Source organism: Aulostomus chinensis, chromosome 4 (genome assembly GCF_037954235.1).
Source record: "Aulostomus chinensis isolate RoL2024-O1b breed Wild chromosome 4, RoL_Achi_v1.0, whole genome shotgun sequence".
NCBI classification, from domain to species: domain Eukaryota; kingdom Metazoa; phylum Chordata; class Actinopteri; order Syngnathiformes; family Aulostomidae; genus Aulostomus; species Aulostomus chinensis.
Genome location: NC_141323.1, coordinates 21,783,533 through 21,917,883, shown reverse-complemented (window position 1 = coordinate 21,917,883; position 134,351 = coordinate 21,783,533). Strand labels below are relative to the sequence as shown.

At 43.6% G+C, this 134,351-nt stretch overlaps 2 long non-coding RNA genes, 75 other non-coding genes and 19 pseudogenes across 77 annotated transcripts; 4 read left to right on the top strand and 92 right to left on the bottom strand.

Moving 5' to 3' along the window:
* Positions 1-20,954: 20,954 nt before the first annotated feature.
* trnae-uuc (transfer RNA glutamic acid (anticodon UUC)) lies at positions 20,955-21,026 on the bottom strand. Its single transcript has one exon. It is a non-coding gene; the product is annotated as a tRNA-Glu (tRNA).
* Positions 21,027-26,409: 5,383 nt separating this feature from the next.
* trnah-gug (transfer RNA histidin (anticodon GUG)) lies at positions 26,410-26,481 on the top strand. The gene has a single exon. It is a non-coding gene; the product is annotated as a tRNA-His (tRNA).
* A 2,638-nt stretch (positions 26,482-29,119) lies between these two features.
* trnaf-gaa (transfer RNA phenylalanine (anticodon GAA)) lies at positions 29,120-29,192 on the bottom strand. The gene has a single exon. It is a non-coding gene; the product is annotated as a tRNA-Phe (tRNA).
* Positions 29,193-31,824: 2,632 nt separating this feature from the next.
* On the bottom strand, positions 31,825-31,906 carry trnas-aga (transfer RNA serine (anticodon AGA)). Its single transcript has one exon. It is a non-coding gene; the product is annotated as a tRNA-Ser (tRNA).
* Positions 31,907-48,430: 16,524 nt separating this feature from the next.
* Positions 48,431-48,512, bottom strand: trnas-gcu (transfer RNA serine (anticodon GCU)). Its single transcript has one exon. It is a non-coding gene; the product is annotated as a tRNA-Ser (tRNA).
* A 3,593-nt stretch (positions 48,513-52,105) lies between these two features.
* On the top strand, positions 52,106-52,178 carry trnaf-gaa (transfer RNA phenylalanine (anticodon GAA)). Its single transcript has one exon. It is a non-coding gene; the product is annotated as a tRNA-Phe (tRNA).
* A 243-nt stretch (positions 52,179-52,421) lies between these two features.
* On the top strand, positions 52,422-52,494 carry trnak-uuu (transfer RNA lysine (anticodon UUU)). Its single transcript has one exon. It is a non-coding gene; the product is annotated as a tRNA-Lys (tRNA).
* An 875-nt stretch (positions 52,495-53,369) lies between these two features.
* LOC147263503 (5S ribosomal RNA) lies at positions 53,370-53,488 on the bottom strand. Its single transcript, XR_015115239.1, has one exon. It is a non-coding gene; the product is annotated as a 5S ribosomal RNA (ribosomal RNA).
* Positions 53,489-53,797: 309 nt separating this feature from the next.
* LOC147263502 (5S ribosomal RNA) lies at positions 53,798-53,916 on the bottom strand. Its single transcript, XR_015113717.1, has one exon. It is a non-coding gene; the product is annotated as a 5S ribosomal RNA (ribosomal RNA).
* A 310-nt stretch (positions 53,917-54,226) lies between these two features.
* On the bottom strand, positions 54,227-54,335 carry LOC147263501 (5S ribosomal RNA; annotated as a pseudogene).
* A 310-nt stretch (positions 54,336-54,645) lies between these two features.
* LOC147263500 (5S ribosomal RNA) lies at positions 54,646-54,764 on the bottom strand. Its single transcript, XR_015114198.1, has one exon. It is a non-coding gene; the product is annotated as a 5S ribosomal RNA (ribosomal RNA).
* A 311-nt stretch (positions 54,765-55,075) lies between these two features.
* Positions 55,076-55,194, bottom strand: LOC147263499 (5S ribosomal RNA). Its single transcript, XR_015113716.1, has one exon. It is a non-coding gene; the product is annotated as a 5S ribosomal RNA (ribosomal RNA).
* Positions 55,195-55,504: 310 nt separating this feature from the next.
* LOC147263498 (5S ribosomal RNA) lies at positions 55,505-55,623 on the bottom strand. The gene has a single exon (XR_015115425.1). It is a non-coding gene; the product is annotated as a 5S ribosomal RNA (ribosomal RNA).
* A 310-nt stretch (positions 55,624-55,933) lies between these two features.
* LOC147263497 (5S ribosomal RNA) lies at positions 55,934-56,052 on the bottom strand. The gene has a single exon (XR_015114411.1). It is a non-coding gene; the product is annotated as a 5S ribosomal RNA (ribosomal RNA).
* A 310-nt stretch (positions 56,053-56,362) lies between these two features.
* On the bottom strand, positions 56,363-56,481 carry LOC147263496 (5S ribosomal RNA). Its single transcript, XR_015113566.1, has one exon. It is a non-coding gene; the product is annotated as a 5S ribosomal RNA (ribosomal RNA).
* A 6,967-nt stretch (positions 56,482-63,448) lies between these two features.
* Positions 63,449-63,567, bottom strand: LOC147263495 (5S ribosomal RNA). Its single transcript, XR_015113715.1, has one exon. It is a non-coding gene; the product is annotated as a 5S ribosomal RNA (ribosomal RNA).
* A 310-nt stretch (positions 63,568-63,877) lies between these two features.
* Positions 63,878-63,996, bottom strand: LOC147263494 (5S ribosomal RNA). Its single transcript, XR_015115274.1, has one exon. It is a non-coding gene; the product is annotated as a 5S ribosomal RNA (ribosomal RNA).
* A 310-nt stretch (positions 63,997-64,306) lies between these two features.
* LOC147263493 (5S ribosomal RNA) lies at positions 64,307-64,425 on the bottom strand. The gene has a single exon (XR_015113213.1). It is a non-coding gene; the product is annotated as a 5S ribosomal RNA (ribosomal RNA).
* Positions 64,426-64,735: 310 nt separating this feature from the next.
* On the bottom strand, positions 64,736-64,854 carry LOC147263492 (5S ribosomal RNA; annotated as a pseudogene).
* A 311-nt stretch (positions 64,855-65,165) lies between these two features.
* LOC147263491 (5S ribosomal RNA) lies at positions 65,166-65,284 on the bottom strand. The gene has a single exon (XR_015112766.1). It is a non-coding gene; the product is annotated as a 5S ribosomal RNA (ribosomal RNA).
* A 309-nt stretch (positions 65,285-65,593) lies between these two features.
* Positions 65,594-65,712, bottom strand: LOC147263490 (5S ribosomal RNA; annotated as a pseudogene).
* Positions 65,713-66,441: 729 nt separating this feature from the next.
* Positions 66,442-66,560, bottom strand: LOC147263489 (5S ribosomal RNA; annotated as a pseudogene).
* A 309-nt stretch (positions 66,561-66,869) lies between these two features.
* On the bottom strand, positions 66,870-66,988 carry LOC147263488 (5S ribosomal RNA). Its single transcript, XR_015114323.1, has one exon. It is a non-coding gene; the product is annotated as a 5S ribosomal RNA (ribosomal RNA).
* A 310-nt stretch (positions 66,989-67,298) lies between these two features.
* Positions 67,299-67,417, bottom strand: LOC147263487 (5S ribosomal RNA). Its single transcript, XR_015115325.1, has one exon. It is a non-coding gene; the product is annotated as a 5S ribosomal RNA (ribosomal RNA).
* A 309-nt stretch (positions 67,418-67,726) lies between these two features.
* Positions 67,727-67,845, bottom strand: LOC147263486 (5S ribosomal RNA). The gene has a single exon (XR_015115273.1). It is a non-coding gene; the product is annotated as a 5S ribosomal RNA (ribosomal RNA).
* A 310-nt stretch (positions 67,846-68,155) lies between these two features.
* LOC147263485 (5S ribosomal RNA) lies at positions 68,156-68,274 on the bottom strand. The gene has a single exon (XR_015113212.1). It is a non-coding gene; the product is annotated as a 5S ribosomal RNA (ribosomal RNA).
* A 310-nt stretch (positions 68,275-68,584) lies between these two features.
* LOC147263484 (5S ribosomal RNA) lies at positions 68,585-68,703 on the bottom strand. Its single transcript, XR_015115171.1, has one exon. It is a non-coding gene; the product is annotated as a 5S ribosomal RNA (ribosomal RNA).
* Positions 68,704-69,014: 311 nt separating this feature from the next.
* LOC147263483 (5S ribosomal RNA) lies at positions 69,015-69,133 on the bottom strand. The gene has a single exon (XR_015113714.1). It is a non-coding gene; the product is annotated as a 5S ribosomal RNA (ribosomal RNA).
* A 310-nt stretch (positions 69,134-69,443) lies between these two features.
* On the bottom strand, positions 69,444-69,562 carry LOC147263482 (5S ribosomal RNA). The gene has a single exon (XR_015114880.1). It is a non-coding gene; the product is annotated as a 5S ribosomal RNA (ribosomal RNA).
* Positions 69,563-69,873: 311 nt separating this feature from the next.
* LOC147263481 (5S ribosomal RNA) lies at positions 69,874-69,992 on the bottom strand. Its single transcript, XR_015115147.1, has one exon. It is a non-coding gene; the product is annotated as a 5S ribosomal RNA (ribosomal RNA).
* A 310-nt stretch (positions 69,993-70,302) lies between these two features.
* On the bottom strand, positions 70,303-70,421 carry LOC147263480 (5S ribosomal RNA). Its single transcript, XR_015113564.1, has one exon. It is a non-coding gene; the product is annotated as a 5S ribosomal RNA (ribosomal RNA).
* A 7,002-nt stretch (positions 70,422-77,423) lies between these two features.
* On the bottom strand, positions 77,424-77,542 carry LOC147263479 (5S ribosomal RNA). The gene has a single exon (XR_015113211.1). It is a non-coding gene; the product is annotated as a 5S ribosomal RNA (ribosomal RNA).
* Positions 77,543-77,852: 310 nt separating this feature from the next.
* LOC147263478 (5S ribosomal RNA) lies at positions 77,853-77,971 on the bottom strand. Its single transcript, XR_015113563.1, has one exon. It is a non-coding gene; the product is annotated as a 5S ribosomal RNA (ribosomal RNA).
* Positions 77,972-78,282: 311 nt separating this feature from the next.
* LOC147263477 (5S ribosomal RNA) lies at positions 78,283-78,401 on the bottom strand. The gene has a single exon (XR_015113713.1). It is a non-coding gene; the product is annotated as a 5S ribosomal RNA (ribosomal RNA).
* A 310-nt stretch (positions 78,402-78,711) lies between these two features.
* LOC147263476 (5S ribosomal RNA) lies at positions 78,712-78,830 on the bottom strand. Its single transcript, XR_015114879.1, has one exon. It is a non-coding gene; the product is annotated as a 5S ribosomal RNA (ribosomal RNA).
* Positions 78,831-79,141: 311 nt separating this feature from the next.
* On the bottom strand, positions 79,142-79,260 carry LOC147263475 (5S ribosomal RNA). Its single transcript, XR_015114882.1, has one exon. It is a non-coding gene; the product is annotated as a 5S ribosomal RNA (ribosomal RNA).
* Positions 79,261-79,570: 310 nt separating this feature from the next.
* LOC147263474 (5S ribosomal RNA) lies at positions 79,571-79,689 on the bottom strand. Its single transcript, XR_015113712.1, has one exon. It is a non-coding gene; the product is annotated as a 5S ribosomal RNA (ribosomal RNA).
* A 310-nt stretch (positions 79,690-79,999) lies between these two features.
* Positions 80,000-80,118, bottom strand: LOC147263473 (5S ribosomal RNA). The gene has a single exon (XR_015115272.1). It is a non-coding gene; the product is annotated as a 5S ribosomal RNA (ribosomal RNA).
* A 310-nt stretch (positions 80,119-80,428) lies between these two features.
* On the bottom strand, positions 80,429-80,547 carry LOC147263472 (5S ribosomal RNA). The gene has a single exon (XR_015113210.1). It is a non-coding gene; the product is annotated as a 5S ribosomal RNA (ribosomal RNA).
* A 310-nt stretch (positions 80,548-80,857) lies between these two features.
* Positions 80,858-80,976, bottom strand: LOC147263471 (5S ribosomal RNA; annotated as a pseudogene).
* A 311-nt stretch (positions 80,977-81,287) lies between these two features.
* On the bottom strand, positions 81,288-81,406 carry LOC147263470 (5S ribosomal RNA). Its single transcript, XR_015113271.1, has one exon. It is a non-coding gene; the product is annotated as a 5S ribosomal RNA (ribosomal RNA).
* A 309-nt stretch (positions 81,407-81,715) lies between these two features.
* LOC147263469 (5S ribosomal RNA) lies at positions 81,716-81,824 on the bottom strand (annotated as a pseudogene).
* Positions 81,825-82,134: 310 nt separating this feature from the next.
* On the bottom strand, positions 82,135-82,253 carry LOC147263468 (5S ribosomal RNA; annotated as a pseudogene).
* A 310-nt stretch (positions 82,254-82,563) lies between these two features.
* Positions 82,564-82,682, bottom strand: LOC147263467 (5S ribosomal RNA). The gene has a single exon (XR_015114986.1). It is a non-coding gene; the product is annotated as a 5S ribosomal RNA (ribosomal RNA).
* Positions 82,683-82,991: 309 nt separating this feature from the next.
* On the bottom strand, positions 82,992-83,110 carry LOC147263466 (5S ribosomal RNA; annotated as a pseudogene).
* A 309-nt stretch (positions 83,111-83,419) lies between these two features.
* Positions 83,420-83,538, bottom strand: LOC147263465 (5S ribosomal RNA). Its single transcript, XR_015115049.1, has one exon. It is a non-coding gene; the product is annotated as a 5S ribosomal RNA (ribosomal RNA).
* A 311-nt stretch (positions 83,539-83,849) lies between these two features.
* LOC147263464 (5S ribosomal RNA) lies at positions 83,850-83,958 on the bottom strand (annotated as a pseudogene).
* Positions 83,959-84,269: 311 nt separating this feature from the next.
* LOC147263463 (5S ribosomal RNA) lies at positions 84,270-84,388 on the bottom strand. Its single transcript, XR_015114819.1, has one exon. It is a non-coding gene; the product is annotated as a 5S ribosomal RNA (ribosomal RNA).
* A 309-nt stretch (positions 84,389-84,697) lies between these two features.
* LOC147263462 (5S ribosomal RNA) lies at positions 84,698-84,816 on the bottom strand. Its single transcript, XR_015113339.1, has one exon. It is a non-coding gene; the product is annotated as a 5S ribosomal RNA (ribosomal RNA).
* A 309-nt stretch (positions 84,817-85,125) lies between these two features.
* On the bottom strand, positions 85,126-85,244 carry LOC147263461 (5S ribosomal RNA). Its single transcript, XR_015113078.1, has one exon. It is a non-coding gene; the product is annotated as a 5S ribosomal RNA (ribosomal RNA).
* Positions 85,245-85,554: 310 nt separating this feature from the next.
* On the bottom strand, positions 85,555-85,673 carry LOC147263460 (5S ribosomal RNA). The gene has a single exon (XR_015113501.1). It is a non-coding gene; the product is annotated as a 5S ribosomal RNA (ribosomal RNA).
* A 309-nt stretch (positions 85,674-85,982) lies between these two features.
* On the bottom strand, positions 85,983-86,101 carry LOC147263459 (5S ribosomal RNA). Its single transcript, XR_015115311.1, has one exon. It is a non-coding gene; the product is annotated as a 5S ribosomal RNA (ribosomal RNA).
* A 311-nt stretch (positions 86,102-86,412) lies between these two features.
* LOC147263458 (5S ribosomal RNA) lies at positions 86,413-86,531 on the bottom strand. The gene has a single exon (XR_015113518.1). It is a non-coding gene; the product is annotated as a 5S ribosomal RNA (ribosomal RNA).
* A 312-nt stretch (positions 86,532-86,843) lies between these two features.
* Positions 86,844-86,962, bottom strand: LOC147263457 (5S ribosomal RNA). Its single transcript, XR_015113051.1, has one exon. It is a non-coding gene; the product is annotated as a 5S ribosomal RNA (ribosomal RNA).
* Positions 86,963-87,271: 309 nt separating this feature from the next.
* LOC147263456 (5S ribosomal RNA) lies at positions 87,272-87,390 on the bottom strand. Its single transcript, XR_015113338.1, has one exon. It is a non-coding gene; the product is annotated as a 5S ribosomal RNA (ribosomal RNA).
* Positions 87,391-87,699: 309 nt separating this feature from the next.
* On the bottom strand, positions 87,700-87,818 carry LOC147263455 (5S ribosomal RNA). The gene has a single exon (XR_015115283.1). It is a non-coding gene; the product is annotated as a 5S ribosomal RNA (ribosomal RNA).
* Positions 87,819-88,129: 311 nt separating this feature from the next.
* LOC147263454 (5S ribosomal RNA) lies at positions 88,130-88,248 on the bottom strand. The gene has a single exon (XR_015113198.1). It is a non-coding gene; the product is annotated as a 5S ribosomal RNA (ribosomal RNA).
* Positions 88,249-88,557: 309 nt separating this feature from the next.
* LOC147263453 (5S ribosomal RNA) lies at positions 88,558-88,676 on the bottom strand. Its single transcript, XR_015113711.1, has one exon. It is a non-coding gene; the product is annotated as a 5S ribosomal RNA (ribosomal RNA).
* Positions 88,677-88,987: 311 nt separating this feature from the next.
* Positions 88,988-89,096, bottom strand: LOC147263452 (5S ribosomal RNA; annotated as a pseudogene).
* Positions 89,097-89,407: 311 nt separating this feature from the next.
* On the bottom strand, positions 89,408-89,526 carry LOC147263451 (5S ribosomal RNA). The gene has a single exon (XR_015114641.1). It is a non-coding gene; the product is annotated as a 5S ribosomal RNA (ribosomal RNA).
* Positions 89,527-89,835: 309 nt separating this feature from the next.
* Positions 89,836-89,954, bottom strand: LOC147263450 (5S ribosomal RNA; annotated as a pseudogene).
* A 310-nt stretch (positions 89,955-90,264) lies between these two features.
* On the bottom strand, positions 90,265-90,383 carry LOC147263449 (5S ribosomal RNA). The gene has a single exon (XR_015112922.1). It is a non-coding gene; the product is annotated as a 5S ribosomal RNA (ribosomal RNA).
* Positions 90,384-90,693: 310 nt separating this feature from the next.
* Positions 90,694-90,812, bottom strand: LOC147263448 (5S ribosomal RNA; annotated as a pseudogene).
* Positions 90,813-91,123: 311 nt separating this feature from the next.
* On the bottom strand, positions 91,124-91,242 carry LOC147263447 (5S ribosomal RNA). Its single transcript, XR_015114483.1, has one exon. It is a non-coding gene; the product is annotated as a 5S ribosomal RNA (ribosomal RNA).
* A 312-nt stretch (positions 91,243-91,554) lies between these two features.
* Positions 91,555-91,673, bottom strand: LOC147263446 (5S ribosomal RNA). Its single transcript, XR_015113537.1, has one exon. It is a non-coding gene; the product is annotated as a 5S ribosomal RNA (ribosomal RNA).
* Positions 91,674-91,982: 309 nt separating this feature from the next.
* LOC147263445 (5S ribosomal RNA) lies at positions 91,983-92,101 on the bottom strand. The gene has a single exon (XR_015113352.1). It is a non-coding gene; the product is annotated as a 5S ribosomal RNA (ribosomal RNA).
* A 309-nt stretch (positions 92,102-92,410) lies between these two features.
* Positions 92,411-92,529, bottom strand: LOC147263444 (5S ribosomal RNA). Its single transcript, XR_015115292.1, has one exon. It is a non-coding gene; the product is annotated as a 5S ribosomal RNA (ribosomal RNA).
* Positions 92,530-92,840: 311 nt separating this feature from the next.
* Positions 92,841-92,959, bottom strand: LOC147263443 (5S ribosomal RNA). Its single transcript, XR_015113197.1, has one exon. It is a non-coding gene; the product is annotated as a 5S ribosomal RNA (ribosomal RNA).
* A 309-nt stretch (positions 92,960-93,268) lies between these two features.
* On the bottom strand, positions 93,269-93,387 carry LOC147263442 (5S ribosomal RNA). Its single transcript, XR_015113709.1, has one exon. It is a non-coding gene; the product is annotated as a 5S ribosomal RNA (ribosomal RNA).
* A 311-nt stretch (positions 93,388-93,698) lies between these two features.
* LOC147263441 (5S ribosomal RNA) lies at positions 93,699-93,807 on the bottom strand (annotated as a pseudogene).
* A 311-nt stretch (positions 93,808-94,118) lies between these two features.
* On the bottom strand, positions 94,119-94,237 carry LOC147263440 (5S ribosomal RNA). The gene has a single exon (XR_015114640.1). It is a non-coding gene; the product is annotated as a 5S ribosomal RNA (ribosomal RNA).
* Positions 94,238-94,546: 309 nt separating this feature from the next.
* Positions 94,547-94,665, bottom strand: LOC147263439 (5S ribosomal RNA; annotated as a pseudogene).
* A 309-nt stretch (positions 94,666-94,974) lies between these two features.
* Positions 94,975-95,093, bottom strand: LOC147263438 (5S ribosomal RNA). Its single transcript, XR_015114417.1, has one exon. It is a non-coding gene; the product is annotated as a 5S ribosomal RNA (ribosomal RNA).
* Positions 95,094-95,404: 311 nt separating this feature from the next.
* LOC147263437 (5S ribosomal RNA) lies at positions 95,405-95,523 on the bottom strand. Its single transcript, XR_015113196.1, has one exon. It is a non-coding gene; the product is annotated as a 5S ribosomal RNA (ribosomal RNA).
* Positions 95,524-95,832: 309 nt separating this feature from the next.
* On the bottom strand, positions 95,833-95,951 carry LOC147263436 (5S ribosomal RNA). The gene has a single exon (XR_015115351.1). It is a non-coding gene; the product is annotated as a 5S ribosomal RNA (ribosomal RNA).
* A 311-nt stretch (positions 95,952-96,262) lies between these two features.
* LOC147263435 (5S ribosomal RNA) lies at positions 96,263-96,380 on the bottom strand. The gene has a single exon (XR_015115370.1). It is a non-coding gene; the product is annotated as a 5S ribosomal RNA (ribosomal RNA).
* A 309-nt stretch (positions 96,381-96,689) lies between these two features.
* Positions 96,690-96,808, bottom strand: LOC147263434 (5S ribosomal RNA). Its single transcript, XR_015113708.1, has one exon. It is a non-coding gene; the product is annotated as a 5S ribosomal RNA (ribosomal RNA).
* A 311-nt stretch (positions 96,809-97,119) lies between these two features.
* LOC147263433 (5S ribosomal RNA) lies at positions 97,120-97,228 on the bottom strand (annotated as a pseudogene).
* A 311-nt stretch (positions 97,229-97,539) lies between these two features.
* Positions 97,540-97,658, bottom strand: LOC147263432 (5S ribosomal RNA). Its single transcript, XR_015114639.1, has one exon. It is a non-coding gene; the product is annotated as a 5S ribosomal RNA (ribosomal RNA).
* A 309-nt stretch (positions 97,659-97,967) lies between these two features.
* On the bottom strand, positions 97,968-98,086 carry LOC147263431 (5S ribosomal RNA; annotated as a pseudogene).
* Positions 98,087-98,395: 309 nt separating this feature from the next.
* On the bottom strand, positions 98,396-98,514 carry LOC147263430 (5S ribosomal RNA). Its single transcript, XR_015114416.1, has one exon. It is a non-coding gene; the product is annotated as a 5S ribosomal RNA (ribosomal RNA).
* A 311-nt stretch (positions 98,515-98,825) lies between these two features.
* Positions 98,826-98,944, bottom strand: LOC147263429 (5S ribosomal RNA). The gene has a single exon (XR_015113194.1). It is a non-coding gene; the product is annotated as a 5S ribosomal RNA (ribosomal RNA).
* Positions 98,945-99,253: 309 nt separating this feature from the next.
* On the bottom strand, positions 99,254-99,372 carry LOC147263428 (5S ribosomal RNA). The gene has a single exon (XR_015115350.1). It is a non-coding gene; the product is annotated as a 5S ribosomal RNA (ribosomal RNA).
* A 311-nt stretch (positions 99,373-99,683) lies between these two features.
* Positions 99,684-99,802, bottom strand: LOC147263427 (5S ribosomal RNA; annotated as a pseudogene).
* Positions 99,803-100,111: 309 nt separating this feature from the next.
* LOC147263426 (5S ribosomal RNA) lies at positions 100,112-100,230 on the bottom strand. The gene has a single exon (XR_015114415.1). It is a non-coding gene; the product is annotated as a 5S ribosomal RNA (ribosomal RNA).
* A 311-nt stretch (positions 100,231-100,541) lies between these two features.
* Positions 100,542-100,659, bottom strand: LOC147263425 (5S ribosomal RNA). Its single transcript, XR_015115369.1, has one exon. It is a non-coding gene; the product is annotated as a 5S ribosomal RNA (ribosomal RNA).
* A 309-nt stretch (positions 100,660-100,968) lies between these two features.
* Positions 100,969-101,087, bottom strand: LOC147263424 (5S ribosomal RNA). The gene has a single exon (XR_015113707.1). It is a non-coding gene; the product is annotated as a 5S ribosomal RNA (ribosomal RNA).
* A 309-nt stretch (positions 101,088-101,396) lies between these two features.
* Positions 101,397-101,515, bottom strand: LOC147263423 (5S ribosomal RNA; annotated as a pseudogene).
* Positions 101,516-101,825: 310 nt separating this feature from the next.
* Positions 101,826-101,944, bottom strand: LOC147263422 (5S ribosomal RNA; annotated as a pseudogene).
* A 311-nt stretch (positions 101,945-102,255) lies between these two features.
* LOC147263421 (5S ribosomal RNA) lies at positions 102,256-102,374 on the bottom strand. Its single transcript, XR_015114850.1, has one exon. It is a non-coding gene; the product is annotated as a 5S ribosomal RNA (ribosomal RNA).
* Positions 102,375-102,683: 309 nt separating this feature from the next.
* On the bottom strand, positions 102,684-102,802 carry LOC147263420 (5S ribosomal RNA). Its single transcript, XR_015114721.1, has one exon. It is a non-coding gene; the product is annotated as a 5S ribosomal RNA (ribosomal RNA).
* Positions 102,803-103,422: 620 nt separating this feature from the next.
* Positions 103,423-104,232, bottom strand: LOC147263419 (uncharacterized). The gene is made up of 3 exons (XR_015112625.1): positions 104,112-104,232; positions 103,769-103,882; positions 103,423-103,619 (listed from the first exon to the last, which is right to left on the bottom strand). It is a non-coding gene; the product is annotated as an uncharacterized LOC147263419 (long non-coding RNA).
* Positions 104,233-109,181: 4,949 nt separating this feature from the next.
* LOC147263418 (uncharacterized) lies at positions 109,182-111,202 on the top strand. Its single transcript, XR_015112624.1, has 3 exons — positions 109,182-109,218; positions 110,658-110,721; positions 110,802-111,202. It is a non-coding gene; the product is annotated as an uncharacterized LOC147263418 (long non-coding RNA).
* A 16,368-nt stretch (positions 111,203-127,570) lies between these two features.
* On the bottom strand, positions 127,571-127,652 carry trnas-aga (transfer RNA serine (anticodon AGA)). Its single transcript has one exon. It is a non-coding gene; the product is annotated as a tRNA-Ser (tRNA).
* Positions 127,653-131,240: 3,588 nt separating this feature from the next.
* On the bottom strand, positions 131,241-131,313 carry trnak-uuu (transfer RNA lysine (anticodon UUU)). Its single transcript has one exon. It is a non-coding gene; the product is annotated as a tRNA-Lys (tRNA).
* A 243-nt stretch (positions 131,314-131,556) lies between these two features.
* On the bottom strand, positions 131,557-131,629 carry trnaf-gaa (transfer RNA phenylalanine (anticodon GAA)). Its single transcript has one exon. It is a non-coding gene; the product is annotated as a tRNA-Phe (tRNA).
* Between the last annotated feature and the right edge of the window lie 2,722 nt (positions 131,630-134,351).

Sequence of the window (134,351 nt, the reverse complement as noted above, 5' to 3'; positions counted from 1 at the left end):
TCCCAGCACAGCGACTGGGCTCTCCCACCATCCTGACTCCATCAGGCTCTGAGCAGACACAGAAATCATGAGTGGTAGAAGTAAAGCAGTGAGATGAAGCAGATCTATGACCTTCACCTGAGCAGACGAGGCCAACGCTTTTCCCAGGTAAGCAGGTCTTCCTCACTGAGCCAGACCTTCCACAGTTTAGCAGAGCAGATTCATCTCCACCACACTGGAACTTTGCTGCCATGACTGGGGTCTCCATGTCTGTATACGGGCCCCCGTGGAGGAGGGACGGAGCCCCACACCCCAACTCTCTACACAGCACCTCTGCATCCTGCAGGCCAAAATCCTCCTCACACACAGAGGACCATGACTGGTTAGACTTCACCTCCAGTCTGCCTGAGCACAGACTGGACCCCCCCACCAGCCTGACAGACTCTGTGGAGACATCAGGAAATCATCATTCCAATATTCACCCATTTTTATCAACTACTAATCCTGCTTAAACTCATTGGAAAAAACAAGAACCATGAAACTTCCCTTCCTGACTCACCTTCCTCTTGTTATTGCTTGATGAGGCTGAACCCCCAAAACACACACACTCACACACACACTCACACACACACACACACACACACACACACACAAACACATGTATTTGAGACACCCTGGTCTCTCTTCTTAAAGTGAAACATCTGGATTCCGTATTTCACATCATCAACATGACCCTCATCAAATTCAGGATCTCATCATTGTCAGAATAACAGAGGAATATTTGTGTTCATGTAAACAGCCAAAGTCAACTTGTCCTGGATCTCAGTCACATGACTGTTAGTGTCAATAATGTTACCTGAGCAGGTGATTTCCTGGATGGAGGAACCAGGAGAGTTCCATGATCTCACACACTCCTTCAGTGTTGATGTAGACTGAACACACTCAGAGTTGATGAACCACATGAGTCGTTCTGAGGACTCGTCTCTCTCCTGTGTTGAGACAGCAGAACCACAGTCCAGCCATCTACATATCACAGCTGTTTCCTTCAGGGTCCAGGACCCGTCTGTCTCTGCTGCTCTCCACTCTCCCAGGTGTTTCACCTCCAGTCTACCAGCACAGTGGTTTGCTCCTCCCACCAACCTGACATCATCAGCATCTGAGCAGAGACAAGAGCATCATTAATACATGAATATGCAACAGGACGGAGGAGGACCTGAACCAAAGCTCCACCTGAGCAGATGAGTCCAACTGATTGGCCAGGTGAGCAGGTGTTTCCAGACCCTGAGCGTCCACAGTCCAGGAGGGAAGATTCATGGCCCTCACACTGGAACGCCTGAGTCCAGAATGGAGACTCTGCTGGTCCAAAAAGTCCCCCCTCCAGGACTAAAGGTGTCCCACATCTCAGCTCTCCACACAGCACCTCTGCATCCTGCATGTCAAAGTCCTCTTCACACACTGAGGACCACAGCTGGTTAGATTTCACCTCCAGTCTGCCAGAGCAAAGGTTCGACCCGTCCACCAGCCTGACAGACTCTGAAAAAGACAACAAGAGGCAGATTCATGATGAGAATGAATTCATGTTAACATGAACTCACCTGTTCATGCCTCTGACATGTTAACTAGCAAACCCTGGAAATGAGACAGGAAAACACAGATTTCCAAGGAATTTAACCTGAGAATGAAAAAGAAAATTTAGAATTGCAAGGAATTTATCCTCTTTGAAATAATTCACATGCTCTTATATCATCTAAAATCCCACACGTGTAAATCAGAGAACACAACTGGAATCTCTGGTTTTCATCACCATCTTGACCCTTGTCAAATTTGAGCACTGGTGGCTTAAAGTTAAGAAATATTAACTTGTGATTGGAGGGTTGCTGGTTCAATCCTCAGGATTTGCAGGAAGAAGCAGTGTAAATGACTCTCATGTAGGTCTGTTTCTGAGGGAAATTTTCCTGAGGGGTTTTAATTTGTTCAGGTAATTTTCAGGACATGAGAATTTTATTTTGAACGGAATCCAGTTACGTTCCTGTTTTGCACATCTGGCAGGCAGCAATTTGATGCCTTCCCAGAATGAAGTGAGGTTAAACAGGGTTTTCCTGATGTGTGCTGATCCTGTTAAAGACACTGAAGCTCCTGGCTGGAACTGGAACAAGGAATTCTGTGTTTCATTTGTTTGATGTCAATTTATGGGAATCAGTGAACTTGATTGAGTGTTGAGATGAAGGCTATGCTAACAGGAGCTTCTCTCACAACTGTTTCTCAGTCTTGTTAGCTTCTCTACCTCACCACATGAGCACACTATGGGTGAACATGACTAATTTTTGTGGTTCGTTGTTGTGAAGATTGTTCATGTTGCACATCTGACGTTTAAAATTGTTGTTTTTCTAAGAGATAAATTTATTTCATTTATCTGTCTTTTAGCTCTGAAGGTTTTTTTTCTGAACACGAAAATGAAACAGAGAGACAGTAAATTATGTTAAAATACAACTGAAAGCTGAACAGATTAAAAAGCTACTGGAAACATCAGTACACTTCACCTTTGTCTCACCAGGATTGAGCTACAAGCAGCACTGCTGCCTCCCTCACTACCACCACCATGGGGCCCTTGAGCAAGGCCCTCAGTGGCTGAACTGAGCACCTTGTTTTGGTTTTTGTGAACATTATCATAGTGGTGCTGCAAATGTGAGTCACTCAGGGAGTTTCCTCTGGTTAAATAAAGGTTAAAAAATGGGATGTCATCATTGTCAGAATAATAGAGGAATATTTGTGTTCATGTAAACAGCCAAAGTCAACTTGTCCTGGATCTCAGTCACATGACTGTTAGTGTCAATAATGTTACCTGAGCAGGTGATTTCCTGGATGGTGGAACCAGGATAGTTCCATGATCTCACACACTCCTTCAGTGTTGATGGAGACTGAACACACTCAGAGTTGATGAACCACATGAGTTGTTCTGAGGACTCGTCTCTCTGCTGTGTTGAGACAGCAGAACCACAGTCCAGCCATCTACATATCACAGCTGTTTCCTTCAGGGTCCAGGACCAGTCTGTCTCTGCTTCTCTCCACTCTCCCAGGTGTTTCACCTCCAGTCTACCAGCACAGTGGTTTGCTCCTCCCACCAACCTGACATCATCAGCATCTGAGCAGAGACAAGAGCATCATTAATACATGAATATGAAACAGGACGGAGGAGGACCTGAACCAAAGCTGCACCTGAGCAGATGAGTCCAACTGATCTGCCAGGTGAGCAGGTGTTTCCAGACCCTGAGCGTCCACAGTCCAGGAGGGAAGATTCATGGCCCTCACACTGGAACACCTGAGTCCAGAATGGAGACTCTGCTGGTCCAAAAAGTCCCCCCTCCAGGACTGAAGGTGTCCCACATCTCAGCTCTCCACACAGCACCTCTGCATCCTGCATGTCAAAGTCCTCTTCACACACCGAGGACCACAGCTGGTTAGATTTCACCTCCAGTCTTCCAGAGCAAAGGTTCGACCCGTCCACTAGCCTGACAGACTCTGAGAAAGACAACAAGAGGCAGATTCATGATGAGAATGAATTCATGTCAACATGAACTCACCTGTTCATGCCTCTGACATGTTAACTAACAAACCCTGTAAATGAGACAGGAAAACACAGATTTCCAAGGAATTCATCCTCCTTGAAATAATTCATGTGATCCAACAGGGCTGGTTCTGGACAGTCACATATAAGGGGGCAGATAGAAATGTGAAGGGGGCAAAGGGTGGCAACAGATGTGGGGAAATGGTGTGGTGGCGGTGTTGGGGGGGGGGGGGGTAGGTGGTTCTCTGGATAACTGATATTATCATGTAGTTTGATTGCTCTTTATCAGACCTTTACCCTAAGACCGGTCCCACTTGGTCCCACTTGTCCCACCTGAAGGCTAAGCTTCTGCTGGTGTAACTCTTCAGGTCACTGAGGCCCACAAACCCCCTGACCCTGATGAGGTGGCAATACCTCGGGGCAAAATTTAAAAAAAGAAAACAAAAACAAAAACAAAAAACAAAAAAACATTTCTTCGGATGACAACAACTAAATCTTGACATCTACCTTCATTGGATGGCCTGTATCAAATATATTCAAACCCAACAATAACACTTATCATGATTGCCAATATCAACAAAACTAAAAGGGTAGGCCAGGTTATTAAAGAAAAATCCCTTCACCAAGTCTTGAAAAACAAAACCGATCAATAGAAAATAAATAAATAAATAAATAAAATAAAGAATAATATAAAACATCCATCCAGATCTCGACAACCAACAACATTGAAGGTCTTTGTTGGCTCCATGCAGCAGACCAGCTCACTGTGGTGCTTGTGGGATCCAGAAAGAAACACTTCTCTTACAGAGTCAAACAGTGAGAAGAACAACGGGCTGGTCCTCAGTTGACTCTACAAATACAGATGTGCGTGCAGCTGAGTGACAGGGAGATGAGAGGAAGCTGAGACTGTATCACACACATTTTTTTGCATTTTTTCCGCTACTGCAGATAATTTTGTCAACTCATAATATATCAATTTTGTAAATATATTAAAATGTGTTTTTTTTTTACTTCTAAAATTTTGATTTGAGGGGGCAGGACATTTGTTTGAGACAGATCTTGCTTCCCCATAGAGCTGCCCTGATGATCTTATATCATCTAATATCCCACATGTGTCAATCAGAGAACACAACCGGAATCTCTGGTTTTCATCACCTTCTGGACCCTTGCAAAATTGAGCACTGGTTTTGTCACGATCCCTGTCTTGTGCTTCCTGTTTTATTTTGTAGTCATGTCCTGTCTTCCTGATCTCCCTCCTGTGATTCCCTCATGTGTCTCACCTGGTTGATTGCACCACCTGTGTCTTGTTTCCCCTCTCGTATTTAACCCGTGTGTTTTCCCCTGTTAGGTTGTTGGGTCATTGTTGTTGTTGTTGTTGTTGTTGTTGTTGTTGTTGTTGTTGTTGTTGTTGTTGTTGTTGTTGTTGTTGTTGTTGTTGTTGTCGTTGTTGATGATGATGATGTCGCTGTTGTCGCTGATTGTTCTGTCTTGTATACTGTCAAGTTCATCAGTCACCGGTCAAGCCTCCAGCCTCACGTCTTGTCTCCGCCCTCACGCCACGTCTCCGCCCTCACGCCACATCTCAAGCCTCCGCCCTCATGCCACGTCTCAAGCCTTCGCCCTCACGCCACGTTTCCAGCCTTCGCCCTCACGCCACGTCTAGCCCCCAGTCACCCAGCTTCAATAAACCTCTTTTGTGCACCTCCCAAATTTGTCTGCATTTGGGTCTCCCACACCATCCTCAACCCTCAACCCTGACTGGTTACTAAAAGAAAAGAAAATTGCCTTGTGATTGGAAGGTTGCTGGTTCAATCCTCAGGATTTGCAGGAAGAGAGTGTAAATGACTCTAATGTCGGTCTATTTCTAAGGGATAATTTCCCGTGGGCTTTTATTTTGTTAAGGCAATTCTCAAGAGTTGAGGCTTTTATATTGAAGAGCATCCAGTTAAGTTCCTGCACATATGGCAGGCAGCAATTTGAAGCTCCTGGCTGGAACTGGAACAAGGAACTCTGTGTTTCATTTGTTTGATGTCAATTTATGGGAATCAGTGAACTTGATTGAGTGTTGAGATGAAGGCTATGCTAACAGGAGCTTCTCTCACAACTGTTTCTCAGTCTTGTTAGCTTCTCTACCTCACCACATGAGCACACTATGGGTGAACATGACTAATTTTTGTAGTTCGTTGTTGTGAAGATTGTTTATGTTGCACATCTGACGTTTAAAAAAAGAGCTAATTTCATTTATCTGTCTTTTAGCACTTGAGGGTTTTTCCTGAAGAAAAGGATGAAACAGACAGTAAATTATGTTAAAATCCTGCTGAGTGCTGAACAGATTAAAAAGCTACTGGAAACATCAGTACACTTCACCTTTGTCTCACCAGGATTGAGCTACAAGCAGCACTGCTGCCTCCCTCATGAACACCACTGAGGTGCCCTTGAGCAAGGCCCTCAGTAGATGAACTGAGCAGCTTGTTTTGTGTTTTTGTGAACATTATCAGAGTGATGCTGCAAATGTGAGTCACTCAGGGAGTTTCTTCTGGTTAAATAAAGGTTAAAAATGGGATATCATCATTGTCAGAATAAAAGAGGAATATTTGTGTTCATGTAAACAGCCAAAGTCAACTTGTCCTGGATCTCAGTCACATGACTGTTAGTTTCAATAATGTTACCTGAGCAGGTGATTTCCTGGATGGTGGAACCAGGATAGTTCCATGATCTCACACACTCCTTCAGTGTTGATGTAGACTGAACACACTCAGAGTTGATGAACCACATGAGTCGTTCTGAGGACTCGTCTCTCTGCTGTGTTGAGACAGCAGAACCACAGTCCAGCCGTCTACATATCACAGCTGTTTCCTTCAGGGTCCAGGACCGGTCTGTCTCTGCTTCTCTCCACTCTCCCAGGTGTTTCACCTCCAGTCTACCAGCACAGTGGTTTGCTCCTCCCACCAACCTGACATCATCAGCATCTGAGCAGAGACAAGAGCATCATTAATACATGAATATGCAACAGGACGGAGGAGGACCTGAACCAAAGCTGCACCTGAGCAGATGAGTCCAACTGATCTGCCAGGTGAGCAGGTGTTTCCAGACCCTGAGCGTCCACAGTCCAGGAGGGAAGATTCATGGCCCTCACACTGGAACACCTGAGTCCAGAATGGAGACTCTGCTGGTCCAAAAAGTCCCCCCTCCAGGACTGAAGGTGTCCCACATCTCAGCTCTCCACACAGCACCTCTGCATCCTGCATGTCAAAGTCCTCTTCACACACCGAGGACCACAGCTGGTTAGACTTCACCTGCAGTCTGCCAGAGCAAAGTTCCGACCCGTCCACCAGCCTGACAGACTCTGAAAAAGACAACAAGAGGCAGATTCATGATGAGAATGAATTCATGTTAACATGAACTCACCTGTTCATGCCTCTGACATGTTAACTAGCAAACCCTGGAAATGAGACAGGAAAACAGATTTCCTCGGAATTCATCCTCCTTGGAAAAATTCATGTGATTGTTGAAACTGGGAAACAATATTCCTGCTCATTCCTCACTGTACCTAATATCCCAGGATTTAATATCCCATATTTCTAAATCAGAGACCTCAACTGGAATCTCTGGTTTACATCAGCATCCTGACCACATAGAGAAGTGAACTTGTGATGGGAGGGTTGTCAGTTCAATCATCAGGAGAGGCAGGAAGAAGGAGTGTAAATGAATCTGATAGGCTGTTCCTGAGGTTAAAGTCTGTGAGCTTTTATTTTCTTAAGGCCTTTTTTAGTAGAGACTCCTAACATGTAGGAATCATTCAAAACTTTGAAGCCCCAAGTTGGAACGAGAACAAGGTCTTCTGTCATTGTTCTGTTTGATGCCATGTTCTGTGTTTTGGGTGGGGTTTTTGTATCTGTGTGTTGAGGTAAAGGCTATGCTGACATCAGTCAAGTCAAGTCACTTTTATTTGTATTGAGCCAAATCACAACAAAAGTTATCTCATGACACTTTACAAGTACAGCAGGTCCAGCACCAAACTTCTTCAATGAATCTACACCCAACAATTCTCCATCAGCAGGCACAAAAGCAGTGACAAAAGCCTTCCTTTTAACAGGCAGGAACGTCGAGCAGATCCAGGCTCAACAGGAACGGCCTTCTGCTTTGAATAGCAGGGGGAAAGAGAGCAGGAGAGCAGGACAAGACAGAAAATGGAGGAAGACAGATAAACAGGAGGAAAGAGAGGGACAGAGATAAAGACAGAGAGAAAGTGGAAGAGACTGATGGACAGATTGGGACGGGGATTAAAAAGAGTTCTGTGGAAATACAACTTGATGTTTGGCTTCAATTCCATACGACAGGACGAGGTTGAGGGTGTGACTGAGACAGTGAGTGGGCTCACCTGCAGACTGATGGAAACCAATGGAGTCTAAAACCATGAGCTTTGGTCACAACTGTTTCTCAGTCTTGTTAGCTTCTCTACCTCACCACATGAGCACACTATGGGTGAACATGACTCATTTTTGTGATTCATTGTTTTGAAGATTGTTCATGTTGCACATCTGACGTTTAAAATTTGTGTTTTTTTTAAGAACTGATTTCATTTCATTTATCTGTCTTTTAGCTCTGAAGGTTTTTTTCTGAACACAAAAATGAAACAGAGAGACAGTAAATTATGTTAAAATACAACTGAAAGCTGAACAGATTAAAAAGCTACTGGAAACATCAGTACACTTCACCTTTGTCTCACCAGGATTGAGCTACAAGCAGCACTGCTGCCTCCCTCACTACCACCACCATGGGGCCCTTGAGCAAGGCCCTCAGTGGCTGAACTGAGCAGCTTGTGTTGTTTTCAAGAACATTATCAGAGTGGTGCTGCAAATGTGAGTCACTCAGGGAGTTTCTTCTGGTTAAATAAAGGTTAAAAATGGGATATCATCATTGTCAGAATAATAGAGGAATATTTGTGTTCATGTAAACAGCCAAAGTCAACTTGTCCTGGATCTCAGTCACATGACTGTTAGTGTCAATAATGTTACCTGAGCAGGTGATTTCCAGGATGGTGGAACCAGGAGAGTTCCATGATCTCACACACTCCTTCAGTGTTGATGTAGACTGAACACACTCAGAGTTGATGAACCACACGAGTCGTTCTGAGGACGCGTCTCTCTGCTGTGTTGAGACAGCAGAACCACAGTCCAGCCATCTACATATCACAGCTGTTTCCTTCAGGGTCCAGGACCAGTCTGTCTTTGCTGCTCTCCACTCTCCCAGGTGTTTCACCTCCAGTCTACCAGCACAGTAGTTTGCTCCTCCCACCAACCTGACATCATCAGCATCTGAGCAGAGACAAGAGCATCATTAATACATGAATATGCAACAGGACGGAGGAGGACCTGAACCAAAGCTGCACCTGAGCAGATGAGTCCAACTGATTTGCCAGGTGAGCAGGTGTTTCCAGACCCTGAGCGTCCACAGTCCAGGAGGGAAGATTCATGGCCCTCACACTGGAACACCTGAGCCCAGAATGGAGACTCTGCTGGTCCAAAAAGTGCCCCCTCCAGGACTGAAGGTGTCCCACATCTCAGCTCTCCACACAGCACCTCTGCATCCTGCATGTCAAAGTCCTCTTCACACACTGAGGACCACAGCTGGTTAGACTTCACCTCCAGTCTGCCAGAGCAAAGGTCCGACCCGTTCACCAGCCTGACAGACTCTGAGAAAGACAACAAGAGGCAGATTCATGATGAGAATGAATTCATGTTAACATGAACTCACCTGTTCATGCCTCTGACATGTTAACTAGCAAACCCTGGAAATGAGACAGGAAAACACAGATTTCCAAGGAATTTATCCTGAGAGTGAGAAGGAAAATATAGAATTGGAAGGAATTTATCCTCTTTGAAATAATTCATGTGATTATTGAAGCTGGGAATCATGATTCCTGCTCTTTCCTCCCTAAACCATCTAATATCCCACATGTGGATACCAGAGAACACAACTGGAATCTCTAGTTTACGTAATCATCACCACCATTTTCAGATCCTAGCAGTGGCAGCCTAAAGTTGTGATTCTCAAACTGTGGAAAACCCAAATATCTTTTGGAAAGTTAAACAAGTCAAAATTGTTTTGAAACAATGAATACTATCGAAAAAATAGCAAACAATTTTGAAAGAAAATACATATCTGTATCAATCAAGGATGGTTCCAAGTCTGCTTTCAGACAGGAGGTGGAGCAGCTGGTCCACTGGGGCAGTCTGAACCACCTGGAGCTGAACCTGCTCAAGAATGTGGAGATGACAGTGGACTTCAGGAGAAGCCCACCCACACTCTCCCCCCTCACCATCCTCAACAACACAGTGTCTCCTGAGGACATGTTCAAGTTCCTGGGAACCACAATCTCCAAGAACCTGAAGTCCACCTCTAACATGGACACTGTCCAGAAAAAAAGCTCAGCAGAGGTTGGACTTCCTGTGACAGCTCAGGAAGTTGAACCTGCCACAGGAGCTGCTGATCATCTTCTATACTACAATCATTCAGTCTGTCCTGTTCACAGCCATCACTCTGGTTTGGATCGGCCACCAAACAAGACAGGATCAGACTGCAACGAACAATTGGGTCAGCAGAGAGAATCATGGGGGCCGACCTACCTGTCATCCAGGACCTTTATCGGTCCAGGGTCAGGAAACGGACAGGCACCATCTCTGCTGACCCATCACACCCCAGTCACAAACTGTTTGATCCCTCCCCTCTGGAAGATGCTACAGAGCCCTGGATGCTGAGACCACCAGGCTAAAAACAGTTTCTACCCTCAGGCTTTCAGTCTGATGAACGGGAAATAGTCAGAGTGTCAGGAAATAAAAACAAACATCTGCTACACCAGTAGCTCAATAGCAGGTGATCTGACAGGAGGGAACTTCAAATCACTACAATGGTGATGAAGGAAAAGCCGGCCCTGGTGTTGTTCAGTGTGAAAACCCTGGAAGAGATCGTCATGAGGCCACAGCTCCTGGAGGAGCTGAATGATTCCCAACTCCTGTGTTGTCCTGAGGATGAACTCACGTCACTGCTGCTCGCCTCCACAGAAGAACCAGAGCCAGCGTTTCCCTGATTGATGCTAAGATACATTCTGATGTGTGTGATTCTACAACTGTCTGGTGTGCGTCTCAGTCAAACAGCAACAGTGTGTTGGCCTACCTGTGCTGGACCCTGAGCAGCACACACTGGGTCTTCTATTGGAACCTGTGCTCAGTGTGTATTGCTATCAAAGGTGATTCCAACAGAGGCTCCAGCTGACTGCTGCATCAGAGCACTGATACCAAAGACACTGCCCAGCTCCTTACTTTCAAATATTCTCAAACACTATTTCTAATATAATTTACTGTATTTCATCAGTGATCAATGCATCATTTATAGCAGTAATTGGCAACAAGTGGATCTTTTCACTGGAACCTCAGAGTTCACCAGATTGACACACACACTTGAAAACAAGTTCAGATTCATAAAATATTCCAGTGTTTCATGTTTCTCTATGGTTGTCTGATGGTTGGCCTCTGACTCACTCTGACTCTGAGAAAACATGCTGTCTACCTCTGATGCAGCTGAACAGAGGCGCTATGACACTGTTCCATGGTCATCATGGAGGTACTTGCTTCAAGAGTTAGACAACCACTGGCCTGAAGGACAGAGAAGTGAACTTGAAACTAAAAGGTTGTTGGTTCAATCCTCAGGACTGGTAGGAGGAAGCAGCCACACTCATTAACACCACCAAGATGCCCTTGAGCAAGGCTCTCAGAGGTGGTACTGAGCAGCTGCTGTTCTATGACTGTGAATGTGATCAGGGTGCTCCTGCAAATGTGAGTCACTCTCAGTGAGTTTCCTTGGACTAAATAAAGGTAAAAAATAAAAACACTGGAGTTTTGTGAATATTTGTGTGCATGTTAAAAAAACAAAGTCACTTGTACTGGATCACAGTAACATGACTGCATGACTGTGTACCAAATCACATACTTCCATACTGCATATGTAAAATTTTCAAACTGAGTATTCTAAGCAAAGTATGTACTCAATCGCGCAGTGCGCGTGTTTCGAGGGTGCAGTGCTGTCCCAAACCACATCCTGCCGTGCGGTGCACTCTTCAGAAATGATGACGTGATGTCTTCTTCTTCTACACAGATTTGTGACTGGCGAGCACCGCATCAGCATCAGCTAATTACCGCCTCCTTTTGCCTGTGCTTGTTTGTCAATTTCTGAAGCAGTAAAAAAGCAAAATGGAGGGTCATCGCACATTGTTACACCACGATAGGCGCCAACAACACGATGTCCTCCTTCTACTGGCTGAAGAAGCAACTGTCTGTAGAGTTTAATTGTGTGATTTATTTAGCACAACATTTTGGTGACAAGTGATTTTATCTTTTCAAACCCGTGTCGACACAGAATTTCCTACTTGTCCCTGTTATTTCATGTAAAGATGACTCTATACAAGTCAGTGTTGGCCGACTCTCACCACAGCAAGTGTCCACAGTTGCACACTCAAAATCTTAACTGATTGGAGTACGTCATCCGGGAAGTTTTGCATTCTCAATTTTTGAAAACTATCCATACGTTTTTCCATTTTCAGTTGAGTAGACTCAAAATTTTAAGTATGCAGTATAGAAGTATGCGATTGAGAAAACACGCAGTGAGAGTCTTCTGGCGAGATGAAGGTTAAAAAAATTGTTATGTTATTGTCAGAATCATAGAGGAATATTTGTGTTCATGTAAACAGCCAAAGACAACTTGTCCTGGATCTCAGTCACATGACTGTTAGTGTCAATAATGTTACCTGAGCAGGTGATTTCCTGGATGGTGGAACCAGAAGAGTTCCATGATCTCACACACTCCTTCAGTGTTGATGTATACTGAACACACTCAGAGTTGATGAACCACATGAGTCGTTCTGAGGACTCGTCTCTCTGCTGTGTTGAGACAGCAGAACCACAGTCCAGCCGTCTACATATCACAGCTGTTTCCTTCAGGGTCCAGGACCAGTCTGTCTCTGCTGCTCTCCACTCTCCCAGGTGTTTCACCTCCAGTCTACCAGCACAGTGGTTTGCTCCTCCCACCAACCTGACATCATCAGCATCTGAGCAGAGACAAGAGCATCATTAATACATGAATATGCAACAGGACGGAGGAGGACCTGATCCAAAGCTCCACCTGAGCAGATGAGTCCAACTGATCTGCCAGGTGAGCAGGTGTTTCCAGACCCTGAGCGTCCACAGTCCAGGAGGGAAGATTCATGGCCCTCACACTGGAACACCTGAGCCCAGAATGGAGACTCTGCTGGTCCAAAAAGTCCAACCTCTAATTGGCCTTCCTGGATGAGTTTTACATTTTACTTTCTACTGCTCACTGCAGGTCCAGTCAAGTGAGAGCACTTTTCCTTCACCTGCCTCAGCATTTTGGGACTCAAAAGTACTGCAATTGGAAAACTGTGGAACCGACAGGGAGGGAGAAGAAAATGTGCTTGAGAAGCAGCTAAATACATAAAGACTGATGCTACATTTCCAGGCAGCACCTCTGGTTTGAAGTAAACATACTAGCTTTGTTTATATGTGATCTAACCTCATGTACACAGCAAGTTAATGGTGTGATTCTCATGACACTCCTGCCTAAACTGTATAATACAACATTATTCCACATTTATACTTGGATTCATCTGCACGTTCCAGTTGATTTGCACTTCTGGTTGGATGCTAGCTGCATGTCAGTACTTGTACTCTGAAAAATGACAAATTTGAATCTATAATTGATGTTTAATATACATCATCGAGGCTATTTGTACGTATTCAGTGGAAAATGTTTTTATTGCACCAGGTGAACAAGTGCACCTCCTAAAATTACGAGTGTATATTAGGCCTGTCACAGTAACACGTTATGTTAGTTGATGTATCCCATCAATTTCGTACCTCTTATCTTGTTAAGGGTGGCGGGGGTCTGGAGCCTATCACAGCAGCCTTCCTGTGAGAGGCCAGGTTCAACCTGAACAGGTCACCAGTCCATCACAGGGCCAACACATAGAGACAGACAACCATTCACACTCAAAGCCACACCTACGGACAATTTAGAGTATCAATCAGCCTCGTCCCCTCTTGATGTCTTTGGACTGTGGGAGGAAGCTGGAGTACCAGTGAGAACCCACGCAGACACAGGGAGAACATGCAGACTCCACACAGAAAGATCCTGTGCTCAAGTTTGGGCTCAAACCTGGAACCTTTTCGCTGTGAGGCAACAGTGCTGACCACTGCACAACCATGTCTCCCAGGATATATTATCCAAGAATTATTTTGATTTATGATATGATTATTGACATTTTAACAATTTTACCACTTCAATAATTATGTACCACCTAATAAATCAAGTGCACACTTTATCTTTGTTCCTGTCATGACTTGAGCTTGGACGAGAACCCAAAGCCACGACTCCCAGGCAAGGTGCCAGATGAAGAAAGTTTATTACTAAAGTACAAATCAAAACCACTCTTATGAGGAAAAAAGCCTAAACTACAAAAACTCAAACTCACTCGACTGAGGAGAACCTGACTCGACAAAGTGACAAAGAAACTCAAAGTTAGATCAGGTAAGGAGCATGGCATGGAAAACAAAACCTGACTAGACAAAGATTCAACAAAAACACAAACTTGATGAGGCATTAAATGACGTAGCACGTTTGGAACTGACGGAAAAGACAAACTCGCACCAGACAAAGAGAAATGCAGACGACATAAACTCATGAGGTGACGGAAACAGGAGGACACAGTCGGGGTGGGGAAGACAATCAGACTGGTGGGAAATCCACCACGGGGAAGTGGAAGTTACCAGAAACTGGGAGGATGGTTAAATTTCAAAATAAAACAGGACGTCATGACACAACATAGACACATGGCAAACAAAGAACACCACTACATGCATGGACATGACAGTTACAAGAGTATTTAAGTCTGTTACATCACCAAAGAGGACCAGTATCATGATGGGTTTATTGAGAAAGGACTCCAAAAAGAAACTGAAATTCCAGACTGGAGTATCAAGACTCTGAGAGGGTCATGTTCACTCAGACCTGGATTAACAACTGTGTCATGATGAGTTTCCAGGACCTTTTCAATTACGGTGCTATGAGCCAACTTAAAGGAAATGGAAGGGAGCTGTGCCCCCCCTCCCCCCTCCCCCCTCCCTCAGTGGAGGAGGAGAGGAGCAGGAGACCTGTCACAGGAGAGGAGAGGTGCTGGTGACCAGTAAACCTGCCTCAGTGGTCTTTTCTGGTGTCAAATGCTCACACGTACACACAATTATCACAGTTACTGAGGACAGAAAAATGATGGAGGTCGTACTGGAGAAGAGTTCAAACTGGAGCCAGGAGGCAGACCATTCCATCATCCATCTTCCAGCATTCCCCTCCAGCACTCACTATCACCCAGAAGTCCATCCTGTTAGACTGGAAACCTCCAAACAACCTCAACATCCTACAGTGGAAGAAGCTGCTGATGAGCAGAAATCCCTGGAAAAATGTCTGCATCCATCAACCATGAAACCACCAACTTCAGTAAAACCTGGTCCACTACCATCAATAAATGAACCTCTGAGATGCCTGACCTCCAACCCTCAAAGTGACATTGAACACACAAACACCCAACACATTCAACACACACACACACACACACACACACACACACACACACACACACACACCAGCTCCATTCACCCTTTATTCTTTTTAAAATGCCTTTATTTGTTCATACATTTATTGTTTTCATTACAATATCATAATTATATTATATTTGATATTATTGTTGCTGTATTAGAAACATTTCTACTGATCGTGGTGATAAGAACAAAAGCATTGAAAAGGATACCATTGATTCTGAATAATACAGAATTACTGCATGATGAAATTATTATTATTGTTATTATTATTAATACTCTCACTCAATCAATATTTTGTTCTATTCTATTATTAATAATGTATCATTTCAGACATTATAACTATGTTCTGGTCTCTTTCTCCTCGTCCACTTGCTTGTTTATAAGTTTTTTGACAGTAGAAATGCTACAAATCCTGTATGAGGAATCACTGCAAGTGGAGGAGGAAAAAATAGGAACAGCAAACCAGAGATGAACAATTTATCCTCATTCACCATTATTATTACCAAACACAAGTTATTAATGAAATGTGACACTTCTCTCTTCTTATTATAATTATTATTATTATTATTATTATCATTATTATTATTATCACTGTTTTTGTGGCATCACTGTTTTCTGGTTCTCATCACTACTCTTGCTATTATTGTTCTGGCATTAACAACGTTGTTTATGATGACATCACCTTTATATTAATATCACAACTATGGTTATTGTTTTTCTTATTATGGTGATAGTCATTAATTACATATTTCTACTCTTTGTCTCCTTTGTGTTTGTTTATTCTTTGCTGAACAAAATTATTGTGGAATTATATTTTATTGATATTTCTGTATGATAGAAACCAGAGGTTCTCAATTACAAATGTTAATAGGCCTTAAAGTAGGATTTATTTCTCTACCCATTTATTTATTCTATTTCTTTTTTCAATGATCTTCTTCAGATCTCATTCATCAGCCTACCATGATAGATATTCATCATTCATTATTAATATGATTGAGATACGAAGATAATGAACACAACACACACACCATCAATTTACACACAACACTGACACAATATCAGTCTCTCATTATTAATGAATTATTGATTTGTTAAAATTATTTTTAGTTTCTTTTTTCCCCCAGATAATTCTTTTAATTTTAGCATTTCAATTCATGAATTAATCTTGTTCATTGTTTCCTCCAATTTCCTGCCTCTCCCTTTCCAGTTTGTCCAGTCCTCTTTAAAGAGAAAACACACAAAATGACTTTCAACCGTCCGATTGCTCAACTACTTGAATAAATGAATAATAAATAAATGAGACAAATATGTCATGAGCAGACGCCCTGACATTGGGTCTGGGGGTTGAACTGGGAGGAGATGGAATAGCGGCTGGTTGCTTCCATCAGCAGCTTCCTCCTTTCGTTTGGTTCCACACCCGACGCTGCTAACTAGTGGCTAGCCAGCCTCAGCTGTGAGCCTCTGCTGCTGATGCTGACTGGACAGGTTCCCCCCTCCTCCTTCTCTCTTTGGGACACTCATACATACACACACACACACACACACACACACACATACACACACACACACACACACACACACACACACGTTATCACTTTGTATCTTTTGGTTCGATTGAACTGTTATACCAACGTGTTGCTGATTGATTGATGCATATTGTTTAATAAACATTTTTAATCATAAGAGAGAAGTCGCAGTGTCTTTTGTGTCCAAAACTGTGGTCACGTGTCTCAGTGATAGGCAGCGCTCTGATCTCACCCTTCTAAGATCAGAGTTGTCCCTGTTTAGTTGATATTACAGAATATTGACTGTTTAGTGGATAAACTCTGTTGAGACTGACAATTTTTCCAAATTTGGTCAACATTTCAGTTTCCCTGAACTCATCAGGGTGGTGCCCCGATTGATTAATATTCAATATGAATTAGTATTTCATTCAATAATCAAAAATTATATTCATAATTATTGACAATTATAATTTTGACCAAATCGCTCCTCAATGCACAACATTGGCAAAAAAGTCTTTTCTGGTTCTGAACCCCCCTCCCCACACACACACACACACACACACACACACACACACACACACACACAATTTCTGTAAATGTGGCTTCAGTGTCTTTGATTCTAGTTTCTTATTTCATGGTTCAGTTGTTGACACTCAGTCTTTTCTCAGCGTTCCTGTTATCTTGTCTCTCCTGCTTCATGTAAATTAAAAGAATATTTTTCAAGTTGATCTGAAACTAAGCTGAGACTAATTAGACTGTGGATGACCGACACTCTCTGGGTTTAGCAGCAGCTCAGCCACCTCATGTAATTGAACTACTGTGTTTGTACCAGCACACTACAACTGGAGAACAGTCCATTTATTTGACTTCTTGACATACGGAACACAGAACATCAGAGCAGTTGAGGGCCGACTGGAGCAAACAGTGAGGGAGTCAATCCAGAAATGCAGCTGCTGCCTCCAGGACATGAGCCAGTTGATTTGAGCCGTTTCAAACACACGTCTATCTGAACCATGCAGATCAACAACACCTCCAACAGGAAGCCTACCTGAGCTCCACAGCACCAGCAGCACCAGCAGCACCAGCAGCACCCTGCCATCCATGTCCAGTGTCAAGCTCCTCCGATCGTCTGCTACTAGTTTCTTCACTCTTATTTCCTCATCAGGACTCTTAAGTGCAGCTTTTCATGTCCGTGTCAACAGCTCCTGATGTGCTGAAGTGATACAAAGATAAAGCTGAGGGTCGGACACGTCATCCACATCAGAGTTGCGACACTCATGATCTTCTGATCAGATGAGCAGTTTCCTCTCCTTCACTGCTGCAGACGCATCAGATTGTCAGCACCACATCTCCTGTTTCCTGATATAAAACGACACCTACTTCATAAAACAAGCCTGACCAACTTAACACATTTCATGTCAACTGCATTTAACAACACAGAGATGTTTTGTTAAATCCTACTAGAGGTGAATCTCATCCATGATTCTCCAGACATTTTTTAGGACCTCTGACAGTTTCAGCATCTGAGGAGGCAGACGACAGCGTGTCTGAAACAGAGGGTTTCAAAGTGAAGTCCTCAGATAAATTAGCTGAGTTTCACTGGACTGCTAACGAAGGTCAGGAGAGAGAGAGAGAGAATAAAGATGGATGGATAGATCGAACAAGCAGTGTACATAAGAATGAAATTTCATTCCAGAGGCAAAAACACAACACTGCACAACAAAACAGTGAACCCTCCTGAGCTCAGGATGAAAGCAAGCTTTTCCCAGGCATTTCATAAAAGTAAACTCTGACAAAATCTCTGATCTGACTTTTAAATCCATTTATCAAAATGACACTTTTACTGACTTCAGGTGATTTCCTTGCTGTCGTTACTTCTCATTTTTAGGGAGTTTCTTGATCGTCACTCAGGACTTCATCCCCCATGTTTGTGAAGGAAACAGGAAAATAAAGACTGAAAACTGACACACATTCCTGGAATATTAATAACAAACCTGCCAGAGGAATCATGAACAGAACATACAGGAAAAAAGCTAATTCACTTTAATGATAGCTTTGAGTGTCAACTCACTGATCCTGGATCAGATTTGAGTTTAAAGGATAAAAGCAACTGGACTTGCTTGAATGTCTTGAAGAGGCTTCATCATCCAGGTACTTCTTATCTTGTAGTAACTGCAGTACTTCAACCTTGAACTTGGTCATGTTCACACATTGTCACCACATATTTCAAAGCAGGGAAACTGAACTGGTGATTTCAGGCCTGTTAAAAGAACCCTGCAAGTGAATGTGTTGGTCAGACCAGCAGATTGAGGGCCAAGTGTTTCCATGTATTTCTGTGTGAGAAGCAGCGTTGCACCACAGGCTTGTATTTTTGTGTCAAATCTACAAATCTTTGTTCAGTCGTAGAAGCAGGAGGAAGGGAGGACATTGGGTGAGAGTGAGAGTCAGAGGCTGATAGAGAGGAGGGGGGAGGCCGGTGGAGACAAACCACAATCATGAGACGTTTATCAGCACAGACGTGCAGCATTTAGAGAGACGACCTGATAGAAACCTGTTTTTGCTCTTAACTTGCTTTTGCTGGTCTACAATGTTAGAGAGAAGAGAGAGAAATCCACAACACTGGACCGGGCTGATACCAGCGGAACCAGAGCTCCGCTCCTCCAACCTAAAATTAACTTGAGGTCACTCGGTGCATTTTGCTGCTTCCTAACTTGATCTTTTGAAACACATCAGCTTCATTGGGAGAGTGAACAAGAAATGAAATGGTCTCCCTACAAGAGTCACCTTCAAGCTGCTGAGGCAACATGGCTGCTGATCTCTGGTCCTTTTGCTTGAAGCACCGTTGCTTCCTTGGCCGGATACAATAACCCAATACAAACACTAAGTAAGTGCATTGAACAAATCAACCATTGGATGTGCCAGAATTTTCTTCAGCTGAACAAAGATAAAACTGAAGTAATTGTTTTTGGAGTTGAAGAAGAGCGATTAAAAGTCAGAGCTCAGCTTCAATCAGTAATGTTAAAAGCACAAACCAAACCAGAAATCTTGGTGTAGTCATGGACGCAGACCTGAATCTTAACAGCCACATCAAGACAATTACAAAGTCAGCCTACTATCACCTGAAGAACATATCAAGGGTTAAAGGACTGATGTCCCAACAGGATTTGAAAAAAGCTTGTCCATGCGTTTATCTTCAATAAACTCGACTCCTGTAAAAGTGTCTTCACAGGTCTCCCTAAAAAATCCATCAGACAGCTCCAACTGACTCAGAATGCTGCTGCTCGAGTCCACACGAAGACCAGGAAAGTAGATCATATCACTCCAGTTCTCAGGTCTTTACACTGGCTTCCTGTCTGCCAAAGAATTGATTTTAAAAGACTACTGCTGGTTTATAAAGCGCTGAATGGTTTAGGACCAAAATTCATTTCTGATCTGCTGGTACGTTTTGAACCATCCAGACCTCTCAGGTCGTCAGGAACAGGTCTGCTTTCTGTCCCCAGAGTCAGAACCAAACGCGGAGAAGCAGCATTTAGTTTCTACGCTCCACATATCTGGAACAAACTCCCAGAAAACTGTAGGTCTGCTGAAACTCTCAGTTCTTTTCAATCACAGCTAAAAACCCATATGTTTACCGTGGCCTATTATTAAATCAAACTTGAGGCCTCTGATCAGTATCTCACACTGCACTGTAACTTCTATCTGCCTGTTTAGCTTCTATCTCTAACTTTACTTAAGCTGCAATGTAACTCTTCTAATTGTGTTGAATGTCTTTCTCTGTCTTTACTTTCTCTAATTATGTTGAATGTCTTTTTATGTTTGTTTTATGTAAAGCACGTTGAATTGTCCTGTTGCTGAAATGTGCTGTACAAACAAACTTGCCTTGCCTTGCCTTGCCTCACTGTTCTGTGTTTGTTCTGCTCAGTGGAGGAAGGAACGAAGGAATGGAGCTCTAAGTTTTTCTGTTCCTACATCAGTGAACACACTTTCTGTGCTGAGAAGGAACCAAAGCTACTAAGGAGGATTACCGAGTTTGTCCTTGCAGGAGTCAGTGACTTAATAGTGTCTAACAAAGGGTTGAATCTGAATGTGACAGTTCCCCTTCAACTTGGGGCCATGGCAGAGTGAACCAAGAACACTGGCAATGGGGGTGAGAGTGGAGCCAACGATGGATTCACAGTTCATCACCTCCACCATAATGTGGACCACCTTTCCTGTATCCAGTTTCAACCTCTAAAGAACTCATTCCCTGACCGGGAATCAAACCCGGGCCGCGGCGGTGAAAGCGCCAAATCCTAGCCACTAGACCATCAGGGACCACACAGAGCTCTCCAACAACAGAGATGATACACAATGACTGTGGTCTCAGTTGAGCTGAGCCACTCAGACACAGTCACCCATTCAAGCTGGGCCTGATACCACACTTCAGTACAGACAGAGAGAAAGAAGACACACGGGATCCTTTGAAGAAAATGCAATAAAGACAGGAAGCCCCCATCACATCGTCAGTGTTTCAGTGACTGGCATTGTGAAGAGACTGAGACAAAGTCACGTTATGAATGGAGGGCTGAGTTGAAGCAGAGAGGGGGCAAGATCCTGGGGGTGGACTGTCTTTGGGAAGCTGAGGTGTCTGGTGGTCTTGGTGGACCCTCTGTAGCTCAACTGAGACCACCAGAGTCAGTGTGACTGTAAGCCTTCAAAGCCAGCATGAAGGAGCTGGTTTTATCTTTGAAGGGGAAATCACACACACAGCTACTCTCAGTTCCCAAATGTGTGTGTCCTCACTCCTCCGTCCTCCTGCTGCCCTCAGAATACAGACACAATTCAACCTGGTAGGTCTGGTGCATAGAAGTGCTCCTGAAAAGATTTGTGTCAGCCCACAGCTGGCTGTTCTTACCTGGAACCTCAAGATGAAACTGCTTCCACAGATTGGAAATGAATCTGATGTTGACTTTTGGACAAATCACCTGTTCATCAGTTCAACCATCACTTCCATCCATTTTCTACTTCTTATCTTATGATAGAAAGGAGTCTATCTGCTGTGTGACGGAGGCAGTTACTGTGAGCTGCTGCATGTCTCAGCTGTGTGTGTGTGTGTGTGTGTGTGTGTGTGTGTGTGTGTGTGTGTGTGTGTGTGTGTGTGTGTGTGTGTGTGTATGTGTGTGTGTGTGTGTGTGTGTCAGTGACGTGCGGTCAGGGGAGGCAAGTGAGGCTTTGGAAAGATACTACAAAATTTTATATACATGATTATATACACTACTTTTTCAATTAGAATGTGGATCAGATCAGCTGATTTTAATGTTAAGTCCATCCCTCCATCCACTTTCTATTCTTATCCTTTAAGGGTCACGGGGGGGGGGGGGTGATCCCAGGTGACATTGGACAAGAGGCAGGGTTCACCCTGGACAGGTCACCAGTCCATCAGGAGAAATGAGGTGGTCGGTATCATGCAACCTAAACTAAAACATTAGTCAGATCAAATTCAGGTTAAAGCAAGAGTCTCCAGATCAAAGTCAGAATTCCTGATGATGTCATCAGGACTTTGACAGTACCTAGAATTCTGTCTTTGATCTCAGGAGGACATGAAAGAAACACAATTGAGGAAAGTATAAGAGAGCACATTCAGCTTCATCAGAAACACTTGAACTGTTGAACAGTAGAATTTGTTTGAAACAGTTTACCACACTGAGTGACACGATTGAAGAGGGAAGACTTTTCTACTTTAAATTTAATTCTAACTTCAAAGTCAAGTCAAGTCAAGTCAATTTTATTTATAAATGCCAAATCACAACAGAAGTTATCACATGACACTTTACAAGTTTATCTACTGAGATCGGTACCCTGGAAGGTATCACCTTGGCCCCCAGCACGACCCTAAGGAACCTTGGAGTTCTCTTTGATGAGGATCTGTCCTTTAATGCCCACATTAAGCAAATTTCTAGGACTGCTTTCTTTCATTTGTGAAACATTGCTGAGATCAGACACATCCTGTCTCAAAAAGATGCAGGAAAACTAGTCCATGCCTTTGTCTGCCTTTTGCCTTGCCTTTGAGAATTCAAAATTCTCCTTCTAACATACAAAGTCCTCAACAGTCAGGCTCCTTCATACCTGACAGAGCTCCTAGTCCCCTATTATTCAGCTAGAACCCTTCGCTCCCAGGATGCAGGGTTACTGGTGGTTCCTAGAGTTCTAAAAGTACACTGGGAGCCAGAGCCTTCAGCTATCAGGCTCCCCTCCTGTGGAACCGTCTCCCAGTTTCGGTCCAGGATGCAGACACCCTCTCGACCTATAAGAACAGACTAAAGACCTTCCTTTTTGATCAGGCTCATAGTTAGGCTGCTTAGGCTGGCCCTTAGATATGCTGCTATAGGCTTAGGCTGCTGGGGGATCTCCCATGGTGCACTGGGCTTCTCTCTCCTCCTCTCTGTCCTCCTGTATGTGTCATACATAAATCATACTCATACGTATTACGAACACGTCTCCTTTTCCGGAGCCTGAGTTTATTGACTGATTGACTGAAAACGAGCAAACATAATAGGGTCTTCGCCTGAAGTACCTTCAGGCTCAGGCCCTAACAAATCATGTCAGAGATGTGTTCTAACACCCCTCAGTAATGGTCAGGAAACACAACAACCTTTTGTTTATTTCTATGATTTTCTTGAGGTTCATTTTACCATTTTTTTAAACTGAAATCGAGGGTTTACTGACTAAAAAAAGGTCCAGAGGCCCACAACAAAATATTCAAATCAATATTTCCATGGATAAGGAAGCCTAACAAGGAAACCAAGAGATGGGAAACAACTTGGATGATAGAAAATTGTTTTTAGTTTATTTGACAGCTGATTGAAGACGTGGGTCAAAACTGACCTGTTAACATCAGAGATGGGAACAGAAAGCTAACACAAGAGGAAGGTTGAAGCTATGAAAAAGGAGTTTGATAAAAATCTTGAACTGACAGTAGAAATATCCTTTTGTATGTTTACCTTTGTTGACAGAAGTCACTTTAGCTTGGCAGTGAAAAGAATCTCTGCTAGCTTGACAAATAAGTGGCACAAACTGGGTTCAAGCTGGACTTTGGACACTGGTATCTGCAACAACTCCCATCAACTCCTAATCTAGCATCTCTGCTGTGCTCAAACTATTTTACAGAACATTTGACAGACCTGTGGAGCAGTGAGGACAGACATGAGTTGATCCACATGATCCACTGAAGCGCCATTTTCCCCTGCCACTGAGGTCACCAACATGAGCTGGAGTTGGGACTCTTGAACTGAACCTGGTATCACAGCGACACCTACTGCTGCTAAATGGAACAGCAACATTGAACCCAAGTACAGGATTGAAGGGAGACTGATGGTCGCTGTTTGGGTTTTTGAAGAACAAGGAGGGCGTTGGTTCAAGCTGGATTCTCAGAGACTATTTCCCCAACCTCTACATTGGCATCTACACTGTCATCCAGTCAGGTGACTGAAGTCATCCAGTCATGTGACTGAAGTCATCCATTCATGTCAGTGATGTCACTTGGCAGGACTGTCATTGCCGTCACATTCTAGAAAAGAACCCAAACTCCACATTTACTCCTGTCTATTATTGTGTACCACCCTCCTGGTCCTTACTCTGAATTCTCAGAGTTTATATCCAGTTCAGTTCTCAAAACAGATTCAGTCATGAGTGTAGATTAATTTCCTTTTCTCCACTGATTATATGTCAAGGTTTGTGTGTGGGGGTGGAGCCTATCCAAGCAGCCTTCGGACAAGAGGCGGGGTTCATCCTGGATGTGTCACCAGTCCATCACAGGGCCAACACATAGAGACAGACAACCATTCACACTCACAGCCACACCTACAGTCAATTTAGAGTATCAATCAGCCTCGTCTCCTCTTGATGTCTTTGGACTGTGGGAGGAAGCTGGAGTACCAGAGAGAACCCACACAGACACAGGGAGAACATGCAGACTCCACACAGCTGGGGCTCGAATCTGGAACCTTCTTGCTGTGAGGCCGCAGTGCTGACCACTGCACCATTGTGTCCCCTGAAAATGCCACCAGATCGTTTGGATTTTCTATAAAATCAAGTACACATGAACATGAAGAGGTTTTCACAGGGCTGGTGGTGCAATGGATAGCATGACTGACTACTGTCAGAAGATTCTAGGTTCAACTCCTGGCTTGCGCACTTAAAACTTTATACTGAGAAGCTTTCACACCTGAAGTGTGAACCACTGCTAAAAGTCACTGAAATCCTCCAAGGTTTCCTCCTTGTCTGCTGTAAACATGAACACATGCATGGATCCTGCTACCTCTCACATGTTAAGCTGGCACTTGACAGTGACAGCAGGAGAACAAATGAGCTTGGTTCTAACATTACTTGACAGCACTTTTTAGGGCCTGAGCCAGAAGGAACTTCTGGCAAAGACTCCATTATTTTTCCACTTTTTTTTCTTCTTGCAATCAACACTGCCCAGAGTTGATCTGCAGGAAATAAGACTCATACAATTGATGCAGTTTGGTCAGACGGTGCAGACACACTTGACACCCAGAGAGGTGAGCAGGTTTTGGACCAAGTTGAAACTTGTCAAGTATTTGAGACAGAAAATGACAGAAAGCTGTGGCTGTGTTCTGGTTCTGCATGTTTCAGATTTATTCCCCTCCCAGTAATGTCTTATTTCCAGCTCTGCTCTCCCTCAACTACTGTTTAGTGTCATATTTATTTTGCTGACTACTTCATTGACATGTGGTCAAAATGTCTTGTGTTTCCTGAAATTAACTGAGTGCTGCTCAGTAAAGTTGACATGACTTGAGATTCTATTCCTGGTTGGTCCATTTCAACATTCTTATCCTTCCTATCATTGGAGATGAAGTATCAGTCAGGGCTGTACTTGATTAGTACTGCATATAGTACACATCAGTCACTGCCATTCCACAGTGGAATGGAAGTTGAAATACTGTTGACCAGCAAGCTGAAAACTGTTGTGATATTTGACAATTCTATTGTTTCTGAATGAAAATCATGTGAAGGAGAATCATGGAGACATCCTAAAAATGGCTGAGGTCTGCTGAGCTGCAGCAGGTCTGAGCTGCTTTTGATGCCCAGATGATGAGGAGGCAGTGAATGTTGGGTTTGGTGGAGCTGAAAAAATGCTGCAGGTGTTGAGAGGTCTGCTGGTGTCCAGGACTTCCTCTCCAGTTCTCAGCTTCTCCCTGCAGTTCCCACAAACACCACAACAGTCCTGGAACCCCTGCAGATGGTGGAGGACCATGATGACCCCGATGCACCATCAGGCCATCAAAAAGCAGTCCTGATGATCAAAAAGGTCCCTCCACTCATCCAGCGTCAACTCTAGAAGAAGCTTCTGGAACAGATGAGCAAACGCACTCAACTAGAAATCATGATTTAAACACAATGGTGATTTTTACAATTTCCTTCAATGTTTTAAAAACCATCAAAGTAGACAGAAGCCCAGATGGTCCAAACCTGTTTCCTGTCTCCTGCCATTGTGGAGAGCCTCTGTTCTGTCCTGCTGCTGTCCAGTTGTCTCTACTGAGCTCCTCTGCTGGTTCCACCTTGAAGAGGGTCTGAGCTAAAATTGAACCTTGGGGAACATCAATCTTTGATCTCAGAGTTTTGTGTTTGATCTTAGAATTCTTTCTTTGATCTCATCTGAGACAAAGACATGGAAGCTCAATCTGATGTTGAGGAGGCCGTGATCGTATAGTGGTTAGTACTCTGTGTTGTGGCCGCAGCAACCCCGGTTCGACTCCGGGTCACGGCAGCATGAGACAAATTTCTTGTGTGTATTGATGGACACAAACCAAGCAGAATTTTCCCACAATGCAATAGGGCGGTGTTTGGTCAGTGTTGAGCAGGCGTCAGTCTGACAATGATGTCATATTATTTTGTTATCACTTGACCAGACCCAAAAGTAGGCTCCAGGTATCAGTCTCTTCTCAATGCTAATATCTGCTAGCTTAGTCTGCTACTTTGATGGCTCTGACTACAAAAAGGTCCAGACACCTGGATATGGTGGTTCCTCCCTAAACGTAGATTCTGTCAGCTCATGTTTTGAAATCAACTCACCATGAACACAAGTAGATTTCAATGGACTGCAAATGTGTCTCATTTAATGGTAAACATGTCAAATATAAATTCCATCACCAGAGGAGGTCTGCTGCTGGAATTAAGCTCCAGATATTCACAAGATATTTTATATCTTAAAATGAAGCATTTTTATATTTGATTTATTATTCATTAGCCTGCTTCATGTGGTGTGATTTTATGTGTCTTATATTAAATCGAACTTTGTAAACGATCGTCCCTGAGGATGTTGAATGATGTCAAAAAAGTGTTCTCTAAGCTCTCCTTTCCTCTAAATAGAGGAGTCTCTGCTGAGGTCGTTCCCTCTCAGAGTCCTGACGTCTATTCCGATGCACCGAGAGACTCAGGCAAACAGAAGACAAGGGCAAGTGAAGTAACCTGAAAATGAGAGGGGAGGTTCGACATCAAACTAAAACAGGAAGAATAGGACACAAATGGGATATCAAAATAAGAGAGACCATGAGACATGACCCCCCAGTTCCTGCTGCTTCCAGCTCTTTATATCGAGCCCCTCGTACAGTGGTTGAGAGAGACCACAAATATTAAAGGTGTCCACATAAATGGAGAAGAACACAAGGTGGCGCTGGACGCTGATGATGTTTTAACATATTGAAGTGAGCCCCCTAACACAGGACCTGCATTAATAAAACTCTTTGAAACACTGGGAAGCTCTGCTGGATATAAATTCTCCATTCTAAAACACAGGTTCTGACCTTTAATCACTCACCTCCAGAACACATGGAGGAAAACCTCCACCTGGATTGGGCCAGAACTCCTTGAAGATGATAGAAGAAGATGGAACTCCATTTCCTTTCTGAGTCTGAGTCACAGGGTTGATAGAGTAAAAACAAATGTCCTACCACAAGATCTCTTTCTAGTTCCAGGACCAACTGGAGAAATTGCCTTCAAAACCGTTTCTGAATTGAACAAAATGCTTTCCAGATTTATCTTGCAGGGGAAGAAACCCAGGCTCAAATTTAAACCACGACATGAATGAGCCCCAGTTCCTGCTGTACTGGCCCATCAAAATCTGGAAAAATGTTTCCGTAAAGTCCAAATCTCAATGAATAATTTGGAATGTTAACAGGAGAATATCACTACAAGTCATTTAATGATGTGCTTTTAATCCTGGGTTCAAAGAGAGTAACAACTTTCTACTCACTTGTGGAAAATGGAAATTTAAAAGATTTGAAAGCCTGAGAAGAGAATATCACTGAGAAAGTCTGACTTTTTCGAATCCTCTTAGGTGAGCAATTATTTTTGAACACGACATCAGAAATGAAACAGACTTTAATGATCCAATGCTGAAAATATTGTTGGCTGCCCATCAAGAAACAAGAAAAACCTCATATCGTATGTTGTTTTCCGTTTGACCTGATTCTTGGTTGTCAACTAACTGGCTCATTGGCTTTCTTGATGGAACAACAAAAGCAAAAGTTGAAGACTTTGAATATCCAGGCCTCTGGCGTGATTCTCAGCTGTCATTTAAATTTCACATGAACTCAGTGTCCAAGCAAATATCTGGTTTGCTAAAATGACTTTTGTCCTTCTGTTGACTTTTTCCATGAGAAGTCTGGAAAAGTATTATAACACAGTTCATGTTCCCAATGTTGGACTACGCTGGTGGTTTCTATGGGAACACTGGTGACGGCCCCAGGCCTGGGTCCTATGCAGCGTTGTGTGTGCAGGGTCCTGTTGGTGGGTGTGTTTGTGTCTTTGCAGGTCTGACGTCCTCAACAGTCAGGTTCCTTCATACCTGACAGAGCTCACAGGTGAACCCTGCCTCTCGCCCATAAATGCTGGGATAGGCTCCAGCCCCCCTGCAACCATTAATGTGGGTGTTTTGTTAATTGCATGCCACATGAAATTATTATTGGTCACTTTTCTAGCAACAGTCTCACAGTGGCAAGACAAGAACACTTCTACTTCTGATGATAACAGTTTGTTCAACACTGAACTTCATCCAGTACCATGTTGTTAAACACTGGAACATCCACAGCACCTGAACAGGGACCTGAACCCTGGACCCTCAGATTAAAAGTCTGATGCTCTACCGTCTGAGCTACTCAGGCTCTTTCTACAGCATTTAGACAGGAAAAGAAACACCTGTGAAGGTCAAACTGCTGCTTTCTTGACTTGTTCAATACTCCATGTTAAAGTCCACCATGCTTTTGATTGGCACTGATTCTCTGTGGCAAAATCCAACAAGAGGCTCCAAAAATGTCTTGAATGTCATAAGAATGCACAGGACGAGATGTTAGTTTCCTTCATGTCTGCAGTTCCTCCACTGGAAAGTAAAGCCAATGCTGTTCCTCTGCTGAAACCTGGGATCGGACCAGGGACCTTTAGATCTTCAGTCTAACGCTCTCCCAACTGAGCTATTTCAGCTCTGAGTGAGGGCCCTGCTTCTCTCATTTTATAATCTCTTCCACTCTCACTAGACCTGAGAGAGGATTTGAGCTTCTGAAGTCATGACACATTGAACAGTTCTACAGGACCATTTTTGATGAATGTCTGAATCACACAAGCCTTTTTTGTTTGTCTTCTTCCCAGTTGCCTCAACATTGTGTGAGCCAATAATTCCACATCTGTACCAGACACACCTTTTGTTGGTGGGTCTTCTGGATCTTTCTGTTCTAACAGTGTCTTTTGTCTTAATTATGCCACTTTCACATGATACAAACACAAAATGAAAAGCAGAACAAGCCAGAACCCAAAATATGGATTTGCAAGGTCAAACAAACAACAACCAGTCAAGCAAATCAAACCAACAGAAAACAACTACTGGTTCAAAACCAGTAAAAAACAAAAACAGAGGAAAAGTCTCTGTGTGCAAGAACATGCATGTGTGTGTGTGTGTGTGTGTGTGTGTGTGTTTAGATGCGTGTGTGTGTGTGTGTGTTTAGATGCGTGTGTGTCAAAAACTGACAACATGAGCCAACAGTGGTGGTGTCTGTCAAAGAGGTGGAGCTCTGTCCTTCACCTGCAAGATTTCAGCAGGCAGCTCAGGTCCAGTTTTCTTCACTGTGCCACCATGATAAGTTTCCTCCTGAGAAGTTCTTGTCCAAGGTCATAGCTGGTAAAAGAATTGTCACAGTGATACTGGGACCCTGCAGTCCAGTCGTCATATCCAGGACCACACTGGACATGGCTGTCTTTGTTTGTTTTGTTGTTGTGCAACGTGAGAGAACGTGACAGACCATTTTATACCAAAGACAGGCTCTGTGTGTGTGTGTGTGTGTGTGTGTGACCATGTTAAATTCTTTTAAATAAATGTGTTTCAACCTGCTATTATTTGTATGCTGTATGATTTCTGAAAACCAAGACTAACTAAGCGCGCTGACCGATTGAGCCACAGAGACTCTGAGTCTCCTGCTTTTCATGAAGAGTTTTCAGGCTAATTTCAGAGTGTGAGGTCCACACTGCACATTTGAGGGAACATGAGGGACAGCTGAGAGTCTGACTGTCATGGCGAAAGCCTTCAGCACTAGAACTGAAACAGCCCCCACCATCTTAACCCCCCCAGACCAAACATCATCGTCCAGCCTCCAACCAGAGGTCCATCAGTTATCATGGGAGCCACGTGTGGAGTCTGGATTCTTTTCTAGAAAGTGACGGCAATGACAGTCCTGCCAAGTGACATCACTGACATGAATGGATGACTTCAGTGCATCCAATTACCAAGTGCACTGCAGCAGTCCTTGTTGCTGTCTGCTGTTGTGTCACAGCAAAGTCTTTGGTGCTGGGATGAGGTCATGGAGACGATCTGGGAGCAGTCCTGATGTTAAATGGACAAAATGTGTCAACATGAAATAAAATTGGAAACCTATTTGAAGCCTTATTTTGTGTTTGATGGACATTTTTTAAATCTCTAATGACTTGTTTTAACTGAACCTACTGGATCCTGTGGTGCCTGATGAGGAGACAACTTGCAACTCTCTTCTGGCAGGCCTCCCTGCATGCTCATTCAAGCCTCTGCAGATGATCCAGAATGCAGCAGCACGCCTGGTGCTTCCAGCCCAGCGCTGCTCCAAATCTCTAGCCAGACTCTTCTCTTCTGTTGTTCCCAAATGGTGGAACAAACTACCCAACTCTGTGCGTTCTGCTGAGTCCCTTTCTACTTTTAAGAGACAATTGAAGACTCAATTGTTCAGAGAGCACCGAGGCACTTGACCTGACTCTTCTCCTCTTTGTGCTGTGGGGTAGAATAAGTCAGAGGGTCCAAGACCCAGCACTTAGTGATTATGTAGCACTAACTGTGTTGTGTGATGTTGTATGTCTGTCAAAAAAAAGAAAAAAAAAAGGGAGGGGGGGGGCGACACTTCTTCTGCCACTAGATGGCGGTACCTGTGACCAAATCACAACTGAAGCACTTTTTCGCTTCCTATGGACTTTTCCTGAATTAAGTCTAAATTCTTGCTTGTGTTGTACGTCGCTTTGGACAAAAGCGTCTGCTAAATGAAATTGTAGAATTGTAGAATTGTAGAACTTGGGTACAAAGTTGAAGAGGAGGGTTTTTGGAGGGGAGGGGATTTTTTTTCCAGTGTTGTAAATCAAAGTAACTACAACTACATGCTAGAATTTCTCAAAATGTCCTAAGATGGATTCCAAACCAAATCAGCTGTCACAAGGGAAAGTCTGCATGTAAACACACACACACACACACACACACACACACACACACACACACACACACACACACACACACACACACACACACCAACTGACATTCCCAGGGACTAAACCAAACCAATTCCTACGTAACCCTAAGCTCCACCTCAGTTCCAGATGAAACTGGTTGAACATGGAACCGTCCCACTTGGAACATTTCCATCACCTTCACCACCACTGGAGTATCAACAAAGATTTTGGTCAACACCAGAATGGTTGAGACAAGACAACATGCTACCAATCCTCTCTCTCTCCCTCATCATCAGCTGCTACAGCCCTTGAAAGAAAACCTTTGACACATGGACCTACAGTAGGAGCAGATGTTGTCTCCTCTGGAACAGCAGTTTAACGTTGTTGGCAGGACTCGAACCTGCGCGGGGAGACCCCAATGGATTTCTAGTCCATCGCCTTAACCACTCGGCCACAACAACTACACTCCCATGCACATGAGTAGAGGATTGATATTCAACAATTAATCTTCTACACAGCACAGTAGATTTTTTTTTATCTTCTCACAAACACAAACTATTTGTGTGTGTGTGTGTGTGTGTGTGTGTGTGTGTGTGTGTGTGTGTGTGTGTGTTGTTTACCAGCAAGCTGAAAACTGATGTGGTTTTTGACAATTCTATTGTTTCTGAATAAAAATCATGTGAAGGGACTTCCGGTGACGCCATGATGTAGAAGACACGAGGGAGAATTGCTCCGAGAGAAAACGTATGTAAAAATAGCTCTTTAACGTGATATTAGCAGCAGAAAGGGGTCGAGGACGTGGATAATCAGAGACTAAAGATAAGAGAAATAAAATGGACAAAAAAGGGAAGTCAGCTAAGAAAGAAAATGCGAATGATACAGGCGCCGGCGGAGCGCGGAGCGCCGCACCGGGGATGGCGATGTCCGGAGACGAGGTATCGATGATATTAGCGGAGCTCCGTAAACTACGCCAAGAACATGCAGACGCGGTGACGGAAAACAAAGGAGCCTTTGCAAGACTAGAAGCTAAAATAGCTGAAATGGGGGAGAAAATGGCTCAGTTGGAGCAGCGGTCAGATGAGATGGAAGAGAGGATTAACGACACGGAAGGCCAGACGGCGAGGCTGGAAAGAATGGTCACTTTTCTACTTCAACACGAGGCAAGGCTGTCCGCGAAATGCGAGGACTTGGAATCAAGATCAAGAAGAAACAACATAAGAATACACGGAATCCCAGAGGGTGCTGAGAAAAACGACACCATAGGATTTGTGACTCATTTTATTCAGTCCTCAATGAACTTCCCTGATAAAATGGCGGTTCATTTCGAGAGAGCGCACCGATCACTGACTACGAAGCCGAGAGAAAACACGGCCCCCCCGCGAGCAATAATTGTTCGCTTCCTCAACTACAGGGTGAAAGAACGGCTGATTCAAGAAGCATGGAAGAAAAAGTTCACGTATGAGGGACGTAACGTCTACTTTAACCAGGATTACACAAATGAAGTACAAAAAAAGAGGAAACAAGTAAGGGAAGTCATAAAGAAACTGAAGGAGAAGAACGTGAAGGCACAATCTCCATATCCTGCACAGCTGAAAGTCTTTCTGGAAGACGGGACAAAGACGTTTGCCACATTAATGGATGCTGCACCCATGCTGAGGAATATGGGGATTCAGGTGGAGGAGGAGGACGAGACCGAGAGACTACAGAGAGTGATGGCGCAAGGCAGCTGGACCATCATGACGGGACAGAGGGGGAGAAGACAGCAGCCAAACATCACAGAGACGGATCTACGGGCCCTTATCAAGTGAAGTATTTCATACGAAGAGAATGCCCTGAAATATACATGATCAATAAAAGTGTCTGTTAAAAAGGACATACACGAAGACAAATGGAGCTGGTTAAGAGGTAATTTACTACTTATAAAAAAAAAAAAAAAAAAAACAACAGACAAAATATTGTTTTGGTTCTATTTTGGAGCAAAATCACTGCTTTTGTGGAGCAAATGGCAACTTTACACAACATCCGAGAAGTTGCAAGTGCACATAGTGCGAACCACCAGAGGGCCTTCGTCACAACTCTCTGGTCAGGGGACAGTTGGGAGTCTTGTTTTTCTTGTTTTTCTTGTTATTGTGTATTAGTTCTTGAGGAGATGCAGACTTGTCTTTTTCGCTGTGCTACTTTTTGCACAGTTATATTAGTTAATAAGAGATGTAAAGTTACTGGGTTTCCACTTAAACAAATATGAGTAGGCTAAACCTTGTGTCATATAATGTCCATGGGTTGAATCACCCCATAAAGAGAAAGAAAATACTGAGTCAATTGAAAAAAATGCAATGTTCAATAGCTTTGATACAAGAAACACATCTGGATGACAACGAATGTAACAAAGTGAAAAGGGAATGGGTAAACCAAGTATTTCATGCTTCTTTTGGAAAAAGAAGGGGAGTAGCCATATTAATAAATAAATCCCTGCAATTTCATACAGAGAAAGTGATAAAAGATCATCTGGGAAGATATATAATGATGGTTGGTTCCATAAGCGATATGACAATATCCATACTAAATGTTTATGCCCCAAATGAGGAAAATGCGGCATTCTTTAAAAATATAGCCAACGTAATTGCCAACAATGGGAAAGGGATGATAGTGATTGGGGGTGATTTTAACACAGTGCAGAATGGTAAGCTGGATAGATTGCCTCCAGAACAGGGACCAAGTGCAAAAAAATCGAAGGTACTAAATAATGTCATAAGAGAGCGAGGTCTTACTGATCCATGGAGAAGAAATAACCCTAGAGGGAAGGATTTGACTTTTTACTCAAACCCACACGGGAGTTATTCAAGGATAGATTTTTTCTGCGTTTCACAACAACATATGCATAAAGTGCTGGACTGTGGCACAGACACCATAACTATAAGTGATCATGCTCCTATTACGCTAACGGTAGATATGGGTAATGAATCTTTTTTCAAATACTGGAGACTTCATGTATCTCTGTTATCAGATGAGAGTGTGGTAAAGGAACTAAAACAAAATTTAAAGGAATACTTTCAAACTAATGACAAAGGGGAAGTTTCACCTTCAATTTTATGGGACGGGGGGAAGGCAGTTATTAGAGGGAAAATAATAGAGATATCTTCCAGAATGAGAAAGGCCCGATTAAAGCAACAAAATATGTTAGAGAATAAAATTAGAGAGTTGGAATTGGAACACAAAAGAACATCAAGTAACTCAACACTTATCGAACTGAAAAAAATCAAACAACGGCTCGATGAACTATTAACTTACAAAGCAGAGGGGCCTTTAAGGTTTACGAATCAGAGATATTATGAGATGGGGAATAGAGCCAGCAGATTATTAGCATTTCAACTTAGAAAAGCCCAGGCAAATAGGACGATAAATAAAATAAGACATCCTAACTCCAAAAAATATATGATAAAGCCAACGGAGATAGCAGAAGCCTTTGCAGAATATTATAAAAATCTATATGATGACCCTGACTCGCAATCACTAGAAAATAAAACACTGGCATTCCTCAAAAGATTGCACTTACCGTCATTATTAACAGAGGAGGCATCTGAAATGGTTAGGCCAATCTCAGTACAGGAAATAGCTAATACAATTAAGGTACTTAAAAATAATAAATCCCCTGGCACGGATGGGCTCTCGGGAGAATTTTATAAGTGTTTTGCGAAGGAGATTACACCAGCCCTTTTCAAAGGATTTAATTATGCCCTGACATCAGGTGACCCAGCAACATCTTAGTCAGAAGCCATTATCTCAGTCATACATAAAGAAGGAAAGGACCCAACCACATGTGAAGGATACAGGCCTGTCAGCTTGTTATGTAGTGATCTGAAGATATTGACTCATATTTTAGCACATAGGATACAGATATATATATAACAAAATTAATCAAACCGGATCAGACAGGGTTCATCCCTGGTAGACAAGGAGCTAACAATATTAGGAGAACATTAAATCTTATATCATGTACTAAAAACAACAGACAGCCCGCTTTGATGCTCAGTTTAGATGCACAAAAGGCATTTGACCAGGTAAAATGGAGCTTCCTATATCGGACATTAGAAGTTTTTGGGTTTCATTCAACATTTATAGATTGGGTAAAATTGGTTTATAAGAACCCCAAATCACGGATTAGAGTTAACGGATGCTGTTCAGATTTCTTTCCCCTCAAAAGAGGGGTCAGACAAGGGGATTGTCTGAGTCCATTGCTGTTGGCATTAAGTACTGAACCATTAGCCGAATCAATAAGACAAAATAAGGATATTAAGGGAATAAGAGATGAAGGGGGAGTGGAGCATAAAATATCTTTATTTGCTGACGATATATGAACATATCTAAGTGAACCCTCCTTAACTATACCAGCTTTATTGAACAATCTGAATGAATATGGAGAATTATCAGGTTATTTAACTAATGAATCTAAGTCAGTAGCAATGATGCTTTCAGGCAAATATCCAACTGAATTAGAGGGAAAGTTCAATTTCAAATGGACCACCACAGGGTTTAGATATCTTGGCATCATTATTACTCCCATTATATCACAGCTATTAAAAGAAAATTATGGAAAACTGATTACAGAAATAAAGACGGATTTGGCCAGATGGGAGATATTGCCCCTGTCGATGGTGGGAAGAATCGAAACAGTGAGAATGAACATTGTACCCAGATTGTTGTTTCTGTTCGAGTCACTGCCAATTATGGTCTCTAGTTCAACTTTTAAGATGTTAGACAAAATCATATCTACATTTGTTTGGCAAAATAAAAAAGCTAGAATCAAATACAAAATCCTTCTTTGCCCAAAAGAGAAGGGAGGGTTAAATTTACCTGGTCTCAAAAATTATTATTGGGCAGCACAACTTAGAGCGATTATTACGTGGATCACGAAGGAGACAGACACAATGTGGGTGGGAATGGAACAAAATTCCTGTCAGAAAACACCTTTGGAGGTACTCCCGTTTTTGAAAGAGAAGATGCAGAAAAAAGAGGGGCTGCGTAATGACTGGATTAGGGTAACAATAAAAGTATGGTCAATAGTGCGAAAAAAACTGAAAATATCTAAGTCAATAAGTAGAATCACCAAAATAGCAGGAAATCCAGACTTTTTACCATCTGTTATGGATGCAGGGTACAACAAATGGAGAAGTAAGGGGTTAATTTATATTGCACAAGTTTTCAATGGACAGTATATGAAGTCGTTTGAGCAACTTAAAAAAGAGTTTAACTTACCGAACCATGACTTCTACAAATTTCTACAATGAAGACACTACCTTCAGAAGCACAGAGAGTGGGAAAATATTTGTAGAACACCATCTAAGCTGGAGGAATTGCTGTTGTCGTATTTGGAGGGGGAGACTAAAAAGGGGTTAATATCAAAAATCGATAGAGTACTACAGCATGAATGTAAGGACAACAATTTGGATGTTAAGGAAAAATGGGAATTAGAAAAAAATACGATTATACCAGATGAAAATTGGGAGGAAACATTCAGAGCAGGACACAAATTAACAAGCAGCCCAATGTGGAGGGAGTTTGACTGGAAGGTGAAGATGAGATATTTCAACACTCCATCTAAGACTTCAAAATATAGCAACACATCTGAACTGTGTTGGAGAGGATGTCAGTTAATAGGAGATTTTACGCACATATTCTGGGATTGCCCACAGCTGTTGAACTTCTGGGAGAATGGTCGGAAGGAGATTGGGCAAATTTTGGACATTAATTTTGCTTTGGACGCAGCAATGTTTATCCTCGGCATACCACCTGAGAATCTGACAGACAGAAACCTGATTGCTTTGTGGAGGATTTTGATTCTGATCGCTAAAAAGACAATAACAGCCTGCTTGCTAAAGCCAGAACCTCCAAACATATCACAATGGAGGAATAGAGTAAAAAATGTATACATCATGGAAAAAATCACAGCAAGGTTACAGCTGAAAACAGGACAGTTTGCTGAAAGATGGGCACCAGTGAAAACAGTATTGGAATTATAAACATCAACATTTTTTAAAATTTTTTTATTTATTTATTTTTTTCATGTGTATCTTGGAATAAGTATCTGAACACTTGTCTGGAATATTTGTCTGCGCATCTCTGTCATGTTCTATCTGTGCTGTATGTATGTTAAATAAAAAATAAGTTCCAAAAAAAAAAAAAGCCTCACAGTAATTCAATAATCTAGGAGTAGAAACCAGAGTCGCTCACGACGAGGATGGGATTCAAACCCATGCGTGCAGAGCACAATGGATTAGCAGTCCATCACCTTAACCACTCGGCCACCTTGTCTGCTGATGGCAACCCTCACCTTTTAAATACCTGAACTCTTTGGAGCCTATTTGTCAGAAATGGACCCAGCAGGAGCCACTGAACACAACTCTGACATAATCAGGCTTCTTCCCAGCAGCATCGTGCTGCAGAAGGCAGAATACAGACCATCGACACATCATCAGAGTGAACACCAGCTGATGTTTACAAGTTTAATTCACCTTTTACTACAAAATGACATCCAAGCTCAGATTCTCTTGTCCTGATTGAACAAGTAAATGTTTAAGAAGATGAGAGTACCAGACTTTTTCATCCAAGGAAACAAGCATCCTATCACTGTCCTATGCAGAGTTTCTATGAAAAAAAGTGAGACAACCCCAAGATTTTCTTTTTCCTCTTGTTGGATTTTGCCACAGAGAATCAGAGACAATCAAAAGCTTGTTGGACTTTAACGTTGGAGGACTGAACAAGTCATGACATCATCAGTTTTACCTTCACAAGTGCTTCATTTACTTTACTTTCAATTTTACAGAGGTAGAACCTGAAATCAAAGCTGTCTGTCAAAAGAAGTGAAAGCTTCCCAGGCTGTGATGTTCTTGTCTACAAACTGTCTTGTATGGAGCTTCAATCTTTAATAAAAAGAATAAAAAGAAGATAACATTTGTTGTGATTTGGCGCTTTAAAAATAAAACTTACGACTTACATGGAAACTGTCGGGGGGGTGGAGCCTCCATCAGGTATGTGTTTGATGTCTGAATTCTGTCTCTGATGTCTGAATTCTGTCTTTGATCTCTGGGTTCTGAGCATTGATCTCCTGCTTCAGTCTTTGATCTCTGACTGATCCTAAACTAATCAAAGGATCACGTCAGCATATTGGTCCAGTCTACAGATGGTGATTTTACCTATTTGAAGCCTTATTTTGTGTTTGATGGACATTTTTAAAATCACTAATGATTTTTTGACTGAACATCCTGGACACTGTGGTGCCTGATAAGGAGACAACTTGGGTACAAAGTAGAAGAGGAGGGTTTTTGGAGAAGGGATATTTTTGCAGTGTTCCAAGTCAATAATAACTGTGGCAAAATGTCATCATTTTTCAAAATGTCCTCACGAAGATGGTTTGTAATTCTGTCTCTCCCTCATCCTCAGCTTCTACAGCCCTTTAAAGAAAACCTTTGACTCGTGGATCTAAAAAGATCAGATGTTGTCTCCTCCAGAACATCAACACTTTAACGTTGTTGGCAGGACTCCAACCTGAGCAGGGAGACCCCAATGGATTTCTAGTCCATCGCCTTCACCACTCGGGCACAACAACCACATTCACACACACATTTGTAAAAGATTCACATTTACACAATTCTTTAAAATTATGTTCCAAGCCCATTTGTGTGAGGTCCTATTTTCTCTTTTTCAGCATTCCTTTGTTTCCAGGTCTCTAATAAGTGCAGAATTACAAAGACAAGCAAGCTGGATCCATCCTGGGCAGGTGATAGGAGCCATTGACCACTGGCCAGAGACCCTGGCACAGACGTTGGGGATGGTGATAGAGAGCATTTCTACAATTATATTCTACATTTATAGAATTCTATAATCCTACAATTTCATTGAGCAGACGCTTTTGTCCAGAGCCACTTGCATATGTTTTTGGTGAGTTTGGCTCCTGAGCTCAAGACAGTTGTGACTCATAAAGGACAGCTTCAAATGCAGCTGTGAAGCCTCATTGTCAGCTGGGAGGACCGACAGGTGTCTCCCTCTAGTGGCTCCTCACAGCAACACGAGCCTCATTTCATTCACATGCATCCACCACCTCACTACCAAAGGCCAGTTGGGCCTCCACAGACAGGTGAGTTTCAAGTGTTGGACAAAGGTCTTTAAGATGTTCTTATTAATTCTATAACACCTGAGATTAAAATCTATGGAATTACAACTAACAATCAGCCAAACACCTGATCAGATGCTCCTTCATGAGGCTGAGAAGAATCAATCTAAACTGGGATGAAGAAAATTAATTGAGAAGAGAAACCTACTGATTGGATGACATGGACCCACCTGATCCATGTCAGCCTTGTTGGAGCAGAAAGAGGTGGATCAGAGGAATCAGTGGATCAAGACTCAGGTGTCAGATGCAGAATGTCTTTATTGACAATGGAGTCAGAGAAATCTTCCAATGTGAGAGAACGTGACAGACCATTTTATACCACAGACAGGCTGTGTGTGTGTGTGTGTGTGTGTGTGTGTGTGTGTTTGTGTGTGTGTGTGTGTGTGTGTGTGTGTGTGTGTGTGTCCTAACTGACTGGAAACTGAATAATAACCAGACTAACTTTTGTTATTGACCAAGTCTGGGTGACTCACTTAATTCATAACTGAAGTGATTATTTAATTAATAAACAGAACATTTGTCCAAAAGTCATGATCAAATTCATGTAAAATCTGAGCAACGAGGGTTTGAAAATGTTCAAATGAGCCAAAACAATGTCCTGGGATCCAACCAGGGACCTTTGGATCCACACAAATCTTCCCTGACCTCATAGAAACTGGAACATTTCAACAAATAAATTCAAATTCAACTAAGCAGCAACTCTAGAACAGTCAGAGCACTTGCTAATTCCCCTGTTAGCTCCAGATCAGACAATGCAGGCTCACCTTCACGCTTGGTTGTACGACCGTCACCAGTTGAATCTTCTCTGGTTCAACAAACTCTGGGGACTCAAGACACAAGTCAGCACCGGTGCAGGTCCAGATCCAGATGTTAGCTGATGGGGACAATGGCTTAAGGGAGCTCCAGGTAGCTGGTTTGAACTGGTCCCTCATCTCTGTGAGTAGAAACCATCTGAGGTGGAGGGTGAAGATCTGCTTTGTCCTCCTGATCTCCCAGTAAAGCCAGTATCAGTAGCGGCTGGCTCATAGGGGGCGCTGGGGCGCCGCCCCACCAGCTGTGGAGAGGAAAATCTCTACATGTATTGATACATATATATGTGCATATGTTTACAATTTGTATCGTCAATGTCAGCCTTACTTAATTGTGTGTGTCTACATGCAATATGGGTCATTTAAACAACATTTACGCCAACTGACTCATTCAATTAATAGTGAATTTACTCTGATAGACTGTATAATTTGTCTTTAGGGGCGCTCGTCAAAGCGCCCCAGACCTGCAATTAATTAGCCAATCCTGTATGGTTGCTAGGGAAAAATAATGAATAATTGGCCAATCAACATCGCCAAATTTAACGGCGTAGGGGCGCTGGAAAAGTCGCCCCTACGCCAACGTAAAATGCGTAAAGGTTTGGATTGCTAAAGCTAGCTGAGGAGCCCGCGATATTCTTTTTGCGTAGTGAGATTCCCAGATTTCCGATGCCCTACGAAAAAAAATACCGCGAGAAGTGAGTGAGAGAGAAAATGGCGACAACAACGATCGAAGTTCAAGAGCAGCAGTTTCCACCAAATTCGGTGAGATCCCTTTTAAATTTCCCTTTTGCGAGGAGGACCATGGCGGAAAAAATCCGCGTTAAGGAGCTGGGACCGGACAAGCCTGAAATCAACATCCAGCAGCAGTCCAAGGAAAAGGCTAAATCCTACAACAGGACTTTTTGCCGGAGCTGGTTTCAGCGCAAGCCGTGGCTGACGGGTTGTGGAGCAGCCAACGCACTTTTTTGCTTCCCCTGCATCCCTTTCAGGAGTGACCGGTGTGATTCAGCATGGACACAGACAGGAATCACTGACCTGAAGCACCTCTCCGAGCGGATTAAGAAACACGAAAGAGCGAAAATTCACATGGAAAACTGCGTGAAGCTAGCGGTTCTTGGGAAGATTAGCATAGCAACGCAGCTCGATGACAGTCACCGCATCGCTGTAAGGAAGCACAATGATGAGGTAGATAAGAACCGTAACATCTTATCTAAGATAATTAACTGTTAAATTCTGTGGTGCTTTTGAACTGGCTCTGCGGGGACATGACGAAAGTGATTCCTCTGACAACGCTGGAATATTCAGAGGTCCAGTTGACTTGATGGCATCCATTGATCGGGACTTGAGGGAGCACCTTGAAAATGCAACCGTTTTTAAAGGCACCTCGAAGACAGTACAGAACGAGCTCGTGGACTGTATGCTGGCAGTTTTGAGAGAACAGATCCTGGATGAAGTTAAATCGGCAGACTTTTTAGCGATCCAGGCTGATGAAACTACTGACGTTTCAACACAGTGTCAGTTAGTCTTAGTTCTGAGATACATTGACGACCGCCACAATATTCAAGAGCGGTTCTTTGAATTTTTGAAACTGCCCAACACCTGTGCGGATGCAATAGCCAGTGCCTTATTGGAGAGGCTGCACAGCATCCTTTCTGAGGGACAAGAAAAGAAGCTGATTGCCCAGGCCTGTGATGGGGCAGCTGTGATGAGGGGTGCCAAAGGAGGAGTGCAGCGAAAGGTACAAGACATCTATCCAAACGCTCACTATGTTCACTGCTATGCCCATCAGTTAAACCTGATACTGCAGCAAGCAACCTCCCACATCCCTCAGATCAGTCACTTTTTTTCTGACATGGGGGGATTTGCTTCTCTTTTCTCTAAGTCAAGCAAGAGAACTGCAGTGCTTGATGAGAAGTTTGCGCACCGAATTCCAAGTGCATCATCAACACGTTGGAACTTCAACAGTCGTGTTAACACAGTTAATGAGCACAAGAAGGATCTGGTGAATTGCTTTCAGGCTATCCGGAACAGTGAAGGGTTTGATAGCCAGACAAAGAGAGAAGCTGGTGGCTATGTGAGAATGCTGGAAGATGAAACTTTTTGTTTTTTACTGGCCCTGTTCCACAAAATCATGCCACATGTGGACATCCTTTACAACCAGCTGCAGAAGAGAAACATTGATGCTGTCTACATGGCAGGAGTCACCCAGACATTCATTGACCACATGCAGGCTATCAGGTATGCTAAATTAATTAATTTGTAGCCTAACCTCAATTTCTCTGTATATGTAGACTTAAATGCTTATATATCATCTTATTTAAAGAATTGATTTATCTGTATAATATAATTGACAGTAATGATATCCACCTTTGGTTTTGTTCATGTATCCCTAACCAGTTTTTAGAACTTACTCATGAAACTTATGTGTTGGGTCAGGGAGGATGTGCCTACTCTGGCTGAGGATGAGGAGTTCAGGGGACCTGCTCAGGAGCCACCCGCAAAGAGACGCAGAACCTTGGGAGAAGACACACTGCACCATTTGGCACTGGAGGTAAGAACTTGCTTCTTAGTGTGATTTGAATCACATTATTAAATAAAATCAAAATAAGATGTTGGCCATATGATACAGTGGTCCAGACTTAAATGTATATTCTTTTATGATGATATGAATCATTACAGTATGTTTATTACATAATATAGGCTAGCTCATCAGGTCAATGTATTAAGACAAGTGAAGATGCAATAATTCCTATTTTGTATAATTATATCATTGCATAGGTATGTGACACCATTGTGAGCCATGCCAAGGAGAGATTTAGTTTCACCAAGCATTTTGTCAGCGCCACACTCCTGCAAGGAGACCTGTTCCCACAGCACAGCCGAAAGTTCCCAGATTCAGCACTGAAAACCACAGTGGAAGCCTATCCCTCATTGGACAAGGCCAGACTTCAAACAGAGCTGTCTCTGATCTACGGGAACGAAGAGTTTCAGAGTTGCAGTGGTGCACTGGCTCTCTATCAGGTTTTGATGGAAAATAACCTTCAAGACACGTTCACTGAAACTGTAAGTCTGCTCAACATCCTCATCACCACACCAATGACAACGTCAGAATCTGAGAGGTGCTTTTCACTTTGAAGAGGATAAAAACTTTTCTTACAAATACCATGGCACAAGATCGGCTCAACGCTCTGGCTATGCTCTCCACTGAGAAAAAACTGACACGAAACATTCCTGGTTTCAACACCAGGGTCATTGAGAAATTTGCCTCCCAGAAAGAGAGACGAGCAAAGTTCCTGTACAAATGACTGCTGAATTCGAACACACACCCAGAAAGACTGAAACAAATAGACAGAGAGACAGAGGGAGAGAGACAGGTAGACGAAGAGAGAAAGAGAGACGGACACAAAGAGAGAGAGACAGAGAGAGACAGACACACTAAGAGACAAACAAACAGAGATAGAGACACAGAGAAAAGGACACAAAGACGGAGACACAGAGAAGGAGACAGAGACAGACACAGATGAACAAAGAGAGAGACAGAGAGAGAGAGACACACACATTGTTGATTTGTATTGTATAGATTAAGCTCAAATCACCTTCTGTAAAGTTAACATCATTGTATAATATTTGATCGCATAAAATTTACTGTAGTTGTAAATTGTTGTTGGTTTTTTTTGTCTTTGAAACTGTCGGTTTTAAGAAGGAAAGTAAATACTATTTTAAAACATTTAATAATTGTCCGGCTGCTCTTTTTGAATGATTATACTAGACTAGGCACGGAAATGTTTTTGGCACACCAGCCCCACCAAGAATTTTTTTCACCAGCCGCCACTGGCTTCTGTCATTTAGTTTACAGGAAATGTTGATGACACACTGGGATTTTGTTCTCCTGCTGTCACTGTCAAGTGCCAGCTTAACATGTGAGAGGTAGCAGGATCCATGCATGTGTTCATGTTTACAGCAGACAAGGAGGAAACCTTGGAGGATTTCAGGGACTTTTAGCAGTGGTTCACACTTCAGGTGTGAAAGCTTCTCAGTATAAAATTTTAAGTGAGCGAGCCAGGAGTTGAAGCTAGAATCTTCTGACAGTAGTCAGTCATGCTATCCATTGCACCACCAGCCCTGTGAAGACCTCTTCATGTTCATGTGTACTTGATTTTATAGACAATCCAAACGATCTGGTGGCATTTTCAGGGGACACAATGGTGCATTGGTCAGCACTGTGGCCTCACAGCAAGAAGGTTCCAGATTTGAGCCCCAATTGTGTGAGTCTGCATGTTCTCCCTGTTCCTGTGTGGGTTCTCTCTGGTACTCCAGCTTCCTCCCACAGTCCAAAGACATCAAGAGGGGACGAGGCTGATTGATACTCTAAATTGACTGTAGGTGTGGCTGTGAGTGTGAATGGTTGTCTGTCTCTGTGTGTTGGCCCTGTGATGGACTGGTGACCTGTCCAGGATGAACCCCGCCTCTTGTCCGAAGGCTGCTGGGATAGGCTCCACCCCCACACACAAACCTTGACATATAATCAGTGGAGAAAAAGAAATTTATCTACACTCATGACTGAATCTGTTTTGAGAACTGAACTGGATATAAACTCTGAGAATTCAGAGTAAGGACCAGGAGGATGGGACACAATAATAGATAGGAGGAAATGTGGAGTCTGGGTTCTTTTCTAGAATGTGAAGGCAATGACAGTCCTGCCAAGTGACATCACTGACATAAATGGATGACTTCAGTCACATGACTGGATGTCTTCAGTCACATGACTGGATGACTTCAGTCACATGACTGGATGACTTCAGTCACCTGACTGGATGACAGTGTAGATGCCAATGTAGAGGTTGGGGAAATAGTCTCTGAGAATCCAGCTTGAACCAACGCCCTCCTTGTTCTTCAAAAACCCAAACAGCGACCATCAGTCTCCCTTCAATCCTGTACTTGGGTTCAATGTTGCTGTTCCATTTAGCAGCAGTAGGTGTCGCTGTGATACCAGGTTCAGTTCAAGAGTCCCAACTCCAGCTCATGTTGGTGACCTCAGTGGCAGGGGAAAATGGCGCTTCAGTGGATCATGTGGATCAACTCATGTCTGTCCTCACTGCTCCACAGGTCTGTCAAATGTTCTGTAAAATAGTTTGACCACAGCAGAGATGCTAGATTAGGAGTTGATGGGAGTTGTTGCAGATACCAGTGTCCAAAGTCCAGCTTGAACCCAGTTTGTGCCACTTATTTGTCAAGCTAGCAGAGATTCTTTTCACTGCCAAGCTAAAGTGACTTCTGTCAACAAAGGTAAACATACAAAAGGATATTTCTACTGTCAGTTCAAGATTTTTATCAAACTCCTTTTTCATAGCTTCAACCTTCCTCTTGTGTTAGCTTTCTGTTCCCATCTCTTATGTTAACGGGTCAGTTTTGACCCTCGTCTTCAATCAGCTGTCAAATAAACTAAAAACAATTTTCTATCATCCAAGTTGTTTCCCATCTCTTGGTTACCTTGTTAGGCTTCCTTATCCATGGAAATATTGATTGGAATATTTTGATGTGGGCCTCTGGACCTTTTTTTAGTCAGTAAACCCTCGATTTCAGTTAAAAAATGATCAAATGAACCTCAAGAAAATCATAGAAATAAACAAAAGGTTGTTGTGTTTCCTGACCATTACTGAGGGGTGTTAGAACACATCTCTGACATGGATTGGTTTTATTTATTCTTCATTTTAATATTATTAACGATTGTAACATCCATGGTGTTATGGGTCAGTTTCGACCCTCATATATTTACTTCAACAAAAAGGCAAAAAAGTCTCTTTTTTTCAGCAATAGAACTTTAATACAAACACAAAATGAAAAGCAGAAATGGAGTGACTGCAGGAACAGGAGCTCCATGGAGCTCAAAGGAGTGATCACTCTCAACTTTGAGCAGTCCTGTTCAGAGTTTTCCAACAGGGCTTTGAGAGACCAAGAGTTCCCCAGAGCTGCAAGGAGGAACAAGAAGGAGACTTGGAAAAAGAAGGGAGGGAAACCTGCTGATGTGTTATGAACTTAAGTCACATAAAGTTCTCCATTTATTGAGTTTGTATTTTAAAACTTAATTGTGCATTTCAGTGTTGAACAATAAATAATGTGTTTATTGGTGATAAAGCATTTCAAGCTTTAAGTAGGAGGAATTGCTTTCTTGATCACCCCTTGACTAAAAACACCTACAAAATAAAACACACCACTGCTGTGGGCACCCACCTCATGGGAGTCAGGCCCCTGGTGGTCATGGCCCCCAGGAGCCGTGGTGGGCGTCCCTGATTTTCATTTCTGAAAGGTGGCAACCTGACAGCAAACAAACCCATCCTCTGAACCAGGAGTCTCAGTTGAGGCTGCATCTGAAACCAAAGACTTTGTATGAATAACTGTCAACCCACATTCTTTGTCTGGACTAAAAGTTAATTAGTTAACAGTTGGCTAAGCTACCTGTGGTCAACTACTGATTTAAAAAAGGTCCAGAGGCCAACAACAAAATTTTCAAATCATCCAGTCATGTGACTGAAGTCATCCAGTCATGTGACTAAAGTCATCCAGTCATGTGACTGAAGTCATCCAGTCATGTGACTAAAGTCATCCAGTCATGTGACTGAAGTCATCCAGTCATGTGACTGAAGTCATCCATTCATGTCAGTGATGTCACTTGGCAGGACTGTCATTGCCGTCACATTCTAGAAAAGAATCCAGACTCCACATGTGGCTCCCATGATAACTGATGGACCTCTGGTTGGAGGCTGGACGATGATGTTTGGACTTGAAGGAAAACTCCTTGTCCAAATTCCATTGTGTTCAAATTTAAAGTCCCACAATAAGAAGTAGCTGAATCTGACAGGTGAAGGTTTGGAACTCCAAGATGGTTGATGTTTTCTTGACTTGATGCTCTGACTGTCAGGGTAGATGACAGCTTCTTTCTGCTGCTGCATCTGAGTGGCTATGATTGGAGGTTTTACCTCCCAAGTTTGTCTGGTTCCAGGGGAAATTTTAAAATTCCAGTCCCCAACCTTGGCTGTTCTGAAACTCTTCTCCTGAATCACTCCTGAGCTGCAGAAAGAAAAAATACCAGTGCCCAACCAGATCAACTTCATGGCTGCTAACAGCCTCAGACACTTGATTTCCATCAATCTGGAGCCAAGAAGGCCCTCACCTGTGGTTCTCCTCCAGGAGGGTCCAGGTTCTGCCATTGTGGCTCCTTGTGCCACTGCCAGAGAGTCTCAGCTGCACACTGCAACATTTCAACAGGAGATTTACATTCCTTCAAATGTCCCGACATCTTATTCCAATGGTTCTGTTCTATCTTTATATTTTAAAATCAATCACACAATGAAAGCTGCCACAGCTGGTTTAAGAGAGAGAACACACTAAGAGATTTGAAACCAGTAAAATATGCTTTTCTGTGTGCAAACTAGTGAGGGACATGGAAGGATATTTTACCACCAATACAGAACCCAAACTTTAGTCATGTGATGAGATGGCGACTGTGAAGAGTGATTATGAAGTTAATGGACAAAATGTGAATTGAAAGAAAATACATTAAAAAATACTAAATAAACAAATAAATAAAAGAAGGAGCACAAATGACATTTTTCTGCACAAATTTACTGGTATTAGACTGCATTTTTGGTTCATGAGTAGATGAAAGAGTATCACATATATATTATATACATGTGATACATGCACGTGGCTTTGGACGAAAGCTGAAAGAAATTGTAGAATTATTTAAATGTACCAAGTGGACTATTTCAGGTTTCTTGAAGATGCTTCAGCTCTCATCCAAGAGGCGTCTTCAGTTTTCTTCACTGATGGGAGGATTTATAGCTCTGTGGGGGCGGGACCTTCTACAGAGGTGATTGACACATGTGAGCTCTGGGTGTCAGAGTTGTTTTGGTCAGGTTGTGAAAGGGAAGTTGACTCAACTGGTATCTGTGTCAGTTAAAAGCCTCACAGTAATTCCATAATGTTGGAGTAGAAACCAGAGTCGCTCACGACGAGGATGGGATTCAAACCCACGCGTGCAGAGCACAATGGATTAGCAGTCCATCGCCTTAACCACTCGGCCACCTCGTCTGCTGACAGCAACCCTGAGCTTTTAAACACCTGAACTCTTTGGAGCCTATTTGTCAGAAATGGACCCAGCAGGAGCCACTGAACACAACTCTGACATAATCAGGCTTCTTCCCAGCAGCATCGTGCTACAGAAGGCAGAATACAGACCATCGACACATCATCAGAGTGAACACCAGCTGATGTTTACAAGTTTAATTCACCTTTTACTACAAAATGACATCCAAGCTCAGATTCTCTTGTCCTGATTGAACAAGTAAATGTTTAAGAAGATGAGAGTACCAGACTTTTTCATCCAAGGAAACAAGCATCCTATCACTGTCCTATGCAGAGTTTCTTTAAAAAAAAAAAGTGAGACAACCTCAAGATTTTCTTTTTCCTCTTGTTGGATTTTGCCACAGAGAATCAGAGCCAATCAAAAGCTTGTTGGACTTTAACGTTGGAGGACTGAACAAGTCATGACATCATCAGTTTTACCTTCACAGGTGCTTCATTTACTTTACTTTCAATTTTACAGAGGTAGAACCTGAAATCAAAGCTGCCCATCAAAAGAAGTGAAAGCTTCCCAGGCTGTGATGTTCTTGTCTACAAACTGTCTTGTATGGAGCTTCAATCTTTAATAAAAAGAATAAAAAGAAGATAACACTTGTTGTGATTTGGCGCTTTAAAAATAAAACTTACGACTTACATGGAAACTGTCTGGGGGGGGGGTGGAGCCTCCATCAGGTATGTGTTTGATGTCTGAATTCTGTCTCTGATGTCTGAATTCTGTCTTTGATCTCTGGGTTCTGAGCATTGATCTCCTGCTTCAGTCTTTGATCTCTGACTGATCCTAAACTAATCAAAGGATCACATCAGCATATTGGTCCAGTCTACAGATGGTGATTTTACCTATTTCAAGCCTTTTTTTGTGTTTGATGGACATTTTTAAAATCATTAATGACTTTTTGAATGAACATCCTGGACACTGTGGTGCCTGATGAGGAGACAACTTGGGTACAAAGTTGAAGAGGAGGGTTTTTGGAGAGGGGATATTTTTGCAGTGTTCCAAGTCAATAATAACTGTGGCAAATATCATCATTTTTCAAAATGTCCTCACGAAGATGGTTTGAAATTCTGTCTCTCCCTCATCCTCAGCTGCTGCAGCACTTTAAAGAAAACCTTTGACTCGTGGATCTAAAAAGATCAGATGTTGTCTCCCCCAGAACATCAACACTTTAACGTTGTTGGCAGGACTCCAACCTGAGCAGGGAGACCCCAATGGATTTCTAGTCCATCGCCTTCACCACTCGGCCACAACAACCACATTCACACACACATTTGTAAAAGATTCACATTGACACAACTCTTTAAAATTGTGTCACAAGCCCATTTGTGTGAGGTCCTATTTTCTCTTTTTCAGCATTCCTTTGTTTCCAGGTCTCTAATAAGTGCAGAATTACAAAGACAAGCAAGCTGGATCCATCCTGGGCAGGTGATATGAGCCATTGACCACTGGCCAGAGACCCTGGCACAGACTTTGGGGGGTGGTGAGAGAGAGCATTTCTACAATTATATTATACATTTATAGAATTCTACAATCCTACAATTTCATTGAGCAGACGCTTTTGTCCAAAGCCACTTGCATATTTTTTTGGTGAGTTTGGCTCCTGAGCTCAAGACAGTTGTGACTCATAAAGGACAGCTTCAAATGCAGCTGTGAAGCCTCATTGTCAGCTGGGAGGAACGACAGGTGTCTCCCTCTAGTGGCTCCTCACAGCAACACGAGCCTCATTTCATTCACATGCATCCACCACCTCACGACCAAAGGCCAGTTGGGCCTCCACAGACAGGTGAGTTTCAAGTGTTGGACAAAGGTCTTTAAGATGTTCTTATTAATTCTATAACATCTGAGATTAAACTCTATGGAATTACAACCAACAAGCAGTCAAACACCTGATCAGATGCTCCTTCATGAGGCTGAGAAGAATCAATCTAAACTGGGATGAAGAAAATTAATTGAGAAGAGAAACCTACTGATTGGATGACATGGACCCACCTGATCCATGTCAGCCTTGTTGGAGCAGAAAGAGGTGGATCAGAGGAATCAGTGGATCAAGACTCAGGTGTCAGATGAAGAATCTCTTTATTCACAATTGAGTCAGAGAAATCTTCCAACGTGAACGTGACAGACCATTTTATACCAAAGACAGGCTGTGTGTGTGTGTGTGTGTGTGTGTGTGTGTGTGTGTGTGTGTGTGTGTGTGTGTGTGTGTGTGCGTGTGTCCCTACTGACTGGAAACTGAATAATAACCAGACTAATTTTTATTATTGACCAAGTCTGGGTGACTCACTAAATTCATAACTGAAGTGATTATTTAATTAATAAACAAGACATTTGTCCAAAAGTCATGATCAAATTCATGTAAAATCTGAGCAACGAGGGTTTGAAAATGTTCAAATGAGCCAAAACAATGTCCTGGGATCCAACCAGGGACCTTTAAATCCACACCAATCTTCCCTGACCTCATAGAAACTGGAACATTTCAACAAATAAATTCAAATTCAACTAAGCAGCAACTCTAGAACAGTCAGAGCACTTGCTAATTCCCCTGTTAGCTCCAGATCAGACAATGCAGGCTCACCTTCACACTTGGTTGTACGACCGTCACCAGTTGAAGCTTCTCTGGTTCAACAAACTCTGGGGACTCAAGACACAAATCAGCACCGGTGCAGGTCCAGATCCAGATGTTAGCTGATGGGGACAATGGCTTAAGGGAGCTCCAGGTAGCTGGTTTGAACTGGTCCCTCATCTCTGTGAGTAGAAACCATCTGAGGTGGAGGGTGAAGATCTGCTTTGACCTCCTGATCTCCCAGTAAAGCCAGTATAGATGTTGAGCTTGGAGGAGTTGATGGCCTCCTTCATCTTCTTGTTGGAGATGTTTGCTAAACTCAGCACCACCACAGATCAGAGGAAAGTCCACTTGTCAGCTGGACACTGGAGTTTCTAGTGACCTGCAGGATCTTAGTTGTGGTGGCAGCAGGCCTGTTCTAAGAGCTTTGCTCACATTCATGATCAGGCTTCATAATGGTTCTGGACCACTGTGTGATAGGAGCTGATCCTGGAGCAGCAGAAGACAAATATAGAGAAGAAAAGACAAAAGACAGAGAGAAATGAGGGAGAGAATGACAAAAAGATGGGAACAAGATGAGGGTGAAAGACAAGCAGAGAGAAAGACAGGGGGACAGGGGGATGGAAGACAGACACACAACCAACAACAGCAACAGCAGCAATAATAGTTTTGATATTGTCCTGTTATTGATGTTTTCATGTGAAAGTGGCATATTTAAGATAAAAGACACTGTTAGAACAGAAAGATCCATAAAACCCACCAAACAGAGGTGTGTCTGGTACAGATGTGGAATTATTGGCTCACACAATGTTGAGGCAACTGGGAAGAAGACAAACAAAAAAGGCTTGTTTGATTCAGACATTCATCAAAAATGGTCCTGTCGAACTGTTCAATGTGTCATGACTTCAGAAGCTCAAATCCTCTCGAAGTTCTAGTGAGAGTGGAAGAGATTATAAAATGAGAGAAGCAGGGTCCTCCCTCAGAGCTGAAATAGCTCAGTTGGGAGAGCGTTAGACTGAAGATCTAAAGGTCCCTGGTCCGATCCCAGGTTTCAGCAGAGGAACAGCATTGACTTTACTTTCCAGTGGAGGAACTGCAGACATGAAGGAAACGAACATCTTGTCCTGTGCATTCTTATGACATTCAAGACATTTTTGGAGCCTCTTGTTGGATTTTGCCACAGAGAATCAGAGCCAATCAAAAGCATGGTGGACTTGAACATGGAGGATTGAACAAGTCAAGAAAGCAGCAGTTTGACCTTCACACATGTTTCTTTTCCTGTCTAAATGCTGTAGGAAGAGCCTGAGTAGCTCAGACGGTAGAGCATCAGACTTTTAATCTGAGGGTCCAGGGTTCAAGTCCCTGTTCAGGTGCTATGCTGGTGTTCCAGTGTTTAACAACATGGTACTGGATGAAGTTCATTGTTGAACAAACTGTTATCATCAGAAGTAGAAGTGTTCTCGTCTTGCCACTGTGAGACTGCAGCTGCAGGTCAAATGTGAGACAAAAGTGACTAATCATAATTTCATGTGGCATGCAATTAACGAAAGACCACAAATGACACTGGTCAAGTTAATTTTATTTATATTGCACCAAATCACAACAAAACTTATCTCATGACACTTTACAGGTAGAGCAGGTCCAGTACCAAACTGCTTCAATGAATCTACACCCAACAATTCTCCATCAGCAAGCACATCCTGCAAAAGCAGCGACAAAAACCTTCCTTTTAACAGGCAGGAACATCGAGCAGATCCAGGCTCAATGGGGACGGCCTTCTGCTTTGACCGATTGGGGGGAAAGAGAACAGGAACAAAACAGATAATGGAGGAAGACGGATATGTTGAAGGAAAGAGAGGGACAGAGATAAAGAGAGAGAGAGACTGATGGAAAGACGGTGATGTGAGTAGGTGGAGCTACGGGTGGCAGCTTGAGCCTCTTCAGCTCTGCAGCCTCCTCCAGCAGCACCCAGATCTGGAATGAGAGGAGCCTAAAAGGCTCCAGAAAAGGAGACAAGTTAGTAATACCTATGAGTATAATTAATGTATGACACATATAGGAGGAGAGAGAGGAGTAGAGAGAAGCACAGTACACTGCATCTGCCATCTGTCTACTTCAAATTACACGCTGCATGACATTCAATTTCAAAGCTGCAGAAAAGCGCTTCAAGAAAAGGTGTGTGAGGGAAGCTCGCTCATGCTGGTCCCCAAAGACTCAAAGCTGCCCTTTCCTCACAAAGAAAAAAAAAAGCTTAAAGCACCTGGTATTCCCAGGGGGTCTCCCATCCAAGGACTAACCAGGCCCGACCCTGCTTAGCTTCCGAGATCAGACGAGATCAGGCGTGTTCAGAGTGGTATGGCCGTAAGCCCTTGACTCTGACACACATGGGCTCTATATCCATTTCACACACTTTACAACCTAAGAAAAAAAGTGATGCGCAACAGCCTCAGGGTCTTTTCACACGCCAAATCGGTGTCCTGTCAATAAAAGAAAAGAATGTTGATGTCATCGAGAGAAAAGTACTGCATCTGCCATCTGTCTTCTTCAAATTAACCACTGCATGAAATTCCATTCCAAAGCTGCAGAGGGCGCTTCAAGAAAAGGTGTGTGAGGGAAGCTCGCTCATGCTGGTCCCCAAAGACTCAAAGCGGCCCTTTCCTCACAATGAAACAAAAAAGCTTACAGCACCTGGTATTCCCAGGCGGTCTTCCATCCAAGTACTAACCAGGCCCGACCCTGCTAAGCTTCCGAGATCAGACGAGATCGGGCGTGTTCAGAGTGGTATGGCCGTAAGCCCTTGACTCTCACACACATGGGGTCTATATCCATTTCACTCACTTTACAACCTCAAAAAAAATGTGATGTGCAACAGCCTCACGGTCTTTTTACACACCAAATAGTTGTCCTGTCAATACAAAGAAAAGAATGTTGATGTCATCGAGAGAAAAGTACTGCATCTGCAATCTTTCTACTTCAAATTACACACTGCATGACATTCCATTCCAAAGCTGCGGAGGGCGCTTCAAGAAAAGGTGTGTGAGGGAACCTCGCTCATGCTGGTCCCCAAACACTCAAAGCTGCCCTTTCCTCACAATGAAACAAAAAAGCTTACAGCACCTGGTATTCCCAGGCGGTCTCCCTTCCAAGTACTAACCAGGCCTGACCCTGCTTAGCTTCCGAGATCGGGCATGTTAAGAGTGGTATGGCCGTAAGCCCTTGACCCTGACACACATGGGCTCTATATCCATTTCACACACTTTACAACCTCAGAAAAAAAGTGATGCTCAAAAGCCTCAGGGTCTTTTCACACGCAAAATAGGTGTCCTGTCAATAAAAGAAAAGAATGTTGATGTCATCTAGAGAAAAGTACTGCATCTGCCATCTGTCTACTTCAAATTACACGCTGCATGAGATTCCATTTCAAAGCTGCAGAAAGGCGCTTCAAGAAAAGGTGTGTGAGGGAAGCTCGCTCATGCTGGTCCCCAAAAACTCAAAGCTGCCCTTTCCTCACAATGAAACAAAAAAGCTTACAGCACCTGGTATTCCCAGGGGGTCTCCCATCCAAGTATTAACCAGGCCCGACCCTGCTTAGCTTCCGAGATCAGACGAGATCGGGCGTGTTCAGAGTGGGATGGCCGTAAGCCCTTGACTCTGACACACATGGGCTCTATATCCATTTCACACACTTTACAACCTCAGAAAAAAAGTGACGTGCAAAAACGTCACGGTCTTTTCAAACGCCAAATAGGTGTCCTGTCAATACAAAGAAAAGAATGTTGATGTCATCGAGAGAAAAGTACTGCATCTGCCATCTGTCTACTTCAAATTACACGCTGCATGACATTCAATTTCAAAGCTGCAGAAAGGCGCTTCAAGAAAAGGTGTGTGAGGGAAGCTCGCTCATGCTGGTCCCCAAAGACTCAAAGCTGCCCTTTCCTCACAAAGAAACAAAAAAGCTTACAGCACCTGGTATTCCCAGGCGGTCTTCCATCCAAGTACTAACCAGGCCCGACCCTGCTAAGCTTCCGAGATCAGACGAGATCGGGCGTGTTCAGAGTGGTATGGCCGTAAGCCCTTGACTCTGACACACATGGGCTCTATATCCATTTCACACACTTTACAACCTAAGAAAAAAAGTGATGCACAACAGCCTCAGGGTCTTTTCACACGCCAAATCGGTGTCCTGTCAATACAAAGAAAAGAATGTTGATGTCATCGAGAGAAAAGTACTGCATCTGCAATCTTTCTACTTCAAATTACACACTGCATGACATTCCATTTCAAAGCTGTGGAGGGCGCTTCAAGAAAAGGTGTGTGAGGGAACCTCGCTCATGCTGGTCCCCAAACACTCAAAGCTGCCCTTTCCTCACAATGAAACAAAAAAGCTTACAGCACCTGGTATTCCCAGGCGGTCTCCCATCCAAGTACTAACCAGGCCCGACCCTGCTTAGCTTCCGAGATCAAACGAGATCGGGCGTGTTCAGAGTGGTATGGCCGTAAGCCCTTGACTCTGACACACATGGGCTCTATATCCATTTCACACACTTTACAACCTCAGAAAAAAAGTGATGCTCAAAAGCCTCAGGGTCTTTTCACACGCAAAATAGGTGTCCTGTCAATAAAAGAAAAGAATGTTGATGTCATCTAGAGAAAAGTACTGCATCTGCCATCTGTCTACTTCAAATTACACGCTGCATGACATTCAATTTCAAAGCTGCAGAAAGGCGCTTCAAGAAAAGGTGTGTGAGGGAAGCTCGCTCATGCTGGTCCCCAAAGACTCAAAGCGGCCCTTTCCTCACAAAGAAACAAAAAAGCTTACAGCACCTGGTCATCCCAGGCGGTCTCCCATCCAAGTACTAACCAGGCCCGACCCTGCTTAGCTTCCGAGATCAGACAAGATCGGGCGTGTTCAGAGTGGTATGGCCGTAAGCCCTTGCCTCTGACACACATGGGCTCTATATCCATTTCACACACTTTACAACCTCAGAAAAAAAGTGACGTGCAACAGCCTCACGGTCTTTTCAAACGCCAAATAGGTGTCCTGTCAATACAAAGAAAAGAATGTTGATGTCATCTAGAGAAAAGTACTGCATCTGCCATCTGTCTACTTCAAATTACACGCTGCATGACATTCAATTTCAAAGCTGCAGAGGGCGCTTCAAGAAAAGGTGTGTGAGGGAAGCTCGCTCATGCTGGTCCCCAAACACTCAAAGCGGCCCTTTCCTCACAATGAAACAAAAAAGCTTACAGCACCTGGTATTCCCAGGCGGTCTCCCATCCAAGTATTAACCAGGCCCGACCCTGCTTAGCTTCCGAGATCAGACGAGATCGGGCGTGTTAAGAGTGGTATGGCCGTAAGCCCTTGACTCTCACACACATGGGCTCTATATCCATTTCACTCACTTTACAACCTCAGAAAAAAAGTGACGTGCAACAACCTCACGGTCTTTTCAAACGCCAAATAGGTGTCCTGTCAATACAAAGAAAAGAATGTTGATGTCATCTAGAGAAAAATACTGCATCTGCCATCTGTCTACTTCAAATTACACGCTGCATGACATTCAATTTCAAAGCTGCAGAAAGGCGCTTCAAGAAAAGGTGTGTGAGGGAAGCTCGCTCATGCTGGTCCCCAAAGACTCAAAGCGGCCCTTTCCTCACAATGAAACAAAAAAGCTTAGAGCACCTGGTCATCCCAGGCGGTCTCCCATCCAAGTACTAACCAGGCCCGACCCTGCTTAGCTTCCGAGATCAGACGAGATCGGGCGTGTTTTTTTTTTTTTTTTTGTCTTTTATTATCAAAAATACATCATACATTTTTACCAACTGTACATTCTTATTTACATGACAAAATTTAACAATTATATAAAAAATAAATTCCTTCAGGAAAGAAATCTTACCAAAAAAAAACCCCCACCCTTGATACACCTCGAACTTGATGAAAACACCATCAGAGTTTTTTTTTTTTTTTTTTAATTAAGTTAAATTTAGACAAATAAACCAACACTATGTGCCTACAGCCACTGGAGCAATGCAGGTCATTCCAAAAAAAAATAAATAAAAATTAAAGAGAGACAAAAAAAAACCCATGGGACTAAAAAGAACAAATTCCTGTCGTGAAGTGTCACACACACAATTTTTTTTTTTTTTTTTTTAAATGAAATTTTATCAAAATGAAATGTTAAACACACCAAAAACATAAACCACCCAATTTGCTCACCCCTTTATTAAATTTGAAAAATACTTTGCTTTATAAAAAAAAGAGACTACTTAGCTGGGAATTTGAAGAGAAAACATACCATTGTCAATCTTGTTTATTTCAATTTTGCCATTTGCTATGTTGAAAAATGTGTTTTTCCTGCAGAAAGTGTTTTCAAAAATATCCTTGTCCATGTCATGTAAGATTTGTAGGTGCGTCAAGAGTGTTGTGTAAAAAAACCCAAATATGTTTATTTTCTTCTTTTCATAGAGAGCGTAGTTTCTAGTTGTCCATATTGATTTTTTTGCAAAAGTGAGTATGGTATTTATGAGAGTCCTGTTCTGATCCTTTTGTTTCAGTGTTGTACCAAAGAGAAGAGTCCATGTCCATAGTGTTTCATCTGTCAAACTGAAATTGCAGTGCTCTTGCAGTAGCATCCTGATGAAATTCCTGAATTTATCCGATTCCTTGCAGTTGATGAATAGATGCTCCTGGTCTTCCGGTTCTTTATTGCAGATTTGGCATGTCCTACTGTAGTTTTCCTTATTAATCTGGTGTAATTTGATTCCTGTGAAAATTCTCCTGTGTCTGATATTGAATTCTAGCTTGAAAGTATTGCTGTCCATGTAAGGTATGTTAAGGTTTTGCCAGATTTTTCCTATCGGTATTCCCTTGAATAATTGTGCCCAGTGTTTTTCTGCTTTTGGAGTGCGTTTAATTGAGTTAATCCCTATGGTGTACCAGTCCTTTGTTTTCACCTGTGACAGCTCTTTCCCTGTGTACTGTGTGACAAGCTCAAGCGGTGGGAGTTCGGGGTCTGCTCTCGATTTGTCCGTGATGATTAAGTTTCTCCACAGTGAGGTTATGTTTCTGTTGATTTTGTTACCTAGTCCATTTAGGTAATCCTTTCTGCACGGTGTCCCTGTTTTTTTGAGTTGGGTTGTGACTTTCCTGAGACTGAACAGACCCCTTTCCCCCACCACTTGACCGACCCTTGTTATATTATGTTGCTGAAGTGCCCTGCATTTAAGTGTCCTACCATTGTGTGTGAAAAAGGTGCTTTCGAGAAAAGGTAACTGCAGCACATGACTTTTCTGACTGCACTTAGGCCTGAGGTGGGGCAGGAATTTGCCCCATGCCTCTAGCACCTCCTGGTAGAACATCGGTAGCGAGCCATGGCTTTTCCCAGGAAGGAGGTGATAAAGAGGGAGTTTCTCCCCCTCCCCGTACTCAGCCAGGTAGCCCGCCATTGTGTCCTCCCAGGGGTACTGCCTGTTCGAATCGAGAAAATTTCTAACTAATTTGGCCCTGAGTGCATCTTTTTTTGCACTGATGTCAATTAGTCCTAATCCCCCCTCCCTTTTATTAGCAATTATCACCCGATGAGCGATCGAATTTCCCTTTCCCCTCCAAAGGAAGGAGGAGATCGCTTCATTGAGCGAATTTAGTGCCCACTGCGGTAGCTCACAGGCCCCCAAAACATGATTAATTTTTGACAGTATTAAGGCATTGATGACAATTACCTTTCCTCTCAGGCTTAAACCCCTACTTCTCCATAAATTAAGTGTATTTTCTACCTTTTTTACAAGTTCTCTCCACCCTAAGTCCCTGGCTTCCCCTTCATTTTTACCAATGTATACACCCAGTATTTTCCTGTATTCTTTAGTGCTAAAACCCCAATTATTTTTTAAACTATTTTTACCGAATTCCATCATTTCTGACTTATTTCTGTTAACCTTAGCTCCTGATGCTTTTTCATATCTTTCTAGATGTTTTATAATATAATTTAAATTTTCTTCATTTTTAAACATTATATTGATATCATCCGCAAATTGTGCTATTTTAACGACTTTGTCTCTATATGTTTTTATACCTATAATATTCTTATCATTCATTATACTTAAAGCTAGTGGCTCAGCAACAATACTGTATAAAAGAGCTGAAAGCGGGCATCCTTGCCTTACCGAACTTTTTAATTTGATCTTTTCTGTTAGTTGTCCATTTATCTTTATTTGACTGTATGCGTTATCGTATAATAATTTAATCCATCTAATAAAGCCTTCACCGTATCCAAATCTTTTTAAAGTTTTATATAAGAAAAGATGTTCTACTCTGTCGAATGCTTTCTCCAAATCAATTCCGAGCAGATACCCCCCCTGTGCTGCCATTGTCCTGACGGTATCCTTTATTGTAAGGATCGTATCTATGATGTCTCTATCTGGTATGCCGTATGCCTGTGTATTACCAATAATGGTTCCTATTGTAAGTTTAAGCCTGTTTGCCAGTGTTTTGGTCAGTATCTTGTAATCTGTATTGAGTAAACTTATTGGTCTATAGTTTGTTATATCCTGTTTTGAACCTTTATTTTTGTAGATAAGTGAAATTATTCCTGCAGTGAATGTATTGGATGTTCTCTGTTCCCGTTCCATTGAGTGGTACAATGACAGCAACAGGGGAGCTATCTGCTCTTTGAAACAAAAATAAAATTCTGCTGTTAAACCATCTACCCCTGGACTTTTGTTTTTATTTAAGCTATCTATTGCCGTCTTTATCTCATTAATAGTAATTTGTGCATCAGACCATTCCTTATCCTCCACTGAAATACTAGTTTGGATATTTGATAACAACTTGTCTACCTCTTCGCTATTGCTATATCCATTATCAAATAATTCTTTATAAAACTCTGTAGTTACTCTTAGTATATTTTCTTGATCGTCATATTCTTTTCCAGTTATATCGTTGATTTTTTCTATTATAGTTTTGTTTTGTTTTTGCTTTTCGAGCCCCAAAAAATATGCGGTGCATTTTTCTCCTTCTACTAAATTTTTAACTCTGCTTCTTATCATTGCACCTCTGCATTTTATTTTTTCTATGTTTCCTAGTTTTGCTTTATATAATTCATAGTTTTCTGTGTTTCTGTTAGGTTCTTTATCAAATAATGCTATTTCATGATTGATTAATTTTCTTAGTCGATTTTCTTCCAGCTCCTCTCTCCACTTTTTCTCTTTACTATAATTTATACTACTTCTTTTAATTCTTTGCTTTAGAATTTCCCACTTTTCTATAAAATTATTTTCTATTTTCATTTCAATTTTTGCATAATCAAGCAGTTTTGTGATTTTTTTAACGTAAGTTGAATCTGCCAGGAGGCTGGAGTTGAGGCACCAGGTACCTCCCCCCCTGAAACCTCCTGCAGCACCCAAGTAACACTCAATTGTTGCGTGATCACTCCATGCGTTATAATTATATTGTATTTTATTGATCTGTTTTGTTGCTTCAGGGGCCGCTAGACATAAATCTATTCTGGCTTGTTTCATTTTTCCCTGCACAACCTGTCTTCTGGAGTACTCTTTCTTGAATGGGTTGTGAATTCTCCATACATCTGTCAAATTGTGAATATTCATTAAATTATATAGCTCAGTTCTGCTTGTGTCATTCTTGTATACATTGTTAATTGATATATCATCCTTAGTTAATGCGATATTGAAATCTCCTATTATTATGGTTCTATGATCTATCCATCTGCTTATACTATTTAGAAACATTTTCCTTTCCTTTTCACAGTTACTGGCATATATGTTAACAATTCTGTATGTTCTATTGTTTATGCAAACATCTATAATAAGTATTCTACCTTTCTTGTCATGATATATTAACTTGCTATTGGTACTTATAGTCTTTTTTACTAAAATAGCTACGCCACAAGATTTACTTGTGCCGTTGCTAAAAAAGACATCTCCTTCCCACATTTTGCTTGCTGCCGCCACGCTATCCCCTTCCCACCTTGTCTCCTGTAAGCAGAGAATGTCACACTTGCTTTTAAGTAAAATGGCGGTCATCCTGCCATAAGTGCGGAGTCCATTGACATTAAGGGAGTGCAGCAGAAACATGGTCAGACCAAAAAAACCTTTAAACAGCCAATTTTCCCTCAAGATTTTTTACCTCTCCCTCCTTCTTTCTTCTGTTTTTTCTTCATCGCAGCATCTTTTATTGAGGTGTGCTTTTTCCGAATATTTTTTATTGTGGCAAAGTCCATTTCCGAGTCACTGTTTGATCTACTCTGAGGAGGGAAGGTGGAGGGCACATTTAAGGTAGGTACCCTGGTGGATGTGGCTGCCGCTGGCTGCAATTCTCTTGGGGTATCCCCCACCTCCATTGATTCCAGGAGTTGAGAAGGCTCCGGCTCCTTTTCGGACCCGTTTCCTCCTCCATCCTTTCCTCTCTGCTGAGAGAGTGGGCCTGAGTCAGTGCTCATGTCATTCAGACTTGAACCAAGCCTTGTGCCTGGGCTCTGCACCACTTTAGGAGGGCTCTGGGTTCTCTGAGGGGCGTAACCCTCACCGGCAGCCTGCTTGGCGGCGCCACTACCCACCTCGTCATCTTCCTCCTCATCCTCCGTTCCTCCCTCACTTAAACCTTCCATCTCACTGTACAGCTCCTCAGATCCAGATTCCACCACAATATCCTCATCACTATAATTACAATTACATTCATCAATTTTGTTCCAACACACCTCACATTTCTGTATCTTATTAGGTTTCCTGTTGCACTCCCTTGCATAATGCCCCTGGACACCACACTTATGGCAGGAGAACTCAGGACAGTCCCTTAGGATGTGCCCCGGCTGGAGGCACATCCTACACACCCTAGCCTGCCTATCATGTATGACCCTGAAATATTCCGGTCCCATTGCTGTGTCAAACCGTGCTGAATAAGGCAGAGATTGGACTTTATCTGTAAACTTTACTTTGAGAAACCGCGTCCCATCAGCAATTTGCGTACCCGGCCACATCCTCCTCCTTATAGTTGATGCAGCTGAGACTCCCCACCCTTCTAGCTTTTGTAAAATTTCCTCATCTCTGATGTAAGCTGGTAAGCTTAAAAAAGAAACCATGAGTTCATCATTACACAGATCTTTGACATGCACTGTGTTGTCCCCAATTTTGAAACCATCTAGGATTCTCTCTTTCCCTTTGATGTGTGACATGGTAATTTCATATTTCTGCGGCCCTGTCGCCCTACAGGCTATTAAACCTCCACACAGTGCTCTTATGCATCTCATTAATTCGAGAACTGGGACTTCATCCTGCCCAGTTACCTCGACACTGACCGTCAGTTCTCTGTCATACTTGTGGTCGCCACCCGCAGATTTCGCCGCTCCATGTCGCTGCTGCAGCTGCCTTTCCCCACCAGACGCCGCATCTCTTTCCGCCGCCAATTCTCTCTCACTCTCCGTCGCCTCTCCAGTAGCTCCTCGCTGCCCAGGTCTTCTCGGAACCACGCCTTCAGCTCTGTTCTTCAGGCCACCAGCTCTCGTTGCCTGTGGACCGGCTCCAGCGCTCATCTCCTCTGAATCAGCCGCTGCTCGCCGTCTTTCCCCCGCTGTCGCTGCGGAACCCGCTCTCGCATTTCCCTCCGGCAGTTTTCCTTCCGACTTCTTCATGTTTCGTTTCTGATTGTTTCTTTTAACAAGCAATTTTTCATTTTCTTCACCTGTTTGTGCGTTTATGTCAAGTCCGTTTTCCATGCTCGTAATCTGAAATCCGTTTGCAGAGTTCAAATCCATTTGGTCCGTCCGAAAGTTTTCCATTAGGAAAAAAAAACTCAAATTGACCTCCCCCGATCAGTATAAAAACTGTCGGGGGGAAAAAATGTTCACTCTAAAAACGAACCAAAAATGCACGGAAAATAAGGAAGAACAATGAAAAAGGCTGAAAAAAACGAAAGAAATGGGAAAAGCGGAGTCCGCGACCTCCGTGTGTCGTGCTGTCAGCGTACCGTCTGATTGGCGCATGCGTGTTCAGAGTGGTATGGCCGTAAGCCCTTGACTCTGACACACATGGGCTCTATATCCATTTCACACACTTTACAACCTAAGAAAAAAAGTGATGCGCAACAGCCTCAGGGTCTTTTCACACGCCAAATCGGTGTCCTGTCAATAAAAGAAAAGAATGTTGATGTCATCGAGAGAAAAGTACTGCATCTGCCATCTGTCTTCTTCAAATTAACCACTGCATGAAATTCCATTCCAAAGCTGCAGAGGGCGCTTCAAGAAAAGGTGTGTGAGGGAAGCTCGCTCATGCTGGTTCCCAAAGACTCAAAGCGGCCCTTTCCTCACAATGAAAAAAAAAAGCTTACAGCACCTGGTATTCCCAGGCGGTCTTCCATCCAAGTACTAACCAGGCCCGACCCTGCTAAGCTTCCGAGATCAGACGAGATCGGGCGTGTTCAGAGTGGTATGGCCGTAAGCCCTTGACTCTCACACACATGGGCTCTATATCCATTTCACTCACTTTACAACCTCAAAAAAAATGTGATGTGCAACAGCCTCACGGTCTTTTTACACACCAAATAGTTGTCCTGTCAATACAAAGAAAAGAATGTTGATGTCATCGAGAGAAAAGTACTGCATCTGCAATCTGTCTACTTCAAATTACACACTGCATGACATTCCATATGAAAGCTGCAGAGGGCGCTTCAAGAAAAGGTGTGTGAGGGAAGCTCGCTCATGCTGGTCCCCAAAGACTCAAAGCGGCCCTTTCCTCACAATGAAACAAAAAAGCTTACAGCACCTGGTATTCCCAGGCGGTCTTCCATCCAAGTACTAACCAGGCCCGACCCTGCTAAGCTTACGAGATCAGACGAGATCGGGCGTGTTCAGAGTGGTATGGCCGTAAGCCCTTGACTCTCACACACATGGGCTCTATATCCATTTCACTCACTTTACTACCTCAGAAAAAAAGTGATGCGCAACAGCCTCAGGGTCTTTTCACACGTCAAATAGGTGTCCTGTCAATAAAAGAAAAGAATGTTGATGTCATCGAGAGAAAAGTACTGCATCTGCCATCTGTCTACTTCAAATTAACCACTGCATGACATTCCATTCCAAAGCTGCGGAGGGCGCTTCAAGAAAAGGTGTGTGAGGGAAGCTCGCTCATGCTGGTCCCCAAACCCTCAAAGCTGCCCTTTCCTAACAATGAAAATAAAAAAGCTTACAGCACCTGGTATTCCCAGGCGGTCTCCCATCCAAGTACTAACCAGGTCCGACCCTGCTTAGCATCCGAGATCAGACGAGATCGGGCGTGTTCAGAGTGGTATGGCCGTAAGCCCTTGAATCTTACACACATGGGCTCTAGATCCATTTCACTCACTTTACAACCTCAGAAAAAAAGTGACGTCCAACAGCCTCACGGTCTTTTCAAACGCCAAATAGGTGTCCTGTCAAAACAAAGAAAAGAATGTTGATGTCATCTAGAGAAAAGTACTGCATCTGCCATCTGTCTACTTCAAATTACACGCTGCATGACATTCAATTTCAAAGCTGCAGAGGGCGCTTCAAGAAAAGGTGTGTGAGGGAAACTCGCTCATGCTGGTCCCCAAACACTCAAAGCGGCCCTTTCCTCACAATGAAACAAAAAAGCTTACAGCACCTGGTATTCCCAGGCGGTCTCCCATCCAAGTATTAACCAGTCCCGACCGTGCTTAGCTTCCAAGATCAGACGAGATCGGGCGTGTTAAGAGTGGTATGGCCGTAAGTCCTTGACTCTGACACACATGGGCTCTATATCCATTTCACTCACTTTACAACCTCAGAAAAAAAGTGACGTGCAACAACCTCACGGTCTTTTCAAACGCCAAATAGGTGTCCTGTCAATACAAAGAAAAGAATGTTGATGTCATCTAGAGAAAAGTACTGCATCTGCCATCTGTCTACTTCAAATTACACGCTGCATGACATTCAATTTCAAAGCTGCAGAAAGGCGCTTCAAGAAAAGGTGTGTGAGGGAAGCTCGCTCATGCTGGTCCCCAAAGACTCAAAGCTGCCCTTTCCTCACAAAGAAACAAAAAAGCTTACAGCACCTGGTATTCCCATGCGGTCTTCCATCCAAGTACTAACCAGGCCCGACCCTGCTTAGCTTCCGAGATCAGACGAGATCGGGCGTGTTCAGAGTGGTATGGCCGTAAGCCCTTGACTCTGACACACATGGGCTCTATATCCATTTCACACACTTTACAACCTTGGAAAAAAAGTGATGCGCAACAGCCTCAGGGTCTTTTCACACGCCAAATACGTGTCCTGTCAATAAAAGAAAAGAATGTTGATGTCATCGAGAGAAAAGTACTGCATCTGCCATCTGTCTACTTCAAATTAACCACTGCATGACATTCCATTCCAAAGCTGCGGAGGGCGCTTCAAGAAAAGGTGTGTGAGGGAAGCTCGCTCATGCTGGTCCCCAAAGACTCAAAGCGGCCCTTTCCTCACAATGAAACAAAAACGCTTACAGCACCTGGTATTCCCAGGCGGTCTCCCATCCAAGTACTAACCAGGCTCGACCCTGCTAAGTTTCCGAGATCAGACGAGATCGGGCGTGTTCAGAGTGGTATGGCCGTAAGCCCTTGACTCTCACACACATGGGCTCTATATCCATTTCACTCACTTTACAACCTCAAAAAAAATGTGATGTGCAACAGCCTCACGGTCTTTTTACACACCAAATAGTTGTCCTGTCAATAGTAAGAAAAGAATGTTGATGTCATCGAGAGAAAAGTACTGCATCTGCCATCTGTCTACTTCAAATTACACACTGCATGACATTCCATTCGAAAGCTGTGGACGGCGCTTCAAGAAAAGGTGTGTGAGGGAAGCTCGCTCATGCTGGTCCCCAAACACTCAAAGCTGCCCTTTCCTCACAATGAAAAAACAAAACTTACAGCACCTGGTATTACCAGGCGATCTCCCATCCAAATAGTAACCAGGCCCAACCCCGCTTAGCTTCCGAGATCAGACAAGTTCAGAATGGTATGGCCGTAAGCCCTTGACTCTGACACACGTGGGCTCTATATCCATTTAACACACTTTACAACCTCAGAAAAAAAGTGACGTGCAACAGCCTCACGGTCTTTTCACACGCCAAATAGGTGTCCTGTCAATAAAAGAAAAGAATGTTGATGTCATGCAGAGAAAAGTACTGCATCTGCCATCTGTCTACTTCAAATTACACGCTGCATGACATTCAATTTCAAAGCTGCAGAAAGGCGCTTCAAGAAAAGGTGTGTGAGGGAAGCTCGCTCATGCTGGTCCCCAAAGACTCAAAGCGGCCCTTTCCTCACAAAGAAACAAAAAAGCTTACAGCACCTGGTATTCCCAGGCAGTCTTCCATCCAAGTACTAACCAGGCCCAACCCTGCATAGCATCCGAGATCAGACGAGATCGGGCGTGTTCAGAGTGGGATGGCCGTAAGCCCTTGACTCTCACACACATGGGCTCTATATCCATTTCACACACTTTACAACCTCAGAAAAAAAGTGATGCGCAACAGACTCAGGGTCTTTTCACACGCCAAATCGGTGTCCTGTCAATAAAAGAAAAGAATGTTGATGTCATCGAGAGAAAAGTACTGCATCTGCCATCTGTCTTCTTCAAATTAACCACTGCATGAAGTTCCATTCCAAAGCTGCAGAGGGCGCTTCAAGAAAAGGTGTGTGAGGGAAGCTCGCTCATGCTGGTCCCCAAAGACTCAAAGCGGCCCTTTCCTCACAATGAAACAAAAAAGCTTACAGCACCTGGTATTCCCAGGCGGTCTTCCATCCAAGTACTAACCAGGCCCGACACTGCTAAGCTTCCGAGATCAGACGAGATCGGGCGTGTTCAGAGTGGTATGGCCGTAAGCCCTTGACTCTCACACACATGGGCTCTATATCCATTTCACTCACTTTACAACCTCAAAAAAAATGTGATGTGCAACAGCCTCACGGTCTTTTTACACACCAAATAGTTGTTCTGTCAATACAAAGAAAAGAATGTTGATGTCATCGAGAGAAAAGTACTGCATCTGCAATCTTTCTACTTCAAATTACACACTGCATGACATTCCATTCCAAAGGTGTGGAGGGCGCTTCAAGAAAAGGTGTGTGAGGGAACCTCGCTCATGCTGGTCCCCAAAGACTCAAAGCTGCCCTTTCCTCACAATGAAACAAAAAAGCTTACAGCACGTGGTATTCCCAGGCGGTCTTCCATCCAAGTACTAACCAGGCCCGACCCTGCTTAGCTTCCGAGATCAAACGAGATCGGGCGTGTTAAGAGTGGTATGGCCGTAAGCCCTTGACTCTGACACACATGGGCTCTATATCCATTTCACACACTTTACAACCTCAGAAAAAAAGTGATGCTCAAAAGCCTAAGGGTCTTATCACACGCAAAATAGGTGTCCTGTCAATAAAAGAAAAGAATGTTGATGTCATCTAGAGAAAAGTACTGCATCTGCAATCTGTCTACTTCAAATTACACACTGCATGACATTCCATATGAAAGCTGCAGAGGGCGCTTCAAGAAAAGGTGTGTGAGGGAAGCTCGCTCATGCTGGTCCCCAAAGACTCAAAGCGGCCCTTTCCTCACAATGAAACAAAAAAGCTTACAGCACCTGGTATTCCCAGGCGGTCTTCCATCCAAGTACTAACCAGGCCCGACCCTGCTAAGCTTACGAGATCAGACGAGATCGGGCGTGTTCAGAGTGGTATGGCCGTAAGCCCTTGACTCTCACACACATGGGCTCTATATCCATTTCACTCACTTTACAACCTCAGAAAAAAAGTGATGCGCAACAGCCTCAGGGTCTTTTCACACGTCAAATAGGTGTCCTGTCAATAAAAGAAAAGAATGTTGATGTCATCGAGAGAAAAGTACTGCATCTGCCATCTGTCTACTTCAAATTAACCACTGCATGACATTCCATTCCAAAGCTGCGGAGGGCGCTTCAAGAAAAGGTGTGTGAGGGAAGCTCGCTCATGCTGGTCCCCAAACCCTCAAAGCTGCCCTTTCCTAACAATGAAAATAAAAAAGCTTACAGCACCTGGTATTCCCAGGCGGTCTCCCATCCAAGTACTAACCAGGTCCGACCCTGCTTAGCATCCGAGATCAGACGAGATCGGGCGTGTTCAGAGTGGTATGGCCGTAAGCCCTTGAATCTTACACACATGGGCTCTATATCCATTTCACTCACTTTACAACCTCAGAAAAAAAGTGACGTCCAACAGCCTCACGGTCTTTTCAAACGCCAAATAGGTGTCCTGTCAAAACAAAGAAAAGAATGTTGATGTCATCTAGAGAAAAGTACTGCATCTGCCATCTGTCTACTTCAAATTACACGCTGCATGACATTCAATTTCAAAGCTGCAGAGGGCGCTTCAAGAAAAGGTGTGTGAGGGAAGCTCGCTCATGCTGGTCCCCAAACACTCAAAGCGGCCCTTTCCTCACAATGAAACAAAAAAGCTTACAGCACCTGGTATTCCCAGGCGGTCTCCCATCCAAGTATTAACCAGGCCCGACCCTGCATAGCTTCCGAGATCAGACGAGATCGGGCGTGTTAAGAGTGGTATGGCCGTAAGCCCTTGACTCTCACACACATGGGCTCTATATCCATTTCACTCACTTTACAACCTCAGAAAAAAAGTGACGTGCAACAACCTCACGGTCTTTTAAAACGCCAAATAGGTGTCCTGTCAATACAAAGAAAAGAATGTTGATGTCATCTAGAGAAAAGTACTGCATCTGCCATCTGTCTACTTCAAATTACACGCTGCATGACATTCAATTTCAAAGCTGCAGAAAGGCGCTTCAAGAAAAGATGTGTGAGGGAAGCTCGCTCATGCTGGTCCCCAAAGACTCAAAGCTGCCCTTTCCTCACAAAGAAACAAAAAAGCTTACAGCACCTGGTATTCCCAGGCGGTCTTCCATCCAAGTACTAACCAGGCCCGACCCTGCTAAGCTTCCGAGATCAGACGAGATCGGGCGTGTTCAGAGTGGTATGGCCGTAAGCCCTTGACTCTGACACACATGGGCTCTATATCCATTTCACACACTTTACAACCTAAGAAAAAAAGTGATGCGCAACAGCCTCAGGGTCTTTTCACACGCCAAATCGGTGTCCTGTCAATAAAAGAAAAGAATGTTGATGTCATCTAGAGAAAAGTACTGCATCTGCAATCTGTCTACTTCAAATTACACACTGCATGACATTCCATTCGAAAGCTGTGGAGGGCGCTTCAAGAAAAGGTGTGTGAGGGAAGCTCGCTCATGCTGGTCCCCAAACCCTCAAAGCTGCCCTTTCCTAACAATGAAAATAAAAAAGCTTACAGCACCTGGTATTCCCAGGCGGTCTCCCATCCAAGTACTAACGAGGTCCAACCCTGCTTAGCATCCGAGATCAGACGAGATCGGGCGTGTTCAGAGTGGTATGGCCGTAAGCCCATGAATCTTACACACATGGGCTCTATATCCATTTCACTCACTTTACAACCTCAGAAAAAAAGTGATGCGCAACAGCCTCAGGGTCTTTTCACACGTCAAATAGGTGTCCTGTCAATACAAAGAAAAGAATGTTGATGTCATCGAGAGAAAAGTACTGCATCCTCCATCTGTCTACTTCAAACTACACGCTGCATGAGATTCCATTTCAAAGCTGCAGAAAGGCGCTTCAAGAAAAGGTGTGTGAGGGAAGCTTGCTCATGCTGGTCCCCAAAGACTAAAAGCTGCCCTTTCCTCACAAAGAAACAAAAAAGCTTACAGCACCTGGTATTCCCAGGCGGTCTTCCATCCAAGTACTAACCAGGCCCGACCCTGCTTAGCTTCCAAGATCAGACGAGATCAGGCGTGTTCAGAGTGGGATGGCCGTAAGCCCTTGACTCTTACACACATGGGCTCTATATCCATTTCACACACTTTACAACCTCAGAAAAAAAGTGACGTGCAACAGCCTCACGGTCTTTTCAAACGCCAAATAGGTGTCCTGTCAATACAAAGAAAAGAATGTTGATGTCATCTAGAGAAAAGTACTGCATCTGCCATCTGTCTACTTCAAATTACACGCTGCATGACATTCAATTTCAAAGCTGCAGAGGGCGCTTCAAGAAAAGGTGTGTGAGGGAAGCTCGCTCATGCTGGTCCCCAAACACTCAAAGCGGCCCTTTCCTCACAATGAAACAAAAAAGCTTACAGCACCTGGTATTCCCAGGCGGTCTCCCATCCAAGTATTAACCAGGCCCGACCCTGCTTAGCTTCCGAGATCAGACGAGATCGGGCGTGTTAAGAGTGGTATGGCCGTAAGCCCTTGACTCTGACACACATGGGCTCTATATCCATTTCACTCACTTTACAACCTCAGAAAAAAAGTGACGTGCAACAACCTCACGGTCTTTTCAAACGCCAAATAGGTGTCCTGTCAATACAAAGAAAAGAATGTTGATGTCATCTAGAGAAAAGTACTGCATCTGCCATCTGTCTACTTCAAATTACACGCTGCATGACATTCAATTTCAAAGCTGCAGAAAGGCGCTTCAAGAAAAGATGTGTGAGGGAAGCTCGCTCATGCTGGTCCCCAAAGACTCAAAGCTGCCCTTTTCTCACAAAGAAACAAAAAAGCTTACAGCACCTGGTATTCCCAGGCGGTCTTCCATCCAAGTACTAACCAGGCCCGACCCTGCTAAGCTTCCGAGATCAGACGAGATCGGGCGTGTTTTTTTTTTTTTTGTCTTTTATTATCAAAAATACATCATACATTTTTACCAACTGTACATTCTTATTTACATGACAAAATTTAACAATTATATAAAAAATAAATTCCTTCAGGAAAGAAATCTTACCAAAAAAAAAAAAAAAAAAAAAAAAAAAAAAAAAAAAACCCACCCTTGATACACCTCGAACTTGATGAAAACACCATCAGAGTTTTGTTTTTTTTTTTTTTTTTTTAATTAAGTTAAATTTAGACAAATAAACCAACACTATGTGCCTACAGCCACTGGAGCAATGCAGGTCATTCCAAAAAAAAATAAATAAAAATTAAAGAGAGACAAAAAAAACTCATGGGACTAAAAAGAACAAATTCCTGTCGTGAAGTTTCACACACACAATTTTTTTTTTTTTTTTTTTTTTAAATGAAATTTTATCAAAATGAAATGTTAAACACACCAAAAACATAAACCACCCAATTTGCTCACCCCTTTATTAAATTTGAAAAATACTTTGCTTTATAAAAAAAAAAAAGAGACTACTTAGCTGGGAATTTGAAGAGAAAACATACCATTGTCAATCTTGTTTATTTCAATTTTGCCATTTGCTATGTTGAAAAATGTGTTTTTCCTGCAGAAAGTGTTTTCAAAAATATCCTTGTCCATGTCATGTAAGATTTGTAGGTGCGTCAAGAGTGTTGTGTAAAAAACCCCAAATATGTTTATTTTCTTCTTTTCATAGAGAGCGTAGTTTCTAGTTGTCCATATTGATTTTTTTGCAAAAGTGAGTATGGTATTTATGAGAGTCCTGTTCTGATCCTTTTGTTTCAGTGTTGTACCAAAGAGAAGAGTCCATGTCCATAGTGTTTCATCTGTCAAACTGAAATTGCAGTGCTCTTGCAGTAGCATCCTGATGAAATTCCTGAATTTATCCGATTCCTTGCAGTTGATGAATAGATGCTCCTGGTCTTCCGGTTCTTTATTGCAGATTTGGCATGTCCTACTGTAGTTTTCCTTATTAATCTGGTGTAATTTGATTCCTGTGAAAATTCTCCTGTGTCTGATATTGAATTCTAGCTTGAAAGTATTGCTGTCCATGTAAGGTATGTTAAGGTTTTGCCAGATTTTTCCTATCGGTATTCCCTTGAATAATTGTGCCCAGTGTTTTTCTGCTTTTGGAGTGCGTTTAATTGAGTTAATCCCTATGGTGTACCAGTCCTTTGTTTTCACCTGTGACAGCTCTTTCCCTGTGTACTGTGTGACAAGCTCAAGCGGTGGGAGTTCGGGGTCTGCTCTCGATTTGTCCGTGATGATTAAGTTTCTCCACAGTGAGGTTATGTTTCTGTTGATTTTGTTACCTAGTCCATTTAGGTAATCCTTTCTGCACGGTGTCCCTGTTTTTTTGAGTTGGGTTGTGACTTTCCTGAGACTGAACAGACCCCTTTCCCCCACCACTTGACCGACCCTTGTTATATTATGTTGCTGAAGTGCCCTGCATTTAAGTGTCCTACCATTGTGTGTGAAAAAGGTGCTTTCGAGAAAAGGTAACTGCAGCACATGACTTTTCTGACTGCACTTAGGCCTGAGGTGGGGCAGGAATTTGCCCCATGCCTCTAGCACCTCCTGGTAGAACATCGGTAGCGAGCCATGGCTTTTCCCAGGAAGGAGGTGATAAAGAGGGAGTTTCTCCCCCTCCCCGTACTCAGCCAGGTAGCCCGCCATTGTGTCCTCCCAGGGGTACTGCCTGTTCGAATCGAGAAAATTTCTAACTAATTTGGCCCTGAGTGCATCTTTTTTTGCACTGATGTCAATTAGTCCTAATCCCCCCTCCCTTTTATTAGCAATTATCACCCGATGAGCGATCGAATTTCCCTTTCCCCTCCAAAGGAAGGAGGAGATCGCTTCATTGAGCGAATTTAGTGCCCACTGCGGTAGCTCACAGGCCCCCAAAACATGATTAATTTTTGACAGTATTAAGGCATTGATGACAATTACCTTTCCTCTCAGGCTTAAACCCCTACTTCTCCATAAATTAAGTGTATTTTCTACCTTTTTTACAAGTTCTCTCCACCCTAAGTCCCTGGCTTCCCCTTCATTTTTACCAATGTATACACCCAGTATTTTCCTGTATTCTTTAGTGCTAAAACCCCAATTATTTTTTAAACTATTTTTACCGAATTCCATCATTTCTGACTTATTTCTGTTAACCTTAGCTCCTGATGCTTTTTCATATCTTTCTAGATGTTTTATAATATAATTTAAATTTTCTTCATTTTTAAACATTATATTGATATCATCCGCAAATTGTGCTATTTTAACGACTTTGTCTCTATATGTTTTTATACCTATAATATTCTTATCATTCATTATACTTAAAGCTAGTGGCTCAGCAACAATACTGTATAAAAGAGCTGAAAGCGGGCATCCTTGCCTTACCGATCTTTTTAATTTGATCTTTTCTGTTAGTTGTCCATTTATCTTTATTTGACTGTATGCGTTATCGTATAATAATTTAATCCATTTAATAAAGCCTTCACCGTATCCAAATCTTTTTAAAGTTTTATATAAGAAAAGATGTTCTACTCTGTCGAATGCTTTCTCCAAATCAATTCCGAGCAGATACCCCCCCTGTGCTGCCATTGTCCTGACGGTATCCTTTATTGTAAGGATCGTATCTATGATGTCTCTATCTGGTATGCCGTATGCCTGTGTATTACCAATAATGGTCCCTATTGTAAGTTTAAGCCTGTTTGCCAGTGTTTTGGTCAGTATCTTGTAATCTGTATTGAGTAAACTTATTGGTCTATAGTTTGTTATATCCTGTTTTGAACCTTTATTTTTGTAGATAAGTGAAATTATTCCTGCAGTGAATGTATTGGATGTTCTCTGTTCCCGTTCCATTGAGTGGTACAATGACAGCAACAGGGGAGCTATCTGCTCTTTGAAACAAAAATAAAATTCTGCTGTTAAACCATCTACCCCTGGACTTTTGTTTTTATTTAAGCTATCTATTGCCGTCTTTATCTCATTAATAGTAATTTGTGCATCAGACCATTCCTTATCCTCCACTGAAATACTAGTTTGGATATTTGATAACAACTTGTCTACCTCTTCGCTATTGCTATATCCATTATCAAATAATTCTTTATAAAACTCTGTAGTTACTCTTAGTATATTTTCTTGATCGTCATATTCTTTTCCAGTTATATCGTTGATTTTTTCTATTATAGTTTTGTTTTGTTTTTGCTTTTCGAGCCCCAAAAAATATGCGGTGCATTTTTCTCCTTCTACTAAATTTTTAACTCTGCTTCTTATCATTGCACCTCTGCATTTTATTTTTTCTATGTTTCCTAGTTTTGCTTTATATAATTCATAGTTTTCTGTGTTTCTGTTAGGTTCTTTATCAAATAATGCTATTTCATGATTGATTAATTTTCTTAGTCGATTTTCTTCCAGCTCCTCTCTCCACTTTTTCTCTTTACTATAATTTATACTACTTCTTTTAATTCTTTGCTTTAGAATTTCCCACTTTTCTATAAAATTATTTTCTATTTTCATTTCAATTTTTGCATAATCAAGCAGTTTTGTGATTTTTTTAACGTAAGTTGAATCTGCCAGGAGGCTGGAGTTGAGGCACCAGGTACCTCCCCCCCTGAAACCTCCTGCAGCACCCAAGTAACACTCAATTGTTGCGTGATCACTCCATGCGTTATAATTATATTGTATTTTATTGATCTGTTTTGTTGCTTCAGGGGCCGCTAGACATAAATCTATTCTGGCTTGTTTCATTTTTCCCTGCACAACCTGTCTTCTGGAGTACTCTTTCTTGAATGGGTTGTGAATTCTCCATACATCTGTCAAATTGTGAATATTCATTAAATTATATAGCTCAGTTCTGCTTGTGTCATTCTTGTATACATTGTTAATTGATATATCATCCTTAGTTAATGCGATATTGAAATCTCCTATTATTATGGTTCTATGATCTATCCATCTGCTTATACTATTTAGAAACATTTTCCTTTCCTTTTCACAGTTACTGGCATATATGTTAACAATTCTGTATGTTCTATTGTTTATGCAAACATCTATAATAAGTATTCTACCTTTCTTGTCATGATATATTAACTTGCTATTGGTACTTATAGTCTTTTTTACTAAAATAGCTACGCCACAAGATTTACTTGTGCCGTTGCTAAAAAAAACATCTCCTCCCCACATTTTGCTTGCTGCCGCCACGCTATCCCCTTCCCACCTTGTCTCCTGTAAGCAGAGAATGTCACACTTGCTTTTAAGTAAAATGGCGGTCATCCTGCCATAAGTGCGGAGTCCATTGACATTAAGGGAGTGCAGCAGAAACATGGTCAGACCAAAAAAAACCTTTAAACAGCCAATTTTCCCTCAAGATTTTTTACCTCTCCCTCCTTCTTTCTTCTGTTTTTTCTTCATCGCAGCATCTTTTATTGAGGTGTGCTTTTTCCGAATATTTTTTATTGTGGCAAAGTCCATTTCCGAGTCACTGTTTGATCTACTCTGAGGAGGGAAGGTGGAGGGCACATTTAAGGTAGGTACCCTGGTGGATGTGGCTGCCGCCGGCTGCAATTCTCTTGGGGTATCCCCCACCTCCATTGATTCCAGGAGTTGAGAAGGCTCCGGCTCCTTTTCGGACCCGTTTCCTCCTCCATCCTTTCCTCTCTGCTGTGGGCCTGAGTCAGTGCTCATGTCATTCAGACTTGAACCAAGCCTTGTGCCTGGGCTCTGCACCACTTTAGGAGGGCTCTGGGTTCTCTGAGGGGCGTAACCCTCACCAGCAGCCTGCTTGGCGGCGCCACTACCCACCTCGTCATCTTCCTCCTCATCCTCCGTTCCTCCCTCACTTAAACCTTCCATCTCACTGTACAGCTCCTCAGATCCAGATTCCACCACAATATCCTCATCACTATAATTACAATTACATTCATCAATTTTGTTCCAACACACCTCACATTTCTGTATCTTATTAGGTTTCCTGTTGCACTCCCTTGCATAATGCCCCTGGACACCACACTTATGGCAGGAGAACTCAGGACAGTCCCTTAGGATGTGCCCCGGCTGGAGGCACATCCTACACACCCTAGCCTGCCTATCATGTATGACCCTGAAATATTCCGGTCCCATTGCTGTGTCAAACCGTGCTGAATAAGGCAGAGATTGGACTTTATCTGTAAACTTTACTTTGAGAAACCGCGTCCCATCAGCAATTTGCGTACCCGGCCACATCCTCCTCCTTATAGTTGATGCCGCTGAGACTCCCCACCCTTCTAGCTTCTGTAAAATTTCCTCATCTCTGATGTAAGCTGGTAAGCTTAAAAAAGAAACCATGAGTTCATCATTACACAGATCTTTGACATGCACTGTGTTGTCCCCAATTTTGAAACCATCTAGGATTCTCTCTTTCCCTTTGATGTGTGACATGGTAATTTCATATTTCTGCGGCCCTGTCGCCCTACAGGCTATTAAACCTCCACACAGTGCTCTTATGCATCTCATTAATTCGAGAACTGGGACTTCATCCTGCCCAGTTACCTCGACACTGACCGTCAGTTCTCTGTCATACTTGTGGTCGCCACCCGCAGATTTCGCCGCTCCATGTCGCTGCTGCAGCTGCCTTTCCCCACCAGACGCCGCATCTCTTTCCGCCGCCAATTCTCTCTCACTCTCCGCCGCCTCTCCAGTAGCTCCTCGCTGCCCAGGTCTTCTCGGAACCACGTCTTCAGCTCTGTTCTTCAGGCCACCAGCTCTCGTTGCCTGTGGACCGGCTCCAGCGCTCATCTCCTCTGAATCAGCCGCTGCTCGCCGTCTTTCCCCCGCTGTCGCTGCGGAAGCCGCTCTCGCATTTCCCTCCGGCAGTTTTCCTTCCGACTTCTTCATGTTTCGTTTCTGATTGTTTCTTTTAACAAGCAACCATTTTTCATTTTCTTCACCTGTTTGTGCGTTTATGTCAAGTCCGTTTTCCATGCTCGTAATCTGAAGTCCGTTTGCAGAGTTCAAATCCATTTGGTCCGTCCGAAAGTTTTCCATGAGGAAAAAAAAAACTCAAATTGACCTCCCCCGATCAGTATAAAAACTGTCGGGGGGAAAAAATGTTCACTCTAAAAACGAACCAAAAATGCACGGAAAATAAGGAAGAACAATGAAAAAGGCTGAAAAAAACGAAAGAAATGGGAAAAGCGGAGTCCGCGACCTCCGTGTGTCGTGCTGTCAGCGTACCGTCTGATTGGCGCATGCGTGTTCAGAGTGGTATGGCCGTAAGCCCTTGACTCTGACACACATGGGCTCTATATCCATTTCACACACTTTACAACCTAAGAAAAAAAGTGATGCGCAACAGCCTCAGGGTCTTTTCACACGCCAAATCGGTGTCCTGTCAATAAAAGAAAAGAATGTTGATGTCATCGAGAGAAAAGTACTGCATCTGCCATCTGTCTTCTTCAAATTAACCACTGCATGACATTCCATTCCAAAGCTGCGGAGGGCGCTTCAAGAAAAGGTGTGTGAGGGAAGCTCGCTCATGCTGGTCCCCAAACCCTCAAAGCTGCCCTTTCCTAACAATGAAAATAAAAAAGCTTACAGCACCTGGTATTCCCAGGCGGTCTCCCATCCAAGTACTAACCAGGTCCGACCCTGCTTAGCATCCGAGATCAGACGAGATCGGGCGTGTTCAGAGTGGTATGGCCGTAAGCCCTTGAATCTTACACACATGGGCTCTATATCCATTTCACTCACTTTACAACCTCAGAAAAAAAGTGACGTCCAACAGCCTCACGGTCTTTTCAAACGCCAAATAGGTGTCCTGTCAAAACAAAGAAAAGAATGTTGATGTCATCTAGAGAAAAGTACTGCATCTGCCATCTGTCTACTTCAAATTACACGCTGCATGACATTCAATTTCAAAGCTGCAGAGGGCGCTTCAAGAAAAGGTGTGTGAGGGAAGCTCGCTCATGCTGGTCCCCAAACACTCAAAGCGGCCCTTTCCTCATAATGAAACAAAAAAGCTTACAGCACCTGGTATTCCCAGGCGGTCTCCCATCCAAGTATTAACCAGGCCCGACCCTGCTTAGCTTCCGAGATCAGACGAGATCGGGCGTGTTAAGAGTGGTATGGCCGTAAGCCCTTGACTCTCACACACATGGGCTCTATATCCATTTCACTCACTTTACAACCTCAGAAAAAAAGTGACGTGCAACAACCTCACGGTCTTTTAAAACGCCAAATAGGTGTCCTGTCAATACAAAGAAAAGAATGTTGATGTCATCTAGAGAAAAGTACTGCATCTGCCATCTGTCTACTTCAAATTACACGCTGCATGACATTCAATTTCAAAGCTGCAGAAAGGCGCTTCAAGAAAAGATGTGTGAGGGAAGCTCGCTCATGCTGGTCCCCAAAGACTCAAAGCTGCCCTTTCCTCACAAAGAAACAAAAAAGCTTACAGCACCTGGTATTCCCAGGCGGTCTTCCATCCAAGTACTAACCAGGCCCGACCCTGCTAAGCTTCCGAGATCAGACGAGATCGGGCGTGTTCAGAGTGGTATGGCCGTAAGCCCTTGACTCTGACACACATGGGCTCTATATCCATTTCACACACTTTACAACCTAAGAAAAAAAGTGATGCGCAACAGCCTCAGGGTCTTTTCACACGCCAAATCGGTGTCCTGTCAATAAAAGAAAAGAATGTTGATGTCATCTAGAGAAAAGTACTGCATCTGCAATCTGTCTACTTCAAATTACACACTGCATGACATTCCATTCGAAAGCTGTGGAGGGCGCTTCAAGAAAAGGTGTGTGAGGGAAGCTCGCTCATGCTGGTCCCCAAACCCTCAAAGCTGCCCTTTCCTAACAATGAAAATAAAAAAGCTTACAGCACCTGGTATTCCCAGGCGGTCTCCCATCCAAGTACTAACGAGGTCCAACCCTGCTTAGCATCCGAGATCAGACGAGATCGGGCGTGTTCAGAGTGGTATGGCCGTAAGCCCATGAATCTTACACACATGGGCTCTATATCCATTTCACTCACTTTACAACCTCAGAAAAAAAGTGATGCGCAACAGCCTCAGGGTCTTTTCACACGTCAAATAGGTGTCCTGTCAATACAAAGAAAAGAATGTTGATGTCATCGAGAGAAAAGTACTGCATCCTCCATCTGTCTACTTCAAACTACACGCTGCATGAGATTCCATTTCAAAGCTGCAGAAAGGCGCTTCAAGAAAAGGTGTGTGAGGGAAGCTTGCTCATGCTGGTCCCCAAAGACTAAAAGCTGCCCTTTCCTCACAAAGAAACAAAAAAGCTTACAGCACCTGGTATTCCCAGGCGGTCTTCCATCCAAGTACTAACCAGGCCCGACCCTGCTTAGCTTCCAAGATCAGATGAGATCAGGCGTGTTCAGAGTGGGATGGCCGTAAGCCCTTGACTCTTACACACATGGGCTCTATATCCATTTCACACACTTTACAACCTCAGAAAAAAAGTGACGTGCAACAGCCTCACGGTCTTTTCAAACGCCAAATAGGTGTCCTGTCAATACAAAGAAAAGAATGTTGATGTCATCTAGAGAAAAGTACTGCATCTGCCATCTGTCTACTTCAAATTACACGCTGCATGACATTCAATTTCAAAGCTGCAGAGGGCGCTTCAAGAAAAGGTGTGTGAGGGAAGCTCGCTCATGCTGGTTCCCAAAGACTCAAAGCGGCCCTTTCCTCACAATGAAACAAAAAAGCTTACAGCACCTGGTATTCCCAGGCGGTCTTCCATCCAAGTACTAACCAGGCCCGACCCTGCTAAGCTTCCGAGATCAGACGAGATCGGGCGTGTTCAGAGTGGTATGGCCGTAAGCCCTTGACTCTCACACACATGGGCTCTATATCCATTTCACTCACTTTACAACCTCAAAAAAAATGTGATGTGCAACAGCCTCACGGTCTTTTTACACACCAAATAGTTGTCCTGTCAATACAAAGAAAAGAATGTTGATGTCATCGAGAGAAAAGTACTGCATCTGCAATCTGTCTACTTCAAATTACACACTGCATGACATTCCATATGAAAGCTGCAGAGGGCGCTTCAAGAAAAGGTGTGTGAGGGAAGCTCGCTCATGCTGGTCCCCAAAGACTCAAAGCGGCCCTTTCCTCACAATGAAAAAAAAAAGCTTACAGCACCTGGTATTCCCAGGCGGTCTTCCATCCAAGTACTAACCAGGCCCGACCCTGCTAAGCTTACGAGATCAGACGAGATCGGGCGTGTTCAGAGTGGTATGGCCGTAAGCCCTTGACTCTCACACACATGGGCTCTATATCCATTTCACTCACTTTACTACCTCAGAAAAAAAGTGATGCGCAAAAGCCTCAGGGTCTTTTCACACGTCAAATAGGTGTCCTGTCAATAAAAGAAAAGAATGTTGATGTCATCGAGAGAAAAGTACTGCATCTGCCATCTGTCTACTTCAAATTAACCACTGCATGACATTCCATTCCAAAGCTGCGGAGGGCGCTTCAAGAAAAGGTGTGTGAGGGAAGCTCGCTCATGCTGGTCCCCAAACCCTCAAAGCTGCCCTTTCCTAACAATGAAAATAAAAAAGCTTACAGCACCTGGTATTCCCAGGCGGTCTCCCATCCAAGTACTAACCAGGTCCGACCCTGCTTAGCATCCGAGATCAGACGAGATCGGGCGTGTTCAGAGTGGTATGGCCGTAAGCCCTTGAATCTTACACACATGGGCTCTATATCCATTTCACTCACTTTACAACCTCAGAAAAAAAGTGACGTCCAACAGCCTCACGGTCTTTTCAAACGCCAAATAGGTGTCCTGTCAAAACAAAGAAAAGAATGTTGATGTCATCGAGAGAAAAGTACTGCATCTGCCATCTGTCTACTTCAAATTACACGCTGCATGACATTCAATTTCAAAGCTGCAGAGGGCGCTTCAAGAAAAGGTGTGTGAGGGAAGCTCGCTCATGCTGGTCCCCAAACACTCAAAGCGGCCCTTTCCTCACAATGAAACAAAAAAGCTTACAGCACCTGGTATTCCCAGGCGGTCTCCCATCCAAGTATTAACCAGTCCCGACCCTGCTTAGCTTCCGAGATCAGACAAGATCGGGCGTGTTAAGAGTGGTATGGCCGTAAGTCCTTGACTCTGACACACATGGGCTCTATATCCATTTCACTCAGTTTACAACCTCAGAAAAAAAGTGACGTGCAACAACCTCACGGTCTTTTCAAACGCCAAATAGGTGTCCTGTCAATACAAAGAAAAGAATGTTGATGTCATCGAGAGAAAAGTACTGCATCTGCCATCTGTCTACTTCAAATTACACGCTGCATGACATTCAATTTCAAAGCTGCAGAAAGGCGCTTCAAGAAAAGGTGTGTGAGGGAAGCTCGCTCATGCTGGTCCCCAAAGACTCAAAGCTGCCCTTTCCTCACAAAGAAACAAAAAAGCTTACAGCACCTGGTATTCCCAGGCGGTCTTCCATCCAAGTACTAACCAGGCCCGACCCTGCTTAGCATCCGAGATCAGACGAGATCGGGCGTGTTCAGAGTGGTATGGCCGTAAGCCCTTGAATCTTACACACATGGGCTCTATATCCATTTCACTCACTTTACAACCTCAGAAAAAAAGTGATGCGCAACAGCCTCAGGGTCTTTTCACACGTCAAATAGGTGTCCTGTCAATAAAAGAAAAGAATGTTGATGTCATCGAGAGAAAAGTACTGCATCTGCCATCTGTCTACTTCAAATTAACCACTGCATGACATTCCATTCCAAAGCTGCGGAGGGCGCTTCAAGAAAAGGTGTGTGAGGGAAGCTCGCTCATGCTGGTCCCCAAAGACTCAAAGCTGCCCTTTCCTCACAAAGAAACAAAAAAGCTTACAGCACCTGGTATTCCCAGGCGGTCTTCCATCCAAGTACTAACCAGGCCCGACGCTGCTTAAATTCCGAGATCGGGCGTGTTCAGAGTGGGATGGCCGTAAGCCCTTGACTCTCACACACATGGGCTCTATATCCATTTCACTCACTTTACAACCTCAGAAAAAAAGTGACGTGCAACAGCCTCACGGTCTTTTCAAACGCCAAATAGGTGTCCTGTTAATACAAAGAAAAGAATGTTGATGTCATCTAGAGAAAAGTACTGCATCTGCCATCTGTCTACTTCAAATTACACACTGCATGACATTCCATTCGAAAGCTGTGGAGGGCACTTCAAGAAAAGGTGTGTGAGGGAAGCTCGCTCATGCTGGTCCCCAAAGACTCAAAGCTGCCCTTTCCTCACAAAGAAACAAAAAAGCTTACAGCACCTGGTATTCCCAGGCGGTCTTCCATCCAAGTACTAACGAGGCCCGACCCTGCTAAGCTTCCGAGATCAGACGAGATCGGGCGTGTTCAGAGTGGTATGGCCGTAAGCCCTTGACTCTGACACACATGGGCTCTATATCCATTTCACACACTTTACAACCTAAGAAAAAAAGTGATGCACAACAGCCTCAGGGTCTTTTCACACGCCAAATCGGTGTCCTGTCAATAAAAGAAAAGAATGTTGATGTCATCGAGAGAAAAGTACTGCATCTGCCATCTGTCTACTTCAAATTACACGCTGCATGAGATTCCATTTCAAAGCTGCAGAAAGGCGCTTCAAGAAAAGGTGTGTGAGGGAAGCTCGCTCATGCTGGTCCCCAAAGACTCAAAGCTGCCCTTTCCTCACAAAGAAACAAAAAAGCTTACAGCACCTGGGATTCCCAGGCAGTCTTCCATCCAAGTACTAACCAGGCTCGACCCTGCTTAGCTTCCGAGATCAGACGAGATCGGGCGTGTTCAGAGTGGTATGGCCGTAAGCCCTTGCCTCTGACACACATGGGCTCTATATCCATTTCACACACTTTACAACCTCAGAAAAAAAGTGATGCGCAACAGCATCAGGGTCTTTTCACACGCCAAATCGGTGTCCTGTCAATAAAAGAAAAGAATGTTGATGTCATCGAGAGAAAAGTACTGCATCTGCCATCTGTCTTCTTCAAATTAACCACTGCATGAAATTCCATTCCAAAGCTGCAGAGGGCGCTTCAAGAAAAGGTGTGTGAGGGAAGCTCGCTCATGCTGGTCCCCAAAGACTCAAACCGGCCCTTTCCTCACAATGAAAAAAAAAAGCTTACAGCACCTGGGATTCCCAGGCGGTCTTCCATCCAAGTACTAACCAGGCCTGACCCTGCTAAGCTTACGAGATCAGACGAGATCGGGCGTGTTCAGAGTGGTATGGCCGTAAGCCCTTGACTCTTACACACATGGGCTCTATATCCATTTCACTCACTTTACAACCTCAGAAAAAAAGTGATGCGCAACAGCCTCAGGGTCTTTTCACACGCCAAATCGGTGTCCTGTCAATAAAAGAAAAGAATGTTGATGTCATCGAGAGAAAAGTACTGCATCTTCCATCTGTCTTCTTCAAATTAACCACTGCATGAAATTCCATTCCAAAGCTGCAGAGGGCGCTTCAAGAAAAGGTGTGTGAGGGAAGCTCGCTCATGCTGGTCCCCAAAGACTCAAAGCGGCCCTTTCCTCACAATGAAACAAAAAAGCTTACAGCACCTGGTATTCCCAGGCGGTCTTCCATCCAAGTACTAAGCAGGCCCGACCCTGCTAAGCTTCCGAGATCAGACGAGATCGGGCGTGTTCAGAGTGGTATGGCCGTAAGCCCTTGACTCTCACACACATGGGCTCTATATCCATTTCACTCACTTTACAACCTCAGAAAAAAAGTGACGTGCAACAGCCTCACGGTCTTTTCAAACGCCAAATAGGTGTCCTGTTAATACAAAGAAAAGAATGTTGATGTCATCTAGAGAAAAGTACTGCATCTGCCATCTGTCTACTTCAAATTACACGCTGCATGACATTCAATTTCAAAGCTGCAGAAAGGCGCTTCAAGAAAAGGTGTGTGAGGGTAGCTCGCTCATGCTGGTCCCCAAAGACTCAAAGCTGCCCTTTCCTCACAAAGAAACAAAAAAGCTTACAGCACCTGGGATTCCCAGGCAGTCTTCCATCCAAGTACTAACCAGGCCCGACCCTGCTTAGCTTCCGAGATCAGACGTGTTCAGAGTGGTACGGCCGTAAGCCCTTGACTCTCACACACATGGGCTCTATATCCATTTCACTCACTTTACAACCTCAAAAAAAATGTGATGTGCAACAGCCTCACGGTCTTTTTACACACCAAATAGTTGTCCTGTCAATACAAAGAAAAGAATGTTGATGTCATCTAGAGAAAAGTACTGCATCTGCAATCTGTCTACTTCAAATTACACACTGCATGACATTCCATTCGAAAGCTGTGGAGGGCGCTTCAAGAAAAGGTGTGTGAGGGAAGCTCCCTCATGCTGGTCCCCAAACACTCAAAGCTGCCCTTTCCTAACAATGAAAATAAAAAAGCTTACAGCACCTGGTATTCCCAGGCGGTCTTCCATCCAAGTACTAACCAGGCCCGACCCTGCTTAGGATCCGAGATCAGACGAGATCGGGCGTGTTCAGAGTGGTATGGCCGTAAGCCCTTGAATCTTACACACATGGGCTCTATATCCATTTCACTCACTTTACAACCTCAGAAAAAAAGTGATGCGCAACAGCCTCAGGGTCTTTTCACACGTCAAATAGGTGTCCTGTCAATAAAAGAAAAGAATGTTGATGTCATCGAGAGAAAAGTACTGCATCTGCCATCTGTCTACTTCAAATTAACCACTGCATGACATTCCATTCCAAAGCTGCGGAGGGCGCTTCAAGAAAAGGTGTGTGAGGGAAGCTCGCTCATGCTGGTCCCCAAAGACTCAAAGCTGCCCTTTCCTCACAAAGAAACAAAAAAGCTTACAGCACCTGGTATTCCCAGGCGGTCTTCCATCCAAGTACTAACCAGGCCCGACGCTGCTTAACTTCCGAGATCAGACGAGATCGGGCGTGTTCAGAGTGGGATGGCCGTAAGCCCTTGACTCTCACACACATGGGCTCTATATCCATTTCACACACTTTACAACCTCAGAAAAAAAGTGATGCGCAAAAGCCTCAGGGTCTTTTCACACGCCAAATCGGTGTCCTGTCAATAAAAGAAAAGAATGTTGATGTCATCGAGAGAAAAGTACTGCATCTGCCATCTGTCTTCTTCAAATTAACCACTGCATGAAATTCCATTCCAAAGCTGCAGAGGGCGCTTCAAGAAAAGGTGTGTGAGGGAAGCTCGCTCATGCTGGTCACCAAAGACTCAAAGCGGCCCTTTCCTCACAAAGAAACAAAAAAGCTTACAGCACCTGGTATTCCCAGGCGGTCTTCCATCCAAGTACTAACCAGGCCCGACGCTGCTTAACTTCCGAGATCAGACGAGATCGGGCGTTTTCAGAGTGGGATGGCCGTAAGCCCTTGACTCTCACACACATGGGCTCTATATCCATTTCACACACTTTACAACCTAAGAAAAAAAGTGATGCGCAACAGCCTCAGGGTCTTTTCACACGCCAAATCGGTGTCCTGTCAATAAAAGAAAAGAATGTTGATGTCATCGAGAGAAAAGTACTGCATCTGCCATCTGTCTACTTCAAATTACACGCTGCATGACATTCAATTTCAAAGCTGCAGAAAGGCGCTTCAAGAAAAGGTGTGTGAGGGAAGCTCGCTCATGCTGGTCCCCAAAGACTCAAAGCTGCCCTTTCCTCACAAAGAAACAAAAAAGCTTACAGCACCTGGGATTCCCAGGCAGTCTTCCATCCAAGTACTAACCAGGCCCGACCCTGCTTAGCTTCCGAGATCAGACGAGATCGGGCGTGTTCAGAGTGGTATGGCCGTAAGCCCTTGCCTCTGACACACATGGGCTCTATATCCATTTCACACACTTTACAACCTCAGAAAAAAAGTGATGCGCAACAGCCTCAGGGTCTTTTCACACGCCAAATCGGTGTCCTGTCAATAAAAGAAAAGAATGTTGTAGTCATCGAGAGAAAAGTACTGCATCTGCCATCTGTCTTCTTCAAATTAACCACTGCATGAAATTCCATTCCAAAGCTGCAGAGGGCGCTTCAAGAAAAGGTGTGTGAGGGAAGCTCGCTCATGCTGGTCCCCAAAGACTCAAAGCGGCCCTTTCCTCACAATGAAACAAAAAAGCTTACAGCACCTGGTATTCCCAGGTGGTCTTCCATCCAAGTACTAACCAGGCCCGACCCTGCTAAGCTTCCGAGATCAGACGAGATCGGGCGTGATCAGAGTGGTAAGGCCATAAGCCCTTGACTCTCACACACATGGGCTCTATATCCATTTCACTCACTTTACAACCTCAGAAAAAAAGTGACGTGCAACAGCCTCACGGTCTTTTCAAACGCCAAATAGGTGTCCTGTCAATACAAAGAAAAGAATGTTGATGTCATCTAGAGAAAAGTACTGCATCTGCCATCTGTCTACTTCAAATTACACGCTGCATGACATTCAATTTCAAAGCTGCAGAAAGGCGCTTCAAGAAAAGGTGTGTGAGGGAAGCTCGCTCATGCTGGTCCCCAAAGACTCAAAGCGGCCCTTTCCTCACAATGAAACAAAAAAGCTTACAGCACCTGGTATTCCCAGGCGGTCTCCCATCCAAGTACTAACCAGGCCCGACCCTGCTTAGCTTCCGAGATCAGACGAGATCGGGCGTGTTCAGAGTGGTATGGCCGGAAACCCCTTGACTCTGACACACATGGGCTCTATATCCATTTCGCACACTTTACAACCTCAGAAAAAAAGTGATGCGCAAAAGCCTCAGGGTCTTTTTACACACCAAATAGTTGTCCTGTCAATACAAAGAAAAGAATGTTGATGTCATCTAGAGAAAAGTACTGCATCTGCCATCTGTCTACTTCAAATTACACGCTGCATGACATTCAATTTCAAAGCTGCAGAAAGGCGCTTCAAGAAAAGGTGTGTGAGGGAAGCTCGCTCATGCTGGTCCCCAAAGACTCAAAGCTGCCCTTTCCTCACAAAGAAACAAAAAAGCTCACAGCACCTGGTATTCCCAGGCGGTCTTCCATCCAAGTACTAACCAGGCCCGACCCTGCTTAGCTTCCGAGATCAGACGAGATCGGGCGTGTTCAGAGTGGTATGGCCGTAAGCCCTTGACTCTCACACACATGGGCTCTATATCCATTTCACACACTTTACAACCTAAGAAAAAAAGTGATGCGCAAAAGCCTCAGGGTCTTTTCACATGCCAAATCGGTGTCCAGTCAATAAAAGAAAAGAATGTTGATGTCATCGAGACAAAAGTACTGCATCTGCCATCTGTCTACTTCAAATTAACCACTGCATGATATTCCATTCCAAAGCTGCGGAGGGCGCTTCAAGAAAAGGTGTGTGAGGGAAGCTCGCTCATGCTGGTCCCCAAAGACTCAAAGCTGCCCTTTCCTCACAAAGAAACAAAAAAGCTTACAGCACCTGGTATTCCCAGGCGGTCTTCCATCCAAGTACTAACCAGGCCCGACGCTGCTTAACTTCCGAGATCAGACGAGATCGGGCGTGTTCAGAGTGGGATGGCCGTAAGCCCTTGACTCTCACACACATGGGCTCTATATCCATTTCACACACTTTACAACCTCAGAAAAAAAGTGATGCGCAACAGCCTCAGGGTCTTTTCACACGCCAAATCGGTGTCCTGTCAATAAAAGAAAAGAATGTTGATGTCATCGAGAGAAAAGTACTGCATCTGCCATCTGTCTTCTTCAAATTAACCACTGCATGAAATTCCATTCCAAAGCTGCAGAGGGCGCTTCAAGAAAAGGTGTGTGAGGGAAGCTCGCTCATGCTGGTCCCCAAAGACTCAAAGCGGCCCTTTCCTCACAATGAAACAAAAAAGCTTACAGCACCTGGGATTCCCAGGCGGTCTTCCATCCAAGTACTAACCAGGCCCGACCCTGCTAAGCTTCCGAGATCAGACGAGATCGGGCTTGTTCAGAGTGGTATGGCCGTAAGCCCTTGACTCTCACACACATGGGCTCTATATCCATTTCACTCACTTTACAACCTAAGAAAAAAAGTGATGCGCAACAGCCTCACGGTCTATTCAAACGCCAAATAGGTGTCCTGTCAATACAAAGAAAAGAATGTTGATGTCATCTAGAGAAAAGTACTGCATCTGCCATCTGTCTACTTCAAATTACACGCTGCATGACATTCAATTTCAAAGCTGCAGAAAGGCGCTTCAAGAAAAGGTGTGTGAGGGAAGCTCGCTCATGCTGGTCCCCAAAGACTCAAAGCTGCCCCTTCCTCACAAAGAAACAAAAAAGCTTACAGCACCTGGTATTCCCAGGCGGTCTTCCATCCAAGTACTAACCAGGCCCGACCCTGCTTAGCTTCCGAGATCAGACGAGATCAGGCGTGTTCAGAGTGGTATGGCCGTAAGCCCTTGCCTCTGACACACATGGGCTCTATATCCATTTCACACACTTTACAACCTCAGAAAAAAAGTGATGCGCAACAGCCTCAGGGTCTTTTCACACGCCAAATCGGTGTTCTGTCAATAAAAGAAAAGAATGTTGATGTCATCGAGAGAAGAGTACTGCATCTGTCATCTGTCTTCTTCAAATTAACCACTGCATGAAATTCCATTCCAAAGCTGCAGAGGGCGCTTCAAGAAAAGGTGTGTGAGGGAAGCTCGCTCATGCTGGTCCCCAAAGACTCAAAGCGGCCCTTTCCTCACAATGAAAAAAAAAAGCTTACAGCACCTGGTATTCCCAGGCGGTCTTCCATCCAAGTACTAACCAGGCCCGACCCTGCTAAGCTTCCGAGATCAGACGAGATCGGGCGTGTTCAGAGTGGTATGGCCGTAAGCCCTTGACTCTCACACACATGGGCTCTATATCCATTTCACTCACTTTACAACCTCAAAAAAAATGTGATGTGCAACAGCCTCACGGTCTTTTTACACACCAAATAGTTGTCCTGTCAATACAAAGAAAAGAATGTTGATGTCATCTAGAGAAAAGTACTGCATCTGCAATCTGTCTACTTCAAATTACACACTGCATGACATTCCATTCCAAAGCTGTGGAGGGCGCTTCAAGAAAAGGTGTGTGAGGGAAGCTCGCTCATGCTGGTCCCCAAACACTCAAAGCTGCCCTTTCCTAACAATGAAAATAAAAAAGCTTACAGCACCTGGTATTCCCAGGCGGTCTCCCATCCAAGTACTAACCAGGCCAGACCCTGCTTAGCATCCGAGATCAGGCGTGTTCAGAGTGGTATGGCCGTAAGCCCTTGAATCTTACACACATGGGCTCTATATCCATTTCACTCACTTTACAACCTCAGAAAAAATGTGATGCGCAACAGCCTCAGGGTCTTTTCACACGTCAAATAGGTGTCCTGTCAATACAAAGAAAAGAATGTTGATGTCATCGAGAGAAAAGTACTGCATCCTCCATCTGTCTACTTCAAACTACACGCTGCATGACATTCAATTTCAAAGCTGCAGAAAGGCGCTTCAAGAAAAGGTGTGTGAGGGAAGCTCGCTCATGCTGGTCCCCAAAGACTCAAAGCTGCCCTTTCCTCACAAAGAAACAAAAAAGCTTACAGCACCTGGTATTCCCAGGCGGTCTTCCATCCAAGGACTAACCAGGCCCGACCCTGCTTAGCATCCGAGATCAGACGAGATCGGGCGTGTTCAGAGTGGTATGGCCGTAAGCCCTTGACTCTGACACACATGGGCTCTATATCCATTTCAAACACTTTACAACCTTAGAAAAAAAGTGATGCGCAACAGACTCAGGGTCTTTTCACACGCCAAATCGGTGTCCTGTCCATAAAAGAAAAGAATGTTGATGTCATCGAGAGAAAAGTACTGCATCTGCCATCTGTCTTCTTCAAATTAACCACTGCATGAAATTCCATTCCAAAGCTGCAGAGGGCGCTTCAAGAAAAGGTGTGTGAGGGAAGCTCGCTCATGCTGGTCCCCAAAGACTCAAACCGGCCCTTTCCTCACAAAGAAAAAAAAAAGCTTACAGCACCTGGTATTCCCAGGCGGTCTTCCATCCAAGTACTAACCAGGCCCGACCCTGCTAAGCTTACGAGATCAGAAGAGATCGGGCGTGTTCAGAGTGGTATGGCCGTAAGCCCTTGACTCTCACACACATGGGCTCTATATCCATTTCACTCACTTTACAACCTCAAAAAAAATGTGATGTGCAACAGCCTCACGGTCTTTTTACACACCAAATAGTTGTCCTGTCAATACAAAGAAAAGAATGTTGATGTCATCTAGAGAAAAGTACTGCATCTGCAATCTGTCTACTTCAAATTACACACTGCATGACATTCCATTCGAAAGCTGTGGAGGGCGCTTCAAGAAAAGGTGTGTGAGGGAAGCTCGCTCATGCTGGTCCCCAAACACTCAAAGCTGCCCTTTCCTCACAATGAAACAAAAAAGCTTACAGCACCTGGTATTCCCAGGCGGTCTCCCATCCAAGTACTAACCAGGCCCGACCCTGCTTAGCTTCCGAGATCAAACGAGATCGGGCGTGTTAAGAGTGGTATGGCCGTAAGCCCTTGACTCTGACACACATGGGCTCTATATCCATTTCACACACTTTACAACCTCAGAAAAAAAGTGATGCTCAAAAGCCTCAGGGTCTTTTCACACGCAAAATAGGTGTCCTGTCAATAAAAGAAAAGAATGTTGATGTCATCTAGAGAAAAGTACTGCATCTGCCATCTGTCTACTTCAAATTACACGCTGCATGAGATTCCATTTCAAAGCTGCAGAAAGGCGCTTCAAGAAAAGGTGTGTGAGGGAAGCTCGCTCATGCTGGTCCCCAAAGACTCAAAGCTGCTCTTTCCTCACAAAGAAACAAAAAAGCTTACAGCACCTGGTATTCCCAGGCGGTCTTCCATCCAAGTACTAACCAGGCCCGACCCTGCTTAGCTTCCAAGATTAGACGAGATCGGGCGTGTTCAGAGTGGGATGGCCGTAAGCCCTTGACTCTTACACACATGGGCTCTATATCCATTTCACTCACTTTACAACCTCAGAAAAAAAGTGACGTGCAACAGCCTCACGGTCTTTTCAAACGCCAAATAGGTGTCCTGTCAATACAAAGAAAAGAATGTTGATGTCATCTAGAGAAAAGTACTGCATCTTCCATCTGTCTACTTCAAATTACACGCTGCATGACATTCAATTTCAAAGCTGCAGAAAGGCGCTTCAAGAAAAGCTGTGTGAGGGAAGCTCGCTCATGCTGGTCCCCAAAGACTCAAAGCGGCCCTTTCCTCACAATGAAACAAAAAAGCTTACAGCACCTGGTATTCCCAGGCGGTCTCCCATACAAGTACTAACCAGGCCCGACCCTGCTTAGCTTCCGAGATCAGACGAGATCGGGCGTGTTCAGAGTGGTATGGCCGGAAACCCCTTGACTATCACACACATGGGCTCTATATCCATTTCGCACACTTTACAACCTCAGAAAAAAAGTGATGCGCAAAAGCCTCAGGGTCTTTTTACACACCAAATAGTTGTCCTGTCAATACAAAGAAAAGAATGTTGATGTCATCTAGAGAAAAGTACTGCATCTGCCATCTGTCTACTTCAAATTACACGCTGCATGACATTCAATTTCAAAGCTGCAGAAAGGCGCTTCAAGAAAAGGTGTGTGAGGGAAGCTCGCTCATGCTGGTCCCCAAAGACTCAAAGCTGCCCTTTCCTCACAAAGAAACAAAAAAGCTCACAGCACCTGGTATTCCCAGGCGGTCTTCCATCCAAGTACTAACCAGGTCCGACCCTGCTTAGCTTCCGAGATCAGACGAGATCGGGCGTGTTCAGAGTGGTATGGCCGTAAGCCCTTGACTCTCACACACATGGGCTCTATATCCATTTCACACACTTTACAACCTCAGAAAAAAAGTGATGCGCAAAAGCCTCAGGGTCTTTTCACACGCCAAATCGGTGTCCAGTCAATAAAAGAAAAGAATGTTGATGTCATCGAGACAAAAGTACTGCATCTGCCATCTGTCTACTTCAAATTAACCACTGCATGACATTCCATTCCAAAGCTGCGGAGGGCGCTTCAAGAAAAGGTGTGTGAGGGAAGCTCGCTCATGCTGGTCCCCAAAGACTCAAAGCTGCCCTTTCCTCACAAAGAAACAAAAAAGCTTACAGCACCTGGTATTCCCAGGCGGTCTACCATCCAAGTACTAACCAGGCCCGACGCTGCTTAACTTCCGAGATCAGACGAGATCGGGCGTGTTCAGAGTGGGATGGCCGTAAGCCCTTGACTCTCACACACATGGGCTCTATATCCATTTCACACACTTTACAACCTCAGAAAAAAAGTGATGCGCAAAAGCCTCAGGGTCTTTTCACACGCCAAATCGGTGTCCTGTCAATAAAAGAAAAGAATGTTGATGTCATCGAGAGAAAAGTACTGCATCTGCCATCTGTCTTCTTCAAATTAACCACTGCATGAAATTCCATTCCAAAGCTGCAGAGGGCGCTTCAAGAAAAGGTGTGTGAGGGAAGCTCGCTCATGCTGGTCCCCAAAGACTCAAAGCGGCCCTTTCCTCACAATGAAACAAAAAAGCTTACAGCACCTGGGATTCCCAGGCGGTCTTCCATCCAAGTACTAAGCAGGCCCGACCCTGCTAAGCTTCCGAGATCAGACGAGATCGGGCGTGTTCAGAGTGGTATGGCCGTAAGCCCTTGACTCTCACACACATGGGCTCTATATCCATTTCACTCACTTTACAACCTCAGAAAAAAAGTGACGTGCAACAGCCTCACGGTCTATTCAAACGCCAAATAGGTGTCCTGTCAATACAAAGAAAAGAATGTTGATGTCATCGAGAGAAAAGTACTGCATCTGCCATCTGTCTACTTCAAATTACACGCTGCATGACATTCAATTTCAAAGCTGCAGAAAGGCGCTTCAAGAAAAGGTGTGTGAGGGAAGCTCGCTCATGCTGGTCCCCAAAGACTCAAAGCTGCCCTTTCCTCACAAAGAAACAAAAAAGCTTACAGCACCTGGTATTCCCAGGCGGTCTTCCATCCAAGTACTAACCAGGCCCGACCCTGCTTAGCTTCCGAGATCAGACGAGATCAGGCGTGTTCAGAGTGGTATGGCCGTAAGCCCTTGCCTCTGACACACATGGGCTCTATATCCATTTCACACACTTTACAACCTCAGAAAAAAAGTGATGCGCAACAGCCTCAGGGTCTTTTCACACGCCAAATCGGTGTTCTGTCAATAAAAGAAAAGAATGTTGATGTCATCGAGAGAAGAGTACTGCATCTGCCATCTGTCTTCTTCAAATTAACCACTGCATGAAATTCCATTCCAAAGCTGCAGAGGGCGCTTCAAGAAAAGGTGTGTGAGGGAAGCTCGCTCATGCTGGTCCCCAAAGACTCAAAGCGGCCCTTTCCTCACAATGAAAAAAAAAAGCTTACAGCACCTGGTATTCCCAGGCGGTCTTCCATCCAAGTACTAACCAGGCCCGACCCTGCTAAGCTTCCGAGATCAGACGAGATCGGGCGTGTTCAGAGTGGTATGGCCGTAAGCCCTTGACTCTCACACACATGGGCTCTATATCCATTTCACTCACTTTACAACCTCAAAAAAAATGTGATGTGCAACAGCCTCACGGTCTTTTTACACACCAAATAGTTGTCCTGTCAATACAAAGAAAAGAATGTTGATGTCATCTAGAGAAAAGTACTGCATCTGCAATCTGTCTACTTCAAATTACACACTGCATGACATTCCATTCCAAAGCTGTGGAGAGCGCTTCAAGAAAAGGTGTGTGAGGGAAGCTCGCTCATGCTGGTCCCCAAACACTCAAAGCTGCCCTTTCCTAACAATGAAAATAAAAAAGCTTACAGCACCTGGTATTCCCAGGCGGTCTCCCATCCAAGTACTAACCAGGCCCGACCCTGCTTAGCATCCGAGATCAGGCGTGTTCAGAGTGGTATGGCCGTAAGCCCTTGAATCTTACACACATGGGCTCTATATCCATTTCACTCACTTTACAACCTCAGAAAAAAAGTGATGCGCAACAGCCTCAGGGTCTTTTCACACGTCAAAAAGGTGTCCTGTCAATACAAAGAAAAGAATGTTGATGTCATCGAGAGAAAAGTACTGCACCCTCCATCTGTCTACTTCAAACTACACGCTGCATGACATTCAATTTCAAAGCTGCAGAAAGGCGCTTCAAGAAAAGGTGTGTGAGGGAAGCTCGCTCATGCTGGTCCCCAAAGACTCAAAGCTGCCCTTTCCTCACAAAGAAACAAAAAAGCTTACAGCACCTGGTATTCCCAGGCGGTCTTCCATCCAAGGACTAACCAGGCCCGACCCTGCTTAGCATCCGAGATCAGACGAGATCGGGCGTGTTCAGAGTGGTATGGCCGTAAGCCCTTGACTCTGACACACATGGGCTCTATATCCATTTCAAACACTTTACAACCTCAGAAAAAAAGTGATGCGCAACAGACTCAGGGTCTTTTCACATGCCAAATCGGTGTCCTGTCAATAAAAGAAAAGAATGTTGATGTCATCGAGAGAAAAGTACTGCATCTGCCATCTGTCTTCTTCAAATTAACCACTGCATGAAATTCCATTCCAAAGCTGCAGAGGGCGCTTCAAGAAAAGGTGTGTGAGGGAAGCTCGCTCATGCTGGTCCCCAAAGACTCAAACCTGCCCTTTCCTCACAATGAAAAAAAAAAGCTTACAGCACCTGGGATTCCCAGGCGGTCTTCCATCCAAGTACTAACCAGGCCCGACCCTGCTAAGCTTACGAGATCAGACGAGATCGGGCGTGTTCAGAGTGGTATGGCCGTAAGCCCTTGACTCTCACACACATGGGCTCTATATCCATTTCACACACTTTACAACCTCAGAAAAAAAGTGATGTGCAACAGCCTCAGGGTCTTTTCACACGCCAAATCGGTGTCCTGTCAATAAAAGAAAAGAATGTTGATGTCATCGAGAGAAAAGTACTGCATCTGCCATCTGTCTTCTTCAAATTAACCACTGCATGAAATTCCATTCCAAAGCTGCAGAGGGCACTTCAAGAAAAGGTGTGTGAGGGAAGCTCGCTCATGCTGGTCCCCAAAGACTCAAAGCGGCCCTTTCCTCACAATGAAACAAAAAAGCTTACAGCACCTGGGATTCCCAGGCGGTCTTCCATCCAAGTACTAACCAGGCCCGACCCTGCTAAGCTTCCGAGATCAGACGAGATCGGGCGTGTTCAGAGTGGTATGGCCGTAAGCCCTTGACTCTCACACACATGGGCTCTATATCCATTTCACTCACTTTACAACCTCAGAAAAAAAGTGACGTGCAACAGCCTCACGGTCTATTCAAACGCCAAATAGGTGTCCTGTCAATACAAAGAAAAGAATGTTGATGTCATCTAGAGAAAAGTACTGCATCTGCCATCTGTCTACTTCAAATTACACGCTGCATGACATTCAATTTCAAAGCTGCAGAAAGGCGCTTCAAGAAAAGGTGTGTGAGGGAAGCTCGCTCATGCTGGTCCCCAAAGACTCAAAGCTTCCCTTTCCTCACAAAGAAACAAAAAAGCTTACAGCACCTGGTATTCCCAGGCGGTCTTCCATCCAAGTACTAACCAGGCCCGACCCTGCTTAGCTTCCGAGATCAGACGAGATCAGGCGTGTTCAGAGTGGTATGGCCGTAAGCCCTTGCCTCTGACACACATGGGCTCTATATCCATTTCACACACTTTACAACCTCAGAAAAAAAGTGATGCGCAACAGCCTCAGGGTCTTTTCACACGCCAAATCGGTGTTCTGTCAATAAAAGAAAAGAATGTTGATGTCATCGAGAGAAGAGTACTGCATCTGTCATCTGTCTTCTTCAAATTAACCACTGCATGAAATTTCATTCCAAAGCTGCAGAGGGCGCTTCAAGAAAAGGTGTGTGAGGGAAGCTCGCTCATGCTGGTCCCCAAAGACTCAAAGCGGCCCTTTCCTCACAATGAAAAAAAAAAGCTTACAGCACCTGGTATTCCCAGGCGGTCTTCCATCCAAGTACTAACCAGGCCCGACCCTGCTAAGCTTCCGAGATCAGACGAGATTGGGCGTGTTCAGAGTGGTATGGCCGTAAGCCCTTGACTCTTACACACATGGGCTCTATATCCATTTCACTCACTTTACAACCTCAGAAAAAAAGTGATGCGCAAAAGCCTCACGGTCTTTTCAAACGCCAAATAGGTGTCCTGTCAATACAAAGAAAAGAATGTTGATGTCATCTAGAGAAAAGTACTGCATCTGCCATCTGTCTACTTCAAATTACACGCTGCATGACATTCAATTTCAAAGCTGCAGAAAGGCGCTTCAAGAAAAGGTGTGTGAGGGAAGCTCGCTCATGCTGGTCCCCAAAGACTCAAAGCTGCCCTTTCCTCACAAAGAAACAAAAAAGCTTACAGCACCTGGTATTCCCAGGCGGTCTTCATCCAAGTACTAACCAGGCCCGACCCTGCTTAGCTTCCGAGATCAGACGAGATCAGGCGTGTTCAGAGTGGTATGGCCGTAAGCCCTTACCTCTGACACACATGGGCTCTATATCCATTTCACACACTTTACAACCTCAGAAAAAAAGTGATGCGCAACAGCCTCAGGGTCTTTTCACACGCCAAATCGGTGTTCTGTCAATAAAAGAAAAGAATGTTGATGTCATCGAGAGAAGAGTACTGCATCTGCCATCTGTCTTCTTCAAATTAACCACTGCATGAAATTCCATTCCAAAGCTGCAGAGGGCGCTTCAAGAAAAGGTGTGTGAGGGAAGCTCGCTCATGCTGGTCCCCAAAGACTCAAAGCGGCCCTTTCCTCACAATGAAAAAAAAAAGCTTACAGCACCTGGTATTCCCAGGCGGTCTTCCATCCAAGTACTAACCAGGCCCGACCCTGCTAAGCTTCCGAGATCAGACGAGATCGGGCGTGTTCAGAGTGGTATGGCCGTAAGCCCTTGACTCTCACACACATGGGCTCTATATCCATTTCACTCACTTTACAACCTCAAAAAAAATGTGATGTGCAACAGCCTCACGGTCTTTTTACACACCAAATAGTTGTCCTGTCAATACAAAGAAAAGAATGTTGATGTCATCTAGAGAAAAGTACTGCATCTGCAATCTGTCTACTTCAAATTACACACTGCATGACATTCCATTCCAAAGCTGTGGAGAGCGCTTCAAGAAAAGGTGTGTGAGGGAAGCTCGCTCATGCTGGTCCCCAAACACTCAAAGCTGCCCTTTCCTAACAATGAAAATAAAAAAGCTTACAGCACCTGGTATTCCCAGGCGGTCTCCCATCCAAGTACTAACCAGGCCCGACCCTGCTTAGCATCCGAGATCAGGCGTGTTCAGAGTGGTATGGCCGTAAGCCCTTGAATCTTACACACATGGGCTCTATATCCATTTCACTCACTTTACAACCTCAGAAAAAAAGTGATGCGCAACAGCCTCAGGGTCTTTTCACACGTCAAAAAGGTGTCCTGTCAATACAAAGAAAAGAATGTTGATGTCATCGAGAGAAAAGTACTGCACCCTCCATCTGTCTACTTCAAACTACACGCTGCATGACATTCAATTTCAAAGCTGCAGAAAGGCGCTTCAAGAAAAGGTGTGTGAGGGAAGCTCGCTCATGCTGGTCCCCAAAGACTCAAAGCTGCCCTTTCCTCACAAAGAAACAAAAAAGCTTACAGCACCTGGTATTCCCAGGCGGTCTTCCATCCAAGGACTAACCAGGCCCGACCCTGCTTAGCATCCGAGATCAGACGAGATCGGGCGTGTTCAGAGTGGTATGGCCGTAAGCCCTTGACTCTGACACACATGGGCTCTATATCCATTTCAAACACTTTACAACCTCAGAAAAAAAGTGATGCGCAACAGACTCAGGGTCTTTTCACATGCCAAATCGGTGTCCTGTCAATAAAAGAAAAGAATGTTGATGTCATCGAGAGAAAAGTACTGCATCTGCCATCTGTCTTCTTCAAATTAACCACTGCATGAAATTCCATTCCAAAGCTGCAGAGGGCGCTTCAAGAAAAGGTGTGTGAGGGAAGCTCGCTCATGCTGGTCCCCAAAGACTCAAACCTGCCCTTTCCTCACAATGAAAAAAAAAAGCTTACAGCACCTGGGATTCCCAGGCGGTCTTCCATCCAAGTACTAACCAGGCCCGACCCTGCTAAGCTTACGAGATCAGACGAGATCGGGCGTGTTCAGAGTGGTATGGCCGTAAGCCCTTGACTCTCACACACATGGGCTCTATATCCATTTCACACACTTTACAACCTCAGAAAAAAAGTGATGTGCAACAGCCTCAGGGTCTTTTCACACGCCAAATCGGTGTCCTGTCAATAAAAGAAAAGAATGTTGATGTCATCGAGAGAAAAGTACTGCATCTGCCATCTGTCTTCTTCAAATTAACCACTGCATGAAATTCCATTCCAAAGCTGCAGAGGGCACTTCAAGAAAAGGTGTGTGAGGGAAGCTCGCTCATGCTGGTCCCCAAAGACTCAAAGCGGCCCTTTCCTCACAATGAAACAAAAAAGCTTACAGCACCTGGGATTCCCAGGCGGTCTTCCATCCAAGTACTAACCAGGCCCGACCCTGCTAAGCTTCCGAGATCAGACGAGATCGGGCGTGTTCAGAGTGGTATGGCCGTAAGCCCTTGACTCTCACACACATGGGCTCTATATCCATTTCACTCACTTTACAACCTCAGAAAAAAAGTGACGTGCAACAGCCTCACGGTCTATTCAAACGCCAAATAGGTGTCCTGTCAATACAAAGAAAAGAATGTTGATGTCATCTAGAGAAAAGTACTGCATCTGCCATCTGTCTACTTCAAATTACACGCTGCATGACATTCAATTTCAAAGCTGCAGAAAGGCGCTTCAAGAAAAGGTGTGTGAGGGAAGCTCGCTCATGCTGGTCCCCAAAGACTCAAAGCTTCCCTTTCCTCACAAAGAAACAAAAAAGCTTACAGCACCTGGTATTCCCAGGCGGTCTTCCATCCAAGTACTAACCAGGCCCGACCCTGCTTAGCTTCCGAGATCAGACGAGATCAGGCGTGTTCAGAGTGGTATGGCCGTAAGCCCTTGCCTCTGACACACATGGGCTCTATATCCATTTCACACACTTTACAACCTCAGAAAAAAAGTGATGCGCAACAGCCTCAGGGTCTTTTCACACGCCAAATCGGTGTTCTGTCAATAAAAGAAAAGAATGTTGATGTCATCGAGAGAAGAGTACTGCATCTGTCATCTGTCTTCTTCAAATTAACCACTGCATGAAATTTCATTCCAAAGCTGCAGAGGGCGCTTCAAGAAAAGGTGTGTGAGGGAAGCTCGCTCATGCTGGTCCCCAAAGACTCAAAGCGGCCCTTTCCTCACAATGAAAAAAAAAAGCTTACAGCACCTGGTATTCCCAGGCGGTCTTCCATCCAAGTACTAACCAGGCCCGACCCTGCTAAGCTTCCGAGATCAGACGAGATTGGGCGTGTTCAGAGTGGTATGGCCGTAAGCCCTTGACTCTTACACACATGGGCTCTATATCCATTTCACTCACTTTACAACCTCAGAAAAAAAGTGATGCGCAAAAGCCTCACGGTCTTTTCAAACGCCAAATAGGTGTCCTGTCAATACAAAGAAAAGAATGTTGATGTCATCTAGAGAAAAGTACTGCATCTGCCATCTGTCTACTTCAAATTACACGCTGCATGACATTCAATTTCAAAGCTGCAGAAAGGCGCTTCAAGAAAAGGTGTGTGAGGGAAGCTCGCTCATGCTGGTCCCCAAAGACTCAAAGCTGCCCTTTCCTCACAAAGAAACAAAAAAGCTTACAGCACCTGGTATTCCCAGGCGGTCTTCCATCCAAGAACTAACCAGGCCCGACCCTGCTTAGCATCCGGGATCAGACGAAATCGGGCGTGTTCAGAGTGGTATGGCCGTAAGCCCTTGACTCTGACACACATGGGCTCTATATCCATTTCACACACTTTACAACCTCAGAAAAAAAGTGATGCGCAACAGCCTCAGGGTCTTTTCACACGCCAAATCGGTGTCCTGTCAATAAAAGAAAAGAATGTTGATGTCATCGAGAGAAAAGTATTGCATCTGACATCTGTCTTCTTCAAATTAACCACTGCATGAAATTCCATTCCAAAGCTGCAGAGGGCGCTTCAAGAAAAGGTGTGTGAGGGAAGCTCGCTCATGCTGGTCCCCAAAGACTCAAAGCGGCCCTTTCCTCACAATGAAACAAAAAAGCTTACAGCACCTGGGATTCCCAGGCGGTCTTCCATCCAAGTACTAACCAGGCCCGACCCTGCTAAGCTTCCGAGATCAGACGAGATCGGGCGTGTTCAGAGTGGTATGGCCGTAAGCCCTTGACTCTCACACACATGGGCTCTATATCCATTTCACTCACTTTACAACCTCAGAAAAAAAGTGACGTGCAACAGCCTCACGGTCTATTCAAACGCCAAATAGGTGTCCTGTCAATACAAAGAAAAGAATGTTGATGTCATCTAGAGAAAAGTACTGCATCTGCCATCTGTCTACTTCAAATTACACGCTGCATGACATTCAATTTCAAAGCTGCAGAAAGGCGCTTCAAGAAAAGGTGTGTGAGGGAAGCTCGCTCATGCTGGTCCCCAAAGACTCAAAGCTGCCCTTTCCTCACAAAGAAACAAAAAAGCTTACAGCACCTGGTATTCCCAGGCGGTCTTCATCCAAGTACTAACCAGGCCCGACCCTGCTTAGCTTCCGAGATCAGACGAGATCAGGCGTGTTCAGAGTGGTATGGCCGTAAGCCCTTACCTCTGACACACATGGGCTCTATATCCATTTCACACACTTTACAACCTCAGAAAAAAAGTGATGCGCAACAGCCTCAGGGTCTTTTCACACGCCAAATCGGTGTTCTGTCTATAAAAGAAAAGAATGTTGATGTCATCGAGAGAAGAGTACTGCATCTGTCATCTGTCTTCTTCAAATTAACCACTGCATGAAATTCCATTCCAAAGCTGCAGAGGGCGCTTCAAGAAAAGGTGTGTGAGGGAAGCTCGCTCATGCTGGTCCCCAAAGACTCAAAGCGGCCCTTTCCTCACAATGAAACAAAAAAGCTTACAGCACCTGGTATTCCCAGGCGGTCTTCCATCCAAGTACTAACCAGGCCCGACCCTGCTAAGCTTCCGAGATCAGACGAGATCGGGCGTGTTCAGAGTGGTATGGCCGTAAGCCCTTGACTCTCACACACATGGGCTCTATATCCATTTCACTCACTTTACAACCTAAAAAAAATGTGATGTGCAACAGCCTCACGGTCTTTTTACACACCAAATAGTTGTCCTGTCAATACAAAGAAAAGAATGTTGATGTCATCGAGAGAAAAGTACTGCATCTGTCATCTGTCTACTTCAAATTACACACTGCATGACATTCCATTCGAAAGCTGTGGAGGGCGCTTCAAGAAAAGGTGTGTGAGGGAAGCTCGCTCATGCTGGTCCCCAAAGACTCAAAGCTGCCCTTTCCTAACAATGAAACAAAAAAGCTTACAGCACCTGGTATTCCCAGGCGGTCTCACATCCAAGTACTAACCAGGCCCGACCCTGCTAAGCTTCCGAGATCAGACGAGATCAGACGAGTTCAGAGTGGTATGGCCGTAAGCCCCTGACTCTGACACACATGGGCTCTATATCCATTTCACTCACTTTACAACCTCAGAAAAAAAGTGATGCGCAACAGCCTCAGGGTCTTTTCACACGTCAAATAGGTGTCCTGTCAATACAAAGAAAAGAATGTTAATGTCATCGAGAGAAAACTACTGCATCTGCCATCTGTCTACTTCAAATTACACGCTGCATGACATTCAATTTCAAACCTGCGAAAGGCGCTTCAAGAAAAGGTGTGTGAGGGAAGCTCGCTCATGCTGGTCCCCAAAGACTCAAAGCTGCCCTTTCCTCACAAAGAAACAAAAAAGCTTACAGCACCTGGTATTCCCAGGTTGTCTTCCATCCAAGTACTAACCAGGCCCGACCCTGCTTATCTTCCAAGATCAGACGAGATCGGGCGTGTTCAGAGTGGGATGGCCGTAAGCCCTTGACTCTTACACACATGGGCTCTATATCCATTTCACTCACTTTAAAACCTCAGAAAAAAAGTGTCGTGCAACAGCCTCACGGTCTTTTCAAACGCCAAATAGGTGTCCTGTCAATACAAAGAAAAGAATGTTGATGTCATCTAGAGAAAAGTACTGCATCTGCCATCTGTCTACTTCAAATTACACGCTGCATGACATTCAATTTCAAAGCTGCAGAAAGGCGCTTCAAGAAAAGGTGTGTGAGGGAAGCTCGCTCATGCTGGTCCCCAAAGACTCAAAGCTGCCCTTTCCTCACAAAGAAACAAAAAAGCTTACAGCACCTGGTATTCCCAGGCGGTCTTCCATCCAAGAACTAACCAGGCCCGACCCTGCTTAGCATCCGAGATCAGACGAGATCGGGCGTGTTCAGAGTGGTATGGCTGTAAGCCCTTGACTCTGACACACATGGGCTCTATATCCATTTCACACACTTTACAACCTCAGAAAAAAAGTGATGCGCAACAGACTCAGGGTCTTTTCACACGCCAAATCGGTGTCTTGTCAATAAAAGAAAAGAATGTTGATGTCATCGAGAGAAAAGTACTGCATCTGCCATCTGTCTTCTTCAAATTAACCACTGCATGAAATTCCATTCCAAAGCTGCAGAGGGCGCTTCAAGAAAAGGTGTGTGAGGGAAGCTCGCTCATGCTGGTCCCCAAAGACTCAAAGCTGCCCTTTCCACACAAAGAAACAAAAAAGCTTACAGCACCTGGTATTCCCAGGCGGTCTTCCATCCAAGTACTAACCAGGCCCGACCCTGCTAAGCTTCCGAGATCAGACGAGATCAGGCGTGTTCAGAGTGGTATGGCCGTAAGCCCTTGACTCTCACACACATGGGCTCTATATCCATTTCACTCACTTTACAACCTCAAAAAAAATGTGATGTGCAACAGCCTCACGGTCTTTTTACACACCAAATAGTTGTCCTGTCAATACAAAGAAAAGAATGTTGATGTCATCTAGAGAAAAGTACTGCATCTGCAATCTGTCTACTTCAAATTACACACTGCATGACATTCCATTCGAAAGCTGTGGAGGGCGCTTCAAGAAAAGGTGTGTGAGGGAAGCTCGCTCATGCTGGTCCCCAAAGACTCAAAGCTGCCCTTTCCTCAAGCTGAAGTTAAAAGAATTGCAAATTAATCCTTCACAGGTACTTGTTCACAGAGATGGATGAAATAAAAATTGAATATATTCTAGTATTATAAAAATACAATGAACAAAATTATTAACAATGAGTAAGAGGATTTTCAAAACAAAACAAACAGTGTCTTTCTTGGTTCTGAACTTTCGTTTCACTGAAAATAAAAATCTTTTTTAGTTAGATAGTTTCACATCAAATACCCTCAAGTCATCCTTTACACCTCAATTGTAAGGAAAAAAAGTTTCCTCTACAAAAGATAACCCTTTTGTTTTTTAAAAATATACATCATATTTAATCCCTTTCAGAATCCTTAAGTTACCTTCTAAAACGGTATTCTTTAATTTACAACAACTAAAACTCAATATTTTACCTGTGGGCACACACACATTCATATGAAACACCTTAAATTTAATTTTTACCTGTTTCAGGCCTGTTTATTGAAGCTCGTGTGCGGTCGGGGCTTCACAACTGTAATGGCCGCTTCACTCGCAGCTGAGCACACAATAAAAGCAAGTGCATGTGTATGTGTATGTTAGTCCTCACAAATCCAGGGTTTTATTAGAAGGGGGAGAACGGGAATGGAGGATGAGAGTCTGAATGGTAATGGCAATGGCGCTGGCAGTCACAATCCAAACACTCACACGCAATGGCGGGACAGCGAAAGTCACGAAGAAGAAAACACAGCAGGACAGGGCACAGCAGAACAGCAGAGCCATCGGATGGAAACCCGTCTCTCTCTCTCCAATGTCCGTCTCCTTCAAGCATATTATCTTAATTTAGCCACAATTATCAAACATTATCTCGTGTCGAATTCGCATTACCTTTACTTTCGCTCCAAAAATATTACAACGCTAAAGCTACGATTTGCAGGCACATTAGCACGGAATGCTATCCCTAGCTAGCACGTCGCTAACCATGTACACATCCAGTCTCTTTTCACTATAACAGTTAGATAAAGCTAAAAATACAGGCATAAATATTCACCTCTCGAAGGTCACACAGAAGTTTACATCAGGACCACCAGTCGTCGACCTCCAAAATAAACTTAAATGCTCTCCACACAAATGATGCCTCCCCTCTTAACTCTCTGATCATTGCCCCTGTTTCTCTCCCCATGCGCGCTAACTACTCACTTCACAAACCTGCGCCACTAGTCCCACCCCTTACACAGTAACTTTCCTCTCATTGGCTTTTGCGGTCTTAATACACCCAAAGATAAGACAGGAATGAAATGATTGACAGGTAACAATTGAGGTTACATATAAACACGGCTTCTTCCCCTCTCCTTATTCTCAGATCACTGATCTTTTGCAGACTCAGAGAACTTAAAGACCTTTATATGAATTTATTTTTTAACTGTAAATAGTTTTACTTTTTAAATGTTACATATTATATTTATGCTTTTAACCTGCTCACATTATAACCAATTTTAAAGATCATGAACTCTATTTATTTTTGAACTTTTTAACACATCTTTTTATGCTTTTTATGCGATGTAATTTATTTGATTTTTGTACAGGGCTACATGTTGTATGATAACAAGAGTGTATATTGTTTACAATGTGTTACAGTCAATGGGTGGCACGGTGGTACCGTTGTTAACAGTGTCGCCTCAAAGCAAGTTCAAGTCCTGGCTCGAGCACAGGTTCTTTCTGTGTGGTGTGTGCATGTTCTCTCCGTGCCTGCGTGGGTATTCTGTCTGCAATGGACTGGCTACCTGTCCAGGGTGAAACCTGCCTCTCACCTGAAAGCCACTGGGAAAGGCTCCAGCCTCCCCCTGCAACCCTTAACAGAAATAAGCTGGGATGCATGGAAGTATAGAAAGTGGATACAATGAAGCGCATACAAATTTTTCGAACGCACGAAAAAGTCTCACCTTTTGTTTTTTTCATTTTGGTTAGTTTGGAAGCATGGAATTTCTGACAAAGCCTAAGTTTGTATTGTTTATTCACTGATTTTTCTGACAATTTACAAACAAAGCTTTCAAAACTGAGAGGACAAGCAGTGGTGTTTAAGATCAACACCCAACATGGGGCTTGAACCAACAACCCTGAGACTAAGAGTCTCATGCTCGACTGACTGAGCTAATCAGGTTACGTCAGTGTAAGTCCCATAGCATGAACTGGTCAGAGTGAGAGACTCACAGTCCTGTGAGTGATCACCCACCCATCTATCCATCCATCCATCCATCCATCCATCCATCCATCCATCCATTTTTCCGCTTATCCTGTTAAGGGTCACAGGGTGGGGCTGGAGCCTATCCCAGAGGGGACATTACCTTGGACAGGTCAGTGGTCCATCGCAGTCCACCGCAGCCAACAAATATTGACAGACAACCATTCACACTCACAGCCATACCTACAGTCAATTTAGAGTTGCATTTCCATTTGCATGTCTTTGGACTGTGGAAGGAAGCTGGAGTACCTGGAGAGAACCAGCACAGGGAAAACATGCAGACACTCTCAGGATTTATTCCAATGAAGCGCCTAAAAAAGGAGTGTTGGAACTCACTCAGATGAATGAGACATTATAAGCCATCAAATATATACATGTAGATATAGTGTTGGAGATCCAAAAAAACAGGGAGAAAAGAGAAGAGAAGAAGAAGAAGAAAAAAACAGCTTCTTTGACCAGATAACATAGTTGTCTATTTCAATGTTTGAGGTCTGAAAAAAATAACTGATTAACTGTGAAATGTGATGGACAGGCAAGTACTTACTAGGATCAGGGCAGCTGGAAAATAGGCTCCTGCATCTGTAGGCAATATCAGAGACAAAGAAAAATCAACACAAATGAGCAGGCACTTGAACGATGCTAAAACCACTCTTTTTTAAACAAATACAACCACAGCTCCTGATCTATGGCCTTAAGTACACTGTAATCATGCCATCAGACAGACTCATGCCAGAGCAGTAGCCTAGCACAAGATGGAGGAACGTAATTGCATGTAAACACAGTCAGTGTGCACTCATCTTAATATGAACCGACTTAACTGTTGTGTGACACGTATATTGTGTGTACTGTAAAATGGTTCAGACTATCAGAAAGCTTCATGAATTCACAGGCAAAATACAGATGTCGCACACATTAATTTGTGGAGGCTCGAGATGTAAAAAGTAAAGTCAACTCTCTGTGTTTTTTGGATTAATTTGCAAGCATTTTCAACATTTTGGCTAGCTGCTAAATCTGGCTAGCATGATGTGCACCGAGTGTAATTATCAATGCAAATGTGGCAGGATGAGAGGTCCCATCCTAGCAGTGAGACTGGTTGGTGATGCCTGACTTGGCTTGTACCATCATGAGCCAACCAGTGTGTGGCGCTGCTCTATAAATAGGGGCAGCATCTACCTGGTCAATCTCTTGCTCTTGGGGTTCGGGGTCCTCCCACTTCCTGGTCACATCGCTTCCTCCTCTGATCGCCTCACGCCTGCCTTCTCGCCACCGTCTGTGCTGGTATGTAGCAGTAGCTCCCTGTAGCTCGTGTTGCATGCTGATCATGCACGTTTTTCATATTCACGTGTTTAATTGTAGGCGTCCGGCTTTTGGGACACGGTCCCTTAATCGCCGCTAGTGGGGAACCCCCCCCCCCCGATCTGACGTGCAGAGGCTGTTTGCCACAGCATACTAGCTGTGAAACCCTTTGCTCTGCATGCGTGCGATCTACACCTGATTGGCACAGCTGGTGAGCCGTGACACTGAGGAAGAACTAGCTGCTGCTTTGCTACCGGGCGCTGTCTTGCCAGACTACCCTGCTTTGCTAGATGCTCCTGCTTTGCTGTGGCTGCTGTTTTGCTACAGACTACCCTGCTTTGCTGTGGCTGCTGTTTTGCTACAGACTACCCTGCTTTGCTCTGGCTGCTGTTTTGCTACAGACTACCCTGCTTTGCTCTGGCTGCTGTTTTGCTACAGACTACCCTGCTTTGCTCGGGCTACTGTTTTGCTACAGACTACCCTGCTTTGTTACAGGCTCCTGCTCTGCTATTAGCCCGCTCTGCTACTAGCCTGTTCTACGACCTACTGGCCATCTACACATGTTTTGCTTGTTTGTTTGTTCACTGTTTACTGTGTTCACTGGAGTGCTCTGCTTCTGTGTTAATGAATTGGAATCTGCTGTGTGTTGAACTGGAGGTTGTTTCAGTAATTCACCTTGTTTAACCAGAGTCTGCCAGATCCTGATGTCCACCGTGTGGCGCCACTGAACTGTCCTTCATGGTGCTCTGAAGGTTTGGATCTGCATTGTTTCCCATTCCTCTGCTTGGGCTTCAGGGTGTAGCAAGCTGCTGGACGGCTATCCGTTAGCTCCCTGGTCTAGCAATGGAGAAATGAACTCGTTTCTGGTTATTTTGGGGTATTTTTCCTTGCTAATTTGTGTTTAATAATTAAATCTTGTTTCTCGAATTAATTTGTAAATTGTTTTGAGTTTGGTTCTGTTTTTTTTTGTTTAGTTTTGGAGTTAAATTATAATTCTTGTCATTTCGTTTCAGGTACTGGAAGCTCACGGTCCTGGCGTCGCTTTTCCTCTTGTGTGCTGTGCACCCCTGTTTTGCTTTAATCATGTGGTTTTTTTTTTTAAATGTGATGTCCCAATTGATCAGGGTGTCTTCTGCCTTGGGATCCCTCCCCCCCACTGGTAAGCTCCAGACTTGTTTAGATTCATTCTTGTTCTCTTTTTAATCTGCTGGCCTGTTTACAATAAAATATTTTTGTCATGGAACCACGTCTCCTGCCAATTAGTAAATGAACCTGTGAGTGCCTTTTGGTCGGTACGTTAACTATTTCCTTGGGCGAAATTCCCAAGGTGGCGTTGTCCGGCTTTGGTCACTACTATATTTTAATAAGTGCACCCCCCCACTCGTGTGTGTCGCCACACAAACTGGAAACTTCACTTAGCCTCCACTGGCCTACAGACTTTGCGCCAATGTCTACAATAAATGCAATCGCTACTCACCAAATGACTGTGATTGAGATGGATGACGAAAACCAAGGCTCTTGCCTCACATGTGCAGCTCAGGAGATTCTCCTTGCGTCCATAAGGCAAAGATACTGTTGATTTATTTACAGTGAAGTACTGTATTTTAGCATTACAGCATAGTTCTGTTAAACAGTCATGGGGTGTAATTTAACAGATTCCAATTAGAATTAACGGCAAAGTACTGTAATTTTAAAAACGGTGATACTATTGAAATCTTGTAGTAAATTTACAGCAATTGCTTGCAGTGTACAAGTCCCACCGCTTTCATAAAATTCATCATTGGATTCCGGACGACCCCTGCTACTCGGCTACGGTGGGCGGGAGGAGGCTCAGGCCCGAACAATGCTGACTGCAGCTTTAATTTATTCCTAGGTTGATGTAATACTCTGATAAATCAGTGGTATTTATTTCATGATTTTCATAGGAATAAGTTAAGAATAAAATGCCAGTTCATGGTTAAGCTAAAATTTACATAAATTAGTATTATGAAGAAGATATTAAAATGTATAAAATTTGTTTAAAATTAGTACTTTCAAAAAATGATGTTTAGTACTTTCAAAAAAACATCATTTCATGGGGTGTGAATGTCTTTCAAAAATGTTAAAGTAATTCTATTACGTTAGGTTACGTGCGTGAGTTCATGACCTTTAGTGTTTACACTTCCGGGAGAAACGCGCGCGAGGAAGGAGCATCGTGTAATGGCGTAACGTTATCGGAGTTTGGAGACTGTGTGTCGTCGGAGAGGAGTTTTTATCGGTAACGGACTGTGAACTGTAATTGACCGACGTGATCGGAGTGCGTGAGTCGGATTCTCCGCCACCGATTGTGTTTTGTTGAGCACCAGGCAAGTCCAGTTACAGAAGCTAGCGGGAGCTAGGCTAACGCTGTCCACGCTGAAGGGAGACGCCGCTGCACGGACGGGACAGGAGCTTCGGATAGTCGCCTCGGGAGAGAGTCGTTAACGGCGGACGCGTCACTGCTGCCGACGGAGTCGGAGGACGGGTCGTGGTTCCCGACGGAGCCGGAGGATGTGCCGCTGCTGCCGAGTCACGGAGGTCTGTTGCTGCGAGCGGGACGGTTGCTGCCACAACGAGCGAGGGATTCATCGGCTGCGGTCCGGTATTGTTGACGTCACCGACACATGGGGGGATCTGGTAAAGGTTTCCATCATGAGCTCCAACTAAAGCGGGCCAACGAAAGTAAACATGAGTGCACTGGAAATAAAATTAGACAGTTGAAAAAAAGACAAACAATATACCCCGGGGTTCTTCTTTATTATTTTCTATAGTCTTGTTTATTCAAGGTTTGAATGTGTTTTTCTGCAAGCCTTTAATACATTTTCTAAACTGAAATCTTGTGTTGTTTCATTGAATTTGTGTGTTGTTACTGAAGCTTTACAGCAGAGTTTAAAGGTCAAGTGTTCTCCCCATAGCCTCCAGTTGAATATTTAAGAGTGAGAATCATACATTGCCCTAGATTGATATTAATTATTCCAGATGGGACTTTTACCATACAAGATATTTGAAATGAGTTAAAGTGTTCCCTGTAAGCCTAAGGTGGGTTTTAATATTGGAGCCGGTGGTAAAAGGGTTACATTTAGAAATCTAAACCCCTGCTACCATGAGCACACATGGAAATAAAGACTCAACTGACCGCTCGGTCTACTTCAGCTAGCACACTGAACAATACTGTTGTTTACTTGCTAGCTGATAAGTGAGCAGCTGATGTTTGCAATAACATTGAAATAAACTAAAAATAGAGTCAATAGCTCAAATCCTATCACCACCAAAGGAGCCACGTCTTTAACACTTCAATCTCATAGCGACTCCTCAGGATTTCTTCTTCTCTCCATTGCATTTTGTAGGAGGCTCCTGCCGGTCCACACTGCCTTCCCCCTAACAGATTCAGCTACTGAGACTAAAGTTCGTCAGTAAGCTCAATGCATAAAAGTGACTTAATATTTGTTGAAAACTAAATAGGCGTGAAGCTGTAACCTCACATGAACACTTGAAGTCTAGATTTCAGCTGCATGTGAAGAAATCAGCATAAAATCCTTGTGTTGGTGTTTAAACCTGGACTACCAGAACCAGGCTAAGAGGTGTTTGTCTGTTAGCTGTGAAGCAAACTGAAACATGAAGGCTTTGAGGGTTTGTTCTCAACACAAAGAAAGATTCAATGCTCAAACTGCCAACTCTGTAAAAAAAAAAAAAAAAAAAATATTTTTTTTTTACAAATCTCAGTTTATTTCTTTATGAAGATCTTAATGACGCAATCAGCACCAGAGCACTAAAGTTAAAATTAGTAACACTGTCACTAACGATGGATTTATTTGACCCAATGTAGTTTTCCTGATCAAATATAGTTTTCATCAAAATATTTTATTTTTATCATTAATTATTTCCCAATATGCAACGTCACATAAATGAAAAAATGGAGGACCCTATAAAATGACCTGACGTCAGTGTTCAAGGGTGAAGTCATTTTTGGAATGAAGAAGAGTTCATCCAGCTTTTTTTGCCTCGTGTCTCTGAACCAGCTCATTTGTTGTGTCCACGCAGAGAGAGAGAGGATAAATGTGATCGTGGAGAAGTCCTTTTGTTCTTCAACTTGTCCAACTTGATGGTGAGTCTCCTTTTATCTAGGATTACTGAATGCTTGTGTTATTCATGGCATTGTTAACACTTTATAAACCCTTCATTCAGAGCTGTAAAGAACCTTTAACCTCATATCCCAGACATCAAAGTGGGCCACTAACCGGTGAGATGAAGCTATGCTATGCTGCTACATTCTGAAGAGGTAAAGTAGCAGGTTCTGAGAGTGATGGCTAACCTGGATGTGTTCATCTCCTACTTTAATATCAGCGTCCCAACTTGGAGCTCTGACCACCTCCAGCTTTTTGTTCCTGTTTCTGCTTCAGTCAACAGGGAACTCAAACCTGCAATAGAATCAACAACAATGGAATAGAAAACAGAGGAAGACAAAATATCATAAACTTACAAAGCTGAGAAATGTTCATGAAGAATAAATGCACACATTATGATTGAGGCCAGAAAGTAAAACTCCACACCAAATGTATTTTGACATGTAGGGATAATGAACTTGAATGTGTTGAAATAGCAGATAAATGAATCCACTGTCACACAACAAGATGATGACCCACTACCACAAGATGGCGTCACAGATCCTGATGCTCTGAGCAGGAAACACCAAGCAAAACATGACTAAAAAGCTCCTGTTGTTCCCTCCATGAAAAACTGTGGCACTGATGAGAAGAAGGATCCCAGCGTCCTCTGAGGATCCATCGCCGCACCATTCGGTAGAAGGATGATCGGGTCGGCACCAGGAGAAACCCTTGTGTCTCCGATGCAGGGAAGATGGAGCACTGAAGAGGCCACATTGTGGCGTCCTGAAGAGGACATTTGGTGGAGCCTGAGACAGCAAACATCATGCCGCCCTTCATCAGAAGAACCACAGCACCAGAAGAAAGAATCCTGGCAGTGACGACAGGGAGGATCAGGGTGTCCTCCTCACCACCACCTTTAAACCTTCAAATGAACTTTCAAAAGCTTCAGAGTGGAGAATGATTTTTTTAAACTTTTTTTTTGTTTTTCCTTTCATTCTCATTTGTGCGATTGTCTGATTCATTAGAAATAAACACTGTCTGCTGGGTTTAAGTTGACTGTGATTCTCTTTTTGCGTGCAAATTGAAAGTTATGCCAATAAAAACCACAAGTATTGGAAGACCAAAGGAAGAACCCCCAAGGTCAGGACCCTGAGATCAAAGTGATCGCTCTGATCTCAGAGGTTTGGGATATTTCACATCCCATGGCCCTTCAAATAAGAGCCCTGTGTCACTGTCTACAAGTTTTAAACCGTATTTGTTTGTGAAAATTAAAACCAGACGACCACTGTGGTCCTTTTTACACGGTAAGTAAAGCCCAGATGCCATGGTGGACCTGTTAGCACCCTGGACTTTGAATCCAATGACCTGAGTCCAAGTCTCAGTTCCAGCAGGTTTCCTGCAGCCTTCAGAAGAGCTGCTATGTTTCTCTGTAGATAACTAAGTGATGCTCTCAGCAGGTTGAGGGCACCACCAACAAGGGAGGTTATTAACCTCTGACTTGTAGGAAGAAGGTAGGAGATCTCCAACAGGATCCTTCTTTCCTCTGTCCTCCTTGGATCTCATGGATCATCACAGTCAAGTGGAGACCCAAGCTCCTGGATGGATGTGGCACTCAGGAATTGCTGAGTTTTCCAGTGGATTTTGTTCCATCCATGGTTCAGGAGCAGGATTCCTCCTGGTTAACCTTGTATCTATCGACCCCAACTGTGTAGGTTTGGAGAATTTTTCATGTCATGTCAAGAAATCAGGCTGGTGGGTTTTTCAATGAGAGAAATTCTGGTAACTTAATTATGTGGCATGTTTGTTGAAGCAGTAATTAACTGATAAATTAAGGAAGGCGTGGCCAGTCTTTGCTCACAGGTCATACGATGTAGTTAGAAAGTCCTGAATAAATCTGGAGTTCCATGATTTCCTTGTGGTTCATGTTCCTTTTGGCAATGTAGTCTGGAACAAGAGCAAGATGAACCTCCAAATATCAACAGTTTGGATTGCAGGTGATGTCAAGTTGTATTTTGAGGAAACTCCTCCTTGTGTTTGGTTCCATGGTGAAATGGTGAGCACTCTGGGCTCTGAATCAGTTATCAGAGTTCGAGTCTCAGGGGGACCTTCCTGTCTGGAATGTGTCCCATGGAACAAACTGATAGAGAGATATTATGTGGTTCTAATGTTCTGGTTCATTTCTTGTCCTTTAGAAAAATGAAATTAATTTCTTATTGCCATGAACACAGACTGTGTGTTTAATGTTAACAATAAATGCAACAACTCAGGAGCCAGTCGCTCCAGTGGAAAAAATTCTACTTTGTCAATGAATTAATTCATTTCATATTGCAGTCTGCCACACAGTCTGAGGAGGCAAACGAGTTTCCCTGTGACGTTCCAACATCGGCCTGGTTTCCTCCAACATAGAGCAGCCACCAAAATCTAACTTCAAATGTTGGATCAAAGTCTACAGAAGAAATGCATTTTCTTTCAATTCACATTTTGTCCATTAACTTCATAATCACTCTTCTCAGTCGCCATCTCATCACATGACTAAAGTTTGGGTTCTGTATTGGTGGTAAAATATCCTTCCATGCCCCTCACTAGTTTGCACACAGAAAAGCATATTTTACTGGTTTCAAATCTCTTAGCGTGTTCTCTCACTTAAACCAGCTGTGGCAGCTTTCATTGTGTGATTGATTTTAAAATATAAAGATGGAACAGAACCATTGGAATAAGATGTCAGGACATTTGAAGGAATGTAAATGTCCTGTTGAAATGTTGCAGTGTGCAGCTGAGGCTCTCTGGCAGTGGCACAAGGAGCCACAATGGCAGAACCTGGACCCTCCTGGAGGAGAACCACAGGTGAGGGCCTTCTTGGCTCCAGATTGATGGAAATCAAGTGTCTGAGGCTGTTAGCAGCCATGAAGTTGATCTGGTTGGGCACTGGTATTTTTTCTTGCTGCAGCTCAGGAGTGATTCAGGAGAAGAGTTTCAGAACCACTGAGGTTTGCCTTTTTTGCCTTTTTTTGTAGTGATTTGGTTTGATACAAATAAAACTGACTTGACTTGATTTGGTGCCTCATGAAGAGAAAATCTGGCCACAAATGTTGGACAAGAGTGTTTGTGGAAGGGTGATTTTTTTTTTTTTTTGCAGTGTTGTAAGTCACTGTAACTGCAGCTAAAAGATTGAACTTTCTCCAAATGTCCTCAAGATGGTTTCCAAATGACATCAGTTGTCACAAGAGAAAGTCTGCATGCAAACACACTCAGGTGTGCCCAGCTATTCTTATTAGAACATTCCATCGACTTCATTCTATGTGCAGCCTAACCTTAATCTTAATCTTAACCAAATGTATCTTAATCTTTATTTGAAACTAAACTCAATCCAGACCTTGACTCTGAAATTCATGCAAGAACTAACAAACTGCGCTGTGTTGCATCAGGGCCGGTCTTTGGTCCCCATGAGGAAGAGGACTCCTGATCAGTGTTGATGATGGAAATGGTCTCCAGCACGATAAATCAAGAAATACACACACGCGTAAACACACACAGTGACCCTGCATGTCGTTTCTGTCCAATTTAAATTTTCATTCATTACCCAGAACCTCTCAAAAGCCCTGAAGAAAAAATTGAATATTTGGAGTTTGAAAGCCATAAATAACATCCATATCATATCGTCCATGTCATCTGATCTCATCTTTGTTTGTTGTTTGGAAAGAGGGACAAATTGGTACTTGGTCAAAAAAGAACTCTGGGAAAATGATCCTGCTTTCAGGGAGGTCTTTGGTGAGTTTGCTAAAATTGCAGAGAACCATGACGGAACCAAGCACAAGGCTGCTGCCCTCTGCATCACACGCTGCACTTTGTAGTGTTTGAACTGAATGTGAAGGGTCTGACATCATCACACCAGTACGACAAAAAGTGACCGTGAACCACAAGAAAACCTTCACTGATGAGTCCATGGATCTTATTGATCTGTGCCATTTTCTGATCTTCTTTTTCCGTCTTTGATTTCTTTCTTTGATCTCTAAATTCTGTGCTTTGGTGTCCTTGGTCAGTCTTTGAATTTCTGTTAAAAAAAAAGAACTCAGCATATTTCTGCAGACCATAGATAGGGATTTTACCCACTGCACCATAGCAACCCTCGTTGCTGCTGTGCCATTGAAAAGTAAGACAGCCTGGCAGCCAAGAAAAAACAGAAAAATGTCAACTTAAGATGTATTAAAGACGAGGAGGAAATGTAACCAACCTACAAAGATGGAGGGGAATTGAGACCCACATGTTTGCCATCCTTGATGAACTGTCCACTGGTGCAGGGGATGAGGTCATGGCAATGATCTGGGAGCCAGTCCTGGATGTTAAATGCCCTGATGATGGACAGTGTAGTGGCAAAATGTCTGGTCCACTGACTGAACTCTGCCACAAATGAGGAACAACAGTCAGCAAGGAATAGAAACGAAGAGGAGAAATGGAGAGAACAGAAAAAATGAGAGATCATGGAGGAAAGAGGCTGATATTTGCAAGTGTCCTGACTACAACACAGAAATCTAGAGAAACCATGACCTGGATTACTGAGGATCTCCACTGGCAGTTCATTTCTGTTGATCATAGGGCCATGCTGGGGGAAGCATGAATTCCCCCTGGGACTGACATTGTGGAGCAATGGTCACCTTTCCTGCTGAAATTGTCAATTCTTGTGCTCCCTTCTCTCCACAAAACCATTCCCTTAACGGAGCTCAAACCCCAGTTACAGCCGTGGGAGCCCAACATATGACACACTGGACCATCAGGAACAGCTTTGTGCTTTCAAACAACAGAGACGATACACAATGACTCACGGAACACAGGAATCTCTGGCCTCAGCTGACATGTTGAATTTCAGCAACACTTCATGATGCTGAGCAAACCAATGAGAAGATGAAGGAGGCCGTCAACTCCTTCAAGCTCAACATCTACGCTGCTTTACCCAGGAGGTCAGGAGGTCAAAGCAGAACCTGCACCCTCCTCCTCTGATGTTTACTCCACACAGAAATGAGGGGTCAGTTCAGAAAAGTCAGCTGGACTCTGGGCAAATCTTTTCATTCAGTCAATTGTCTCCACCAACTTAAATATGGGTCTAGACCTGCACAGGTTCCAATTTGTGTCTTGGTCCCAAGGGTTTGTTGAACCAGAGAAGCTTCAACTGGTGACGCTCAGCCAACCATGCATGAAGGTCAAGCTGCATTATCTGCTGTGCTCATTAGCAGGGGAATTAGCTCAAATGGTAGAGTGCCAGTTTAGCATGTGAGAGGTAGAAGGATCCATGGCCTCATTCTCCAGAATACTTTAGCTTGTTCTGTTGATCAGAGGAGCTGCTGTGTGATGAATGCTGATGTTTGTCCACTGCTGTGATAAAGTGTCACCCTGTTACTGATATGTGAATGAACACCTGCTCAGTTCAAAGCTGCAAGGAAACCAGGGACTTTGAACCACACAGTGAAAGAGTTTGTCACCAGCCTTTAAAATTCCCACCATCTCCTGAATGTGGAGCAACTTGTCCTGCCAAAACTGTCACCTCTACCATTCTTAATAACACCTGTCCTGACAGCCAATCAAGCTCGAGCTGCAGCGGTGAAAGCGCCGAATGCCAGCCACCATACACAATGACTCAGGCAACACAGGAATCTGTTGACTCAGCTTGAGGAGCAGAGGGTCCACCAAGACAAGCATACACCTTCATTCTTGATTCTTTATTTCAAGGGTAGCCCCTTGAGATGCACCATCTCATTTTGGAGGGGGTCCTGACAAATAATGACCAACAATAATACAAGTAGATTCTAAACAAAATACCAAACATTTCAACACAAGGACACACACATCATACACCCAAGTACAGGCCAACAATGTTCCCCAAAGCCAAACCCCATCACTCACCATCCAGTATTATACAAAGTATGATCAGAGATCCCACTGCAGAATAAGAGTGGGCCTGTGTACCCATACTCATACATTTCAACACCCATCTAAATAAATACTGCTTACATGCACCATTAAAGTACACAATGCATATTCATACACAAATATCCACATATGTACAGTATAGAGAACAAACAAGAACAAGTACAGAGTGAATCCTGGAGAGAAAAGGTGAGGTGCATCAGAAACAAGAGCAAGATGTTTGAAAATGCTTGATGATTTGAAGATGAGAAAGGAAGTGAGAGACCGAAGTGAGGAGGAAAGGTTGTTCCAATCTGATGGAGCTTTAAATACAACCAGACAAAGCAGAAGGCCGTCCCCACTGATCCTGGATCTGCTCGACATTCCTGTCTGTTAAAAGGAAGGTTTTCATCACCGCTGTTGCAGGATGTACTTGTTGATGGAGAATTGTTGGGTGTAGATTCATTGAAGGAGTTTGGTGCTGGACCTGCTCTACTAGTAAAGAGTCATGAGAGAACTTTTGTTGTGATTTGGTTCCATACAAATAAAAATGACTTGACTTGATTTGGTGCCTCATGAGGAGAAAATCTGGGCACAAAAGTTGGACAAGAGTGTTTGTGGAGGGGTGATTTTTTATTTTTTGCAGTGTTGTAAGTCACTGTAACTGCAGCTAAAAGATTGAACTTTCTCCAAATATCCTCAAGATGGTTTCCAAATGATAAAATTGACTTGAGGAAAATATGAATGTGCGATGACCAGTTTCTTTGCTGATTCTAGGCAGACATAGAAACAAATGATCTCTACACTCTAGGTTGCATTGTGAGCTGAAAGGAATTGAAAGTTGCTTCAAGTATGAAGGGAAATTCAAGCAGACACATTTGAAAATAAATACTGACCAGTGGAGTTGTCTTTGTGTCACGATCCCTGTTTTGTTCACCAAAAATGTCTGCGTTTGGGTCTCCCTCACCATCCACAACCCTCAATCCTGACACTTTGGGAATCATACATGAAATAATGATGGGTTCAATCCAAACACCTGGAAGGGCTGCACGATGGTCCAGTGGTTAGCACTGTGGCCTCACAGCAAGAAGGTTCCGGGTTTGAGTCCCGGCTCGGGCACGGGATCTTTCTGTGTGGAGTTTGCATGTTCTCCCCGTGCCTGTGTGGGTTCTCTGTGGTACTCCGGCTTCCTCCCAACGTCCAAAGACATGCAATTTGGGGACTAGGCTACTTGGGTTCTCTAAATTTACCATAGGTATGAATGTGAGTGTGAATGGTTGTTTGTCTCTGTATGTTGGCCCTGTGATGGACTGATGACCTGTCCAGGGTGAACCCCGCCTCTCGCCCGTAGCCACTGGGATAGGCTCCAGCCCCCCGCGACCCTTACTCGAAAGGAATAAGCGGAAGGTGTGGAAGTCAGTGTCAGCAGTGGAGGTGAGTGTGTGGATGTGATGTCAATGTGTACTGCATGTTGTTGGTGGAAATCAAGGAAAAACAAAAGGACAACAAAAGCACGCCGAGTTGCACGCTGAGCACAAAAGGGAGACAAATGTGTGGGAAGGCGGGGTTAAACAGGCCTAACTGGGAACACTGGCCTGGTCCTCCCAGTCAGCCTAATGACCAGGCTGCTCCAGACCTGTAAAGACACAAACACACCCACCAACAGGACCCTGCACACAGAACACTGCATAGGACCCCAGGCCTGGGGCCGTCACCAGTGTTCCCATAGAAACCACCAGCGGAGTCCAATATGAGGAACATGAACTGTGTTATCATACTTTTCCGGACTTCTTGTGGAAAAAGTCAACAGAACAACAAACGTAATTTTAGCCCACCAGATATTTGCTTGGACACTGAGTTCATGTGAAATTTAAATGACAGCTGAGAATCACGCCAGAGGTCTGGATATTCCAAGTCTTCAACTTTTGCTTTTGTTGTTCCATCAAGAAAGCCAATGAGCCAGTTAGTTGACAACCAAGAATCAGGTCAAACGGAAAACAACATACGATATGAGGTTTTTCTTGTTTCTTGATGGGCAGCCAAAAATATTTTCAGCATTGGATCATTAAAGTCTGTTTCATTTCTGATGTCGTGTTCAAAAATAATTGCTCACCTAAGAAGATTCTAAAAAGTCCGACTTTCTCAGTGATATTCTCTTCTCAGGCTTTCAAATCTTTTAAATTTCCATTTTCCACAAGTGAGTAGAAAGTTGTTACTCTCTTTGAATCCAGGATTTAAATCTAGGGTTCATTTCATGAGGCTTGAACCCAGGATTAAAAGCACATCATTAAATGACTTGTAGTGATATTCTCCTGTTAACATTCCAAATTATTCATTGAGATTTGGACTTTACGGAAACATTTTTCGAGATTTTGGTGGGCCAGTACAGCAGGAACTGGGGCTCATTCATGGTGTGGTTTAAATTTGAGCCTGGGTTTCTTCCCCTGCAAGATAAATCTGGAAAGCATTTTGTTCAATTCAGAAACGGTTTTGAAGGCAATTTCTCCAGTTGGTCCTGGAACTAGAAAGAGATTTTGTGGTCGGACATTTATTTTTACTCTATCAATCCTGTGACTCAGACTCAGAAAGGAAATGGAGTTCCATCTTCTTCTATCATCTTCAAGGAGTTCTGGCCCAATCCAGGTGGAGGTTTTCCTCCATGTGTTCTGGAGGTGAGTGATTAAAGGTCAGAACCTGTGTTTTAGAATGGAGAATTTATATCCAGCAGAGCTTCCCAGTGTTTCAGAGTTTTATTAATGCAGGTCCTGTGTTAGGGGGCTCACTTCAATATGTTAAAACATCATCAGCGTCCAGCGCCACCTTGTGTTCTTCTCCATTTATGTGGACACCTTTAATATTTGTGGTCTCTCTCAACCACTGTACGAGGGGCTCGATATAAAGAGCTGGAAGCAGCAGGAACTGGAGGGTCATGTCTCAGAGTCTGTCTTATTTTGATATCCCATTTGCGTCCTGTTCTTCCTGTTTTAGTTTGATGTCGAACGTCCCCTCTCATTTTCAGGTTACTTCACTTGCCCTTGTCTTCTGTTTGCCTGAGTCTCTCGATGCATCTGAATAGACATCAGGACTCAGAGAGGGAATGACCTCAGCAGAGACTCCTCTATTTAGAGGAAAGGAGAGCTTAGAGAACACTTTTTTGACATCATTCAACATCCTCAGGGACGATCGTTTACAAAGTTCTATTTAATATACGACACATAAAATCACACCACTTGAAGCAGGCTAATGAATAATAAATCAAACATAAAAATGCTTTATTTTAAGATATAAAATATCTTGTGAATATCTGGAGCTTAATTCCAGCAGCAGACCTCCTCAGGTGATGGAATTTATATTTGACATGTTTACCATTAAATGAGACACATTTGCAGTCCATTGAAATCTACTTGTGTTCATGGTGAGTTGATTTCAAAACATGAGCTGACAGAATCTACGTTTAGGGAGGAACCACCATATCCAGGGGTCTGGACCTTTTTGTAGTCAGAGCCATCAAAGTAGCAGACTAAGCTAGCAGACATTAGCAGTGAGAAGAAACTGATACCTGGAGCCTAATTTTGGGTCTGGTCAAGTGATAACAAAATATATGACATCATTGTCAGACTGACACCTGCTCAAAACTGACCAAACACCACCCTGTTGCATAGTGGGAAATTTCTGCTTGGTTTGTGTCCATCAATACACACAAGAAATTTGTCTCATGCTGCTGTGACCCAGATTCGAACCAGTGTTGCTGCGGCCACAACACAGAGTACTAACCACTATACGATCACCGCCTCCTCAACAGCAGCTTGAGATTCGATGTCTTTGTCTCAGGTGAGATCAAAGAAAGAATTCTAAGATCAAACACAAAACTCTGAGATCAAAGGTTGAAGTTCCCCAAGGTTCAATTTTAGCTCAGACCCTCTTCAAGGTGGAACCGGCAGAGGAGCTCAGTAGAGACAACTGGACAGCAGCAGGACAGAACAGAGGCTCTCCACAATGGCAGGAGACAGGAAACAGGTTTGGACCATCTGGGCTTCTGTCCACTTTGATGGTTTTTAAAACATTGAAGGAAATTGTAAAAATCAACATTGTGTTTAAATCATGATTTCTAGTTGAGAGTGTTTGCTCATCTGTTCCAGAAGCTTCTTCTAGAGTTGACCCTGAATGAGTGGAAGGACCTTTTTGATCATCAGGACTGCTTTTTGATGCCCTGATGGTGCATCGGGGTCATCGTGGTCCTCCACCATCTGCAGGGGTTCCAGGACTGTTGTGGTGTTTGTGGGAACTGCAGGGAGAAGCTGAGAACTGGAGAGGAAGTCCTGGACACCAGCAGACCTCTCAACACCTGCAGCATTTTTTCAGCTCCACCAAACCCAACATTCACTGCCTCCTCATCATCTGAGCATCAAAAGCAGCTCAGACCTGCTGCAGCTCAGCAGACCTCAGCCATTTTTAGGATGTCTCCATGATTCTCCTTCACATGATTTTCATTCAGAAACAATAGAATTGTCAAATACCACAACAGTTTTCAGCTTGCTGGTAAACAGTATTTCAACTTCTATTCCACTGTGTAATGGCAGTGACTGATGTGTACTATATGCAGTACTAATCAAGTACAGCCCCTACTGATACTTTATCTCCAATGCTAGGAAGGATAAGAATGTTGAAATGGACCAAGCAGGAATAGAATCTCAAGTCATGTCTACTTTACTGAGCAGCACTCAGTTAATTTCAGGAAACACAAGACATTTTGACCACATGTCAATGAAGTAGTCAGCAAAATAAATATGACACTAAACAGTAGTTGAGGGAGAGCAGAGCTGGAAATAAGACATTACTGGAAGGGGAATAAATCTGAAACATGCAGAACCAGAACACAGCCACAGCTTTCTGTCATTTTCTGTCTCAAATACTTCACAAGCTTCAACTTGGTCCAAAACCTGCTCACCTCTCTGGGTGTCAAGTGTGTCTGCACCGTCTGACCAAACTTTATCAAATGTGTGAATTTTATTTCCTGCAGATGAACTCTGGGCAGTGTTGATTGCAAAAAGAAAAAAAAGTGGGAAAATAATGGAGTCTTTGCCAGAAGTTCCTTCTGGCTCAGGCCCTAAAAAGTTCTGTCAAGTCACATTAGAACCAAGCTCTGGACCAAAGTCTGGTGCTTTTTCAATTTTCAGTCAGTGAGTAATGTTCTATTCATTTTTGTAACTCTATCTTACATTGATACAGAGAGTTGTTTTTAATCTTTTAAATCATGTGACCATCATTATAACAGCTGTTGACCTTGTTTGAACTATTTGATGGTGCTAAATATTGTCAGCTTGCTAACGTTAACTAGCTAACGTTAGCTAGCTACTAATATTATTTTCTAACTTCAGTCCTTAAATTTGGGATTGATTGTGGAAATTGTTCACTTCATCTTTGTGAGCCCAAGGTTTTGTATTGATGATGTCATTGTAACTGCCTTTCTGATTCTTTGCATACATAAAATTAAAATACAAATGTTAGCCTGCTCTTGTTTGTTCCCTCAGCTGCAGGTTTGAAAACTGGTAGCTTAGCTAACTGTGAACCAATGAATGATTAATTGTGTGAGTTTTTCCTTTCAGTTTTCCATGATGGAAGACAACTCAACACAGGTGGTTTCATCACTTTCAGTTGTCTGAAGATTGGAGCACCACGAACCCAGAGGCTGATTCCTGAAACCATCAATAAAACTCTGCATTCACTTCTTCTGAATTTTAATTGATGATGTTTTGATTTCTTCTTCTAGAATCATCTGAACAAACCCTCCCTCAACACAGTGAAGCAAAACTCTTTGGCCTTCATCTGACAGGATGAGTTTCTTTTCCCAGTGATTCCATTGATAAAGTGAAAGCTTTGCAGCTCTCACTGGAAAGTCCTGAGGCTCGTCCCATTCTGAAGCAGGCAGTTGCTCCCAGCCAGCCGACACTTTCCCTCTCTTGTGTAGGAGTGAAGAACAAAATCAAAATAAAGAATTATCACTCTTTCATTGGGGCTCCTTTCTCCTTTTTCTGATACAGAAATTCAAAAGCTTCTATCATTTAGTTTCCAGGAAATGTTGATGACACTCTGGGATTTTTTGTTCTCCTGCTGTCACTGTCAAGTGCCAGCTTAACATGTGAGAGGTAGCAGGAGCCATGCATGTGTTCATGTTTACAGCAGACAAGGAGGAAACCTTGGAGGATTTAAGGGACTTTTAGCAGTGGTTCACACTTCAGGTGTGAAAGCTTCTGAGTATAAACTTTTAAGTGAGCGAGCCAGGAGTTGAACCTAGAATCTTCTGACAGTAGTCAGTCATGCTATCCATTGCACCACCAGCCCTGTGAAAACTGCTTCATGTTCATGTGTACTTAATTTTATAGAAAATCCAAACGATCTGGTGGCATTTTCAGGGGACACAATGGTGCAGTGGTCAGCACTGTGGCCTCACAGCAAGAAGGTTCCAGATTTGAGCCCCAGCTGTGGAGTCTGCATGTTCTCCCTGTGTCTGTGTGGGTTCTCTCTGGTACTCCAGCTTACTCCCACAGTCCAAAGACATCAAGAGGAGACGAGGCTCATTGATATTCTAAATTGACTGTAGGTGTGGCTGTGAGTGTGAATGGTTGTCTGTCTCTATGTGTTGGCCCTGTGATGGACTGGTGACTCAACCAGGGTGAACCCCGCCTCTTGTCCGAAGGCTGCTGGGATAGGCTCCCCACACAAACCTTGACATATAATCAGTGGAGAAAAGGAAATTTATCAAAACTCATGACTGAATTTGTTTTGAGAACTGAACTGGATATAAACTCTGAGAATTCAGAGTAAGGACCAGGAGGGTGGTACACAATAATAGATAGGAGGAAATGTGGAGTCTGGATTCTTTTCTAGAATGTGAAGGCAATGACAGTCCTGCCAAGTGACATCACTGACATGAATGGATGACTTCAGTCACGTGACTGGATGACTTCAGTCACAGTCACGTGACTGGATGACTCCAGTCATGTGACTGGATGACAGTGTAGATGCCAATGTAGAGGTTGGGGAAATAGTCTCTGAGAATCCAGCTTGAACCAACGCCCTCCTTGTTTTTCAAAAACCCAAACAGCGACCATCAGTCTCCCTCCAATCCTGTACTTGGGTTCAATGTTGCTGTTCCATTTTGCAGCAGTAGGTGTCGCTGTGATACCAGGTTCAGTTCAAGATTCCCAACTCCAGTTCATGATGGTGACCTCAGTGGCCACAGTGGCAGGGTAAAATGGCGCTTCAGTGGATCATGTGGATCAACTCATGTTCCCATCTCTTATGTTAACGGTCAGTTTTGACCCACGTCTTCAATCAGCTGTAAAATAAACTAAAAACAATTTTCCATCATCCAAGTTGTTTCCCATCTCTTGGTTACCTTGTTAGGCTTCCTTATCCATGGAAATATTGATTTGAATATTTTGTTGTGGGCCTCTGGACCTTTTTTAGTCAGTAAACCCTCAATTTCAGTTAAAAAAATGATAAAATGAAACTCAAGAAAATCATATAAATAAACAAAAGGTTGTTGTGTTTCCCCACCATTACTGAGGGGTGTTAGAACAGTCTTTTAGTTCTTTATTTTAATATCATTAACTTTTGTAACATCCATGGTGTTATGGGTCAGTTTAGACCCTCATATATTTACTTCAAGAAAAAGGGAAAAAAGTCTTTTCTTCAGCAACAGAACTTTAATACAAACACAAAATGAAAAGCAGAAAAAGCCAGAACCCAAAATTTTGATTTGCAAGGTCAAAAAAACAACAACAAGTCAAGCAAATCAAACCAACAGAAACCAACAACTGGTTCAAAACCAGTAACAAAAAAAAACAGAGGAAAAGTCTCTGTGTGCAAGAACATGCATGTGTATGTGTGTGTGTGTGTGTTTAGATGCGTGTGTGTCAAAAACTGACACACTTTTGGACATGAGCCAACAGTGGTGGTGTCTGTCAAAGAGGTGGAGCTCTGTCCTTCACCTGCAAGATTTCAGCAGGCAGCTCAGGTCCAGTTTTCTTCACTGTGCCACCATGATAAGTTTCCTCCTGAGAAGTTCTTGTCCAAGGTCATAGCTGGTAAAAGAATTGTCACAGTGATACTGGGACCCTGCAGTCCAGTCGTCATATCCAGGACCACACTGGACATGGCCGTCTTTATTTGTTTTGTTGTTGTGCAATGTGAGAGAACATGACAGACCATTTTATACCAAAGACAGGCTGTGTGTGTGTGTGTGTGTGTGTGTGTGTGTGTGTGTGTGTGTGTAACCATGTTAAATTCTTTTAAATAAATAATAATAAATTTTCAACCTGCTATTATTTGTATGCTGTATGATTTCTGAAACCCAAGACTAACTAAGGTGTGCATACTGCAACCTAAAGTATGGTAATGAGGAGAATGATGAAAAATCCACAAGGTGATCAGAAAATAATAAATGTATTCAGGAAAACAAAATCATCTCTGAACATGTGTGATTGAAATATGTCAGTGGGACTGGCAGAATCTGGTTTTACCACAAAGTGTCTCATCCAGAGATCCAAAGAACCAGTAGAGCCTGTTCATCGTCCCTGGGTGGGCTCGAACCACCAGCCTCTCTGTTAACAGCCGAGTGCGCTGACCGATTGAGCCACAGAGACTCTGAGTCTCCTGCTTTTCATGAAGAGTTTTCAGGCTAAATTCAGTGTGTGAGGTCCACACTGCACATTTGAGGGAACATGAAGGACAGATGAGAGTCTGACTGTCATGGCGAAAGCCTTCAGCACTAGAACTGAAACAGCCCCCACCATCTTAACCCCACCAGACATCATCGTCCAGCCTCCAACCAGAGGTCCATCAGTTATCATGGGAGCCACATGTGGAGTCTGGATTCTTTTCTAGAATGAGATGGCAATGACAGTCCTGCCAAGTGACATCACTGACATGAATGGATGACTTCAGTCACGTGACTGGATGACTTCAGTCACGTGACTGGATGACTTCAGTCACGTGACTGGATGACTTCAGTCACATGAATGGATGACTTCAGTCACGTGACTGAAGTGCTGTGGTTCTTCTGATGAAGGGCGGCATGATGTTTGCTGTCTCAGGCTCCACCAAATGTCCTCTTTAGGACGCCACAATGTGGCCTCTTCAGTGCTCCATCTTCCCTGCATCGGAGACACAAGGGTTTCTCCTGGTGCCGACCCGATCATCCTTCTACCGAATGGTGCGGCGATGGATCCTCAGAGGACGCTGGGATCCTTCTTCTCATCAGTGCCACAGTTTTTCATGGAGGGAACAACAGGAGCGTTTTAGTCATGTTTTGCTCGGTGTTTCCTGCTCAGAGCATCAGGATCTGTGACGCCATCTTGTGGTAGTGGGTCATCATCTTGTTGTGTGATAGTGGATTCATTTATCTGCTATTTCAACACATTCAAGTTCATTATCCCTACATGTCAAAATACATTTGGTGTGGAGTTTTACTTTCTGGCCTCAATCATAATGTGTGCATTTTTCTTCATTAACATTTCTCAGCTTTGTAAGTTTATGATATTTTGTCTTCCTCTGTTTTCTATTCCATTGTTGTTGATGATTCTATTGCAGGTTTGAGTTCCCTGTTGACTGAAGCAGAAACAGGAACAAAAAGCTGGAGGTGGTCAGAGCTCCAAGTTGGGACGCTGATATTAAAGTAGGAGATGAACACATCCAGGTTAGCCATCACTCTCAGAACCTGCTACTTTACCTCTTCAGAATGTAGCAGCATAGCATAGCTTCATCTCACCGGTTAGTGGCCCACTTTGATGTCTGGGATATGAGGTTAAAGGTTCTTTACAGCTCTGAATGAAGGGTTTATAAAGTGTTAACAATGCCATGAATAACACAAGCATTCAGTAATCCTTGATAAAAGGAGACTCACCATCAAGTTGGACAAGTTGAAGAACAAAAGGACTTCTACACTATCACATTTATCCTCACTGGTCCATACTTGGGGACCTCTGTACTAAATGGAGAGTTGAAGAAATGGGCTTGTTGTGGCCCTGCGGTCCACAGACCTCCTGTACAGTCACCAAGCGCTAGCAGACACAATCGTAATGGAACCAATTATTTTAAAATGACAGTAACTAGTAAGAAATAAGGCATTACAGCTTTGAAGGAACTTGTCCAGCACTGGTTTGTGAGTGGCTGTTGTCCTGTATTGGCAGGAAAAACTCCTTGAAATGTCATGCAAGTTTTTTCTTCAAAAGAAATGTGTAAAACATTCAGTAATATCCAGGACCAAAGACAAGAGAGGGCAACGCTCCAGGAGTCTTTGATCTCTGAATTCTGTCTTTGAACTCTGAATTCTGTGCATTGATCTCTGAATTCTGTGCATTGATCTCCTGCTTCAGTCTTTGATCTCTGACTGATTCTAAACTAATCAAAGGATCACATCAGTATATTGGTCCAGTCTACAGATGGTGATTTTACCAAGTGCACTGCAGCAGTCCTTGTTGCTGTCTGCTGTTGTGTCACAGCAAAGTAAGGAAACAGCCTGACGGTCCTCAGGAGGAAATTCAACAACCTCCAAAGATGGAGGTGAACCTCGACCTGCTCATGTTTGCTGTCCTTGATGAATTTGGGCGGTACTCTGGTGCAGGGGTGAGCTCATTGAGATGATCTGGGAGCAGTCCTGATGTCAAATGGACAAAATGTTTTTTAAATCTCTAATGACTTGTTTGAACTGAACCTACCGGATCCTGTGGTGCCTGATGAGGAGACAACTTGGGTACAAAGTTGAAGAGGAGGGTTTTTGGAGGGGAGATGATTTTTTTTCCATTGTTGTAAATCAAAATAACTCCAACTACATGATAGAATTTTCTCAAAACGTTCTGACTAAGATGGATTCCAAACCAAACCATCTGTCACAAGGGAAAGTCTGCATGTAAACACACACATACACACACAGGAACAGCAGTTTAACATTGTTGGCAGGACTCGAACCTGCGCGGGGAGACCCCAATGGATTTCTAGTCCATCACCTTAACCACTCGGCCACAACAACTACACTCCCATGAACATAAGTAGAGGATAGTAGTAGATTTTTTTAATCTTCTCACAAACACAAACTATTTCACACTTACTCTTTTATAATTTAGTGACAAAATTTGTTTTGCTTTATTTTTTTGAACTGGAGCTTCCTGACAAAGTCAAAAAGCAATGAACAAATTCATGTGCTTCTTTGATGCATTTAAAACCTCCAAACAGGTCACACAGGAGGAAGGTTGAATCATGTGACCATCATTATAACAGCTGTTGACCTTGTTTGAACTATTTGATGGTGCTAAATATTGACAGCTTGCTAACATTAACTAGCTAACGTTGCTAGCTAGCTAATATTATTTTCCAATTTCAGGCCTAAATTTGGGATTGATTGTTAAAATTGTTCACCACACCTTTGTCAGCACCAGGTTTAGTCTTGATGATGTCATTGTAACTGCCTTTCTGATTCTAAAATATAATGCATCCAAGAATAAAAATGTAAAACTGCCCCTCCATGGAAATATCATATTTAATATATTGCAATATTCTTTTCCAGTATACTTCACTATACTTTTGTTTTATCAGAGAGACTTTAATGTCTGTCTTTGGTTTCTAAACTCTGACTCTCCTGTTATTGGTGCTGACTGAATTCTACCACCTGACAGACTGGGAAGGCTCATATTTGTGATGGATCCATAAATATAGGAAGGTCATGTTTCAATGAATTGGTGTGAGATAACTTGTTATTTTGTTTGTGGTTGTCATGGTGACTCGTGGTGTCGGGGCTCCATTGACGATGGCATTTTGTCGTGGTTGTGCACGTGTGCAACTCAAGGTGAACGTACTCACAGTTGATTGAAGCAACTCAGGTCAGCTGTTCTGGAACCAGATACTCAGAGTTTCCCATCTCAGAGTGTCAACTCAGGAGTGATTGAGGAGAAGAGTTTCAGAACAGCCACAGTTGGGGGACTTCCATCCAGCCATCCATTTTCTTTACCTGTAAGGGAGTTCAGGGATCTGGAGCTGCTTCGTTCAGGTGGATCCAGAACACAAGATGGGTGTCAGTCAGGACACCAGAAGGAGACCAGCATCTGGAAGGGGAAGATGCTTTAATCTGACACTGTTGTGTCAACAGTTCTGAAATAAGAACAAAAATAAACAGTATTATTTCCACCTCATACTCCTGCATATATTCAAGTGAACAGGGAACACAAATTCATGCACAACTTCTCCTGTGTGTTCATCCACAGTCACTAAACAACAACCAAACCAAACAAAAGGGGGTTTGCTAGCGTGGCGTGCTGAGGTAGAAAGGAGCTGTACAAATTGAGTCCTTTTACCATTTCTTTCCTGGCTGCTTCTGGCAGCGCTGTCGTCACTTCCTGTGACAGTGGGAGGGAAAGGGGTCCCCCTTCAGAATAAGTTTTATAGCATTATGTTACTTCCTCTTCAATATGCCTTCAACAGACCAACTCACTAAACAGCTCAGTGAGGTAGTGTGGCCGAGCGATCTAAGGCGCTGGATTAAGGCTCTAGTCTCTGAGGAGGTGTGGGTTCAAATCCCACCACTGCCATTGTATCCTAGGTCACTGGAGAGGTGTGGCAGCCTCTCTGTGCTTGAGGGGTTGGCTGCTTTTATCACTCGTGGGAAGAAAATGTCCTGAACTTGAGGAGTTCTCCTCATCTTGAACTCACCAAAACAACAATGTGCACTAACGCTGAGCTGCCTTCAAGCCAACAACATCGGCACAGTGTAACCAGAGCCGCAGGCTCCTCCCAGTATATGCAACACTGCCAGTGACAAGTGATGCGGAACTAAATAATCTATAACCAAAAATCTATCACATGACAGGATAAAGGCACATTGAAAGAGTTACTCTTGCAAGACAGGTTTTGAGAAGGTTCACCAAAATAATATAATGTGAAACAATTTCTTTTTTTTAATTGGTTATCTACTCAGCTACACCAGCACCTGGTTCTACAGGCTGAATTAACTCCAGGACGTTGGCCAGTCGTGTCAGTTGAAACCTTATTTGTCCAAATAGCAAAAAAATAAGTCTGATTGTTAATGAAAGGTGTCATCATGGCTTTGAAACTGTGGTTGGGGACAAGACAACATGAGCACATTCATGGAAGAATAGCAATAAAAACAGGAAGTGTTAGTTAGCAAGCACTCACCAGGCTTTCACTATCATATTTGAGTCTAGTGGAACAAAATGGCTGCTGCTGACTGTGCTGCCTGGTGGTGGATCACTCTTTACCATCCTCACAGGCCTTGATGGAACCAAAAAGGCGAGTTCCTGGAGAAGATCTTCAAGGGCGTCGATGTTAAAGCGGTGCCCCAGCTGGCACCAGGCGCTGACCCAGGTCCTGCATGTGAGATACTGTCAGTTCTGTTCTGCCCTGCTCACAACCACAGGCTGGTGTTGAGGCCTGCAGCAACCAGGACCACAGTCACCAAGTGTATAAAGGCTGGTCATTGTGGCAGTGGGAGGAGTCAAAATGAAGACCGATCAATGTGAGCAGGACGTTACTGCAAAGGTAAGAAGAACTTGACCATGTTTCCTACAGTACCCAGGAGGCTTGGTCGTTGTTGGGAAGGAAGTTCCAAAAGCAAAGAGCAGACAGCAGGATATAAAAAGAAAAGATCCAGACACTAAAACTACCAGTAGAAACAAGATGAAATACTCAAAGCTTTGGAAAGATACTACAAGGTTGTATATACATTATTATATACACTACTATTCTCATTGACTCCTAAAGAGGGAAAGGAAGAATTAGAATGTGGATCATATGAGCTGATTTCAGTGTGAAGTCCATCCCTCCATCCACTTTCTATTCTTATCCTTTAAGGGTCACGGGGGGGGGGGGGGGGGGCGATCCCAGGTGACATTGGGCAAGAGGCAGGGTTCACCCTGGACAGGTCACCAGTCCATCAGGAGAAATTAGGTGGCCGAAACTAAATCATTAGTCAGATCAAATTCAGATTAAAGCAAGAGTCTCCAGATCAAAGTCAGAATTCCTGATAATGTCATCAGGGTTTTGACAGTAACTAGAATTCTGACTTTGATCTCAGGAGGACATGACAGAAACACAATTGAGAAAAGTATATAAGACCACGGCGGCATGATGATGCAGTGGTTAGCACTGTTGCCTCACAGCAAGAAGGTTCTGGGTTTGAGTCCAGGCTCGGGTGCAGAATCTTTCTGTGTAGAGTCTGCATGTTCTCCCCGTGCATTCTCTCCAGGTACTCCGGCTTCTTCCCACCGTCCAAAGACATGTAATTTGGGAAGAGGCTGATTGCGTGTAGGTATGAATGGTTTTTCATCTCTGTATTGTTGGCCCTGTGATTGACTGGCAACCTGTCCAGGGTGAACCCTGCCTCTCACCTGTAGATGCTGGGATAGGCTCCAGCCCCCCTGCAACCATTAATGTAGGTGTTATTTGTGGTCTTTTGTTAATTGCATGCCACATGAAATTATTATTGGTCACTTTTCTAGCAACTGTCTCACAGTGGAAAGACAGGAACACTTCTACTTTTGCTGATGACAGTTTGTTCAACACTAAATTTCATCCAGTACCATGGTGTCAAACACTGGAACATCCACAGCACCTGAACAGGGAATTGAACCCTGGACCCTCAGATTAAAAGTCTGATGCTCTACCATCTGAGCTACTCAGGCTCTTTCTACAGCATTTAGACAGGAAAAGAAACACCTGTGAAGGTCCAACTGCTGCTTTCTTGACTTGTTCAATCCTCCATGTTAAAGTCCACCAGGCTTTTGATTGGCTCTGATTCTCTGTGGCAAAATCCAACAAGAGGCTCCAAAAATGTCTTGAATGTCATCAGAATGCACAGGACAAGATGTTCGTTTCCTTCATGTCTGCAGTTCCTCCACTGGAAAGTAAAGTCAATGCTGTTCCTCTGCTGAAACCTGGGATCGGACCAGGGACCTTTAGATCTTCAGTCTAACGCTCTCCCAACTGAGCTATTTCAGCTCTGAGTGAAGGCCCTGCTTCTCTCATTTTATAATCTCTTCCACTCTCACTAGAACTTAGAGAGGATTTGAGCCTCTGAAGTCATGACACATTGAACAGTTCTACAGGACCAAACTGAATGAACTGAAGAAGCTTCTTGGAACTCTAAACTTCTTAACTCGCTTTCTCCAAAAACTGTGCCTGGACGAAGGCCGTTTCCAGCTGTCCTTCAAGCTGACGAGGGCCAAGTTTGATGACCTGTTTGGAGGATATCAAGGATGGACACCAACTACAGGCCCCAGGTCCGTTGACATGACTTCACTGACACCAGGGGAATGTCAACGCTGACAGGTTCTCTGGACTCATAGTCATGAGAATTTGTCACATCAGTTGAATATCTTCACATACGTGAATTCATTGAAGGAGTGTGGTTCTAGACCTGCTTTACCTGTCAAGTGTCTTGAGATAACTTTTTTTGTGATTTGGCACAATATAAATAACATTGACTCGACAATAAATCGACCCTTTCCCCCCAACCGTTTAAAGCAAACAGCTGTTCCCACTGATCCTGGATCTGCACAACGTTCCTGCATTTTAAAAGGAAAATTGTCATCATTGCTTTTGCAGGATGTGCTTGCTGATGGAGAATTGTTGGCTATAAACTCATTGAACTCACTCCAAGTCATTAGTTTTGAGCAAACTCATGACTCCTGATGTCTAACACAATTGTTTGTTAAACACAGAGATCCAGGTGTAGTCCCTCTATGTTCATCCACTAAACTGGAATAAAGTTCTCCTCTTTCCATGGTGGAACAAAGAAGGGGGAGGGTCAATAAGAATATGATCTTTGGACGTTACAGCATCTAAAGACTCAAATCTATATTTAAGGATACATATTTGAGAGGGAGGAAACAGTGATGGGAGGCTGGAGGCTTAAAGGGCTTGATTTTTAGCGGCCAGTGAAGCCACCTTTTGCTGGCTGAGTCCCAGAGACTCATGGAGGCTCTTTGTGGAGGATTTCCACGAGAGAGTCCAGCATGGAAACTTGTTAGTTTCCTGTCAATTGAGTCCAGGATGTCCCCGAGGTCCTTATTGGGTGATGAGGGTGCGCTGGACGGTCGGCTTCTTTTGGGAAGTGGGGTCGCCACGTTACCGGTCTTCCTCATGATGGGTCAGTGGCAGCACTCGTCTACGTTCTCCTGCAGACTTTCTGCGGTTCCTTCTTCCAGATTTTATTGATGAGGATTGTTGGTGGATGAGAGAATTGAAAATTTCTGACTGCAGTTTGAGGTTTTGATAATTTAAACTGTGTAGATTGGTGTTACGAAGTTAGCTTGTTTGGATAAATTCAGGTATGAGCCACCACACTAAATCAGGCACAGGTATGACGTTCACCCTGACATAGAACATCAACAGTTTAACGTTGCTGGCAGGACTCCAACCTGAGCAGGGAGACCCCAATGGATTTCTAGTCCATCGCCTTCACCACTCGGCCACAACAACCACATTGACACACATTTGTAGAGGATGGATATTCACAAAATGATCTTAATTTCTGTCACAAGCCCATTTGTGTGAGGTCCTATTTTCTCTTTTTCAGCATTCCTTTGTTTCCAGGTCTCTAATAAGTGCAGAATTACAAAGACAAGCAAGCTTGATCCATCCTGGGCAGGTGATATGAGCCATTGACCACTGGCCAGAGACCCTGGCACAGACGTTGGGGGTGGTGATAGAGAGCATTTGTACAATTATATTCTACATTTATAGAATTCTACAATCCTACAATTTCATTGAGCAGACGCTTTTGTCCAAAGCCATGTACGTACATCACATGTATAGAATATATATGTTACTCTTTTATCTACTGATTAACCACAAAATGCAGTCAAATGCCAGTAAATTCTGAGTATTTATTCATTATTTATGATAATTTATTATTTTTGAATCCATTTTCACTGTCACTCTTCTGTTCATTTTCAGTGTGACTCATAAAAATGAACAAACGTTGACGTGTTTTCTTCTCTTGTGTATCAACAACTTTGGATTTGGAATCTCCTGACAAACAGACCACATGACCAGGATGAAGTGTTGTTGGTGAGTTTGGCTCCTGAGCTCAAGACAGTTGTGACTCATAAAGGACAGCTTCAAATGCAGCTGTGAAGCCTCATTGTCAGCTGGGAGGAACGACAGGTGTCTCCCTCTAGTGGCTCCTCACAGCAACACGAGCCTCATTTCATACACATGCATCCACCACCTCACTACCAAAGGCCAGTTGGGCCTCGACAGACAGGTGAGTTTCAAGTGTTGGACAAAGGTCTTTAAGATGTTCTTATTAATTCTATAACATCTGAGATTAAATCTATGGAATTACAACTAACAAGCAGTCAAACACCTGATCAGATGCTCCTTCATGAGGCTGAGAAGAATCAATCTAAACTGGGATGAAGAAAATTAATTGAGAAGAGAAACCTACTGATTGGATGACATGGACCCACCTGATCCATGTCAGCCTTGTTGGAGCAGAAAGAGGTGGATCAGAGGAATCAGTGGATCAAGACTCAGGTGTCAGATGAAGAATCTCTTTATTCACAATGGAGTCAGAGAAATCTTCCAACGTGAACGTGACAGACCATTTTATACCAAAGACAGGCTGTGTGTGTGTGTGTGTGTGTGTGTGTGTGTGCGTGTGCGTGTGCGTGTGTGTGTGTGTGTGTCCCTACTGACTGGAAACTGAATAATAACC